Raw genomic sequence first — 120,506 nt, forward strand, 5'->3', positions numbered from 1 at the left:
AACCCCCGGACTTAAAGGCGTTATCGTGAAATACGTTTCTTTTCTACGTATTGCAGTATCCATACCAGTCATTTTTTGATCTAATTCCGTTCTTAATTTTTGTGCTGCCCCCCTCCCCTTTAGTTTTACTAGTATATCTCCTCCGTTTGTTTTCTTTAATTTCTGTACCTGTAGTCCCATTTTACCTATATCAATTTTTTCTCTCATCTCCGTTAAGACTTCAGTGTACTTCCTCCCTCCCATCTTTATTAGGAGGGCTTCCTCTTGCCCTGATTTCCTCTCTACACCTATTTCCTTACTTCTTATAATTATTTCCCAGGATATATCCTCGCCTTGTCCTGCGTACTCGAGTGCTTTTTGTATTGTTTCTTTGTTCAGATCGTTCCCTATTACCACTCGTACGACCGTTGGGATTTCTCTTACACCCTTTATTGCTTTTACGGCCTTCTGTGCCATGTCGTATATGTTTCCTCCCCCATTTTTCCCTATTTTGCCCACAAAGGTATTCCAGATCGTCTTTTTATTATCTCTTTTCTTGGAGGTCTCTAGATACTCTATTTCTCCCTCCTCGCCTTTTTCTAGCATATCTGCTAGGTCCTCCCCTGTCTCCTTTATAATGTTCTCTACCCCTTTATCTTTAGCATCCTGTTGGGTTATTATTAAAGTTGTTTTCTTTTTTACTGGACTCAAACTTTCGGATCTATTGACGGTTGCAAAAGGCTTGAGACAGGGATATCATTTATCCACTACATTAATCAGCTTATGTAGTGTTAAAAATTGTTACCAAAAAATGCAGCATGAAGTTGGAAGAAACAGCGACACAAAATGAGCACTAGTGAATGACATTTGCTGATGATCTAACTATCTAATCAAGAACCGCGAAATAATTAAGAAGAGTGCTGAAGAAAATTATTAAAGAAGCACAGATATTTGCATTAAAGCTAACTGAAGACAAAACCAAATATTTTATGATCATGGGAGGGATAGAAGAAGAAAAAGAAGACTTTAAAGTGAGGTCTGTAAGTGGTAAAAGCCATAGTTGTAAAAGGGTGGACAATTTTGAATACCTGGGTGTAGTATTCGATGAAAATAAAAAAAGGGGAGCTCGGCAGCTTAAGAGTTCTAATGAATTCAAAGTACGTTTCTAGATAATATAAAAAACGTATGCCGACAAAGCATGAACATTAATAAATAAGAAAGAAGAGGATTTGCTGGAAAAATGAGAAAGGAAAATATTGAGACGCGTATTCGGAAAAAGAAAGACAGAAGATGGGTGGGAGAGAAGAATCAACAACGAATTAATGACTTTGTACAAAGAACCTACCATCAACAGTTCGTCAATGCACAAAGAATCAGATGGTTGGGACATGTAGAAAGAATGGGAGCGAACAGAATAACTAAACTAGCTATTACCATAAAACTAATTAATTCCAAAAGAAGAGGTAGACCCAGAACCAGGTGGATTAAAAAAGTTGAGGAAGACCTTAAACACGACGTGAAGGTGAGGGACTGAGAAACAAAAGCACAAAACAGAATGGAAAAATATTGTTCATCAGGTCCTTCAGAGTAGTTAAGAATTTTGTATATACTTAAGTTTGTATATTATGTTTTATAAATATTATATTATGTTTTATAGGGGAGTGCAATTAGAACGAAAAGATACAATGTTTCGGAAAAAATCAAACAAGATTATATTTTTCTAAAACTTTTTTTGTTAGTTTATAAATATGTTAAAGTAAAAAGTTCTACTCACAAATTTCGCCGCTAATTGTTTATTAATTGTTTAAACAATAACAATTGTTTTGTATAAATAATGTTAAGAATATGGGTGAATTCAACATTTTATTTTGATAAAAAATGTTTTTATTTTAGTTTTGATTATGCTGAACCCGAATCTGACATTCTTCTTCTTCTTCTTCTTCTACGGCACTACAGCCCAAATTGAGCCTTGGCCTCCTTTATTTTTTGCCTCCACCCTTGCCTGTCTGTGGCTGCTCTTCTCCATACACGGACTCCTAAAAGGGCTTGTGCGTCGCTGTTTACTGTGTCTTCCCAGCGCTTTCGTGGCTTCCCAACCGGTCTCTTTCCTTGCATTCTAGCATTCAGTGCTCGTTTTGGTAGCCTATCCTCTCCCATTCTTATCACATGTCCGGCCCATTGCAATCTTTGTAATCTAATGAAGTCTGACAGGGGCGTTTCCTTATAAAGTTGATAAAGCTCGTTGTTGTATCGACTTCTGAAGATTCCGTTTTCCCTCACAGGTCCTAGTATTCTCCTAAGTACTTTCCTTTCGAATGTGTCGAGTTTGTTTTTGGATGTTTCTTTCAGCACCCAGACTTCACTGCCATAGCATGTTATTGGTCGAATTAAGGTTTTATAGATTCTCATCTTTGTATTTCGGTGGACACTTTTTGACCGAAATATATGGGAGAGGGCAAAATAAGCTCTGTTTGCCTGCGTTATTCTCTTCCTTATTTCTCCATCTTCTGATCCGTCGGTATATATTTCTACTCCCAGGTATGTAAACTTTTCAACCGTTTCAATGTCATCTTCATGTATAATGTTTTCTGGGACTATATTTCTTCTCGTCTGAGTCATTATTTTTGTTTTTTCTGTGTTAATTTCCAGACCTAGCATTTTTGTTTGTGTTTTTAACTCTGCATATGTTTCCTGTGCTCCTGTTGATGTTCTACTCATAATATTAATATCATCAGCATAAGCGGCCAGTTGAACCGTTCGGTTGGTCAGTAGATTTCCTCGTCCAGTTTGCATTTGCCTAACCGCATACTCCAGTGCCAGGTTAAACAATGTTGGGGCCAGCCCATCTCCCTGTTTTAGTCCCTGCGAAATGTTAAAAAAGTCTGTCCGGTGGTTTTGTATTCGTACACATGCCTGAGTTTCATCCATTGTGGCTTTAATGAGTCTTATTAACTTGTGTGGTATTGCCAATTCAGCCAATATATAGTATAGTTTGTTTCTTTTGACTGAGTCGTATGCCTGTTTGAATTCTACAAACACGTTGTGAACATTAATATCGTGTTCCCATGCTTTGCTCAAGATCTGTTTTACTGTGAATATTTGATCCAATGTCGATCTTCCCCGTCGGAAGCCCGTCTGATACTCTCCAATAATATTTTCTGCTATTGGTTGGAGCCGCTGGTTTATAATATACGTGAGGACTTTATATGCTGTACATAGTAGAGAGATTCCACGGTAGTTTTTGTACTGGAGTTTGTCTCCTTTTTTATAGATCGGGCATACTATACTTTTCTTCCAGTCGTCGGGTATTTTCTCTTCTTGCCATACGTCTCTGATGAGCGCGTGGATGTGACTTGCTAGGTGGTCGCCACCTACCTTATATAGTTCTGCTGGTATTTCATCAACTCCCGGAGCTTTATTGTTTTTCTGGGCCTTAATGGCTTCGAAAACTTCCTCTATGGTTGGAGCTTCTACTCCATTCTCTTCTACGTAGATCATACCCATTTCATCTTCCAGAATCTGACATTACAATTTGCAAATTCAAAATGGCGGATTCAAAATGGCGGATTTTTCCTAAAATCCTTAAAAAGTAGTTGTAAAATCCGATTTTTTTTTATAAAACGTGTTTGCATATACATATCTGGATATTTTTGAGAGGTTGCTGAACCTGAATCAAATTTTGATAATTTAAATTATAAAATGGCAGATCCAAAGTGGCGGATAACTTAAAAAATAGTTGTAAAATCATAATTTATTTACAAAATATATTTATTTCTACATATATTTATTTTTGAGTGCTTTGATAAACCTAACTTTAATGTTAACATTATAAACTATAAAATGGCGGATCCAAAATGCGGATTTTCTAAAAAGAACATAAAAAAAGAACATTTTTCTAAAACATTTATTGTCTTTATTTTTAAGAGGTTGTTGAATCTGAATTAAAGATTAAAAATTTAAATTTTAAAATGGCGGATCCAAAATGGCGGATATTTAAATGAAAAACAAGTAGAATCCAATCAAACAAATATGTAATTTCATTCTTAAAAAAAAGAAAAACAAATAATTTTCACAATAATATTAAAAATTGAAATGTATTAGAAAGACTATTAAAAAAACCAAATTTTCGATTAGAAGGATATAATTACATATTGGAACATAGTTTTTAATTCCAAACAACTTTTCTTTATAAAAAATTTTCGATATTGTGAAATATAAAGGTACTTTACTCTTGAGTGAAATTCATATTTTTGACATACCTCGTACAAAATTAACAAAATTTGATATTTGATGGTTGCATCTTATGTTATATACTATGCAGAGTATTTTATAAAAAATAACTTTTTTTCGTAAAACTGATATTAAAAAAGTTATCAATAGGTTCCAAGTTAAGCATATATACTGTATAAGAGCTAAAAAAAATTTTTTGTTGAACATTTATTATTGTTGAAGCTTATTATTAAATGTATTTTAGGTAACTTTTACAGAAAAAAGTTTTGATCACTCTGTATATACATTTTTTCAGCTGGTAATTTTCGGTTTTTGTATTACATTTTTGTTATCTTTCTTAGTTTTCTCAAAAATAAATTGTTTTTTTCATTTTTAAACTAAAATAATTCAGTGTTTTTTAAATACTACATCCCAAACTTTAAAAAAAATAGCAAAAAAATTGTATTAGATTTATACAAACTTGTAATTGTATTTATACAAACAAAAAATTGTATTAGAGTAATACCGTCTTAAAGTGGTGGGAATTCTGTAAAACTACGAAGTTTTCAAAAATTACATTTTTTGAGATATCGTATTATTTGAATTAAATTTTTGAGATTTTTTTTTTAATAAAACATCTTTTAGTAAGATGATTGAGAGTTAAGTTGTGCAAATTTTAGAGATTTATAAGTAAAATTGTGTTAGTTACACATTTTTAAATTATTTTTAAACAAAATTCATGTAAGGCTCACTTTCCGCCCACACCCTACTTATGTACATACATTTTATTTCTTTTTATTACAACCATAAGATAGCTTATTTCATCTTCTTTCTTGTCCAATTTGTAAAATTTGTTTTGATCCATTAGTTAAAAAATTACATTTAAAAAACTCAACCGTGCACTTCTTCCAACGCTAGTTTACAGTGCGCCAATGTGTGTGAGAAGGGTGACTTTAGCGTTATAAATAAAAAATTACAGAAGCTAGAGATTTAATTTTAGAAAAATCTTTATATAAGGATTTTTTGTAAAATTTTCTGAATTTTTTAATGGTCAAGTCAGTTTTTTTCTAAAAATTATATTTTCGGAGTGATTTAAAAAAACATCTAACTTCGCTGTTCATTTGTTTAATAAAAAATGAAGCACCCACTTCTCGAGTAGAACTTTTTGATATGTTGTTTATTAAACATTTCTTAATGAATTTACAAAAAGTTTTATCTTGTTTGATTTTTTCCGAAGTGAAAATCTAAATGCACTCCCCTATTATAAAAATAGTCTAGGTCTTCACGACCTGTAGCGCGTATTAATAAATAAATTTTTATCCCTTAAGAGGAAAGGAACATTTTGACGCCTGTCAAAATTTTCAATGTATTTTTTCGAATCCTGAGAAAACTAATAAGTATTTTTGAAAAATTTAAAGGCAGAATGAAAGATTACTCTATTACCGAGGGCCGAAAATCCCGTAGAATGCATAAAAAGTTTCTTTTGAATGAAATATTTGAAATTAAAAATCACACTAAATTTTCTCTTAGTTTTTCACCCCTATAACTTATTAAAATAAACATTATAGAAGTTTTCAGTGACTTTCGGCCCTCGGTAATAACGTAATCTTTCATTCTGCGTTTAAATTTTTCAAAAATAGGTACTTATTATTTTTCTCAGTATTCGAAAAAAATGAATCCCATTTAATAGCATTGAAGCCGAAAGTTCGTACTCATCCCCTTAATGGTGGGGCCACAGTAACGTCTAATGCCGTTAATTAACGCGTTATTTGACATTAAGAGAGGCGCTAATTTGTTATTGCCATTTATTAATGCCGTTAAACGTTAGGCGATAGATCGGCGGTTTCTTTGGACATTTCAACGGAGTTACTCCGTTACTTATCGCGTTGTTGTAGCTACACTTGCACTGTTTCAACAAGTTCTAGCTTGCAGCGCAGCAGAGTAATTTGTTTTGTGAATAGGTACATACTATTCTACGAAAGTGGAGTGGAGTAATGAGAAAATAATTAAATTTTAACAGTTTTTGAAACAGAACCTTGTTTATGGGATTACCGACAAAAATCACATAAAAATCGTGGTGTTCATGGTGACGCTTCATTTTTATCATCCACCATCTTCTTTTGAGTCTTGGTTTTTGCTTGATCCGTTTATAAAATAATAAATTCATAAAATAATAATTAGCACTCATAAAATATAACAGCGTAGTAGCTTCGACTTCCATCTTGAAATTAATGGATTAAAAAACGCGTTTTCTGCTGACTACGCGCTAAAATAAGTGTGGCCAGTCACTTTAACGCGCAGTTTATTCCATCATTGTTGGTGTGTTAATTAATACGATTATCGACGTTAGACGTTAACATTAGGTACTGTGGCCCCAGCATAAGAACATGTCCCGTGATTGTAATCGATGTAGTCATATTGAAAGCAACTAGAGCATCTTCTCTTTATACCTACACCGTGAAGTGTTTTTCAAAATTTCTTCTAAAATCATTTGCTACATAACGTATGTCCTAAAAGTTTTGGCACAAAATATTTATCGATTTTTTTTTTTTTTGTTAATGAAGAAATTTATTTAAGCACTAACTAGTTATCATAAATTCGAACTCCATGCTTAACTAAACTGTACTATCAAATCATGTGGAGTAGCCCATTCTCCTCTACTAAACGCAAATTTTTTCGAATGTCTTTCATAAGGTCCTTGGTGGAATTCAGATTAATAATTTCTCTTAATTGTTCATAAATTCGCCGTCTTAACTATTCTTCATATTGGGCTTCCCAGCTTCCATGATAAACTTTCCTAAACAGTAAAGCCCAAGAATCCTCTATTGGGCGAGCCTGTGGCAAGTTTGGAAAAAATGTTTTTGGAAAAAAAGGGGTATTTTTTGTTTTAGATGCTAGTTTTGGTTATCTCTTAAGTAATAGTATGATGGTAGGTCAGAAGAAGTTGCACTTGAGAGTATTTGGGGCACTTACGTTTCTTTCGATATTTAAGACAATTCCTCCTCAATTCTAACGATATCGTACTCTTAGAAGTTCTGTATTCACGAGCTAATCTTCTAGTTTCCATTTCAAGCTGGTTTCTTGCTCTTCTCAAGAATCTCTTTCACTTCTGTGTAGTAAATGCACGTGATTTCCCGCATTTTGGTAGATTCAGACATGGTATTCCTGCATGCACTCCGTTATTGTTTTATAATGGTTCTGCGTGAATTGTTTTCATTCTGAAGCATTCGACAGATTTCAGCTTTAAGTATCCGCCCAACCAACTTATAGATACTTTTTCTTATTTCTAATTGATACTACATCTTAAAGCGAAAACTTCAAAATAAATAAATCTTAACTGACAGTAGGCAATGTAAACAAGCTTTTGTTTCCAAAGGAAACTTAATATTATTGTGTTTTTGTTAAAATTAAATCCAATAAATTTTGGGCCAAAACTTTTAGGACATACGTTAGTGGATATTTTCAAACAGGTCATTGTTAAAGATTTATTTAAAAAAAATCATTACATAAAGAAGCATTACGTCTAGCGAGGGCTGGGGATATTCGCCAGCACTGACATGGTAGCAGACTGTGACTGTACCGGCTAAATTGGTTTGTGTGTTTTTATGACTGTGTTTTAGTGCCGAGCCCGCGCGCGTCTTGGATTGCTGCGATTGGGTTAGCAGGACTCTACAAAGGACGACGACGGCGTCGAGGACGGTGTCACACATTAAAGGAATTTAGCTTCCGTCACAGGCAATACTTACTGATTTTCTTCCGATTCGAACAAGTCACACAAAAAATAATCCTGCGGTAAAATTAAATTTCAGTTATCTGTTCTTGATGATCATAAAAGACTGATATGTTTTTGTACACACTTATTTCAAATTAATGAATAAGAAAATAGTATGTATATTGTACAACAAGTGAGAAAAAAGACAAATTTCTCACGAGCGCAAAAGTTTGTTGACACGAACCGAGGCACGAGGCGAGGGCCGCAAATCAAGCAAGGGAGAAATATGTCATTTTCTCATGTGTTGTACACTGTACTTTTTCTATGGATGCGGTTTTGTCAAGAGTTCAACCTTCAAAATTAAATAATTTTGGTGCTTTTACGTATATTATATAGGCTCCATAAATTGAAATAAAATACAGATACATGTAGGTATTTAATATTCTTAAAATTTATATAGGGGAGAGTTGGACAAAACGGGATACCATTCTTGTTTACTTTTACTACGGAAAATATGTTAAAGAAATTATGGGCCATTCCACGAACATACGCCTGTTTTGGATTACTTCGACAACGAATATTTTACTGTACAAAATAAGAAGAACGAAAGTAAATTGCAAATTAGATTGTTGTTTATTGGAATAATTATTAGCGCCATTTACTTTCGTACTTCTTATGTTGCACAGTAAAATATTCGTTGTCGAAGTAATCCAAAATAGGCGTATGTTCGTGGAATGGCCCATATCATAATATTATTTTTGATAGGTATAACATTTATTGCAGCACACAAAAAACATATCTTTAGCTATTTTTAGTAACTGGAAAATAGTAAAAAAATATATTTATTAAAGTCCTACACATCCCGTTTTATCCAACCGTGGTTGGATAAAACGGGATAGGTTTATAATATTTCATTTTTTGTATAAAATTATCTAAAACTTAATTTACGTCTAAATTAAGTAGACATTAAACTGTATAGTAAAATTTACTCTTGAAAGAATAATATCTTCAGTAGTCAGAAACTTAAAAATAGGCGTTTTTTATGTTTTATGGCAAAAAGGGAAATAAAACCTTTTATTTAGGACTAGGTACGTATATTAGAACAAAAGTCACATAAAAATAAGTTGTTCTTCTCTGCGGTATGAGAAAACGCTTCATATCTCTATTTAAAAAATTAATAAGCCAACAAATAAATAGGTAGATAAAACGGGACATAAGAAACTGTATCCCATTTTATCCAACTTATAAGTATCCCGTTTTGTCAAACTCAGACATTTTTCAAAACAAAAATGGCTGCTGCCTAAATGTGAAAGTAAAATTAGGTAGACTACACATGAGAATATTCATTAATGACTGCTTAATTAAATGTAATAGTCACCGGAATTATATTTTTATATATGTAGGCGGTAGAATGTAGAAAACAACGCACTTAAAAGTACAAAGTATCAAAAAAATAGAGTCAAACAATTCTAAACAGAACAACTTTTCATCAAATAGTGGCATCGAGATAAAACGAACTGAGAATGTTAAAATGACGACTGATAACAATTTTCCGTCTTTGTCAAATTGATAGCACCACTAGTTGGGTCTCTAGGCTAGGTATCCCGTTTTATCCGACTATCCCGTTTTATCCAACTCTCCCCTACTTACGTTATTTATTTAAAATTCTAATTAACACTTATTTTCGAACAGTTTTGAAAGGTAATTCCTGGTAAGTTTTGCTTCAACACATTTTTTTGACAATATTAATAATTGTGTTTGTATTGTGCATGTTACCATGGAAACGGCGATCATATATGGAAAACCCGTGAGGACAACCCGTGAGAAAAAATATTTCTCACTGCAATGGCCGACTTTTCTCACTGCATGAGAAATTTTTCGTTTTGAATGTATGTAAGTAGTGAGAGAAGTTGCACATTGTATAGCATCCATAGAAAAAAAAGTATTATTGAATACCGCACCTTCTATGCCTAGAAAATAATGCAAAAAATAAACCAATATACATATATTTTTTTAATCTTTGCCTATAACTTTTTGTATTGCAGTCACATTGCTTCATGCAAAAAAAACTGGAATCTTTTACCTTTTGAAAAGTTGTGATAAAATTTGATAGATTTTTCTTCAAATTCCGAAATTTGGTTAAATAGGGAAATTTTTAGAAAATTTAATGAATAGTGTACTCAGAATTAATTTACATTATTTGGTTTGCGAGAAAATAAAAAAAAATAAGAAACTTTTTAATCTAATACATAATTTCTAGCTAGCTTTTCTTTACCACCACGCAACACGCACCTCGCACCACGCACCTCGCACCACGCACCTCGCACTACGCACCTCACACCAAGCACCACGCACCTCGCACCTCGCACCACGCACCTCGCACCTCGCACCACGCACAACGCACCTCGCACCACGCACCTCGCACCACGCACCTTGCACCTCGCACCACGCACAACGCACCTCGCACCACGCACCTCGCACCTCGCACCACGCACCACGCACCTCGCACCACACACCGAGATCTCCATTCCATGGAGATTTAATCTCGTATGTTATAAGAGGGGTGTTAGCTAATTTATAGATTTGTGATTTTCTGGAAATTTTGTGTAGATTACTTATCTGTGCACTCATGACATGACTGAAGAAATATTCAGTGTCAAGTTCCTTGGAGTAGTAGGAAAATAGAAACATTAAATTCTTGATGATAGACGAGATATGTCTGCAAAGAACATTACGAAAGTTTCTAAAAGAATATTCTGCTGTTTATCACTTTTAAAAACGTTTTAAATAAGTGGCTCATTATTGGGCTAATTGTTCTGTAGTTTTCGCATTTAATTTTTTTGGTATAGTTACTAAGGTCGATTTTATTTTTTGTATTTTATAATAATTCTTAAATCTTACACCCATGAATTCCCGAGCAAAGAGCTGAATCGACCTGTAGTTAGCGGGAACTATAAATTTGTGGGTTTATGGTGGTACTCCACCCTCAGGAAATCCTAGGTTAGTTGGGGATAGTTATCCCCTATGATAGGGGTTGATGAAGTAAACACTACTCGCTGTATACGTATTTATTTACCAACTCTACGTATAACAGTAAAGAGTTGGTGTGCTCACGGTATAACCATCTGAACGAATGATAAGTGATAACATATCGAATTAAAATAGAATCACGCTCTTTAGCTGGATGTATAAATTAAGTATAATGTGTTGATGTTTAGAATGCTCATACAGCGTGGCCGTGAATTACCATAATATTGACTAGCTGACTAAACGTTATTGCCGATTAGTGTACTTGTGTTGAGAATTCTGTGTCACCTACTTAATTGAAAACAAAATGTGGTTTTTGTTTTTTTAGGACATTTAAAAATTAAATGACTATGTGTTGCTCTTATCTTTGGATGCTGATAATCCTGATACATCCATCCCGTTACTGGAAAAAAAATTTCTGACTACCGACAAGGAAGAAAATTTTTGTGTGCGCCACCAACTAATTACTGTGTTTTAATCAATACAAAATTAAATATTTATTTCCTATAACTAATAAGTAAATAAAAAAAATGTTCGATAACAACATTGTTTCCGTTTCACTCACTGTGTCCTCGGACTGTAAGCATATAATCTATTCTTATGTATTTCCTTGATTTTGTGAAGGGGCCTACATAAAGACTATCAAACTTACCATTCTCTTCCCTTTTTACCAGGACTAGGTCTCCTATTTTAAAATGTTGGTACCCTTATGGTAGGGGGTAACCACCCCTTAATTATCTGAGGTGGCTCAGAAGCTAGGAGCCACCATAGTTGTCTATGTATAAGTTCTTTAGTTGATGCAATGTTATTCTTGAAAGGCTGTCTGCTAGAGATGTTGAAAAAGTATCTATTCGTTACAAAGTACTCGTTACTTACGAATACTGAAAGTAACGATTACTATACAGAGAGGCAAATCGTTACTTTGATTACTCTGATTACTTCGTACCAATCGTATCAGAGCGAGTAACGAGTATTGTATCTACTTTGACTACTCTGATTACTGCGTTACTTCGAACCAATCGTATCAGGGCGAGTAACGAGTATTGTATATACATCTACAACCAGTACACTTGATTACTTTTTACCAATTATATCCCAGCGAGTAACGGAAGGGACCAGTATTTTATGAGTGCTATCGAATATCGTTACCGGTATGAAGCGTTTTAAGAGTGTGAGGGCGAGGAGAAGATAGAAGATGAAACAGAGGGAGATATAGTGGTATACGTAAAATATGTAATGTATGTCATTAACAAAGATCGAATGCGAGAACCCTATATTTTTATCTAGATTTGTGAAGGTCGTTGTTATATCGGAATACCTATACAAAATACCTACCTACTGAGAAATACGATTCTCGATATGATTACCGTTACTCAAATACAAAAGTAATCATAGTAATCAAATCATTTTTATCCCTTAAACAGATCGGTAAAGGTCGTTGTTATATCGGAATACCTATACAAAATACCTTACTTACTTACTTACTATTCGTTCCCACTGGAACATAGGGCATCTACTGTCACACTCCATTTTTGCCAATCTTGTGCTTTTTCTCTGACTTCTTTCCAGGTTAGGCCGACGTTTTTTGCTTCTTTAATAGTTGTTTTCTTCCATGTATTCATCGGCCTCTCCTGTTTCCGTTTTCCTGGAGGTTGGAATTCCAATGCTTGTTTTGTTATATCTGTGTCTGGTTTCCGGAGTATTGCCCACCAATTTCCATCTTCTCTTTCTTATTTCTTTATGGATTGGTTCTTGCTTCGTATTTTTCCATAAGTCATGAGTTTGTGATTCGGTTGGTCCAAAATATTCTTAGAATTTTTCGTAAGCATTTATTGATCAAGGATTGAATCTTTTCAGTGTTGTGTTTTATTATTCTCCAAGTTTGTGATCCGTATAATAGTACTGCCTTCACATTGCTATTGAAGATTTTTACTTTGGTGTCCAGTTTTATCTCATTAGATTTCCATATATTATTTAATATATAGTATGCTGTCTGTGCTTTGTTTACCTATACAAAATATCTACCTACTGAGAAATACGATTCTCGATATGATTACCGGTACTCAAATACAAAAGAAACAAAAGTAATCATAGTAATCAAAACCATGATACTATAAATAACATGTTATTTATAGTATCATGATCAAATCATATTTATCCCTTAAGGCTGTATGACACTATACATTTTCTTGTATCATTTCTAATATCGTTTCTGATATGTCAAAAAAATGCATAGTGTCATACACAGATACAAGAAACGATATCAGAAACGATACAAGAATTTGTGTCAGGCACAGATTATTGTACAAGAACTGCGCCAATTTCTGCGCAAAGAGCAAAAACGTAAAACCTGCTGGTAAAACATCTAAAATGTCAAAATTACTTACTCATAATGGCGGCAGAAATGAAAATGGGATAATGTATTGATGAATTTATTTGTGTTTTTGTAGGTATTATTTATAAATATTTTATTGATACTTAATATACCGTTTGGTATGGACTACTGTTCTACTAATAACCATATATTTAGCTCCTAGTAAAGTTCAAACTATAAATTTAGGTTTCATGGTGCATAATTTTTTAATAGACGAAAATACAATAGTTCCTAATTTGGATCAAACTGAAGATAATTCTAATGCAAATATTTTAGCACAAATATCAAAACAAAATAAAAACACAAATAATCAACCTCAGTCAACGTAAAATTCTGGTTAACATTAAAATGTTAATTATATAAAAGTTTATAAATTTTATAAAATATTTATAATCAGCTTTGTCTGTAGATGCAGTACTACCATAACGTGACACAGGGTGACAAACAAAATTTCGACCAATCACGTGCCGAATTTCATACAATTTTCGATACAAGAACTTGCATAGTGTCATACAGGGCACAAATGTACGTACAAGAAATGATACAAGAAAATGTATACAAGAAACGATATCAGAAACGATATTAGAAATGATACAAGAAAATGCATAGTGTCATACAGCCTTTAAACAGATCGGTGAAGGTCGTTGTTATATCGGAATACCACCTATACAAAATACCTACCTACTGAGAAATACGATTCTCGATATGATTACCGGTAGTTAAATACAAAAATAACAGAACTAATCATAGTAATCAAAGTAACGAATACTGTAAATTATTACTTTATACAAAAGTAACGATTTGTAACGAATACCCGAAAGTAACTATAATCAACATCACTACTGTCTGCGTAGTTATTTTTCCCTGTTATATACTCTATTTCGAAATCGTATTCCTCTAAATCTAATCTGATCCTCGTGAGTTTGGAGGTTGGTTTCTTCATTGAAAATAAATGCGTTAGTGGTTTATGATCCGTTTTTACTAAAAATGTTGGTGCTCCTTATAAATAACATTTGAAATGATTATTTACCCAATGAATCGCTAGTAATTTCTTGATCATTATAGGTTTATTATATTCTCCTTTACTAAAACTTCTTGATGCGTATGCTATCGGTAGGTCTATTCCGTTATAGTATTGACTTAAAATTGCTGAACAACTCTCGTTGGATGCGTGTGTCGTAAGGATGAATTGTTTATTGAAATCCGGATATTTTAAGATTGGTGGTTTAATTAGAGATGATTTAAGCTTATTGAATGCTTCCTCACATTCCTCTGACCAAAAAAATTCTACTCCTTTTCTCGATAATCTGTTTATGTGTTCTGCATATCTCAGCAAAATTTTGAATAAAACGTCTATAGTAATTACAAAATGCAACGAATCTTTTTGTCTCTTCTGCTGTCTTAGGCGTCGGGTATTGTTCAATCGTTGCATATTTTGCTTTATCTGGTGATACTCCTTCATGAGAAAGATCATGTCCTAAATATGTGACTTCTCTTCTAAAAAATTGACATTTTCCTGGGTTAAGTTTCAAGTTGAATTTTCGACATGTCTTGAATGCCTTTTTCAGGTTGTCTAAGTGATGTTTTCTGATATTCCTATTACTACTATATCGTCCATGTAAAGAAATGCTTTGTCTGCTGTTAATCCTGCAAACGCTATTGACATCATCCTTGAAAAGCTATTCGGGCTTACGTTTAATCCAAAAGGTAATTTGGTAAATTGAAATGCTCCATTCTCCGTGCTAAACGATGTGTATTTTCTCGATGATTTTTTTAATGGTATTTGGTGAAAACCTGACATTAAATTTATAACTGAAAACCATTTTGCTCTTCCTAGTTGATCTAATATCGAGTCTATTCTTGGCAATGGGAATTTATCTGTGACTATTTTCTTGTTCAGTTGTCTAAAATCTATGCATAACCTCCATGCTTTATTTCCATCTATAGCTTTTTCGGTACCAGCACTACTAGGCTGTTGTACTCTGATGTAGACGGTTCTATGATCCCTTGGTCTCTTAATATTTGTACTTGTCGGTTTAACTCCTCTGTTTGTGCATGCGGTGTCCTATAATTCTTAATATATACCGGAGTTTGGTCTTTAACTCTCAGTTTCTGTTCGTAGAAGTTGTTACATGTCAGCATGTCATGCCTTAGGGCGAATATATCTGAATATTCTTCACATAAAGATACTAATTTATCGCGTATGTATTCTGGAATGTCTAACTTCAATGATTCCCGTAATTCCTTTTTCCTATCCTTGCTGTCGTTAATCAGTCTATATAAATATGTTGAATAATAATTTAATGTCTAACGTCCTGATTGTGTGTAATTCTACATATACTGTTTCGTAGGTTGTGTTCAAAATTTTCATGTACGGATTATTACTTGAAATAGTTGATCTCGCTATGAATATTCCTGGGTGTATTTCCTGTTGTTCCACTATCCTGTCGTTCTTCAGCGTTTGAAAATTTTTTACTACTCTGTAAATTTCACATCTATGCGGTATTATTGTCGTGTCATTATTTATATTATCCAAAATGTTCGTACTAATATAACAATCATTGTCATCTTTAATGTGCATTTTAAGGTTAGCGTAATCCAATATGCACTGAAAATTTGAAATAAACTCTCTCCCAATGATTCCGTCTGTTGGAATGGGAAAGTTAGGTTCAACTAATTGAAAAATATGCTCGAATCGACTTCCTTTTACTTCTAGTGTTGTTTCAACTTCTCCCATTGTCTGCAATTCTCCTTTAGTTACTCCTTTTATTTTCGCCTTCGTGTTTGGTTTCACATGTTCCTTCATAAAATCTTGTGAACATTTCAGTATTGAAATATCGGCTCCTGTGTCTATGATGAATGTATTTGTCTGTTCTAGGATTCCTGTTCTCATTTGTACAAAATTGGTTAAGTTTAAGCGAAGTTGTAAATATTATATTCCACTTCTGTCTGTGTGTTTCCATTGTCTTGTTCATTCAAAACCCCAACTGCGGGTTTTCTGGTTCCTCCTGGCTATCTTCTAACTCTAGTAGCCTTACATTCCTGTTATGTCCTCCTCTCTGGTTTTCTCTGTATGTTTGGTTGTTAAATTGTCTATATCCTCTGTTCGAATAGTTCCGTTGGTTTTCTATTGCCTCTTCTTCGTTCCGTTGTCCGAAGGTATTTCTTCTCCCTCTATCGTATTTGTTATGGTATCCTCTTCTGTATTGCTGCTGTCCTCTCCTATTCTCGTAATTCGTCCTATAATTTAACACTCTTCCCTGTGTGTGTTCTCTTCTGTTGTATCAATCAATAAAAATTTGGATACTACTTCCTGCCGTGTTGTGAAATTACCTGCCTCCAATATTAACTTAGCTCTATCCGTATTAACATTTCGTTGCATTGTTGCTACAACTGTTTCCGTTGTGTATTTTTTCGCTAATTCCAATGGCATTCCTTCCGCGATGTATGCCACCTTTAACTGTTCTGCTAGTTCTTCTATTTCAGATGCGTACACTGCAGCATTTTTATGCCCTTGCCTTGCCTTTGCTAACTTGGCTATCACAGTTTTCGGATTGTCGCCTCTTAATTCCTTCTTCAGTGCCGCGGCTATAAGTTGGATCGTATTTTCTGTAGTTATCAGGTTTCAAGCCTTATTGGTCAATCTTGTCTTTATTAATGTTATCGCTGTTTCTTCATGTCCTTATGCTATTTTTACAAGTAGTTTTAATGCGTCTAAAAATGGTTGTAGTTTGCCTGCGCTTCCATCGAACTCGTTGGGCAATACTTTGCTTGCGATATTCAAAAATTCGTTGATCGTCAGAGCCATCTTTATATCTCGCGTTATATCGCTTTGTTCCTCTTCTATTTCCTCGTCGCTTTGTTCTTCTTCTATTTCTTTGTCAATTGGCTGTTGTATTGAACTTGGGACTACTGTTCTTAAGTTTACTGCTTGAAATGAGCGTATAACTTTATCTCTGATTTTCTTAAAATATTTGTTGCACGTATCTCTTTGTTTGTCTTTTAATGCTTCCCAATTTTTCTTTGTCAAGTGTGTGAATTTGTTATATGATTTAATTAATTGTGTCATTACCTCTTCTTGTACTTCCTTAGATTTAGGTAATTTCTTCTTCAAAACCCTTTTGCTTTGCGTTGTAACTTCTTGTGTAATCTCAATTATTTTGACGAAATCTTCCCAATAGACCTTGTTGCTACTCATTTATTCATAATATGTCTCTCTCTTTTATTTCTGTACTTCGTCACGAACGCATAAATTCGATAGTCTTACGAGTAAAATTGTCAAATAAAATAGTATGTCAAAATTATTAAATTGCAATAAAAATCATTATACCAATCATTATAAATCATCATAAAAATCGGTTTGATAGAAATCGGTAAAAATAATAATTGGATAAAAAGTCAGTAAAGGTAAAAATATATGCTAGTAAATATATAAAAATCGTATAAAAATGTAAAAATGTATCAATACGTCCTATAGATAGCCATAATACTTGAGAAAAAAAATTCTCGATAATAGATTCGAGATAATAGATAAGTAGATAAAATTAGGTAAATTAGGTAAAAATTAGATTATGTGTATCTTACATTACGGTTATAATATTACTATATTATATGATTATACGGATTAGGACTATATCGTGGAAATACCATAAGCATAAATAATATTGGACTTACCCCTTTAAACGTCTAAGTTCGTATCACCAAAAGTCTTCAATGCGCGTCCTTTTCCATACCATACTCCATTTCCATACGATGCTCCATACCATATTCCAATTTCCATAACCATGCTCAGCTCCGTGTCAGGCCTAATGTCTCCATGTAGTTTCTATTTACCATTTCTTGGACGGTCGAGGTACAGGAAACCTCGTCCTTCGACGTTTTCCTTCCATTCTCGTTCCAGACTGCCAGTTCCTGTGTTCTTCCCTGGTCTTAGGTTGCCATATGGTGGTACTCCACACTCAGGAACATCCTAGGTTGGTTGGGGGTAGTTGCCCCCTATGATAGGGGTTGATTAAGTAAACACTACTCGCTGTATACGTATTTATTTACCAACTCTAAGTATAACAGTAAAGAGTTGGTGTGCTCACGGTATAACCATCTGGACGAATGATAATTGATAACAGATCGAATTAGAATAGAATCACGCTCTTTAGCTGGATGTATAAATAAAGTGTAAAGTGTTGATGTTTAGAATGCTGATACAGCGTGGCCGTGAATTACCATAATATTGACTAGCTGACTAAACGTTATTGCCGATTAGTTTACTTGTGTTGAGAAATCTGTGTCACCTACTTAATTGAAAACAAAACGTGGTGTTTGTTTTTCTAGGACATTTAAAAATTAAATGACTATGTGTTGCTCTTATCTTTGGATGCTGATAATCCTGATACATCCATCCCCTTACGGGAAAACATTTTCTGACTACCGACAAGGAAGAAAATTTTTTTGTGCGCCACCAACTGATTACAGTGTTTTAATGAATACAAAATTAAATATTTATGTCCTATAACTAATAAGTAAATAAAAAAAATTTTCGATAACAACATTGTTCCCGTTTCACTTGTCACTCACTGTGTCCTCGGACTGTAAGTATATAATCTATTCTTATGTATTTCCTTGATTTTATTGTTTTCCATTTTGATCTTACAATTAACGTTATTTCCATCTGTTATTGTGAAGGGGCCTACATAAAGACTATCAAACGTACCATTCTCTTCCCTTTTTACCAGGACTAGGTCTCCTATTTTAATATGTTGTGGTGTTGCTTTGGGCTTATTCTTTTCTTGCCGCTCTTTTTTGTGCTTTAGTAAGAAGGTTCTAGCTCTCGTGTGCGCTTTGTAGTTTGTGCCGTAATTCATTTTAGTAGGCATATATATTGTAACATGGTTGTACCTCCCTTGTAAGGTTTTCCGGTAGGTTAACCTTCCTGCCATATAGCAGTTCAAACGGTGTGTAACCATGATACGCGTTACTGGTTGTATTGTAGCCATAGGCGTAACCAGGGGGGTTTTGGGGGTTATAACCCCCCCCCCCATTGGGATGTACTTTGAGCTCTATACGCTTAACACCGTATCCCTCAGAGACCTTCCAGTAGTTGTAACCCCCCCTTTCAGGTAGTTGTAACCCCCCCTTAGGATCATCCTGGTTACGCCTATGATTGTAGCAGTATGTGAACATTCTTCAACACACGTCCCAATTTTCTCTGTCTTCGTCTATGAATGCTCTTACGTACCTACGCGTTTAGTGTTCTGTGCAGTTTCTCGCAACTTCCAATGGACTGTGGATGGTATGCCGTTGAAAACGAATAAACAAATTAGAAGCCTTCGAGAGGTGGTCGTTTTGTAGAATGCCAAAATATCATGGGTTCAACTAATTTCAATCATAGAAGAAGGAGACTTGACCAAGATGATAAAAAAGAAAAAAACTTGAATATCTGTCAGTTAGCAGATACTGGATACTGCAGTTAATACTAAACGGAAAGATCGAAAGAAAAAGAGGAATTGATAGGAAGAAATATTCATGCTCCGAAACCTTCGTCAATAGAATCGCTTATCAGCAGATGGATTGTTACATATGCCGTGCAAGAACAATATTGGAAATTGTCGTGGAAGCAGTACCGGCGGTAGGGTATACGGTGCCCGCCTGCAAAACTAGCATAGGCGCCCTTTGGTTATTTTAATTAGTATTTTGTATAATACTAGCCATAAAAATCTCATTTTGGCGACCTCTAAGCAGGGGCGCCCGCCTGCACTGCATCCCTTTCAGGCCCGTTATCGCCGGCCCTGCATGGAAGTTACCCACGTCTAAAATTTCGGCACCGGTAGAAAGATTTGAATAGAATACAGACTCACAGAAAGTTACCGTTTATGGAGATGATGTCCTTCACAAACATGTCCTTCATTTAAAAATTAGGTTTAAAATTAAAAATTTCAATTTGGGATTCTAAATATTAGGTGTGTTATGTGATAAAAATCCATTTTGAGGAATTTTGATCCCAGTGTTAGTGGTCTGAATCGTTCTCAAAACTTATCTATTCCATGGAGATTTAATCTCGTATGTCATAGGAGAGGTGTTAGCTAATTTATGGATTTGTGATTTTCTGGAGATTTTGTTTAGGTTACTTATCTCTGCACTCATGACATGACTGAAGAAATATTCAGTGTTAAGTTCCTCGGAATAGTAGGAAAATAGAAACATTAAATTCTTGGTGATAGACGAGATAATATGTCGGCAAAGAACATTACGAAAGTTTCTGAAAGAATATTCTGCTGTGTATCACTTTTAAAAACGTAAAAAAGTAAGTGGCTCTTTAGGCTAATTGTTCTGTAGTCTTCGCATGTTTTAGCATTTAATTTTTTGGGTATAGTTACGAAGAGCGACATTATTTTTTGTCATCATCATTATCTTCGCCTTATCCCTATGCGGGGTCGGCTTCCCTAATTGCATTTCTCCACACAATTCTATCTTGGGTCATATCAATGTTAATCCCCTTTACCAACATGTCCTGCCTTATCGTCTCCCCCCAGGTCTTCTTTGGTCTTCCTCTCCTACTCCTTCCAGGAATCTGCACTTCAGCTATTCTTCGTATTGGGTGGTTAACGTCTCGACGTTGAACATGACCAAACCATCTTAACCTATGCTCTCTCATTTTGGCATCAATTGGTGCCACACCTAGACTTCCCCTAATATACTCATTTCTAATTTTATCCTTCTTTGTCACTCCACTCATCCATCTAAGCATTCTCATTTCCGCCACATGCATTCGCTGTTCCTCTTTCTTTTTCACTGCCCAACATTCAGTTCCGTACATCATAGCTGGTCTTATGGCTGTTTTATAGAATTTTCCCTTCAGCTTCATTGGAATTTTTCTGTCACACAACACACCACTCGCTTCTTTCCACTTCATCCATCCAGCCCTAATTCTACTGCATGCATCTCCATCTATTTCTCCATTACTCTGTAATACCGATCCTAGGTACTTAAAACTATTGCTTTTTACAATCATTTCACCATCCAAAGATACCATTTTATTTGTAGTAGCTCCATCTTTAAATGAACATTCCAAATACTCTGTTTTTGTCCTACTAAGTTTTAAACCTTTTTCCTCCAGAGCTTGTCTCCACTGTTCCAGTTTTTGTTCTAAGTCTCTTTCACTATTTCCTACTAACACGACATCATCAGCATACATTAAGCACCATGGAATGTTACCCTGTATTTTCGCTGTTATCTGGTCCAAAACTAATGAGAATAAATACGGACTAAGCACAGAACCTTGATGCAATCCTACTTTCACATGAAATTTATCAGTCTCTCCCACACCTGTCCTAACACTAGTCGTTACTCCCTCATACATATCCCTCACAATCTTTACATATTCACCAGGGACTCCTTTCTTATTGAGTGCCCACCACAGAATCTCTCGAGGAACTCGATCATATGCTTTCTCAAGATCAATGAATACCATATGAGCGTTTGTTTCTTTACTCCTGTATTTTTCCATCAACTGCCTTATAGTGAAAATTGCATCTGTTGTTGATCTACCCTGCATAAAGCCAAATTGATTCTCGGATATTTCGGTCTCTTCACGTATCCGTCTATCAATTACTCTTTCCCATATTTTCATGGTGTGGCTAAGCAGTTTTATAGCCCTGTAGTTTGTACATTGTTGTATATCTCCCTTGTTTTTGTAAACAGGTACCAGTATACTGCTTCTCCATTCGTCTGGCATTTGTCCAACTTCCATAATTCTATTAAATAGACCTGCTAGCCACCTTGTTCCTGTCTCTCCCAATGCTCTCCATACTTCCCCAGGAATATCATCTGGTCCTACCGCTTTTCCTTTCTTTATTTTTTGAAGCGCTTGAGCCACTTCCTCATTGGTTATTTTGGTGACCATTGCTGCTACTTTACCATGCCTTCTTTGGTCTTCCTCTCCTACTCCTTCCAGGAATCTGCACTTCAGCTATTCTTCGTATTGGGTGATTAACGTCTCAACGTTGAACATGTCCAAACCATCTTAATCTATGCTCTCTCATTTTGGCATCAATTGGTGCCACACCTAGACTTCCCCTAATATACCATTTCTAATTTTATCCTTCTTTGTCACTCCACTCATCCGTCTAAGCACTCTCATGTCCGCCACATGCATTCGTTGTTCCTCTTTCTTTTTCACTGCCCAACATTCAGTTCCGTACATCATAGCCGGTCTTATGGCCGATTATAGAATTTTCCCTTCAGCTTCATTAGAATTTTTCTGTCACACAACACACCACTCGCTTCTTTCCACTTCATCCATCCAGCCCTAATTCTACTCCATGCATCTCCATCTATTTCTCCATTACTCTGTAATACCGATCCTAGGTACTTAAAACTATTGCTTTTCACAATCATTTCACCATCCAAAGATACCATTTTATTTGTAGTAACATCTTTAAATGAACATTCCAAATACTCTGTTTTTGTCCTACTAAGTTTTAAACTTTTTTCCTCCAGAGCTTGTCTCCACTGTTCCAGTTTTTGTTCTAAGTCTCTTTCACTACTTCCTATTAACACTACATCATCAGCATACATTAGGCACCATGGAATGCTACCTTGTAGTTTCGCTGTTATCTGGTCAAAAACTAATGAGGATAAATAAGGACTAAGCACCGAGCCTTGGTACAATCCTACTTTCACCTGAAATTTATCAGTCTCTGCCACACCTGTCCTAACACTAGTCGTTACTCCCTCATACAGATCTCTCACAATCCTTACATATTCGCCAGGGACTCCTTTCTTATTGAGTGCCCACCACAGAATCTCTCGAGGAACTCTACCATATGCTTTCTCAAGATCAATGAATACCATATGAGCGTTGTCTCTTTATTCCTGTATTTTTCCATCAGTTTTCTTAAAATGAAAATTGCATCTGTTGTTGATCTGCCATGCATAAAGCCAAATTGATTATCGGATATTTCGGTTTCTTCTCGTATCCGTCTATCAATTATTACTCTCTCCCATATTTGCATGGTGTGGCTCAGTAGTTTTATAGCCCAGTAGTTTGTACATTGTTGTATGTATCCCTTGTTTGTGTAGACAAGTACTAATATACTGCTTCTCCATTCGTCTGTCATTTGTCCAACTTCCATAATTCTATTAAGGCTATGGGTACATAATTCGCAAATATTTTACGTGTATTCCTACTTTTTCTGTCTTTACACGGCAAATTACGTGTAGTAAAATTCACACTGGTATGGATATGTAAACATTACTAGAATGTCATTCTACTTGAAAATGTCATCATTAATTTAAAGAGGTGGGTTTTGAATGTTCTTGGATAACTGTTATTTTTATAATTGTAAATTATTAATTCAGTTAATAAATGTGATAATTTTTTCACTAACTACGTATTCAGTGATTGTAATAATTTATTTGTACAACAAAGACTAATACTCAATCGAGAAAAGGAGAAAGTGTTAAAGTGATTTTTTAATAATATATTGTTATGGAACGCTTACAATTTTGAACATCTTTAACAACAAAATACTTGGATCACAGAATATATTATCCTGATGTATTCTCTGCTTGGATCTTCCACAAATAATACACAATAAATAACTTTTTATTAAGTTCACATCTTAAATCAATTATTTATCAAATACACTATATTTCAATAATATTTAATCAATGGGTGCGTTCGGACGACCACAGCGGCTGGATAGCTGAGCCAGCAGTAGCTGTCAGACGTCACCGCTGGAAGCCAGCCGCTGAGAGATTTACTAAGCTTTCCCTATCACGGCTGGATGCAACCACTCAGCCGATTTCTGCTGCCAGCCAGCCGCTATGGTCGTCCGAACGCACCCATTAACTCAGCATATTCCCGATGCAATGTCAAATATTTAAAATTGTCACTGATTGTCAGTGTCTGACTGACAATATATGCTGACAATATTATATTCGGCTGAGTGCATTGTAAGACAAAGATAGATTTGGAAAATATTACCACGGCATTGTGTTTATTTTTTTCGAATCCTGAAAAAACCAATAAATATTTTTGAAAAATTTAAACGCAGAATGAAAGACTAAATTGTTACCGAGGGCCGAAAGTCCCTTAGAATAAATAAAAAGTTTATTTTGAATGATATATTTGAAATTAAAAATCACACTAAATTTTCTCTTAGTTTTTCACCCCTGTAACTTATTAAAATAAACATTATAGAAGTTCTCAGGGACTTTCGGCCCTTGCTAATAACGTGATCTTTCATTCTGCGTTTAAATTTTTCAAAAATACTTATTAGTTTTCTCAGGATTCGAAAAAAATGAATCCCCATTTAAATAGCATTGCAGCCGAAAATACGTACCGATCCTCTTAAATAGACTTGCTAGCCAACTTATTCTTGTCTCTCCCAATGCTCTCCATACTTCCTCAGGAATGTCATCTGGCCAGACTGCTTTTCCTTTCTTTATTTTTTGAAGCGCCTAAGCCACTTCCTCGTTTATTATTCTGGTAACCATTGCTGTTACTGTCTCCGTTAACTCCACAGGCTGTCTGTCAAATTCTTCATTTAATAAACTGTCAAAATACTTTCTCCATCTCTTTCTGACATCCTTTTCGTGAATTAGTATTTTATTATTTTCATCTCGGATACATCTAATCTGATTAAAATCTCTTGCTTTCTTTGCTCTCTGTTTGGCTATTTTATATATCTTTGCTTCGCCTTCCCTGGTATCAAGTTGATCGTATAGGTTTGAATACGCTTCTTCTTTAGCTTTTGCTACTGCTACTCTCGCTTCCTTTTTCGCGACCATATAGTTTTGAAGATCTATTTCCGATCTGGTTTCTTGCCACTTTTTATATTTATCGACATTACTTTTTGTATTTTATATTAAGAGGAAACAGTAGCGATCAACAGGTAGCGAAAACGCGTTCCAAGATTGCGGCTGTAATTTTGAATATTTTTTCGAGATATTTGGCACACGTATTCGTAATATAAAAACAATGTGTGTGTACTTTGTACGCACGTAAGAAGTTATACTTCTATTATAATATAATTTCAACGAGATAAATATACCTACTTAACAGTTACAATACAAAAAATTAACAATAATTACCAAAAATGAACCAAAACTTAACAATGCCAAATATTAAAAAAAAAAGAAAAAAGTATGAATCGTCCGGGATTTGAACCCGCAATCTCGCGATTTTTTGATCTCTGGTCCAATGCTCTACCAACAAGGCCATCAAGCCGCATGCTACTTACCTTTCAGATATACACAATAGGGAACTTGCATAAAATTTTAAATTAAAAAAAATGTTATAAATCACAACAGAACATAATTTAAAACATGTATCAAAGATTAAAAAGTTTTGTTTGGCTTTCGTTTGGCCCCTAAAGATGATTAAAAATTCAAATTAAAACAGATGGTCCAAAACGCGTCATGACGTCATTCGTTTAAATTATGTTTACATTCTTCCAAAAAAGTAAACAGAATTTAAAATTAGACATTATAAACGTCAGTATAAATAGATGTTTTATTATTTTACGCCCAAGGAAGACAAATCCAAAGACAAAAAATTATAATAAAAAACCTTTTAAACCACCTTTTTCAAATTGCGCAAGTTGTATTATTAATATTAATGTTAATAAACGAAATATAAATATTTTGACGTTTCACAATTTGACAATTCACTTTTTAACGGCAGTGCCTTAAAATTTTTAAAGCACTAGTGCCTTAAAGTAGCATTTTTAAAGCTCCTATGGAGTCCTAAAAATTGCATTTTTTAACACGTTTGTAGAAAAATATATTTAAAAACACATTCTTTCCACACCTTTCTTGGACTGATACATACATAAATTAAAACATTTTGAAGTATAACTTCAAAAATATAATATGAAAACTGTTTAAAAAGGCAGTATAACTATTAACTAACCTTTGTTTGTTGTTTCTCTTTCCACAAATTTTAAAACGCAACAACCATACATAACCAAACCGTCAACCGTCCAAACCACAGCTGCGCTACAGCTGCGATATTGGATAATTTTTGACATGTCATTTGAACAGCCAATCAGAACAAAGTTATAATGCGCATGCGCCCGGATCGTACGTTTTAACATATAAAAATTCACCCTCATATCGTGCGTAAAGAAGTATAACTTCAATAAAGAATGGCGGTACAGAGCCCAATTTGAAAAATATATTAATATGTGGAAATTACTCTGTAACTAAATAAAATATTAAAAAACGAGCCTGTACCGCCATTAAGAAGAACAAAAAAATACACTCTCTTCAAATAAACTTTTTTATCCAATGCCTAGATTTTGTGTCATTTTGGAACTACTAATGAAATAAAAAATTTTAGTAGTTCCAAAATGACACAAAATCTAGGCATGCATCGGATAAAAAAAGTTTATTTGAAGAAAGTGTATTTTTTTGTTCTTCTTAATGGTGGTACAGGCTCGTTTTTTTAATATTGTATTGAATTACAGAGTAATTTTCACATATTAATATATTTTTCAAATTTTGCTCTGTATCGCCGTTCTTTATTCTATTACGAATACGTGTGCCAAGTATCTCGAAAAAATATTCAAAATTACAGCCGCAATCTTGGAACGCGTTTTTGCTACCTGTTGATCGCTACTGTTTCCTCTCAATTCCTAAATCTTAGACCCATGAATTCCCCCGCAAAGCTGGAGTGAGCTGTAGTTAGTAGGGGAACTAAAAATTTGTCAATGTAAGGTCAGGAAATAAAGGAACTATAAATAGCAAGTATAAAGTCAACAATGAAGAGATCGTTTATTTTGTTACATTTTTAGCTTTCAATTATATTGAAAGTTATTGTTTTTAATCTGTTTTTAAAAATACAGATTTTAAAAATTTGATTTTTCAGATCATTTTGTTTAATAAATTAATTAAAAAATGCATATTTTTGCATTGTCCTGTTATTTAAGTACACCTAGATATTAGTGACCGTTGATTTCTGGTTTTTCGTCGGCCGCGTAATGTTTAATAAACCTAGCTGAAGGATCTGTGACTCCCTCGCACCATCTCGGCATCCAATAGTAAGGCAAAAAGTTTTGGGCTAGTTTGGGGTAGCTCTTTTCGAAGACTTCCCTATAATAGTACGCCTCTTTTGTAGTCGGGGTGCAGTGTGGGTACTTATGTTTGGCTTTTTCTAAATCAAACGGCTCTGGCATTCTTTTGTCGATTATTTCTTGAATTATCACGAACAAGGATTTTGTGTTTGAGGCTACTCCATCACTGAAAGAAATTTTAAAATTAAAACTAGAACATATTTTATAATAATATTAAATTAAGCCTATGCGTTGGTTCTTTGCATGTGTATGATGATATTCACAAATTAAATTATTTTTAAGATTAGATCTCTTTCCTATAACAGAACATGAAGCCACAAAATTAAGTACAGTATCCCTATACAATAGACTACGTAATACAAAGAAAGCAAACGAAGGAACATTAACAGATTCATGTGAAAACTTTTTTCTTTACAATTAATTTTCGCTAACTATGTTAAAGGGTCTAGCTGGGTAAGATGATGAAAACTGCCCCCAACTCGATTCGAATTCCATATAGGTCATCGTTTAGCATATACATATAGTGAAACTCACTTTCTCAAATTTTTAGCCCCCTAGGTGGTCATGTGACCCACCTAGAGCCTAATTAGGGTTTTTATGTTTTTATTTTTTATCTCAGCCGCATGGAGAACTAGCGAAAAACTTTAAATAAAAAAGTTGTAAGCTTTAAAAAGTTCTGTCCGAAATTTTTTTTTAAATTTTTGACGGGAAATTTAAATTTTAATTTTAATGTTTCCCTGAATTTTTTCAAATTTTTAAAATTGGTGAAACGCACCTTTAAAAATAAAAAACCGCATTTTTTCGCTTTTATTTTTCGTTTTTTATACAATTTTATACATGTTTTTCAAAAAAGTTAACACCGTCACTAGAATAGGTAAAAAACTGAAAAATAATTGGGGTTTGCTTAATAAAAATTTTTTGTAATGCCATTCATTTTCAAGATACAGGGCGTTGAAGAAAACAAAATTTTACACATTTTTTACCATTTTGCCGAAACTACTGGCAACATTGTAATAAAATTTGGCGAGTTTTAAGAGGTAGTTGTTGTGCATTTTTTGACATAGAATTAAGGATTTGATATTCATCATTGGCGCGCATATGGGTAATGGTCTGAACTTTTCAAAGAAAAAAAGATAGTGCGCCACTGACATATTTCAAATTAACAATAATTTTTGAATTCCTCGTTCAATTTGCGATAAAAAAAACTATATTCTCATTTTTTCATACGACGCGCCATTTTGCTGCAAAAAATAAAATATCTTAACGCTTCCAAAGTATTCGAATTAGTTTTTATAATGGATGTACGAGTTTATGTAGATGTAGAAGCTACTAGAAGTTCGAATACTTTGTAAAGGTTAAGATGTTTTATTTTTTGAATAAAAATGGCGCGTCCTATGAAAAAATAGTAAGATAGATTTTTTGTCACAAATTTAACGAGGAATTCAAAAACGATTGTTAATTTGAAATATGTCAGTGGCGTACTATCTTTGTTCTTTAAAAAGTTCAGACCATTACCCCTATGCGCGCCAATGATAAATATAAAATTCTTAATTGTATGTCAAAAAATGCACAACAACTACCTCTTAAAAGTCGCCAAATTGTATTACAATGTTGCCAGTAGTTTCGGCAAAATCGTAAAAAATGTGTAAAATTTTGTCTTCTTCAACGCCCTTGAAAATGGATGGCATTACAAAAAATTTTTATTAAGCAAACCCCAATTATTTTTCAGTTTTTTACCTATTCTAGTGACGGTGTTACCTTTTTTGAAAAACATGTATACAATTGTATCAAAAAACGAAAAAAAAAAACGAAAAAATGCGGATTTTTATTTTTAAAGGTGCGTTTCACCAATTTTAAAAATTTGAAAAAATTCAGTGTGAAACATTATGCAAAAATACACGTTATATATTTTTCTGTCTTATTTATTTTTTTATACTAATTTAAAAATTTAAAATATTCTAAAATTTAAATTTCCCGCCAAAAATAAAAAAAAATTCGGATAGAACTTTTTAAAGCTTACAACTTTTTCATTTAAAGTTTTTCGCTAGTTCTCGATGCGGCTGAGATAAAAATAAAAACATAAAAACCCTAATTAGGCTCTAGGTGGGTCACATGACCACCTAGAGGGCTAAAAATTTGAGAAAGTGAGTTTCACTATATGTATATGCTAAACGATGACCTATATGGAATTCGAATCGAGTTGGGGGCAGTTTTCATCATCTTACCCGACTAAGCCCTTTATTTCCATGTCTCAAAATGATTGTTTTCAAAAATATTTATTACTAAGACTAACTCTTATTCAACAAAGAAGCAATTGGGAAAATAAGAAAAGACTCAATATACGTAAGATACGTGAGATACATGACTCAATAGACATGTAAGATACGAGCAAAAATTAAGCAAAGTTAAGCGAGCAAAAGAGGCCTGGATGGCAAAAAGATGTCGTGAAAGTGAATTGAAGTTAATTTAATCAGACGTGGGGTGAGACAGGGATGCATGTTGTCGCCAATCCTTTTTAATGCCTACTCGGAAGAGATCTTTAAAAAGCTCTTGAGAGTGAAACAGCTGGAATAAAGGTAAATGGAGTTCCAATTAAAAACATTAGATATGCGGGTGACCCTGTCATCTTAGGCCGGTGACGAGAATAGCGGAGTTTGGACAAGACTACGATCTAACAATGAATGTCAAGAAGACAAAGTTTATGAGCAGGGTTGGCAGGTTAAACCAACTGGTTTTTTAAGAAAAAAAAAACAGGTTTTTTTTATTGCGCCTCCTAACTGGTGTTTTTTTTTTGTTTTTAATACAGCTGCCGCAAACGAAGAAAATTAAGATAAATAAATTTTATTTGTTTACTTTTGAACTTAGTTATTTTGAATATTATTACGTTTGAAGATGTTTTTTTTTAAATGTATAAACATTCTCAATTTCTTTGCAAAACGAAAATGCAGCAACTGCATAACACTCTGGTTAAAGCGGAGAGTGCAGGAAGAGTCCATACCGGTTTCGGAGATCTTTTTCCCCTCATCAGTAAACCCATATCCTCTTCTCTCCGCTTTAACCATTTACCATAGCTTAGGGCCTTCCCGAATTGCAAAGAAAGAAATGTCACGGATGAACTAGGGCCATCTACCGGAAAACAAACTAAGTTATCAATCGAAGCAGCGCAGAAAACGACAATAAATATCGCCTCCGTACCACCAGATTGACAACAGGTGGAATACTTTCTTTGGTTACACCTCCTGAGACTTTTACAATTTATAAGTCATACAGGTGCCGAGAAAATTAAGATGAGAGAATTTTAAATAATTCACAACTCATCTACTCAGCATGGTAAAGCTCCAACAAGAAAGATTCCTTAATACTCAAAAGAGTAAATGAATTAAAAATGTATAAACATTCTCAATTTCTTTGCAAAACGAAAATGCAGCAGCTGCATAATACTCTGGTTAAAGTATGTTTTTTTTGTTATATTAATTTTTTGTTTTTGTAAATAAAAATAAAGTTATCTTAATCTTTTTTTCATTGTTTATTACTATTATTTTATAAAATATTTTATTCATTTTTAAAGTATTTAGACTTATTATACTTTGTATCAAATAAACCTGGTTTAAACCAAAACACCTGGTTTTTTTGGTTTTTGAAAAAACCTTGGTTTTTACCAACCCTGTTTATGGGAACATCGAAAAATCAAAAAAAAATAACGAGAATCTCTTCATAAACGAAAAATCTACGAGGAAAATAAAATTCCTGTAGCTGGCTGTATACCATAAATCACAAAAATACTGGATCCTTTGTAAAAGATATATTTAAAAAATCCACAAGGAAAAGAAAAAGTTTTCCTGTAGTTGGCTGTATACCATCAATCACAAAATTGGAAAGAAATCCTTTGTAAAAGGTATAAAATTTTTTATTAAAAATCCCTTAAAAGGGCTACATCACAACAAAACGTTTTCGATTTTTATAAAAAATCATCATCAGTGTTCGATAAACTGGATGCTAGCTGAGCCACAAAAGAAAAATATCTGGGTAAAAACCCTTTACATAAAATATAGATGCCTTAAAAGTGCATACTTCAAGAAAAAGGCCTGTGACGGTCACATGGCAAACAGGATAATGCCCTAAGGTAAGGTATACAGGTTTCCCAACACGTGGGATCCAAATTGAGTTGCCATTAAGTCATTGAAATGTGATCAACTCAATTTGGATCCCACGTGTTGGGAAACCTGTATACCTTACCTTAGGGCATTATCCTGTTTGCCATGTGACCATCACAGGCCTTTTTCTTGAAGTATACACTTTTAAGGCATCTATATTTTATGTAAAGGGTTTTTACCCAGATATTTTTCTTTTGTGGCTCAGCTAGCATCCAGTTTATCGAACACTGATGATGATTTTTTATAAAAATCGAAAACGTTTTGTTGTGATGTAGCCCTTTTAAGGGATTTTTAATAAAAAATTTTATACCTTTTACAAAGGATTTATTTCCAATATATTTAAAAGACCCCAATGAGGGTTACATCACATTAACAAAACCTTTTCGGATTAACAAATAATCCATCATCAGTGTTAAAAGCCAATAGCATGCATGCGTGAGTCACGAAAAAGTTATGGGTAAAAACCCTTTAAATGTTACAAGGTCTTAAATGGTACTACATATTGTTAATAGTAATAATGAATGTTGCAAATATTCCTGGATATTACCCAGGGCAACACAGGACTCTAACCCACGCGGATGTAATGTGAAAGGAATGAACCTAACATATTGAGAGTTGAATGTCAACATTTAAAGGGTTTTTACCCAAAACTTTTTGGTGGCTGACGTATGCATGCTATTGGCTTTTAACACTGATGATTAATTATTTGTTAATTCGAAAACGTTTTGTTAATGTGATGTAACCCTTATTGGCTTTCACCTTTCTCTTTGTGAAGACATAGAAATCGACTCAATCACCCACATGCTTCGTGGAATAGTCATATAATGCCTTAGGTATCTATAAATTTCACATATCGCCAGGATTTAGTATACTAACATGTCAATGTAAGACTTTTAGTCGACATTTTAAGGGTTTTAACCCATGTATTTTTGGTGGCTTAGCATGTAGAGCATGCAAAGAACACTGATGATGCTCTCTTTAGAGCGAAAACGTTGTTTTTTAATGTAGCCCTTTACTGGGGTTTTAAAATAAATATACCTATTACACAGAAGATTTTTTTCTTCAATTTTTGTAATTAATTGTATACAGCCAGCTACAGGAAATGTTTTCCTTATGGATCTTATTGGGGTCTTTTAAATATACCTTTTACAAAGGATCCAGTATTTTTTTCTTCATAAACGGATCCAATGTCCAACGAGCCGACCAATATGCATATCTTGGAACAATGATCAACTCCATAGGTGATTACTTTCAGGAAATCAAAATCAGAATAGAAAAGGCTAGAGCAAATTTTAACAAATTGAGAAAGTAATCTGCATAAGAGATTTGAAGTTGGAGTTAAGAGTTAGATTGGCTAGGTGCTACGTTTTCTCTACTTTGTTTTATGGAATGGAAGCTTGAACCTTGAATGCGACATCAATTATTTGCGGAAAGGTCGGTGCGTAAGATGGGTGTTCAGAAGAATTCTGAGAATATCGTGGACAGAACACATCAGAAAAAAAGAATGTGTGTGTGTACTTTGTACGCACGTAGGAAGTTATACTTCTATTATATAATTTCAACGAAATAAATATACTTAACAGTTTATTTGTATTTTATTTAAATATTAAACTAACTTTCTTATCTACCACTTTTAAATTTTTTTTATTAAAACAATACCAAAAAAAAAATATGAATCGTCCGGGATTTGAACCCGAGACCTCTCGATGTCTGGTCCAATGCTCTACCAACCAAGCTATCAAGCCCCGTCTACGTGACGTCTCGGATATAATTACACATCACGGTGACAAATAGATCAAGTGAAGTATAAAAATGTTATAGGTAATAGAAATTTTATTATCTTACTCCCGAGGAAGACAAATCCAGACACAAAAATTATAATAAATAATACATTTACTAAAAACACTAATATATTCTTTTAATGACTTATTTGCGCTGACAGCGCTGATACATACATATCTTGAAAGATTAGCAACGAACTACATACTGTCTGTGTGCGCATGCGCCCATAATTATAAAATTTCACTTTTAATCGTAAAGAAGTATAACTTCAACAAAGAGGTTCTGAGAAAGAAGAATAAAGAAATGGAAATCTTAAATCCCATCAAAACAAGAAAATTAGAATATCTTGGACATATTATACGTGGAGAGAGATACAACTACAGCTCCAATTCATTATGCAGGGAAAAATTCGAGTAAAAAGAAGCATAGGGAGACGCAGAATATCATGGCTGCGCAACCTGAGAGAATGGTACGGATCTAAATTCCAAATAGCTATGATGATTGCCGACCTCAGCCGCGGAGATCGCACTTAAAGAGGTAACTATTTAAATTGAAGATGCGTATTAAAATTAAGACCAAAGTACTTTAATGCTTACCTGAAAGCTTCTTTGTGCCTCCAGAGAATTTCATGTGGCAAGAGATCGGTACCATCAAAAGCAGATCGTAATAAATACTTTTCTACATTATTTTTGGGTTGTTTAAGTGTTTTTTCCAAGTTCAGGTAATAGTCAGTGAACTGCAGGTCCAAAAATGGTACTCTTAGTTCCAAACTGAAATAAATAACAAAAAATGTATATCGACAAAATCAGAATAATTGGCGCTAATTTCAAAAAGATATAGGGCATTCCAACATGCTATCAAAATTAAATCAATATGGCAGCCGGGAGATAAACATAGATGTTATTCTATCAGTTCTTATGCGTTTTAGATCATTTTAGTTGCGTTTATTTATAATTTTGTTTTGTACAACGATTAATTTAACATTTTCACTAGAAGAATTAATTTAAAAACATAATATGCCTCATGTCTGTTGTGTTTTGAAGTGGAATACGAGGTATTCATGATAAAGTTTAGTTTTATCGGTTACCATCAGTGCTACATTTTAAGCATAAAATAACTAAATAAGTTATCATCTGAGAGACAAAAACATAAAACAACTAAATAAGTTATTATCTGAGAGACAAAAACAATAGTTAAATGCTATAAAACGCCATATAAAAATGCTAAATAACTAACTATGTCCATGTTACTTACGCTTGGAAAACTGTCTAAACCGTAGGTTAACTCAGACCCCTTGAGGGAAAGTGGACCTATATTATGTATTTTGTCAATCTTTTGCTTGTACCTTCTACCAACATTTGAATCGATTATTGTTGAAAGGGGGTAAGCCCCATTTTCTACTTTTTGGAGTTACAGTAAAAAACCCTTCTCTCTTTGTTTACCCGCGTAATTTGGTGTTGAAAGGAAGCAAGCACTTATGGTGGTTGGGGTAGTTACCCTCGATGATGGGGTTGATTAAGTTGAACACTCTTTACCAGACATATATTTATTTGCCAACACTAGATATGCCAGTAACGAGTTGGTGGACAAAGTCTATATTCTAACTACATTGACGTCTAAATAATGAATGATGAATAATGAATGATCTCTGCTTTACTTTCTCCGTACCTATAAATAAATCGTAATTGTTTTATTATGATTTCATACCTGCATGTGACCATGAAATACTAATAGTACAAAATTGCTGACTCCGTTGTTTTTCAAAACGAGTGATCTACATTGCCGAAGCAATGTCACCTACTTTACGAAATCAAAACAATGCATGTAAATAATATTTGTTTGAGACTTTTAAGAATTAAATCGATATGGATTACTCTTATTTTTTGAATGCTAACATAAATTCTTTACACACATATGCACTGCATGGATATACTTTATACTGCGAAACTGCATGACGTGCTTATAAAAAGAAAGAAGGGTTTTTACGATAAATCGAAAAGTTGAAAATGGTGCTTCCCCCTTTCAACAATAACAATGTCTACCAACAACTTTATATGCACTCATATTTATTTATTCACTGCTTAAAAATAAATAAAGTTGTTCAAGTACTTCTACAACTAAAAACTACACAAAATCTACAACAAAATGTTTGTAAAATACAACTAAAAACTGTTAACGGTAAAAAACTTAAGAAACATGCGGTACAAATAATATAAACAAGCACAATATTTGACGGTTTGCCTCCCAGCGTTTTCATACACGTCAAAGTCTTGGAAGGCCCTATGACGTCAGATGATTAGCATAATTATTGCAATACCATTGATTATAAATATTCCACTAGATAGCTCACCTCTTGGTAACCGAAAGACGTATCAACAACTAGATGGCGCTACTCGAAAACCGTATCGAGATTTCTCATTCTCTCTCTGACTTGCGAGGAGGTAGGAGTAGTGTCAGGGCCGAACTTACCCTATAGGTTTATTAACTGTGACAAGTGTTGTGACAAGTTATAGCAAAATTTAAAAAAAAAGGACTCACATTTTAGATAAAATGGCCTCTGTAACGCATAAGTGTGTTTACGCGGGATGTTTTGAAAGAAACGATGGAACAAATAATAATATATCTTTCTTTACATTTTCCCTGAAAGACATAGAGCGCACAAAAATTTGGCAAAAAAACTGCGGAAATATTGATATTATATTGATGGATATCAGTGACCTGAAACAGAGGGTAATTTGCCAGCATCATTATGCAGTGGAACATATTTACCAAAGTGGCCAAAGAAAGTTATTAAGGAAAAATGCTGTTCCTCTAAAATTTGCACAGTTAGCAACTGATTTAGGTGAGTACTCAACTTTGGAAATATTTGTATGTTTGTCTAATGCGCTTTGTCATTTTTGTCAATGAGAATAATACTATTAAAATATATTTTATATAAAATCAGTTGATATTGAGTGATTTATATATTTTTTATACAATTAAATCAAAAGAGATTTTTTTTAAATATGAATGCGTTGTTAGTATCACTCCAGAAATAACGGAGATGCTTGTTTTGCTTTAATTAAAATTACACATACATTTCAATGATTACCTATTTTAGGTGATACCCCACCAGTATTATGCTCTACATACGTTTATTGTGGTACGAAACGTAAAAGATCTACAAGTGGCGATTGTATGGTTAGGTCAACTCCATCGCCTAAGAGATCAAGTAGTAGTCTCAGTGATATTTCCAGTTTTGATATTAATTTGCCCACAAAACTTGAAACTGAATTGACGGAGAAGGTAAAAAAATTGGAGTATCAAGTAAATGCTTTAAAAAAGAAGTGCCGTCAGAAGAACAGTCAGCATTGTAGAAGAACAACAAAAAATAGAAAATCGGCAACCAAATTCATGATACAGGTACTGTTAGAAAATAAAAGCATATACGTGCACACTTTTGTTAATATGCAGTTTTCACACAAAACTCGTTCACAATGGAGTCACAATGAAAAGGATTTAGCTCTGGCCATTTATTATAAGTCTCCTAGTTGTTAAAATTTTTTAATTAGATCTCTTAACTTTATATTACCTTCAGTAAAAACAATTCAAACTTGGTTGCGTGTCATAAAATTAAGAACTGGTTTAAACATTTCCTTAATTGACAAGTTGAAGAAAAAAGCAGACAATGGATGAGTGGGAAAAATTTTGTGTGTTAATGTTTGATGAAATTTCTTTGAAAAAACAATTGGCGTACAATAAATTAGATGACATTATAGAAGGGTTTCAAGATTTAGGTGCTTTAGGAAGAACAAACAAACTTGCCAACACAGGTCTGGTTTTCATGATGCGCGGCTTGCTACATAAGGCTACGCGGCTTGCTACAGGTGGTCCAATACATAGCGACAACTTAAAAAACATTGTAGTTGAAGTTGTTTCAAAATTACAAAATATTGGGTATATACCAAAAGTGTTGTGTGATCAAGCATCTAATAATAGAGCTTTATTTAAGCTGTTAGGCGCATATAAGGATCAGCCTGCAATAGAAATAGGAAATCAGAGGATTTTCACTACGTTCGATACACCCCACTATTCGATTAAAAAGTCTAAGAAATAATTTTCTTAACAAAAAGTTGACGTTTTTTGCCGATTCTAAACAAATATCGTGGCAAGATATTGAATACACATACAACATCGATAGAACCAGTGTGAGAGCACGATGCATGGTGAAAATAACAAACGTTCATATAAACCCTAATAATTTTCAAAAAATGCGTGTAAAATTAGCAACACAAATTTTTTCCAACTCAACTGCCTCAGCAATATCAACAGCAATATCTGTAGGGCAGTTACACACCAAAACGGCTTCTCTTACTGCCGAGTTTTTGAAAATTATAAATAATATTTTTGATGGTCTTAACAGCAAATATTGTAGTGATAGTAATCCAAACAGAAAGCCAATGTCAACTTTAAGCAAGTCAACTGAAAACTTAAAAGCAGGTTTAGAATATTTGAAAAAAATTAAAGTTTTTGAAAATCAGAAAGAGAGAAATAATATCCACTATCTACACGGCTTTCAGTGGACCATTTTGTCAGTTTTATGTTTGTGGGAGGAACTTCAAAAATAATATAATGTGTCATATCTTTTAACATCTTTTCTGAACCAAAATCCTCTAGAAAATTTTTTCTCTATTGTGCGCAATAGAGTTAGTCTAGTGCGTTCATAAAAAAACATGTGTTTTTACTTAATAACAGGGGGTAGCTGGTTTGTCTTTAGTTTCATGCGTGGAAGAGAATGATGCTAGATCAAAAGTATGTGTTTTATCTCGTCATGTATTAATGACGCACGGGTAAATAATCGTGGACTCAACTGAATGTTAAACTACACTATCAGCTTTAGTTTATATACAGGGTGTCCCGGAAAATAGTGCGTTCCTTAAAGGTATAAGTAGAAGGCACCATGTAGAACAAAAAACTCTTATAACATTTTTTTCTAAATGCAACCGTTTGACCAAAAAATTAAAATGTATTCTGGTATGTAAATTTAAATCTGACAACTATGTGCGGTACGCAAATTTAAGCATAGACAGTTCCATGTAAACAGATAGTTTTAGAGAATCCTGTTTAGTGTCAATGCCGAAAATGTTTTCGAATAGTGAGTGTATTACCTATTATGTTATTACCTATGAATGGTGTTTGTGAAAGGTTACTTGAAACATCTATTCGGTATAATAATTATTTTCAAGTAAGTACAACTTAGTTATTTCAGTTCACAAGTAAACAAATTACTGAGACATTATCTGGCGTATTTAAGTTCCACTGTAAACTATTAAAACTATGTAATTCAGTTAAAGCCCTCAGCAATACTCAGCATTCAACCCATTTAAACCTTACTAAATACATAATACTAGTTCAGTTAAAATATGTGTTTTTATGTTAAAAGATGTGGTAATTCGTTTAAAATTATGCAATAGGTATCTCAATACATTTCAAAAGAAAATAATTTTAGTAAACAAATCGTAAATACATAAGTATTACCTACTATTAGGTTGGATTATTTTAAATACTGTTAATCACAATCACAAACGAGTTTTTATTATCTGTTATTATTCCGTAGTGCGTACGATGTTGCCAGTTTATTAAAATTTCCAAACATTAAAATACAGGTATATGGAAAACAATGTTAACTTTTTTTTGGAAACGGTTAATTTTAGAAAAAAATGGTATAGGACTTTTTTGTTCCAAATTGTGTATTCTCTCCATACCTTAAAGGAACGCACTATTTTCCGGGACACCCTGTATACAGTAGATATTAAGAAGTAAGTATTTTATAATATCAGGAAAACAATAGCAGTATGTCTTAAAACCTTGGAATCATATGGAAACTTTTTTATTCAGTTTAGGGAAAAATGTATTATTGATAAAAACTTGCATGTCCTAAAACTCAAAATGAAAGAATCAGATGTCAAATATTATGAGTCGTATACCAAGTTTGTTAAAAAATATTAATTCTTCTCAAGAGTAATATACCTTCATTTTTAAAGCACTTTCATATAAATATGAACGTGGCTTTTAATTGTTCTGGACTTTTAATAATAAAATGTTTCGATATTGTCAATAATGAAAGTACTTCTTGAGAACAAGAAATAATAAATATCTTTTTTTCCTAAAATTTTAATTTTACTATCTTAGTTTGAAAAGAATTAACATTCAAATATACTTATTTACTTTGTTTTGAAATATGATCTATTAGTGATGTTTTAAACTTTCTAATCCTGTCCGTTTATCAGCTTTTACCTATTGTTCCTAGGCAGATGGCCCTCAACTATTTATATGTTGGAAATTCCCTGTCATTTTATCAAGATATATGTATACCAAATTCCATGCCAATCCAATGGATTCTTTAAAATTCGGAGGTTTTGCAATATTTTACCTGGGGTGCATGGGTTAGATCTGGAAAGAAATTCTGTATATTTTCTGTTTATTTCGCATTAGCTCTGAAAATATCATTCTTTTACAAATTGCAAAAAATAATTTACATGTGAATTATCACTGCTAATTTTATTATGTATTTTCTATTTTGTTGTTTTTTTTTTTGTAGTGTATTAATAATTACATAATTTTTAAGAAACCTCTTCGCTATTTTTATTAATGAATTTTTAGCGTTTTATCTGAAGTAAAATCAAAATTCCAAAATAGAGATTACAATCGCGTTAAAATTATTTGTTAAAATGCTGAATACTACCCTTATATCGTTGTCTATTACGCCAGCCAAGCAACTCAAATTTATTTTTCAATCTTGGCAAAAATTTCAATAAATGTCGCCACCGTCCAGCCAGTTAGTACTTAGACTTGAGGGGCAAAGAGGTGTAAGTGGGCGGAGTTTAACACTGAATTCGGTTTTACCTAAAGGTGAGGTATCTATGTAGTTATTAATTAATGGCAATACTCAAGATTTCTAGTTACCTTTGCGAAGCTGTTGTCCTGTCAGCTCTCAAGCCATCAAACAAATAAATTTCTCTTAATAGCCGTAAACTGTCTTCGTGCGCTGCTTGCGGTGAAGGAGCATCTCTGAAATAAATATACCCTTGTGCGATCTCATCCGCTCCTTCTCCGCTCAACAAAACGGTCGTTTCTGTGTTTTCTTGGATATACTTTGAGATCAGATACATTGGAATGGACGCTCGAATTGTGGTAATGTCTGGTGTTTCTAATGTGTATATGACGTCATCTAAGACCTTGGCTACATCCTCTTCTGTAAAGGATACTTCATGGTGATCTGTGCCGACGTGTTTAGCAACAACGCGGGCGGCTCTGAGATCCGGACTGTCGCCCATTCCAATTGAGAATGACTATAACAAATTTTACAAATATTTTATTCAAAGTTCACAAGGCAATAGAGATTTAAATGTCTCAGAAGGAAAAAGATATATTATGTAGAAATATTGCTTTTAGATCAATGGAAGATTAGCATCATATGCCGACAATATTGTATTGTTTTATACAATGCAATACATTTACAATTTAGAACACCTCATAAAAATAAAGCTCAAAGTAGTATTATTATCACTGGAATATATGAATAAACATTGAATACAATGAAAATGCTGTATTAGATGTCGTAAATAAATGTACCCTTCTTCTTCTTCTATATGTGCCGTTTCCCAATCGGAGGTTGGATATCATCATCACTATCTTTACTCTATCTACCGTAGCTCTGAAGAGTTCGATTGAATTGCATCCAGTCCCTCAAATTTTTCAACCGTGACACATCTCCTTCTTTATATAATCCTTCCTCCTCTTATCTTTCCCTGTATTATCAATCTTAGCATCTCATATCGCTGTGTAACGTGGTACGTTAACCCTTAGCATTGAACAGAACTTCTACAAAATAAAATATATTTTTTTTATGGCATAGACTTGGGTGTCAGTTAGCCAGTCACAACTTTTTTGTTTTCTGTTCATACATAAAGAAGGCAATGAGGTCCTTAGAGTTCCATAGAAAATAAAATATAACATAGTTTATATTAGAATACACATGATCGGCATTGACCGCTAGTGAACTATGTATGTTGTGATTTAGTATTGTATATATAAACCAACAAGAAGAAGCGACGACTCATTCAGATCAATCGATTAGTCACGCGATGAAGTAATAATACGCTAGTAGTGACATTGTTATTGTTTACACATAGACCGTTGTTATGTTTAAATCGAACTGTTGAAGTTCAAATATAATTATAGTGAGAATGATATTTTATTATACATCCAATTAATCCTGGACTAAGGGCGCTATAGCTCAGCCACCAGACGTGTTAGCAGCTCATGGCGATCCTGCCAGATTATGTGATCCCTCATTATGTGTCCCAGATATTGTAAATTTCTTATTTTTATTGTTTGCTATTTCGTATTCTTTGCCCATTGCTCGCTGTACTTTCGTGTTCGTTTTCTTCTGTGCCCATATCTGCCTTCAGAGCTCCTACTCTCAGTTCTAATCTAAGATCTTTATTGCAAATAATTTATACAATAATAATAGTCTGTCTCCCGTTTATTACCGCTGACGCGGCTTTGGGATTATAGCAGGGTAGTCTGCTATATCTAGGGCCTACGGTATACAAGGAAAGTAACAAAGCCAGTGCTACGCTTCAACCGCCTATTATTCCAAGGTACGCATTTTTATTCAGGCTAATGACATTTTAAAATGTCTGGTTGTTCTCGCCGGTGCTGGGATTCGAACCCCGGCCTACCTGCATGGAAGTCAGACATTCTACCGCCTGAGCTACTCCGGCCTTTAAATAATTTATATCCTGGCCCTTATTAATATTGTTTGATCATTATATTTCTAAATCCTGGTTGCCAAATATTTGTATTTATCAAACCTTTCTATCGGTACATCTCCCAAATGTATGTTTGTTTAATTGTTTTCTTTTTTATTGTCATTTAGTCTTTTTATATTCATTTTTAGTCCATATTTTTCAAAGAAACCGCTTGTCTGTATAGTAATAAAGACCGGGTCATTTAGCACTAAAAACACCCGAATAATTCGATTTTTAAATACAACACCTAGAGATTTTTAATAGTCCAAGTAATGAAGCTTAAAATAGGACAAAACCTCGCAATTTTTACAGATTGGATCGATTTGCTTGAAAATTTGAGAATAATTAGTGGATAATCCAAGGATCAAAAGCTATATGATGCCGAAAGGCGCTTTTACCATGGGGGTGGTTGCCACCCCATCTCGGGGGTGGATATTTTTTATTATATTTTGACCGCAAAAGTTGGTAAAAACATTCATTCTAAGCAAAAAACGTTCTATACATTTTTTGATAAAATTAATAGTTTTCGATTTATTCGCTATCGAAAGTGTTAGTTTTATTTCGAAAAAAATCAATGTTTTTAATAGGTTTTCTGCTAATAACTCCAAAAGTTTTCGTTTTATTAAAACAACTTTACTTAACAAAAATGTACCTTTTAAAAAAATAAACAAAACGGTTTTTTTTTTTAATTTTCTTTAAGACCAATAATAATCGACCTACACTTTATTATAGGTCTGGATCCCGCGTATGAAAAAAAAGTTGATTAATAGCAAGCTGAAAATCGATTTACACTTTATTATGTGTTAGTTCTTCTTCGTCAAATGCTAAATATTGTAGTTTCAAAGTCAAAAGACGGGAAAACTATGCATTTTTCGAGGATAACTTGTTCAAACTAATTTAAAGTTTTTAAAAATTTCAATCTCTAGAAATAAAAAAAGTCTCTAGATCAAAAATTAAGTGACATAATGAAAAGAACGTCAGTCCCTATTTTTTTCAGCAAAAAAGTGATCGAAAGTAACCTCCTAATCACCACAAGAATCTACCGGTCGAGCAAGTCTCGTAAATTTCACGATTGCGAGCCACGCTTCACGCAACCGTGTTTGCGTACTTGTGTTTCGAGTTGCGTGGTCGTGCGGGGTTACAAATTTAAATCCGTTCCAACATGCTGTCAAAATTAAATCAATATGTCAATATGGCTTGATATGGCTACTGGGTGTAAAAGATAAATCTTATTCTATCTGTTCTTAATGAGTTTTAGATAATTTTAGTTGTATTTCTTTGTAATTTTGTGTTGTACAAAGATTAATTTAACATTTTCTCTGGAAGTATTAATTTAGAAAGATAATATGCTTCATTGGTGTTGTGTTTTGAAGTGTGAAATGCAAAGTAATTGTGATAAAGTCAAGATAAAGTTCACTTTTAAACTGAACTAAATAAGGTATCTGAGAGACAACAATGGTTAAATGCAATACAATGTACAGGTTTTACTAGCGAAATGAAAATTTTACTGTCCTGTCTGCTGTAATCATTTTATATCTGGTAAGTTACAATTACAACAGTAAGGATTTTTGAAGATGTTAACATTTTAATCTTATAGGAAAACCAGCCGACTTAATCGATAATAACAATCTCCAGATTGGGTTCCTTCAATAAATATGGGCTATAAACACAATGAAATAAGTTCCCCAAAATCTAAAATGGAGTGGTATCAAAGGAGAATTAAAGAAAAACATATTCATATTGAAATTATTTATAAGGCACTGGACTGTCTTAAATTCTACAATAATACAAGGTGGGTAAATGATTTTAGACATTTTTCATTAAGAGTAGATTAAGATTAAGTAGATTTTCATTCAGTAGATTTAAGACTTGTTTACACAGGTAGAGTAATGATGCAAGTACTTTATAGAGTAGAGTAACTCTACCTGTAAAAATGCTCAGCACAGTAGAATAGCTGGTAGAGTGTATAGTTGGAGTTAAAGTAGAGTGACTAGCAACCTATGGCAAAGTAACTACTCTATGACCACCACTACTGCCAAAATGTCTACTCGGCTGCACACTCTACCCATGGAACACGCTCAATTATGGCAGAATAGAGTAGGTAGGAGAGTACATGGGGGCGCTGTCATTCTGGCTGGAATTGTGTTTTGTGTAAATAGTGAAAATGAAGTTCACCGAAGATGAAACTTTAAAACTTGTAGAGCTATAATACGGCGAATACCAGTGTTTATGGAATTTAGGTAGTGTATACTACAGAAATAAAAGTTTGCAGCAAGCTGCGGAGGATGAAATCGTCGAAAGAATGGCAAAGGGGGCTTTGGAGTAAACGAGCTTAAGCAAAAAATTAAGAATTTAAGGTGCACTTATAATCAAGAGTGTTTAAAAATATAAAAATCGGTTTCACTATACTAGCATCAGTACTATACTTGTACTCTCCTCATGTGAATGGTATCAAGCCATTTTTGGTAGAGTACTACCGCTACTCTACTCTCCTCAAAACTCTACCCATGTAAACAAGTCTTTAGAAACAGTGGAAAATGAGGTAGCTAGTAGAGTAGTAGTAGAGTAAAATATACTGGTTTAGCAAATTACAATGTTTTAAGGTAATACAGTAGCGATAAACAGGTAGCCAAAACGTGTTCCAAGATTGTCACTGTAATTTTGAATATTTTTTCGAGGCATTTGGCACACGTATTCGTAAAATAATAAAGAATGGCGGTACAGAGCCCAATTTGAAAAATATATTAATATGTGGAAATTACTCTGTAATTATACAATATTTAAAAAACGAGCCTGTACCGCCATTAAGAAGAACAAAAAAATACACTTTCTTCAAATAAACTTTTTTATCCGATGCCTAGATTTTGTGTAATTTTGGAACTACTAATGAAATAAAAAATTTTAGTACAGTGGAACCCCGATAAGTCGGCCCCCGATAACCCGGACCGATTTTCATCAGATAAACATTTTGATTTTCAATATTTTGTATTTTTCAATTTAATTGTGGCTTATTTCCAATCAAAATAGTTAATTATCAGACAAACCTTTCAAGAATAAAAATGTATGTACATAATATAATATTTGAGAGATAATGTGTATGTGTGTAATTTGAACTGTACGATATTAAAAATGACTCATAGCACACGCCACAGAGACAACAGCCACCTGTCTGTAGTATCTATTCCTTTTTATTTCAAACTGTCAGCATTGTTTAGGAAAGACTATTTAAAAAATTCTTTTATAAACAATGGTCTTTAGTATTGTGTGTCTTGTATTGTTCGCTTCCATTTGCTTACGTTTGGGTTTGGTGTTTTTTTAGTAATTTTAATGAGTAGGTACTGTGCATATTTATAAATATATTTCATGTTATTTCAATTCTAACGGAGTTTATCTGTAAGTATACAGTATTTTATTAATTTTTACCATATTCTCCGGCTATCTCGGATTTTCGATAACCCGGATCGGTCGCGGTCCCGATTAATCCGAGTTATCGAGGTTCCACTGTAGTTCCAAAATAACACAAAATCGGATAAAAAAGTTGTATTTGAAGAAAGTGTATTTTTTTGTTCTTCTTAATGGCGGTACAAGCTCGTTTTTTTTATATTGTATTTAATTACAGAGTAATTTCCACATAATAATATATTTTTCAAATTGGGCTCTGTACCGCCATTCTTTATTATATTACGAATATGTGTGCCAAATATCTTGAAAAATATTCAAAATTACAGCCGCAATCTTGGAACACATTTTCGCTACCTGTTGATCGATACTGTTTCCTCTTAAGATAGTTTTAATAGTTATTTATGATATAAGTATTAAAAGTACAATTTTAAGACGCGCATGTGAAAGTTAACTTGAAAAAATAATTTTATTAATGTTTTGACTTCCACATCAGATGTCATTGTCAAAATACAAAATATTTATTATTATTAGGTTTGTTCTAGCAAACAGTCAAACTAGTCAAAAACCATCAGCAAACAGTTGGTCAGTAAAAGAACATAATACAGTCACCAGTGCGATCCCCTCTACTCGCGCTGGTCCACTATTCGCTGATGGTTTCAAACTGATGCTAGAACAAACCTATTATTATTATGCATATCATTATCTGTAAATAATATTTCTTCTGATTGTTAATTGTAAAGGATAGAAAAATTACCATTTATTTCATTTTTTTTAGAATCAGCTAAGAGAAGTGGTCTACAAAAAACCAGGAAGGAAACGGAATATGTGGCTACGAAAGGCAAAAGAAAGGTTTACAAAGCAAATGTGACACATTTTTTTGAAATATTTAGGAATATCAGTAAATTGCATTAAAAAAATGTATGAAAAGATTTTGTTCAATAAAAATGTTTATATTTATCAAGGATGTATTATTTGGTATGGCCACATATCCTCAGTGATGTAATAATACATCCTATCTGTTTTTTCATGAGTTTTGTAAGAGAGACTAAAAACTTGTCTTAGGGTCACCTCCTGTTTTCATATGATATTTTTTGACTTGTTTTGTAGTAAATTAAACTATCTATGAACTACAAAACAAGTCAAAACTTACATATGAACACAGGAGGTGACCTTAAAACATGTTTTTCCATCTCTCATACAAAACTCATGAAAAAACAGATAGGAGGTATTGTCACATCAGCAAGGATGTACAGTGATAAGTGCCCTAATAACCGGCAAAATATGGGCAACATATTTAGTTGTGAGATAAAAAGAAATGAAACTAGTCGAGCTGGGAAATTTAGCGAAATTAACCTTTAAATTTACGTTATATTGATCCCACCTTTACACATATCGGAGGAGTATGTCAACTAAAACTGTCACTGTGACAGTGGTAGTTTCCAAACTCGTCTGATACGTCTGAAGGTGGTACACAATCTAAATGTATAAGTTAATATCGCTAAATTTCCCAGCTCAACTAGTTTCATGTCTTTTTATCTCACTACTTAATACATCTTTTGTGCTATTTTGCCGGTTATTAGAGCGCTCATCACTGTATTTCTGGTATATCCAGGGAATGTCTACAAAATATATTTTGAATGTCCAGAGAACATTCGTGGACATTCATGGAATGTTCCAATAAGACATTCAGGTAATGTTTAAAATGCTGACACAGGATTTTCCTGGGATGTTCAGGGAACATGTTTTGGGGGATATTCCAGGAATTTTTCAATGTCTGTGTACCTTCTATGGACCTATATGGAATATTTTGGTGTTATTACCGCCGCACTCCACTTGCGATTTGTAATCAGGAAGATTGAACACATTGTTTCAAATACAAGTCAATCCATTTGTGACTAAATAATCATGGATTGACTTCTATTTGAAAGAATGTGTTCAATCTTCACAACTACAAATCGCAAGTGGAGTCTGGCGCTTAGGGCTACTTCCTCTTCGGTATTATGTATTATACTACAGAAATCAGGAACTTTCCTTCTAAATATATGTATGCATCTTGGCCATCAAACATATTCTTCCAAACATTTTTTTAAGGGGTTACATAGGTCTTGTGGGTAAAAAAGTGACTTTTTAAAAAAATTATATCTCGAAAACTAAAATTTATTTTTATTTATAATTGGAACATGTAAAAGTATAGTACTTAAGGTAGTCTCAAAAAAAGTTTCAGCCAAAAATACTCATTTTTGTAGAGTTTAAGTTTTTTGCGTTGGCAGCATAACTAGTCTCATCTGAAATCAAAAAGTTTCTTGTAGTTTATACCTCTGGCTAGAATATGAACGAAGGAATTAAAAAAATGAAATTTGAAGATTTTACATAAGTTTAAACACATTTTTGACCCCAATTTTTCTCATTTTTAAAGTAGTTTTTTTTATAAAACAAAAATGACCTCATCTAATAAAAAATCCTTTGTTCATTCACTAGCCAGAGGTATAAACTACAAGAAACTTTGATTTCAGATGAGACTGGACTTGTTATGCTGCTCACTGCAAAAAAGGGCTGTTGTCGAAAAATTGCAGTCAACTCTACAAAAATGAATATTTTTGGCTGAAATTTTTTTGAGAGTACTATACTTTTACATGTTTCAATTATAAATAAAAATAATTTTTAGTTTCCAAGATATAATTTTTTTAAAAAGTCACTTTTTTTACCTGCAAGACAACAACTTAACAAATTGTTGATTTCAAATTGTAACAATTGTTTTGCAAAGTATGCTGCCCTCTTGTATTTTCTGTGTTATCTTCATCATACAATTACTTCATCTAAAAACTTTCTGCGATATATTCGCAACAACAAAAACAAACAAAACAAAAAAAATAAAACAAAAGTTTAACCACCTTCAAACCACAGAATCAAGCAATCAAGTTACACAAATTTTCAAACACCTCACCTGACACAGCGTCTCAAGTACGATTGCGCGAATTGGTAAATATAACTCCGCACGACCACGCAACTCGAAACACAAGTATGCAAACACGGTTGCGTGAAACGTGGCTCGCAATCGTGAAATTTACAAGACTTGCTCGACCTGTAGATTCTTGTCTAATCACCACCCTAATTTAAATTTGGTGATTGACATTATTTGGTCTTCTTTATTTATGTATGATTAATAGGTTCTAGAAGTTTGACCGGCTTAGAATGATTAGTTTAAAAAAAGGAGTTAAATGCGAATAACGAATGTTTGTAGTTTGGAAAAAATGGCCTTTCTTCAGAACAGAAAGATTAGCATCAGAGATACGAAAAAATGTTTAAATATGAAATTGTAGCCTCTTTAATTCCGAAAAACCTGGTTTGCAAAAATTTTTTCTACGGCAAAAATTGGACGAGCTATTGACAATTAAAACTTGTAATAACATGCAAAAACCACATTTGCCAACCTTTTCAAAATTACCTCTTTTTGCGACTGAGGATTTTAAAAAGATTTAATACTAATAGACTTATAGATCTTGTAAAAACCTACAAAATTCTTTTTACCAAACTTTCTAAGATAAAAAATAGAAAAGTTGCGGTTAAAAAATCAATATATTTTTTTGAAAAAAAAAAAAAGGAGAAATCCAATTGGAAGCATAATAATGTTAGTTAGCGATGTTTTTAGTCATTGGCCTTATTCATTCTTCTTTTTTTTATGTATTATTAATAGATCCTAGACGTTTGACTGGCTTAGAATGATTAGTTTAAAAAAACTGGAGTTAAAAGCGAATAACGAATTTTTGTAGTTTATTAAAAAATGCCATTTTCTTCAGAATAGAAAGATTACCATCAGAGATAGGAAAAAATGTTTAAATATGAAATTGTAGGTCATTTAATTCTCAAGAACTTAGTTTGAAAAAATTTTTTCTACGGCAAAAATTGAGTGAATCGAAAATAAGTATTATCGAAAAGCATTGATTTTTTCGATATAAAACTAACACTTTCGATAGCGAATAAATCGAAAACTATTAATTTTCTCAAAAAAATGTATAGAACATTTTTTGCTTACAATGAATATTTTTATCAATTTTTGCGGTCAAAATATAATAAAAAATTTCCACCCTCGAGATGGGGTGGCACCACCCCCATGGTAAAAGCGCCTTTCGGCATCATATAAATTTTGATCCTTGGACTATCCACTACTTATTCTCAAATTTTCAAGCAAATCGATCCATTCTGTAAAAATTGCGAGGTGAAAAGCTTAGGTTCCTGGACTATAAATACAACAACTTTTTGCATTGTGTTCAGGATGAACTCGAGAAAAGTCTTCTAGAGAAAAATGGGTGGAAATGCATAATTGCATTTTAAACTGCATAAAATGCATCCAAAAGTGCATAAACATGTCAAAATCAACATATTAAGGGCCATATTTGATTACTCGGGGGGTTGTTGGGGTCGCTGAACACGACTACGCCATCAGAACCGACCTCCCGGACCACCTGGTACCCACTGTCACTGCGACACGTCATCGTCTAGATTTTCGATGATTTTCGGCATTGAATTGATTCCAAATAGATTATTCGGGCGGTTTTTGGGGTTGCTGAAAACGAATACGCCATGAGAACCGACACCCGGAGCACCTGGTGTCTAGGATCATGTCATCTTCTGGAGTTTCGAGGGATTTAGGCACTAAATTGATACATTCAAATATGCATTTCCACCTATTTTTCTATAGTAGACTTTTTGCCTGGCATCATCCTGAACACAATACAAAAAGTTGCAACTCTCTAGGGGCTGTATTTAAAAATAGACTTATTTTGTGCTAAATGCCCTGCTCTAATAGTTTGAGTTCTTCAGCAGAGCTTTCCATAATAACGGTGTCATCTGCATATCTAATGTTGTTAATACTTCTTCCGTTAATTATTTTCCTTCACTATCAGATAGTAATGCTTCTTCAAAAATGGATTCACTATACACATTGAATAATAGTGGAGACAGAATACATCCCCGCCTAACTCTTCTCCTGATTTCAATTTCTGGTACCCTAAGCAATTCAAATAGAATAAAAATCGACATTTACCTCGAAACAATTGTAATAAAAAACCAAATCAATGGAAAACATGACGTAAATATATCGTCGACCTAATCTGTAAACTGCGAACTCCATTTATCAAAAAACTATCTCTCCAAAGATTAATGCGAATACTACGTATCCCCCTTTAAAAAAAAGATGGTAAAACGGAAATATTGTACAGATACACATATTACTAACATTTTGTATATTGTTTAAAAGTATTACTTACCACCAACTTTTTCTTGTCGTGTGGGATGACAAACGAGGGAGTTAAGAAATTTTTGTACTAAATTTGGCGACAAGGGAGATACGGTGTATACGAAGAGTGCTACCTTTTTTAAACGATAAGTAGGAACTTTTTGAAACAGATGGCAGTAATAACTCATTTTCACAAAATTATGGAGTTACGCAGTTTACAGATTAGGACAACGATATGCTGTTTTATGTATACTTTGTAGATTTTTCAGTGAATTTCTATCAGAAAAACAAAAAATTTTAATTGAAATAATAGAAATTTACCTGAACTTTATATGGGACGTTGGCAGATTTAGCTTCTTTTACCAGTAGTGCTGCTATCAATGAAGAATCCAGTCCTCCAGATAACATACAGCCTATCTTTCTTTCTGCCATCAATCTTTTTTTCACAGACATTTGCAATAATTTTCTAATGTTAGCTGGATGATCGTTGGGGATTAGGTCTAAAAAAATAGCAGCAATTTAAAACCAAATACTTATGATGTGGAAATTATTTACTAAGATTATTGCATTAAATAGTTATAGACCCGAATAAAAACAAACGGAGAATTACAGAAGAAATATGTCTTTCGTCATTTTTTTTATCATTTTATTAAGTGCAAATTTACAATCTACTCTAATTACAACACAGAGTATTTAGCAAATAGTAGCAACAGTAGTGAATCCTGTCATGCTTTGGGCACCATCCATCGACGGTTCTCCAATACACTTAATCAGTTAGGTCCTCTGGCCATGTCCTTTTCAGTCTTCTTCCCACAAGTGGAGGCTGGTAGAGTTGTTGAATAGTTTGACTTTCATGGGCGAGATTTCTTTCTTCGACTTTGTTTGCGTATACACTCGAACCCGCTTATTGGAGTACCGGTTATAGGAATATCCCGGTTTATGGAATATAAATTCGAGGTCCCGAAACGTTTCCATTTACCCTTTATTAAATTTATCCGTTTATTAGAATATGGTTTAGTAACCTAATACCGCTTTTTAGAATAATTTTTTCAGGTCAACAAATAAATTTTTACGTAGGTACAATTTCCTAAAAATTTTAAATTTGCCTGATATAATGGTTTGTCGGTAAGAGCTTCGAAAGCCTGCTGTTTTGTATATTATTAAGGTTTGTGAGGTACTTAATAAACACTTTATTACTGTGTTATGAGTAAACGCTCCTTTCCCATAGAAAATTCAGTCGTATGCCGACAAGGTCATAAAATAATTTCATTTGTCTACAAATTTCTATAGGTACATTGCCACACACTTAGCTGTTTGTAAAAACAGCATTTTTCTATATGATTATTTTTACCAATAGTTAATCGTTTGTTCGGAAGTCTTTTCTAAAACCCAATTCCAATTTATTGTCTAATCGTTTCGTAATTATTTTTGTAAATAGATTATAAATTTTTATTGATATAAAAAGACCTAAAACCATATGCATATGCATACTGACATAGTATGTACTATTATAACATAACGTATATTCGGTACACTTATTTCAGCTAGCCACCAATGATCGGTTATTAGAATATCCCGCTTATAAGAATATTTTTGCTTGGCACGAAGGCTATTCTAATAAGTGCGTTCGACTGTAGTTTAATAATATCTTCGATGAATGGTATCCCAAGGTCATTATGGATAGTTATATTGGAAACGTACCATGGTGCATTCGCTATCATGCGCAGCGTCTTTGATTGGAAAGTTTGCAGTATTTTAGTGTTGCTCGGTTTGCTGCAGCCCCATAACTATACCATAACTCCATATCGGCTTTAGTATAATTTTGTAGATTAATACTTTGTTTTCTAATGATAACTGGGATCTTTTACCTATCAGCCAAGACATTTGTCTGACTTTTAATGGTATTATGCTATTTATGTTTATTCTTTCGAAAATTCGGACTAGGAGAAGTCTTTCGAAAATTTTTGACATTATTGGTACAAGGCTTATAGGACGAAAGGAGGAGGGTTCTGTAGGCGGATTGCCCGGTTTCGCAATCATAATGATTTGTGCGCATTTCCATTGAATAGGAAAGTGACACAGTCTATCATGCTGTTATATACAATAGTTGGCAGGATTTCTTAGGCAAATGCTTTCGTCATTTAGATAGATAGATTTAAGAGGTGGCCTTTTGGCCTATTCCACTGCGACCTTTTCAGATCTATTGTGGTTCTCTAGTTCTAGATTACATTCTCTAGCCTAACCCTTTTTAAAAGGTCTAATAGCTTCGAGACTGAACTTTCCATGTAGCTATTTGCCGGTAGATTTTCTTCTCCTAATGCAAAGAACCGCACATTTGCCAGACTGTCACACTGACATAAAATGTGCTCTGCTGTTTCTTCTTCCAGGTGACAGAATCTGCACCGGTCATCATCTGACAATCCCATCAACTTTAAGTGCCTATTCAGCTTAGAGTGCCCTGTTAGCAGACCTACTTTGACTATTTTCCTGTCTTTGCTTATTAGCTCTGCCGTAAATTTTGGCCGAATATTCTGTAATGAACTGCTTCGCATGTCTTTGTCCTGGTGAATTCCTCCACCATTCCAAAGATTTGTGAGCAGCTTACTTTCTTGTAGCCGTTCTTGTTACTGTCTTTGCAACACCGTAGAAGGGTTTCGGTCCAACGAATTGCATTGATGAGCCTTATTCGGCCATTTCATCTGCTTTTTGACTGCCCTTATGACCCTCGTGCCCCGTTACCCAGGCTACCCTAACCTTGTCAAATGAAATTTTTTTGTCAAATTTGGTAGATTTTAAGGTCGCTGATTACAAATCTAACTTTACTTTTTTTTTAAACAAAATGGCGGATCCAATATGGACGAAAGAAATTCGAAAACTTTATTTTAGCCGCATTTTTTATTAAAATTTTATATTATAAGGAACTTTTGAAACTGCTGATTACCAATACATTTTCTTTATGAAGTACAATATTCAGAACCTATTACTTATGTACAACTGCCCATACATACTCAACAATCGCCAGAATTATGTAATATGCGTCATTTCCCACTTTTGTATTCAAACAACTGCCAGCAATGCATAGGCAGTTATAGGCAGCTAAACCAAAGTGATTCTGTATCTCCGTACTATATATTTTAAGATTAATAAACATTAGTCGCAGAATTATGCAGAATTTTGTACTTTTTGAATGCATCTTTACAAAATTTTAATTATTTCAAGTATATTTTCACTATTTATGCATTAACAAATTTAAGGAATTTATGGTTAATAAATGTTGATCAAGTTACATCTTACATCACTACATACCTAAAAAAGAAGAATCTGCTTTACAGCGATAAAATTGATAAACTACAAAACGTTTTACAGCGTTTTCAATATAGCGTTCTTTTTCACTTTCTCTGCCGACCAAAATAACCCCGGACATGACCCACTTGTTCCCGAGTTGTGAACCAGAATACATCCAGTCTGATCGTCATACCTGCGTATTAGGACTCTACGATAGTATGAGAAAACAACTGTAAACATGAAAATCCCTAAATAGGGACTCCTTTTTTGCCTCATGACCACGTTTTCAGCATTTGGAACCACTGTGTTACGGTCTCCTAGTTTATTTGAGGCACACACATAATCCCGTACTAGCTTCGAATTGACCTCTACAGAACTGGGTGCCTTAAGAGTTGCCTGACTATCTGTAAAGATGCCAACTGAACGGAACGTTCTTTCCTGCCTTTCTAATTCTTTCACGCAGTGATGGATTGCCGTTCATTTCGCTTGGAAAACTGTGACATCCTTAGATAGAGATAGACTTACCGGAAAATGTATCCCCTAAATTTGGTCATTTAATTTTTCCACTTATGTCCTTTTGCGCCTATTCCTACAACTTTCGGCTTATCTCTTCTTCAATACCCGGCTGTTTTACTACATTCAAACTTTTTTTTTTTTTTTTTATTAAAGAAAAGTGACCGCATCCACCAACAGGTTATTAGCGGCATTACTAGATAAACAAAGGTTAACAATGATTTTTAACAAATAACAAATAGCTAGATTTGGTACAAAAATATTGATTTAGATTAGATAGTAAGTCTTTCACTGGACAGTTTTCTCCTGATAAAGTTGGTAGGGTGTTTGGTAGATTGTTTATTGAACGTTCACTTTGATATTTTGGACCCTCAAATGACCAATCACTTTTTGTAAAAAAAAAAACGTTTTGAGATCACTACATACACACTTGCGCACTAATTCAGATTCCGCACTTGATTGCTGCTTTACGAGTACTTCTGTCTGCCTCTTCATTGCCGATAATTTCTATATGTGATGGGATCCATATAAATTTCGGAGTCGTGTTGGTTTCTTGTGCAATTTGTAGTCCAGTTTTTATTAGTTTCTCTAAAGGACTTTTAGGATACAGATGCTGTATTGCAAGGAGAGAGTTGGGCGAGTCGGTGAGAAACAGAAATATTTAAGAGGTTTGCATGTTTTAGGGCACGATTCAGAGCAAATAGTTCGTTGAAAGTAAAAAGGAGAATATAACAATAGATAGAAACCAGCTGCTAATCTATGATGACTGTGATGCATCACTTTCTAATCCGGAGCTCACCTCTCCAAGATGAGCAAGTATTTTTTGAAGATATTCTTCTTTAGCGCCGAATCGATTGAGGGTAAAATTTAATTGATCCCCGCGCATGCGCACACCGACAGTATGGTATTAGTGGTTATACGGGCTCTGATTGGGTGTTGAAATTTTGAAATGATCTGTCAATAATTGTTCAATATGGAGGTTATCGGTAAACAAAAATATTGTATAATATTAGTTTTTATTGATGTGTGGACAGAAATAAAATCAAATTTATAATTATAGTGACTTTTTAAATAGTTTTGAAAAGCCGCAGGTACGTAATTCTAAATGTTTCAGTTGGAAATACCTAATAGTTTCAATACCTATCTATTTGGAAAATGTAAACAAAATAATGTAGTTACCTATTAGTAGGCAATGCTTTAATTTACATAATCTGATTACGAACAAACTTTCTACAAATCTTCATTTCATATATCGTTTTCTTACTCTATATTTTGTTATATTTTATTTTGACAAAAATCAAACTAATAATTTTATTAAATTCATATAAATTTATGGTGTAAACGTTTAGTTTGTGTATATTCCCACATGACGTATACGAGAGTTTGGTGCAGTTTGAAATGCCGTCAACTTTCGTACGGTGCGGTAGACGTGAAGTGGGTTCGAGCCCCAAGCAAGTTATTTTTTTTTATAGATTTTATGATTGAAGTATATTATTATATAATTTTTGAAGATATTCTTCTTTTTTGAAAGTGTTAAGAAAGTTAGTTTGATTTTTAAATAAAATAAGTACAAATAACCTTTTAAGTATATTTACTTCGTTTAAATTACCTATTATATAATAGAAGAATATCTTCTTACGTGCGTACAAAGTACACACACACATTCTTTTTATTCAAGTTGGTCAGCCTTGTTTTTATTGATCTTTCTTTTAAGTAGGGACGGATTTTCTTTAACATGTCACTGAGACCTCTCAAATCAGAAGTGAAGTCATTGATTTTGATTATGGGGTTCGATAAGCCAGCTATGCTCTCTAGGAGGATGAATAATTGATCACAGTTTAGCGGAAATGGTGGTTCGTGATTATTGATAAAGGTTTTGGCTGGATGTAACATGCTAAAAATGGATACATTCGAATGCGTTGTTTCTTCAAGTTTAGATGTCTTTGGTTTCTTTCGAGTTGCTGTAGGTTTTGGTACTACAAATGGGTTTTTTTGAAGTGCAATATCGGTTTCTGGAGAGGCGACTTCACTTATAGAGCGTTTTAAATGAGTTTCTTTGTTTTCGGTCACTTCTGTATTTACATTTGGAAATTTTGACTCAGTATGTTGTGAAAAGGTACTTTGGTGTGATGATGTGGTTGGAGCTTGATTAGATTCAGACGTTTCAGGTTGGTTATTTGTACTGGTAAGAGTTTGCGTAGGAATTGATGCTGTTGCTGTTTCTGCAGCCGAATCGGCTACAGTTGTAGTCTTTGAAGTTATAGAACTTTGTGGAGTTTGTTGTGTCGCAGATATATTTTTAGGTTCGGTGCAGGCTGCTGCCACGTGTCCTGGTTTTTTGCATTTGAAGCAGACGTTTCCATCTTGAAAAATGAATATTGTGTAGTTTGTGTTTTCGAATGCTATTGTTACGGCGCTTGGGATGGTTAAATTGTGAGGGTTAACATATACTTGCCGTCGAAAGCTTAGGATATGGCTATACTCGGGAAGATTTGCACCGATTTTTAGAAATGTTATGGGAGATACAAGATGTAGACCGATTTTTTGCAGTTCTTTTTCAAGGACATAGTGTGGAATGGACGGGCATACTTGTGACATAACAATTCTTTCGGCAGGTGTTATAAGTCGTCTAGCCTTTAAAAGTTCTCCTCGGATAGTGATTTGGCCATGCTTATCTAAAAACTCATCTAGGATATTTTTGTTCGCAAGATAAATGCAAACTCGGTTGTTGGAAAGGCGGGAGGCGAAAATGATATTTTTAGGTTGAATAATGTTACCAAGAGGGATTAGGTAGTCATGAAGTGGAGTATTTTCGATTGAACTAAAGACTAGTGCTAGCTGTCTAGACGGAAATTTATATTGATTTGTCACTGCTGAGTAGCTTTTCGGTGAAATTTGGTTTTGTTGAGATTGTTGATCCATGCTTGCTTCGGTGGATATCATTTTAGAAGAACAGGTATCACCCGCAAGAGTGAGTGGGGCCCTGTCCCCCTATTGGGAAAACCTACTCCAGTTTTGTCAGTATAAATCGCAATAAAATTGAAAATGTGTTTAAAATGTTACTGGTATATACAATTATTGTATATTATAATACAATGAAATATTTATTATTTCAAAAATTTACGTGAAAAGTCGATAATATGCCATATATCACTTACTGCTTTTTTGTTATGTACCACTGTCACAAAAACTTAACTTGTATATAAATAAACTTTTATTTATATTTACTTGTTGAAACGATACATTTTCTGTTAATTGCTTTTTGATAACTACCTAGCTCGTCTTCGATACGATGTTAACGGTACGAAGGTTCAAACTCTTCTCATGTACATTCAAACTTGTTTCCATATTTTTCTGATGCAATTAACTTATCTCATTAAGGGGTTATCCTTGGGTAAAAGTACGAAAATCATATACTTTTTTTGGGAATTTCTAAAATAAAAAGTATTGTACCAATTGTTTTGCAATTTTGCATGAGCATTTAGTATAAAAAGAAGTCCATGTAAAACAATTTACATAAAAAATATGGAAAATTAAATGATTTATGCGCCATCTACTGGCACCGTGAAAATAAAAACAGCTCCACTGCTGCAGTGATTGGGACTAATAGAGATCCTGACATATAAAATGTCAAACGTATTATTGAAATATAAGTTATTTTCTATAGGGGTTTTTTGATCGGATAAAAATGTCAATTTGGCGGTTTTTGAAACTGAAAATGTTTTAGCTAATTTAAAAAAATTCAACACTTCATCATTTATGTTGTTCTGAAGCTATTTTCTTGTGGCATTTTTGCAATTAACTGGTTTTGATGGGAAATAAGCCACAATTTTACTAAAAAAATGATTTTATTAACGTTTCGACGCCCAAATCGGGTGTCGTTGTCAAAATACAAAAAATATTAATGAATTAAACAAAAATGTTGTTGCTTAGTAAAAAAATTCTTCTAATAATTTATTTAATCTGACTCATTTATATCGGCGATTCAGACATACATTATACATTTTAAAGCAGAACACTTTAAAATGATATTGCCAATATTTATGAGTTGCGTTCCTGGAACGACTTTACTGAAATATAGTTCATTCGATTACATGAAATCAACCCCAACTCAAGAATATCCGTCACAAAAAAATCATAACATGTGATCTGTCTTAAAAAAGACAACCACATGCAATGGTGACAGTAAAATTATCGCGCTAGAGATTCCATAGTAAATCACGACGGAAAACCAGGAAAAAACCTCGTGATACTATCCCGACATCGTAAGTAGTAAGTCTCACTTTAAGGTCAGAATTTGGTATTAGTTTTGAGAGTAAACTAAAGTGAGACTTAATACTTACGATGTCGGAATAGTATCACGAGGTTTTTTCCTGATTTTCCCTCGTAATTTACTATGGAATCTCTAGCGCGAGAGTTTTACTGTCACCATTGCATGTGGTTGTCTTTTTAAAGACAGATCACATATGTTATGATTTTTTTGTGACGGATATTCTTGAGATGGTGTTGATTTCATGTAATCGAATGAACTATCTTTCAGTAAAGTCGTCCCAGGAATGCAACTCATAAATATTGGCAATATCATTTTAAAGTCTTCTACTTTAAAATGTATAATAAATGTCTGAATTGCCGATATAAATGAGTCAGATTAAATAAATTATTAGAAGATTTTTTTTACTAAGCAACAACATTTTTCTTTAATTCATTAATATTTTTTGTATTTTGACAACGACACCAAATTTGGGCGTCGAAACGTTAACAAAATCATTTTCTTACTAAAATTTTGGTTTATTTCCAATCAAAACAAGTTAACTTCATCATTTTTCCAAATTTTAATATTTTCATAAATCCTAGTTGATGGTATAGGAAATAACTTATATTTCAATAATCACTTTGAAATTTTATGTTTCAAGGTCTCTATTAGTCCCAATCACTGCAGAGTGGAGCCATGTTTTTATTTTCACGGTGCCAGTAGATGGCGCATAAATTGTTTAGTTTTCAATATTTTTCACAATTTTTCACAGTTTTGAAAATTGTTTTACACGTACTTATTTTTATAATAAATGCTCATGCAAATTTTCAAAACAATCGGTACCGTACTTTTTATGTTAGAAATTCCCAAATTCCCAAAAAAGTATATGAATTTCGCACTTTTACACTAGGATAGCCCCTTAAAAGTATTAAGCTTGTTGTTCTATGTAACTATAGTCACTAATTCTACTCATTAATACACACAGCGGCAAAATTACCGGAACTTTAAATTAAATTAACGGAACGGAACACCTTAAATTAACGGAACACCAGTAAACGGACTCTGTATAGTTCGGTCTGGATCCTTCAAAAGATAAGCACCCCTGTTGTTCGAGCAGGGAAGCCATGTTGCTGCATAAGTTAATCTACTAACATACACCTAGTGTGGCTTCAAATTTAAATATTAATTGAAAACCATGTAACATCAAAGTTTTATACACAAAATAGTGGGCTAAGTTAAACTACAGAAAAGAATGTTTCACTGATGGTAATCTGAAAAAGTTGAAAATGTTCTGGAAGTTTACAATCCATTTGAATGATTTCATGCCAACTACTGAGACTTTCTCTTTTAATTTACAAAATAGAATAGTTAGAATAGTCCTAGATAAATCGCAAATAGGAAGAAATATAGTTTTTTTTTTAACTAAGTTAATGGCACTGGCGTAGCCAAAAGGCCAGTCATGTAAGAAATATAGGTCAATCTACAAAGACATGGAGTGACAATAGTCAGAATATAATAAGAGACAATGTTCAATAAAAACAGGCAATATGCCTAAATAAAAGTAAAAGAAGAAAGTCTAGTAGATCGTTGACTAGAAAGAAATGTATTCCGAAAAATAGTACATTATTGCTCTCTATGTAATAAAGTATTCCTTTTTTCTAAATGGTCTGTAGAATGTTAGGGATAAGTTGCTGAATTTCCTGCTGCCACAATAGTACATTGTTGTAGAATCCTCAGTATTAGCAAAATGTTGGGAATTTTAAAAAATTGTGAAAACAAAAATTGAAAATACTTGTGTACTTTTCCTTAATTGTTTAATAATTGCCTTACCTTTATTGGCTTGTATTAATTGTGTACACTATCTCGATTATGGATTAACTTTTTATGTATTTATTTATGGTCGGATAATACCCGATAACCATAAATATATAACTTGACTATACATTTATATTTGGATTAATGAATTTATCAAATAATTGCAAAAGCAGAACAAGCGTTGGTAAATGGGTGACAAAATTATGTTGCAACTATATCAAATGCAGATTTCATGGTTTTCCGTCAATATAAAAAGAAAGTGTACCCAACTGGTAAATTTTCGCCAGTAAAGAGCAACGAGAAGAACAAACGAAACCTATCAACACTTAAAAATGAAATTAAAGGCAAACATAATTAAGGTAGAAGAAAAACGCCATGACTAAAGATTTTGATAAGAAGATGGCGAAAAACCACTATTCTCAACAGCAATAAAGTAAACGGTTTTTATAAACAATAGTTCTAGGTCATGACACTTAAAGAATATAAACATAGTCTCAAAATATAAGCATCACATAAAATTATGCTCATTTTCATAGTTGATTTTTTCATGAACAAATTAACGGATTCCGCTAAATTCTTTTTCTTCCACCCAGTAAAGTTCAAAAAAGAAACTTTGAATAGACTAAACCTTTGCCCAACTGTGTAAATACCAAATAAAAATCTAAAATAATAAAAAAATTAGCGAAATGCGTCAATCTGTTCACGAAAAAATCAACTATAAAAATGAACATGTGTATATTAGTAATGTTAAAATGAATACTTACGTACCTTCATACGGCAAAAAAGGTTTGAACGATGGTCTATCTCCAGGCGAAAAGTACCTCTGGCTTCGGACTAGTTTTACTTTACCATTTTCTAGTAAATCGTATTCTTCAAAAGTTCCAGGTGGGAATGGTTCTATTTTCTTCGATTCTCCGTTTAGATCTTTCTCAATACCGACCAAACCTAAAACAAGAAATAATTAAATTATTGTTATTTGTTTATTGATTGGTAAATAATTAATTTACAGGTTTTATGAAAATGTTAAAAACGAAAATGGAGAACTGATGATAAACTTCTGCACGAATAACGAACTTAGAATAAACAACACATTTTTTGACCACAAAGACCAACACAAATATACATTCAATAACACCCGTGGACAAAGATATAATATGATAGATTATGTTGTAACCAACAAAGATATACATCCATCAAAAATAATCGACGTAAGATGTCAACTCAGCAGATGTAGGTAGCGACCATAGCCTAGTATTATGTAAAATAGGAATCATTATGAAATACTTCCCACTCAAGAGGGCAGCACCAACACAAACAAAAATCAAAGTCGAAAGACTAAATACGGAATCCACGGAATATACAGGAAAAGGATACCAGAGAAGATTGCTGAGAATAGAATATTAGAAAACGATAACATCGATGAAAGCTGGCAAAAACTCAAAGATAACATAATCAACGCTGCAACAGAATCACTTGGAGAGAGAAAAGTAACGAATACTCACATATTAAAGAAGAAACTCCCGTGAAGAGGAAGTAAAGATAAAATGTGAAGAAAAGAAGAAAGCCTTTTTACAATACAGAACAAAACAAACACAACAGGCATACTTACAACCACTACAAACGAAACGAATACTTTAGTGTGACAAATAAAAAGGGAGCACTGGCAGAGTTTCTCAAAACAGATGGAACACGACTTCTACAGAACACAAAAAGAAGTATGGAGAATGATCAGAGGGCAAAGAAAGGAGATGAAATAATTAATAAAAGCGAAACACGTTCAGAAGGAAACATGGGCAGACTACTTCCGATCTCTATTTGCTAAAGGCGACTATAATGAACCACCAACACCTGAAGTTATGACAAACGAAGAAATAAACATTGAGGAGAGAGAGGTAAAGGAAGCATTAAGAAAATTAAAAAATAGAAAATCTCCAGGAGAGGACAGAATATCGAACGAACTCCTAAAGTACGGAGGACAAGATCTAACTAAACAACTATTAAAACTAATACAAAAAATAGAAGAACAAAACAGAATACCACAAGAATGGAGATCAAGCATCCTAATACCTCTCTTCAAAAAAGGAGACAAATTGGACCCGAAGAACTACAGAGGAATTATCTTCTTAAACACAACATTAAAATTAACAACCAAAGTGATAACAAACAAATTGAATGAAATTATACCACTAGCAGAAGAACAAAGTTTTAGGTCGGGAAGGTCATGCACTGACGCTATATTTATAATGAGGCAAGTTCAATACTTATACAATAGTTGGAGTACAACAAACCGGCATATTTATGTTTCGTTGACCTTAAGAAAGCATTTGATAGGGTTTGTTATACTCGAGAGAGGTGCCTCTAGGAATAATTAAAACGATCGAAAACATCTACCAGAACAACACAATAAAAGTAAAAGTGGAAGATGAACTAACTGACCGCAATTGAAGCAGGCAATTGGATAAGACAGGGGGATTCCTTGAGTCCTTTATTGTTCAACCTGATCATGGACGAAATAATAAAAAAAGTAGGAGCTAAAAAAGGATACCAATGGGAGAAAAACAACTTAATATTTTAGAATTAACAATAATCTGCTATGCAGACGATGCAATACTAATCTCTCAAAGTGAAGATGATTTACAACGTATGCTGCACCAATTTAACATAACCGCCAGAAACTTTAACATGTTTAAAAACAAAATATCTGTTTATAACAGCAGATCCAATAAGATGTCATTTGGAGCTGTAAGGTCAGATAATAGAACAAGTGATGGAGTTTAAATACCTAGGCATCACACTATCTAGCTACGGAAGGCTCGAAACAGAAGTGGAAGATCAAGTGAATAGAGCAAACAGAGACGCAGGTTGCCTGAATGACACAATATGGAGAAATAAAAATATCGGAAAAGAAATGAAAGGCAGAATTTACAAAACAGTCATCAGACCAATAATGACATACGCGGCAGAAAAGCGACACAGAGAGGACAAAAAGATTGCTCGAAACAGCGAAGATGAAAACCCTTTGAAAAATCGATGGTAAGACGCTATGGGACAGGGCTAGAAGTACAGATATACGACGGAGATGCAAGGTGGATAACATTAATAACTGGGTAAGAAACAGAGGAATATAATGAAATGACCACATAAGCCAAATGACAACAAATAGGGTAGTCAGGACAGCGAGAGACGGTTCCCCAATAGGAAGACGGCCAGTGGGAAGACCATGAAAACGATCGAACGACAACTTATTATTAGAGGCATTGAAAAAACAAGTGTCAAGTGCCAGTTGACACTCAATTCTCAATATGTGAGGTTCATCCCTCTCATATCACATCCACGTGGGTTAGAGTCCTGTGTTGCCCTAGGTAATATCCAGGAATATTTGCAACATCCATCGATTTTATTCATAATATGTAGTATCATTTGAGATCTTGCAACTTTTAAAGGGTTGTTACTCATAACTTTTTGGTGGCTCACGCATGCATGCTATTGGCTTAACACTGATGATGGATTACTTGTTAATCCGAAAACGTTTTGTTTTGTGCTGTAACCCTTATTGGGGTCTTTTAAATATACCTTTTACAAAGGATCCTGTATTTTTTGTGATTTATGGTAAACAGCCAGCTACAGGAATTTTATTTTCCTCGTGGATTTTATTTTTTTTTTTTCATTTTTGGCCGGAAATTTGAATTTTTAGAACGATTTTAAAATTTCACATGAGCATAAAAAACTAAGACACTCGTTCCCACGAAAAACATATATAACATCCATTGTTGCACAATATGTCACCCTGAATTTTTTCAGAATTTTAAAATTATAGAAACGTACTTTTAAAAATACAATAAAATTTTTTTTATTTAAACTTTTTTATGTAAAGTTTTTCGTTAGTTCTCGATGCGACTAAGATAAAAAATAAAAATCTAAAAGGCCTAATTAGGCTCTACTCTAGGCGGGTCACGTGACCACCTAAGTGGCTAAAAATTTCAGATAGTAAGTTTCTCTATATGTGCTAAAAAGTGGCCTATATGGAATTCGAATCGAGTTCATTCATGAATTTTTCATCACCTTACCCGACTAGACCCTAGCATACACAGCTCCCTACCGTTTTGGTTTAAGAAATTAGTTAAAAAAGCTTATTGATGCGCTAAAATTTAAGACCAACGTAACTTACCTTTGGCTTCGGAACAGATTCCTAGGACACCGCTGCTACTTATCACTTTGAAAAGTGGTCTCACTCCATAAGGATCTCTTCCTAACAAAACTTTCCTTCTGGGAACATCGATCAGACAAAAAGCAAAGACACCGTCTAGATTCTTAACACATTCTTCGATGCCGAACTTTTCGTACAAGTGGAAAATGCATTCTACGTCACATCTGGTTTCGTAATCGAAGTCGTATTGTTCTCCTAGCTGTAAATTGAAAAAAGAATGAAGTTAAAACAAATTATACATATTGTAACAATATCTTTCCGCTCGGCATTCACCAGCTCGTCAGAAGACGGAACCAAGGAGTGATGGCTTATGATGTACTTAAGAAGAAAAAGGAGAATCATGAAATCAGTTCCACTCGGTGTACTGAACTGGGAAGGAACTCAAACGGCAGTTATGCAATGGAGTAAGTTGGAACTCTTGCGTGGCAAAGATACTTTGGACTGAAAAGATGCTTTGCCGGAACTGTAACCGAAGTGAGCGGTAGCTGTCATCGCCAACCCGGAGCTTTTGTTGACTAGCCATTACATATTTTAAACTTTCAGGTCGAGGTGTCGTCGTATTTTCTACATGTGATTTCCAAGTAAGTTTTTCGTCTAGATGAAGGCCCAGGTACTTTGCTTCTGTTTTTATTGGTAGGTATAGGTGAATTATTTAGGTGTAGTTGTGGACATCCAATTCTTCGATTTGTGAAATTTACTTGACAAGATTTGTTTGTGTTGACGTTTATTTTCCAGCATCTAAGCCAGTCTTCTAGTCCATTGAGATGATTTTGCAAACAAATTAATTTAATGAATTCTAAATCAGTCGAGCTAGGGCCTGAATTTTTCTGTTATTATGTTGTTAACAATATCTATGTATCTCTTACAACATTATTCGTCAGATACTAAACAATGTTTCTGTATACTAAATAACTTACCCTTTGGAAGTTGTAAAGTTCTCCATTACAAATCAGCATTGAATGGGGATACTGATGCAACTTCATGGGCTGCATACCAAATTTGCAACCCACAATGGCCAAACGGTGGAAGCCAATACAGCAATTCTGTAAATCAAATAAAATATATTACAATAAAACAGATTAAAAAGAAAGCATTAGAATACAATAAATCCGCAAAACGATAAGATGGAAATCAGAATAGATGTAAAATTTACAGAATCTGTAGATACAGGCAATGGAATAACGCAGGGGAATTCACTAAGCCTTATACCATTCAATCTTATCATGGAAGAAGTCATCAAGAGTGTCACTAAAGGAAGAGTATACAAAATAGAAAACAATGAAGAACTAGAACAATAGTAATCAGTAAAGAACCAATAAGATGTAAACTAGAAGTCGATGGAGTTAGTATTGAGCAAATAATGGAAATAAAGTACCTAGAGATTACAATGTCCAGCTATGTACCGGGTGTCCCAATAAGAATGGCTCTCGGCCATATCTCAGGAACCGTTTACAGTACAGCTTTGAGAAAAAACTATTTATAACAAAAGTTGCCTCGGGAAAAGCCTGGAAATTATTTTCATAATTGTAGGTCCACCGCTAGAGGGTGTAATTGAATATCAAAAATTAAAAAATCAAAATTTTACAAAATGTACCTAATGAAAGGGCATTGGAAATCCAATCATCGTATTCTTCATAAGATTCTGCGGATATTTGATTTCACAAGTTTAAGTCTACCTTTGCACATAAGAGGTAGGGGTGAGTGGGAACCTTCTTATGAAAAAATGGCTGTAAGTACGGTTCTGCTAAATCGAATTTTGCATACTTGGTCTTGTTGAAAACAACGTTGTTTTATTTTCGAAATAGCCTAATAAGTAATATGCCAGCGAGTAGGCGTTATTTAATTATTTTCGGAAATCTAGTTTTCTTTGGAGAATATTAAATACAAGTATGCATTTTTAACCCTGTATTACAAAATTAGACCAAATTAGCAACAGAATACCGAAAACCGCATGTCGATACCTTTTTTCTATCTCGAGATATCTTAAGAAACGTGTAAATTTTAAACAACTGTTAATGACACCGGTAAACGAAGTTAAGAAAAAGTAGTGCGCTATGGAAAAAACAAAGAAACATTTTCTAGATGTAAACGTATATAATTAATTAAAACAACAATAAGACAAACAACACTATAAAATATAACAAAGAAATAAAAGCAACTACGTACTTAATGACGACCTAAATGTTCAAATTGTTGCCCATCATTTACTCTTTCAAGAGTAGATTGAACAGCAGTCTCAATTTCTACTTTCGCAAAGCTTTGAATGGCGTTTCGTATTCTCTAGATTCTAGATCATGTTTTCTCGCGTAGTGGGCGTAGCGGTAAAACAAGGTCTTTAATCCGTTCCCCTAAATAAAAGTCTAAAACAGTTAAATCTGTTGCTATTCAATCTACTCTTGAAAGAGTAAATGCTTGCATCGAAAATGATGGGCAACAATTTGAACATTTAGGCACTGTTTTTTCCATAGCACACTACTTTTCCTTAACTTCGTTTACCGGTGACATTAACAGTTATGTTTAAAATTTACACATTTCTTAAGATATCTCGGGATAGAAAAAAGGTATCGACATGCGGTTTTCGGTATTATGTTGCTAATTTGGTCTAATTTTGTAATACAGGATTAAAAATGCATGCTTGTATTTAATATTTTCCAAAGAAAACTAAATTTCTGAAAATAATTAAATAACGCGTCCTAGCTTGCATATTACTTATTAGGCTATTTCAAAAATAAGACACTTACATCGAGGAAAAAGAGCTGTTTTCAACAAGAACAAGTATGCAAAATTCGATTTAGCAGAACCGGACCTACAGCCATTTTTTCATAAGAAGGTTCCCACTCATGTGGGAGATTCCCGTGTGCAAATCAAATATGCGCAGAATTTTATGACGAACACGATGATTGGATTTCCAGTGCCCTTTCATTAGGTAAATTTTGTAAAATTTTGATTTTTTAATTTTTCATATTCAATTACGCCCTCTAGCGGTGGACCTACAATTACGAAAATAATTTCCAGGCTTTTCCCGAGGCAACTTTTGTTATAAATATTTTTTCTCAAAGCTGTACTATAAACAGTTCCTAAAATATGGCCGAGAACCATTCTTATTGGGACCCCCGTTACACAGCCAAAACACAAAGAATGCTGAAAACGGAAGAAATGAGAACTTAGAAAAATCACAGGAAACACGCTGAGAAATCGAATAAAGAGTGACGAGATCAGACCAAAATATAATGTACAGGGTATACACGAATGGACACTAAATAAAAAAAAAGAATGGAACAATCACATCAGTAGAATGGCAGACACAAGAGTCGTTAAAATAGCAATATGTACTTGATAGTGTCGTTGAGAGTTGTAAGGAATCAGATCTGGATCTGAACATGTTGGTAAACAACAGAATGTAAAACCGTCTATATATTAAGTAAATAATACCAAACTTGAACAAGTTGATCAAATTGTTTACCATGGATATCAACAGTAACGGATTTACCACTAGGCCGACTAGGCAGCGGCCTAGGGCCGCAAGCAAAAGAGGGCCGCAGCGTTTTGTAAAAAAAAAATTTTTTGATAAAAAAATTTTACTTATTGAATTGAAATCAGTAAATTATTTTTCCACCTACCTCTACCGAAAGTATACTTTTCCGGACCTGATTGTAGGGAGCAAAGTTGTACTTTTCCTCCCTAGGGAGGAAAATATTTTTCCTCCCTAGGGAGGAAAAGTAAAAGTGACGTCATGGTATTTCATTCATGAAATATAACTTATTGACGCCCTGTACAATATCTATTTTCTATTACGTAAGTATGTATCTATAGATTTTAACGTTTATTTAAAAACACTCTGTATTTTGCAGAATGGTAAAAAACAGTAAATTGTTATTCTGATTTAACAATGTTTACATTAATAATTTGACTTATATTTGACAGTTGACAGTTATAATGTACCTACTTGTTGGTTTTAGTTCTAATAAATTTTGTTGGTTAGTTATATAAATATATTAAGTAAAAATAAAAAAATGACTTGTTATTTGAGGAAGGTGGAAAAACCATATGTATAACATGGGAGTAAAGTGCTTTTTCCTCCCTTGAATGATTACTGCCCTCCGCTACGCGTCGGGCAGTAAACTTCATTCTCGGGAGGAAAAGTAGCACTTTCCTCCCTTGTTATACAAATAGCTATTTCCACCTACCTCTACCGAAAGTATACTTTTCCGGACCTGATTGTAGGGAGCAAAGTCGTACTTTTTTCCCCTAGGGAGGAAAATATTTTTCCTCCCTAGGGAGGAAAAGTAAAAGTGACATGGTATTTCATTCATGAAATATAACTTATTGACGCCCTGTACAATATCTATTTTCTATTACGTAAGTATCTATACATTTTAACGTTTATTTAAAAACATCCTGTATTTTGCAGAATGGTAAAAAACAGTAAATTGTTATTCTGATTTAAGAATGTTTACATTAATAATTTGACTTATATTTGACAGTTGACAGTTATATTGTACCTACTTGTTAGTTTTAGTTCTAATAAATTTTGTTGGTTAGTTACATAAATAAATTAAGTAAAAATAAAAAAACTACTTGTTATTTGAGGAAGGTGGAAAAACCATATGTATAACATGGGAGTAAAGTGCCTTTTCCTCCCTTGAATGATTACTGCCCTCATTCTCGGGAGGAAAAGTAGCACTTTCCTCCCTTGTTATACAAATAGCTATTTCAAATAAGAGAATGGCTATTCTACTAAACACGTGGTACGTAGTATCTACGATATATTTTACAATGTTTTGACAAGAGTAACAAAACAATGCAAAAACTGCTACAGACTTGAATGTGACTTGCAACATACAAATCTCTAAAGGAGTACGCATTGAGTCTGTGAGACAACTTTGATTCCTAAGAAAAAAGAGGAAAAGAGTTGTCGAAAAATGACACCTATATTCTTGAAATAAAAATTTGCCCGAAAAGAAAAGAACATGAATCCACTGAACCCCACTTTAATAGCAAAGAATACTTAAAGATTAATACATTCAGTGTTGTAATTGACACGCTTTATTCAGAATTGAATGAAAGGTCCGAAGTTTATTTCAGTCTTAATGAAACATTTGGATTTTTAAACAACTTATCTATCGTCAATTTCCAATGAAGAAATCAGGGTAAAACTTTCTATTTTGACTAAAAAGTATCGAATCGACATATATGGTGACTTTGGAGAAGAGTGTGTACAGTTCAAAGGCTTTGTTGAAGGTATATTTGATGAAGAGAGAGAACCTCATGACAACGAGATTACCAAGCCTCCGAGGAATACCTACACTTTGGAGTATCTGAAACTCATTCATGAAAAACAGTTAACAACATTATTTCCGAATATGGACACGACTTTGTGCATTCTACTATTCGTGATGACATCTAATGCATCTGGAGAAAGATCTTTCAGCGTGTTAAAAAGAATCAAAAACTACTTGAGGAACTCGACTTCAGATGAAGATTCTAGATTGTCTAGTTTGGCTAGTTTTGTTTCAAATGCTGAGCTTTTTCAAGCCTTAGACTTTAAAAATTTGATCAAAAATTTTGCAGCCAAAAAAGCTAGAAAAGTGAGTGTTTAGAGTTTAGATATGATATTTATTATGAGTATGGACTGGAGTAAGTGTAAATGTTAATCACTAATCCAACTTTATACAAATTAAGAATTTAAGAACATGACATTGACGTTTTTCAGTATAAGAGAATAATGAATTGAACGACCTAGAGGTTTATTTGTTGTATTTAATATTTTTATTTTTCAGTACCGTAGCCTATTACTAGTACAGTTCATATTATTTTGCTTGTTCTTTTACTTGTAATGTCTTTTCAACTCGGCTTTTTTAGTCTTTTGTTGTCATCTGTACTTTTCCCTCGGAATGAAACAAATGGTATTTAATTCTAACATTTAACTACAATACTAATTAATAATATAATAATTTTACAAATAACTGCTGTTTGCTAACATTTTGAATTATATATTTTCTATCTTCTTCTTAGGATGCCTTCTCCATTACTGAAGGTTGGCTATAACTATAGCAAATTGCTCTCTATCTTGAGAGGTTCTTAGTATCGAATGTGTGTCCATACCTGTCTAGTCTCTCACGTTCTTCAGCCAGGAGCATTTTCTTAAAAATTGAAAAATAGAAATTGTTGTTAGAGCTGTTTTGGGGTCTTAGCCAAATTTGCAAACCCAGATTGTTTAATTAGTGAATACATTTCAACCTATTTATGTCCGTATTCAAATAGAACATTAGAGGCATTTCTATTCATTTATGTTATATTTTGTATTACGAAATTTAAAAAGTAAAATTAAAATAAAAGTTTTAATTATTACTATTATTATTAAGTCTTTGCGCTTTAATTACATAATCGTGAAGTTATCGGGGGCCACTCGGGGTAATTTGGCCTAATGCCGCAAGTACCCTAAATCCGGCACTAGATATCAATAAAATGATAACGCAGAGACTCACGCGAAATTAGATCTAGGATAGAGTACTCCAGAGCTGCTTTTAGAAGGATGTCCAAGGTATTATGTAACAGAGACCCAAAATTGGCATCGAGGATCCGCCTACTTCGCTGCTACGTGTTCTCAGTTCTTACTGTATTGTGTCGAGTCCTGGACTGGGAAAAAAATCGATCTGAATGGCCTTGAGGCTTTCGAAATGTGGTGCTTTGGAAGAATTTTAAAAGTTCTTTGGGTGGAGAAGATTCGAAACTCCACAATACTAGAACGTCTCAGCAAGACTACCGACATTATCAAAAACATCAAGAGGAGAAAGCTGGAGTATTTCGGACATGTTTTGAGAGGACCCAAATATAGATTGTTACAAAATATTATGCAAGGGAAAGTAGCAGGCAACCGCAGTCCAGGACGAAGAAGAACCTCACGATTGGAGAACTTGTGAGATTGATAGTGAATAAAATTAAGATATATATGATGGTAACCAACGTTCTAAAAGGACATGGTACATGAAGAAGAAGACATCACCTCATAGTAGAGGAAGTATCGACCGACTGAGCAAAAGATGGAGTGACAATCTTCCACAGAGGCAACAACCCGCCAATAAACAAGCAAAATTGCTTATACAGGGTGTTTCATTGGGAAACGGAAATACTTTAATTGTGAATAGAGGTCACCGAGGCGGTTCTAGGTATACTACATTTTTTGCCCTACCGACTGTTATAACCGAGTTACAGGGTGTTTTATCGATTTTGCCAATTTCTTTCCTAAGCCATAACTTTAGAACCACCCTGTATATTTTTTTGATATATTGATTATAAATATTATATTTTGAAAATTATAAAGTAATTGTGACCTTAAAACAACACCCTGTATATTGAAATTCTGAAAATCTGTTTGCATACTTGAAAATAGCACAAAAAACTAAGTCTAATCGTTCGCTTCAATTTTTTGGCCAGACAATTTTATGACTTTAATTTTGAAATTATATTAAATTTTTTATGCCTGGTTGCACCAACAAATCTTAAGCTCCAGATTAGCTAAGCTCTACTTATAAATAGGGCCTCCTTGAGTATCACTTACGTTGCACCATAATTTTAGATTCTTATCTTATTATCAATTATATCTATTATGATATTATGGTATTCTTATTGTAATATATTATAATTATATTATATTAATTCTTATGATATTCTCGACTTAAGCTTAAGATCTGTTGGTGCAACCGGGCATTAAGGACTCTGACATTAAAAAGCAGGTATTATGAACTTTTAATTATAAATTATTAAAGCTATTGAATACATACTCATTTTAAAATTAATCAGTACTTATTTACCACATTTGAACGAACCAATTATTAATCACAAGAAAAATCCAGGTCCGTATTAACAAAAAAACATAAAGTAATTGTAATCTTGAAACAACACCCTGTATATTGAAATTTTCAAAATTTGTTTGCACATTTGAAAAGACAACAAAAATCTGAGTTTATCGGTTTGCTTTAATTTTTTGTGAAGGAAATTTAATGAATTTAATTTTGAAATTAAATATATTGATACTTTACACTTACACTGAAATTAAAAAGCAGATTTTTAAAGCACTTTTAACAATAAATTATTAAAGCTATTAAATAAATACCCTTTTGAAAATAATCAATACTTATTTACGACATTAGAACGACCCACTTACAAATCACAACAAAAATCCAGGTCCGGATTAACAAAACAACATTAAGAAATTATAACATTGAAACAACACCCTGTATATTGAAATTTTCAATGGTATGAAAAGAGCACAAAAAACTAAGTTTAATCGTTCGCTTCAATTTTTTTGGCCAGACAATTTAATAAATTTAATATTGAAATTATGTCGACATTTTTAAGAACTCTGGGAACTCATAATAAAAATTTCGATATAATTTCAAAAGTAATGTCATTAACTTGTCTGCACAAAAAAATTAAGCGGGACATTAAACTTAGTTTTTCGTGCTCTCTTCAGGTGTGTAAACGTATTTTAAAAAATTCAATATACAGGGTGTTTTTCAAGGTCACAATTACTTTGTATTTTGTAGTTAATACGGACCTGGATTTTTCTTGTGATTAGTAACTGAGTACTTCTAACGCATTAAATAATAACTGATTATTTTTAAAATTAGTATTTATTCATTACCATTCATTCATTATTCATTCAAGGTAACTTGAATGATTTATTATTAAAAGTGCTTTAAAAACCTGCTTATTAATTTCAGGGTTCTTAAAAATTTGAATATATTTAATTTCAAAATTAAAGTTAATAAATCTTTGCACAAAAAGTCAAAGTGAACCGATCAACTCGGATTTTTGTGGTCTTTTCAAATGTGCAAACAAATTTTGAAAATGTTAATATACAGGGTGTTGTTTCAGGGTCACAATTACTTTATGTTTTTTTGTTAATCCGGCCCTGGATTCTTCTTGTGATTAATAATTGGATCTTTCCGATGTGGTAAATAAGTATTTAATCATTTTAAAATGAGTATTTATTCAATAACTTTAATAATTTTTAATTAAAAGTTAATAATACCTGCTTTAATGTTGAGTTCTTAAAAAATTCAATATAATTTCAAAATTAAAGTTAAACAATTGTCTGGCCGAAAAATCGAAGTGGACCATTAGGCTTAGTTATTGTGCTCTTTTCAAATATGCAAAACAGATTTTCAATATACAGGGTGTTGTTTTAAGATCACAATGACTTTATAATTTTTTGTTAATCCGGTTCTGGATTTTTCTTGTGATTAGTATATGTCGGTCGTTTGGGTTCTGAATGAGACATATGTGTACCAAATATTAAAAAAATAGACAGGGTGGTTCTAAAGTTATGGCTTAGGAAAGAAATGAGCAAAATCGATAAAACACCCTGTAACTCGGATATAAAAGTCGGTAGGGCAAAATATTTAGTATACCTAGAACGGCCTTGGTGACCTCTATTCACCATTAAAGTATTTCCGTTTCGCAATGAAACACCCTGTATAAAGGAAGAAAAAGAATATATTTACTACACATTGGATAAGATATACAGAATAGTTACTCTGCTTGTTAATTAATATTTTAAAGGAAGTTATGAAGAGCAATATACAGCATGTTTAGTTGTAAATTAGATATCCGTCCTGTAAATGGCAACACTGCGCACCGTCGAGTACCAGACGGTCCCCTTTTCCAACGATAATAATTCACCTGATTCTCGCCGATTCTAACTCTGAAATGAGTGAAATGAATGTCAACAACGAATCAAGTAATCTGTTAACCCAGGTAGGTACTAAGTACCAAACGGGCGACGCTAGGAAAATATTCCAACAATGCATCGCAGATTACCTATTAGACAAGGGCGCATCTGTAAAAATATTAGTACATTTGAACGTTGAGAGGTGACTTATATTTTTTGCAGAAATTGCTTGAAAATAACTATTTGAGTTATCTTCCCACTCAAAAAGGTCCGGAACATTGTTTAAATAACCAAAATGTCAAAAAATTAATGAAAAATTCGATATTTTTCTTCGTTTTTAAACGCTTTTATTTAGTTCAATAGTTTGCGTCAAATCTTTAGACGTTAATTTGAGTGCCTTTTCTCCAATGCAAATGAATGAAAATTTGCAGACATATGCATTCGCGGGAACAATACACGAATAATCAATAAAAAAAAATTTTATGTTTATTAATTGTTTAAATAAAAAAACGATTTTAATGGAAAATGCTTAAACTCTCTTGTTTTTTACAATGTAAAAACTTGAAACTTTTACGGATTGTAGCTAATGATTTGAACTATACATAATTTCACTTTTTACGTTAATTGTTTACGTTATGCTTCATAAATAAACAATAAAGTTTTAAATTTTTTGCTGACTCCGACTACTTTTCATGTTAGTACATCATACGTTTTATACATTGAAATGTTTTATACATTTTATACAATGTTTTGAAAAGTGTAAGACTAAAAAGTAAAAAATAAAAAAATATGAAAAAAATTTTTTAAGAAACGCTTTTCTTTAGTTACGAGTGACTAAAATTTAAAATATAAAAAAAAATCAACTAAAAAGCAAAAAATAAAAACAATTGAAAAATCTAACACATTCGTTAAAGAAAAGCGTGGGGCGGAAACTGTTTATTCGATGAAGACGATCCACGCTTTTCTTTAACGAATGTGTTAGATTTCTTAAATTTTTTTTATTTTTTGCTTTTTAGTTGATTTTTTTTTATATTTTTAATTTTAGTCACTCGTAACTAAAGAAAAGCGTTTCTTAAAAAAAATTTTTTCATATTTTTTTATTTGATTATAACTTTAAAAAGTATTCATATGCGAGAAAAGTTGTACTGGCATAAAAGTTGCGTAATTAAATTTTCTACAATATAGGATTCGTTAAACATTTTAAAAATTGTCACCCTTGTTGCAAAATAGCAATAATTGCGAAAAAACGATAAAAAACAAGTATTCGCATTTTACGTTTTTCAAACATTTATGCTACACTTAGGATCTTCATATTTTACCCAGAATGACTTTATGATCTAAGAAAACAATAGTGTGAATTTCATTAAGATCAGTTTAAAAGATTTTGCAAAATAAATTTTGCAATCCAGCTTTCTCAAAAAAAATTCATTTTTTCAAAATGTTGCAGGACTGAAAATAAAGCAGACAGCAAGTTGAATTATTTTTTACGTATAGAAGAATACTGTACCTTTCATTAGCAATTTGCAAAATTAAGATCGGTTAACCATTACTGCGCCTAGTCCAGAAAGCCACTGCGCATCCGATAGGAAAAATACTCTAATTCGGATTTTTTTGCACAATCTTACTCAAAAAGGACCCCTTTTAACAAATTTGCATGTTGCCAGGACCAGAAGTTGGTCAAAAATTATTTAAACGTTTTTTTTTTGTTTTTTTCCTAAAATATTTTTTTTGCATGTAACAAATTTTTTTAGGTTTTTTGGATCATTCCAAACAGAAAAGGTCTTTAGTGACTTTTCTCTGAAGTTGATAGTTTTTGACATATAAGCGATTAAAAATTGAAAAATTGCGAAATCGGCCATTTTTAACCCTCAAAAACTATGTGAAAAACTGAAAATTTGAATGTTGCCAAGGTAGGTAGATATTCTTTAAACATCGATTGATGAAATCCCGAAGAGTTTTTTGCAGTACAATATCAAAAACCCCTTTGTTTTTTAATTGCCAATCAAGCGTGCGCGACACTATTTTCCACCGTTGCATGTGTATACAGTATGGTGCAAATGAAAGGAATAAATTCGTTATTTCGTAAACCGGTGACTTTAAAAGGAAAAATCCCAAAACAGGTCGGTTTTTATTTTTAAGTTATGATATTGTGTCATATATAGTATACTAGTGACGTCATCCATCTGGGCGTGATGACGTAATCGATGATTTTTTTAAATGAGAATACGGGTCGTGTGCTGCCTCATTTGAAAGGTTCTACAATTCTCTATTTAGTAATATAGACATGTACATAATTATTTGTACAGGGTGTCCAAAATTTTTTTATTAAATTAAATCATTTGGCAAATTGACAAAAAAATTAAATTATTGGACACCCTGCAAAAAATAATTATGTAAATGTTTATATTACTAAATAGAGAATTAAAGAACCTTTCAAATGAGATAGCACACGACCCCTATTCTCATTTAAAAAAATCATCAATTACGTCATCACGCCCAGATGGATGACGTCACTAGTATACCATATATGTCACAATATCATAACTTAACAAGAATGTGTGTGTACTTTGTACGCACGTAAGAAGTTATACTTCTACTACATATTATGTGATTTTTAAGACTATACCAAAAATTTAAAAAAATAAAAGAATAAAACGCACACAAACACATTGAAAAATGCCACAAAGAAAAAATGATTTCTGGACGATAATAATTGTTGGCAAAAATTTTAAATACGCATTTGCTGAAAAAAAAATTATATAACAAATATAATTACAATCATAATATGCATAAAAAATAAAAAAATAAAACTTGCATCGGGAATTGAACCCTTGAATTTCGTGCCGCTTTGACTCGTAATCGAAGCGTAGACTCACTCGTCCAATCGCACATTATTTATCATGTGGAAAAATACGGTAACTGAACGTTTTACTGTTTGACAATTGTTTTGAAAATTATGTAGTTTAAATTTTGTGGAAGAAAATATAAAAATATAACAAAACAGTAAGAAAACAATATATTAGATGAAGATTGGTAGAACTTTTGTTGGTAATCAAATTAAGTATGTAAATCAAAGCATTACATACCTACTAGATAAATAAATCTACGCCAAAAAATCATAATTTAAAAATAAAAATCGAACCTAATTTGGGATTTCTCTCTAAAATCCGCATTCTTGAGAAAATAAATGTATGTATTTCAACCTAATCCAAATGTATAATTACAATATGATTATAATAAAAACTAGGTACTTACCAAATTAGAATGAGTTTTCCTTGTCCAAAATAGTCCAAAAGTCCAAAAATATAGGTATATGAAAACTATTTAAAAAGGCAGTATAACTATTAACTAACTTTTGTTTGTTGTTTCTTTTCACACAAATTTTAAAACGCAACAACCATAAATAATCTAACTACAGCTGTGCCACAGCCACCATATTGAATAATTTTTGACATGTCATTTGAACATCCAATCAGAACAAAGTTATAATGCGCATGCGCCCGGTCGCTAGGTTTTCCCATATAAAAATTTACCCTCTATCGCCGGTAAAGAAGTATAACTTCAAAAATAAAAATCGACCTGTTTTGGGATTTTACCTTAAAGTCGCCGGTTTACGAAATAACGAATTTATTCCTTTCATTTCCACCATACTGCATACACATGCAACGGTGGAAAATAGTGTCGCGCACGCTTGATTAGCAATTAAAAACCAAAGGAGTTTTGAATATTGTATTGCAAAAAACTCTTCGGGATTTCATTAATCGATGTTTAAAGAATATCTACCTACCTTGGCAACATTCAAATTTTTAGTTTTTCACATAGTTTTTGAGGGTTAAAAATGGCCGATTTCGCAATTTTTCAATTTTTAATCGCTTATATGTCAAAAACTATCAACTTTAGAGAAAAGTCACTAAAGACCTTTTCTGTTTGGAATGATCCAAAAAACCTAAAAAAAATTGTTACATGCAAAAAAAATTATTTTAGGAAAAAAACAAAAAAAAACGTTTAAAAAATTTTTGACCAACTTTTGGTCCTGGCAACATGCAAATTTGTTAAAAGGGGTCCTTTTTGAGTAAGATTGTGCAAAAAATCCGAATTAGAATATTTTTCCTAGCGGATGCGCAGTGGCTTTCTGGACTAGTCAGGATTTTTTTTATATAAACATTATTTTTTGGTGCTACGCGCAGGACAGCGGATAGTTTTCTCTGATTGGGCATTCCAATGACCTTTGATAATGATTGATAAATTTAAATTTTTAGTACATTTCGATATAAATAAATAAATTTGTTTATTGCAAAATGAAAACACATACTCTGCCCTTTGAAATAATACTTTTTTTGGGAAAATCTTTCTTTGTTCATATATTTTAACTTAGAGAATAAAATTTATTATTTTTAAACATATGCAATTGTTTAAACAATATTTCACAAACAATAATAATATTAGTTTGATTTTTGAGAAATTAAAATATTAAAATACAACAAAATATAGAGTAAGAAACTAATATTTTAGATAAAGATTGGAAGAAATTTTGGTGGAAATCAACTTGTGTGAATCGAACACCGTTGTCCTGCGCATAGCACCAAAAATTAATATTTATTTAAAAAAATTCCTAACGCCGTGGTAGTTAGTGGATGTTAATTTTAAAAATTGGCAATATGAGGTACAGTATTCTTCTATACGTAAAAAAAAATTCAACTTGCTGTCTGCTTTATTCTCAGTCCTGCAACATTTTGAAAAAATGAATTCTTTTGCAAAAGCTGGATTGCAAAATTTATTTTGCAAAATCTGTTAAACCGATCTTAAGAGGAAACAGTAGCGATCAACAGGTAGCGAAATTTTGAATTTTTTTTCGAGATATTTGGCACATTTATTCGTAATATAATAAAGAATGGCGGTACAGAGCCCAATTTGAAAAATATATTAATATGTGGAAATTACTCTGTAATTAAATAAAATATTAAAAAAACGAGCCTGTACCGTCATTAAGAAGAACAAAAACATACACTTTCTTCAAATAAACTTTTTCATCCGATGCCTAGATTTTGTGTCATTTTGGAACTACTAATGAAATAAAAAATTTTAGTAGTTCCAAAATGACACAAAATCTAGGCATCGGATAAAAAAGTTTATTTGAAGAAAGTGTATTTTTTTGTTCTTCTTAATGGCGGTACATGCTCGTTTTTTTAATATTGTATTTAATTACAGAGTAATTTCCACATATTAATATATTTGTGAAATTGGGCTCTGTACCGCCATTCTTTATTATATTACGAATACGTGTGCCAAATATCTCGAAAAAATATTCAAAATTACAGCCGCAATCTTGGAACGCGTTTTTGCTACCTGTTGATCGCTACTGTATCATCTTAATGAAATTTACTGTATGGTTTTATGATATAAATATTTCCCGGGTAAAATATGAAGGTCCTAAGTATAGCATAAATGGTCGAAAAACGTAAAAAATGCAAATACTTGTTTTTTTATGGTTTTTTTCGCAATTATTGATATTTTGCAACAAGGGTGACAATTTTTAAAATTTGTAACCAATCCTATATTGTAGGAAATTTAATTACGCAACTTTTATATCAGTACAACTTTTCTCGGAAGTGAATACTTTGAAAGTTATAATCAAAAAACGAAGAAAATAATCGAATTTTTCCATCATTTTTTGACATTTTGATTATTTAAACAATGTTCCGGACATTTTTGAGTGGGTGGATAACTCAATTATTATTATAGGAGTTAATTCCAAGAAATTTCTGCAAAAAAATATGAGTCACCTCTCAACGTCCATCTCAAAACAGATGCGCCCTGGACTATATATGAAATGCTATATTTTTGTACTCTAATAAATACAGAGTATGGTATAAAACAAAAATGAAAATATTCGGTTTCGGTTTGATTCAAATCGAGTCTCCTGCCATCCTCTGACACCGTGTTTCGGGGTCTACCATTTATCAAAGAGGCTTCGCAAGAAGACTGATTTGAACCAAAACGCACCGAGAAGATGGTATAAAAATATTCAAATATTTACACCACCGGAGTATGGTTGTGGTATTCAAATATTTACACCACCTCTAACGGGGAACGATGAAATGAGTGAAATGAATGTCGACAACGAATCAAGTAATCTGTTAACCCAGGTACTAAGTACCAAACGGGCGACGCTAGGAAAAGTCTAGCGTCCTAGCGTCGCCCGTTTGATACTTAGTACCTGGGTTAACAGATTACTTGATTCGTTGTCGACATTTATTTCACTCATTTTATCGTTCTCCGTTAGAGGTCAGTCTGGCCATACTCCGGTGTAAGTATTTGAATATTTATACCATATTTTCGGTGCGTTTTGGTTCAAATCAGTCTTCTTGCAAATCCTTTGATAAAGGGTAGACCCCGAATCACGGTGTCAGAGGATGGCAGGAGACTATGATCTAATTCTTCAATTTGGAAGAGTGATATCATCGTTTAAAGGGGGAATATTCTCAAATTTAAATGTACACGGCGGCCCTCGGAAACTACCTGTTTAATTTGCGTTTTCTCATAAGAAATCACAGAATGTATAATTACTAATTTATTTGTGCTTCTCTATTGCAGAATTGGTCTGCTATGGCCATAAAAACCCTGAATTTTGTCGACCCATCGATTATTACCGTCATAAAAATAACAAAAAACATGTTTTTTTTTCAAAAGTAAAAATTAGTGAAAACTGAGGCAATAAATCACGAATCCATAGATAAAACGGTTAGGTTACAAAAAAAACAGTTATTCTTTACCTCGTTCCAGTACGAGCAGCAAGACACGTTCATTTACATAGGCGGTTCTGTGGGAGTTGAATTTTCTGATTATTTATAGTGAATTTTTAATTATACATATTCTGTGATTATAAATAAATATAAATACAATGTGTAAATTATAAATACAATGGACGAACAACCGAATTGTTCTAAGAGCAGCACTGCATTTTCAGATTTAGACAGCGATTAATATTTTCTATTAGTTTAGTAAGTTTGTAGTGCTTAGTGTTTGTAAAATAGGAAGTGGTTGAATGCTCAATTATATAAAATTTACGGAAATAAAAGGCAGATATCGAGCACTGAGTTTTATTAAATCTTACTCAAGTATACTTTCGCTCCTAGAGCATCTTCAGGGGCATTTCGTTAAAAAAAGAAAGTATCCTCGAATGTTATTAATATTAGTTTGAATTATGGTGGCATCTTATAACATATACATAGGTACTTAACATATACTAGCGCACTAGACGAATGGCCAACAGATAAAAATTGATTGCCGGTACTTCAATATGCAGAAGAACCCAAGCAATCAATTTTTATCTGTTTGTCCTTCGTCTAGTGTCTGTTAAGTATATGTTATATGTTAAGTTAAGTTCCCACCATAATTCAGACAAATGTTACAATATATTAATTTATTTACATGTTTAACTTACTGACGTTTCGATCTCTACTCCAGAGACTGCTTTCAAAGTTTAAAAAAATAGAAGATAAATAACATAAGAATATATAAATACAGGGTGAGGCAAATAAAGGACCTATTAGAAATACCTCGAGAACTAAAGGCAACATAATCATGAAAATTGGAATAAAGGGGTTTTGAAGGATGATCTATTAAATGAAAATATTTTCATCTCTTTGCAATTGCTTATAACTTCGTTTTTTAAAATGGGACACCCTGTATATTTTTGCATTTTTGGATTCTCTTTGATGTCTTCTTTCTTAAAATATCAGGTTTTGTAATATTATACAGGGTATTTTAAAAGATAATTACGTTTTTTTATTAATTTCGTAGCAAAATGAACACCCTGTAGAATTGTAGTAGTTTGACATCTAAAACTCTACTTACGTTCAAATGATTTTTAATATACTCTACTATTGTTAAGAATCATTAGTATAGCTAAATTTTTAATGTTAGTATACAGGGTTGGTCGAAACTCGGAATGAGTATTTTCTGAGTTTTCTTAAATGGAACACCCTGTATTTTAGTATTGTAATGAAATGATATTTTATGGTACTTTTTTATTTCTTAAGCATTCCCTATACCTAACTGCTTTAATTTGTGCTTAATTGTTAATCGCACCAACAATCTTAACTACGTAGGTAATTTGATACCTAAACCATTATTGGTAATTTTAAGGACCAGTCTGGATTAATATGTATTTATTTCTGAAAAATTATTTGGGATTGAGTGTTTTCACGGCCAACCTAATAAAATTTTACGTATTTTTTGTTGCAATTAATGTTTAGCTTGAATCACCAATAACTCACAAATTAAAGCAGTTAGGTATAGGGAATGCTTAAGAAATAAACAAGTACTATAAAATATCATTTCACTACAATACAAAAATACAGGGTGTTCTATTTAAGAAAACTCAGAAAATACTCATTCCGAGTTTCGACCAACCCTGTATACTAAAATTAAAAATTTAGCTTTACTAATGATTCTTAACAATAGTAGAGTATATTAAAAATCATTTGAACCTTAGTAGAGTTTTAGATGTCAAACTACTACAATTCTACAGGGTGTGAATATTGCTACGAAATTAATAAAAAAACGTAATTATCTTTTAAAATACCCTGTATAATATTACAAAACCTTATATTTTAAGAAAGAAGACATCGAGGAGAATCCAAAAATGTAAAAATATACAGGGTGTCCTATTTAAAAAAACGAAGTTATAAGCAACTTCCGGTATAACCGGAAGTTGCAAAGAGATGAAAATATTTTCATTTAATAGATCATCCTTCAAAACCCCTTTATTCCAATTTTCATGATTCTGTTGCCTTTAGTTCTCGAGATATTTCTAATAGGTCAGTTATCTGCCTCACCCTATATATAATAAACAAATAAAATAAATATAACTATCATTTATGTAATGAAATTAGTCCATCCACCATCACAGAAAAAACCCAGTACATTCTTCTCTATTACATAGGTATACAGGCAAGATATCAACAAAAATAGCCAGATACATAAAAAAGAAAGGAATAACACCAGCTTTCAGAACTAATAACAACTTAGGCAAACACATTAAGAACCATAAGAGCAGAAAGAGAAAGCAATTACAGAGTGGTGTTTACAAATTGGCATGTGGTGACTGTACAAAAACTTACATCGGTCAAACTGGCAGAACCTTTGACAAACGAATAGCAGAACACAAAAGAGCTTTCAACAATAGAAAAACAGACACGTCTACATACGCACTTCACCTTCTAGATCTAGATCTTAATCATTCATTTAATGAACAGTTTCAAATTCTTCATACTCAAAATAAAGGCCTGATAAGTTATCTAGATATATTAGAATCTATGGAAATTAATAAAATGAAAAATACAGATATAATTCTGAATGACCAACTTGAGACAAATAGCTCCCCACTCCTCAACCTATTCAGTTAGAGACTTTAAAATGCAAACACATCGTAAAATAAATCACTTGAGAAAGACACTCTGCTGAAACAGCTGTAGTTACATAGTTTAAAAATAAATTTTGTGGAAGTAACGAAAACAAAAGTTGTCAGTGTTTTATTGTTAGATATCATTTATATCTTTGAAAACGGTCTTTGGATATAATAGAGATCGAAACGCCAGTAAAAACCTGTAAATAACAATATATTGTGACCAATTTTAACAAATTAATATTTAAAAAATATAATATAATTAACGTTGAAATAAAAGTGAGTGTACGCCACTGGATCTTCATGCGTCTTTCCGCGCTTCCCCACTTTTAAAGGATGATATCACTTTCCCAATATTCGTAACTAAAGCATAGATTTAAATCAAAACGATACCGATTATTTTCATTTTTGATTCTAACTTTGCCGCTTCGTGTTACAGCACATACACATGAGAGCGGTTTGCAACGTTGACGTCGCTGTTTACCTGAAAAACCCAAACGCCGCAGTTCAAGAGACCAAGGAATAAATGTAACCGCATTGTATCGTACACATGCAACTGCTCAATGTCATCAAACCGAGGCGATTGTAAGTCACTACAGAGTTGCCAGATGAAATTTCAGAATATCCCTAGACGGGAGCTTCAATTTCCCCTAGAAATCCCTAAATCATATTAATTTGACCTAAAAAAGAAGAAATTGAAAGATGACAGCTGTCAATTTAATTTATAACCTATTAAACACTATGTTTAATCCACTTTAATCATTGATTAGGTAATGTTTTAATGTTTACTTAGGAATATTTATGTCGAGGAACAATAAATAATGACAATAATAATAATATTTGAACAAAAAGATATTTAATAACAACAAAAAATGGCGCCAGTACAGTTTAATAAATCCCTAGATTTAAAAAAAAATCCCTCCAGAGCTCCAAAAGCTTCAAAAAATCCCTAGATTCGGGGAAAATCCCTAGACATGGTAACCCTGAGTCACTAGGGGAGGAATGGGAGCGCTATCATGTGTACGGTACAAACGTCAGCTAACCGCGGCGTCAACCGCTGGCAAACCGCCCTCATAAGTACAAGCGCTTACGTCGTGATTCGACGATTAAACAACGATAGTGAAATCAGCAATGTTACCGATTTTAGCGCTTCCTTCAGTAGAGTATATCTAATCGAAAACTGAACGTATTGTATAGTTATTTTTATGACAAAAATCAGGGCCGTCTCAACCCGGGGGTGCAAGGGGTGCGAGGCACCCGGGCGCCAAGTCCAAGGGGCGCAAGCCGAACACTTGCTAGGCTAAAACTTGCGCTTCTTGTCCTTAAAAAAACTACAAATACCAAATATATAAGTGCACTTTCGGTATTTTTTACAAAGGCTATTAATGCTTAAAAAAAGTTAAAGATTAAAGTGCAAAAATGGTGTACGTAATATATGATGTCTGTAAGTCTGTATACCCAGTAGAGGCAGAGTTGTATCTAATGAAAAGTAGGTTCTTATTCGTTAAATTCCAAATCGAATATTTCAACGTGACATAACCCAAAAATTAAGCACTTTCCGGGGAAATCTCATTAGCGTTTTTTTAAACTTAAAAAAGCTTTATTTTTGTTTTTTTTTTATTGTCTATTTGGTATTTATTAGTAAGCAAGTTACGCTCAAAATAAAGTTTGTCCCTCTTTTTGGTAAAAAAAAATCGTAAAAGTCACCTCCTAATTAGCATCCCAAATCAAATTATGTAATCGTTACCGCTTTACAAGTTACATTACGTAGATATCTGTAAAAAAATTGAAAAATTTGGTTTTATTTAAAGTGATTTTTCTTATTTTGCAAAAAAAATGCTTTTTTCAAAATTATTTGAGATCCCAAAAATCTCAAAGAGTAAAAAAATGTAGGTTTTGCTTATTTAAATATTTTGCATTTTTTTGTTTTTCTGTAGGACAAAAAAGATATAGCTGTTCAAAATGTACATACAAGCGTGATTAGTTTACTATATTGTTGTTAGGTTCGTTTATCTGAATTCGTCAATAAAGCTTGCCGAAGTTAGAGCGCATTTTCTAGGTTTTTTACCGATAGGTACTGATATTACCAGACAATGATTAGCAAATTATTTGTTAGAATTTTTGAAATTAATTCATTATGATTTAGATGATTTACGAGGCCAAGGATATGATAATGGGGCAAATGAGGGGAAAAATATTGGCCTTCGAAAAAAAAATAATTTTAGACATGAATCCTCGTGCGTTTTATGTTCCTTGTGGCTTACAGCCATTTAGTGCTAAATGATGCTGCTAAATGCTCATTGGAAATAACAATTTTCTTAATTGTTCAAGAAATTTATATTTTTTTCGCATCAATATTACAGTGGAATGTCATAATGAATGAGATACCCACTATTACATTAAAACCGCTTTCAAATACGCGATAGGAGAGCAGAATTGACTCATTAAAATGATTTAGTTTTAATATGGGGAAAATTTACGATACATTTATACTCAATTTTTGATAATAAGTACGACAATGGCACAAAAAACATCGCAAGCTCATTGATGACAAAATTAAAGAACTTAAAGTTTATCTGCTAGGTCGTGACATGGAACAATATTTTCAGCAAAACTTTGCAAACGAGCGAAATTATTATTTCGGAAGCTGTTAAGATGCTTGATCAAGTTAGTAAATATTTAGCCAACAACCGCACTGACATTGTGTTTGAGCAAATATTAATTGACTTCGTATCAATTGCTAAACAACTAGATTGCGAAACTAAATTTTCTGTCGAAAAAGACATTTAAATTACTGAGGTTGTAGACGAGCCTCTTTTAGACCCAAAATAATATTTTAAAGTTAACTTCTATTAATATTTATTGGACATTGCCATTGCAAAATTAAGTGAAAGATTTGAACTGTCGAGGGAACATAATTATATTTTTTCTTTCTTGGAAAATATATTGAGTTGGTGAAACTCAGAAGAAAACTTAAAAAAAACACTTACTTACTTACTTAGTCCTAAGCCTTTCTACCTTTAGGTGTAAGGCTGGTGGAGTTGAGTTTGGCATTGTAGTCTCCATGCTTTCCGATCTTGCGCTAGGTTTCTTGCACTTTCCAATGTCAATCCCTTCTTCTCGACTTCTTTCCTGATTTCATCTACCCACATAACTCTTGGTCTCCCTCTTTTGTTTTTCCCCTGCACTCTCGTTTCGAACACTCGTTTTGTTAGCCTCTCGTTCGACATTCTACACACGTGCCCGAACCATCTAAGTTGTCCTTCTACTATTTTTTCATTGATTGGTTCTAGTTTTAGGTTTTGTCTAATTGTTTCGTTTCGTATTTTGTCTGTCCTTTTTCTGTTTGCTATTTTCCTCAGGAACCTCATTTCCATAGCATTGACTCTGGATTTTTGTCTCCCCGTCAATGTCCATGTCTCGCTGCTATACATGATTGTTGGTCTAACTACTGATTTAACGACTGCCGTTTTTACTTTTTCCGGTATCCCTTTTTTCCCAAAAAATGTTGTTTTCATAATGTTAAATAAGCTTCCTGTTCGTCCCATTCTCTCGTTTATTTCCATGTCTTGTTTACCATTTGATTCGATTATTACTCCTAGGTATTTAAAATATTCCACTTGCTCTAGTTGTTTCCCGTCTAATTCTATTGCGTGTGTCTTCCTCGTATTTGAAATTATCATTGTTTTTGTTTTCTCTGTATTAATTTTCATATTTATGTTTGATAGTTCTTCTTCTAGGATTTCAAGATTGTTCTGTAAGTCTTCTCTGTTTTCTGCTATCAATACCATGTCGTCTGCAAATAGTAGCTCCGATAGTTGAGTCTGTTTCATTTGCCAGTATCCTAATGTTAGTTTTCTCATTCTTCTCTTGGCTTTAGAGTTCGAGTTTGGCAAGCGAGGCGAGAGGTCGTGTGGCAGGTGTATTGGCGATAAGGTAATTTCGAATTCGAAACCTATCACAATAAAAACACCGGTTTTTTAAAAGACCTATCGTTATCGATAATCGTTAAACTTAAAAAGCGTTCTTGTGCGAAATAAAAATAAACTTCTAAGTGTATAATAATAATATTTATATTAGTGCTGAGGTTAACATTTAATTTAAAATGGCCAGTGGCGGAACAGGAACAATCCGAAAGGAAACCTATAGAAAGAATGAAGAACTATCTGATAGTGGCGACGAAGAATCTAAGAAGAAAAAATATAAAGAAGATAAATTATATTTTGAAAAGAGTAACCTGACGAGACGAACACCGAATAAAAGCAACGACACAAATGAAGAGATGATAAAAATGATGCGGGAAGTTATGTGGAAAAATGATGAAATGATGGCAGAAATAAGAACCATACGGAAAGACCAAAAAGAAACGATGGAATATATTAAGGAGCTGAAAGAAAAAAACGAAAAATTGGAAGAAGGTTTAAAAATGGCAAACAATAGAATAGAACAATTGGAAAAAGATAGACGGAGAAATAATATAGTATTAAAAGGCCTAACACTAGATGCTACCGACGGAAAGCCTGTAAAGGAGTCAGTAGAACACTTCATAGGAAGAAATCTGAAATTAGAGGTCAGACTGAGAGGAGCGGTGAAGATCGGCGACCAAATCTTTGTAGCAGAAATGGAAAACCTAACGGATAAGATGAGTGTACTAAAAAACAAAGGAAAACTGAAAAATCTACAGGGACAAAAGGTGTATATAGAATCAGATTTAACAAGAAAGGAAAGGGAAATACAAGCAAAAATTAGGAAAATGGCAAAAGAAGAAAAAGACAAAGGTAATACTACGAAGATAGGATATATGAAACTGGAGATTAATGGAAAGGAGTGGAAATGGGACCATAATAAAGAGAAACTTATACTAACTCACAGAAATATCGGGGAAGGGACTTCAAAAAACTAAAAGAAAATAATGAGACCGGACCCACAACAATGACAACCAAGGCAATGAATGGGAAAAGCGATAGGGAAAAAGATGATGCAAAGGTAAACAAGGATGAAAATAGGAAAAAGGGGAAAGCTAGATTGCAGAAAAAAGGAGAGATAAAAATGGGAACATGGAATGTGAGAAGCATCAATGGAAAAGAGGAAGAACTGGTAGAAGATATGATAAGACAAAAAATAGAAATACTAGGAATAACAGAAACGAAGATGAAAGGAAAAGGTCTTAAGAAAATACACAAAGGATATTGGTTACTTTGGGTAGGAGCGGATACAAAAGAGAGAGCAAAAGAAGGAGTCGGGATAATAATTGCACCGAATAGACTACAACACGTTATAGAAGAAACATATGTTAACCAGAGAATATTATCGGTGAAAATTAAACTGATGGACGAAGAAATATGGACAATAATAACAGCCTACGGAGTAAATGAAGATGCAAGAAAGGAAGAGAAAGATAAATTTTTCGAGGAGCTCCAAATGCAAATTGATAATGGGGAAGAAAACATAATTGTAATGGGAGATCTAAACGGTAGAGTCGGAAACAACAACAGCGGAATAGAGGAGTGCATGGGAAAAGAAGGAGAAGAAATGCTAAACAGAAATGGTGAAAGAATAATAGAAATATGTAGGGAGAATAAACTAGTTATAACAAATACAAAATTTAAACATAAAGAAGTACACAAATACACGAGAGTACAAGACAGCAGAAACGAAAAATCAATCATAGATTACTTTTTGGTAAGCAGCAACAAATGGAAAAGAGTACAGGATACGAAAGTGAAAAGAGGCTCGGAGATTGGCAGTGACCACCATCTAGTAATAATGAGAATGAGAACAACAGAGGAAAAAGAAGAAAAGAGAAGAAAGGTAGTAAATGAAAAAATAAAAAGTTACAAATTAAAAGAGGAAATATATAAGAAGAAATTCCAAGAAAACTTAGATAATACTTTGAAAGGTAGGGCAAAAAATACAAATATAGAAAAAAAATGGGAATATCTAAAAACCAGCATAATCAAAGCAGCTGAGGAAACTTGCGGGAAAGCAAAAATAGCAAACACTAACATGAGGAGAACAGAATGGTGGACGGAAGAAATACGAGAGAAAATAAAGAACAAAAAAGACAAATGGAAAAGATACCTAAGCACAAAACACCCGGAAGATTACGAAGCATATAAAGAAAAAAGGAAAGAGGTTAAAATAGCGGTGAAAGCAGGAAAGGAAAGGTCATGGGAGATATTTGGACAAAAAATGACAAAAAATTATAGGGAAAACCAAAAACTCTTCTACGGCGCATTAAAACAACTCAGACAAAAGAAAGAGCACACGATGCCGAATATAAAAGACAAGAATGGAAACGTACTAACAGAAGAAAAACAAATAATGGAAAGATGGAGAGAACATTTCAAAGAGCTAACTCATGTAGACAAGGACAACATAGGGGAGATACAAGAAAGGAATGAAGAACAACAAGTGGAATCCATAACAAGAGAGGAATTAGAGAAAGCAATAGAAAGAGTAAAACTGGGCAAAGCACCAGGCAAGGATCATATCACCCCGGAAATGATAAAATTCATGGGGACAGAGGGAATGGATAGCATGAAAGAACTAATGAATGATATCATAAATAGAGCAGAATTACCAAAGGACTGGAAGAAAGACATTATATTACCAATACACAAAAAGGGAGACAAGAGAAACTGTAATAATTACCGAGGTATCACCATATCAAGTATCCCTGGGAAGGTATTAGCAAGAATACTAGAGACAAGAATAAAAACACAAATAGAAACAACTATGGAAGACACACAGTGTGGATTCAGGAAGGACAGAAGCACGCAAGACCTAATATTCACATTAAGACAAGTAAGTGAGAAGGTAATCAAGAAAAATAGAGAGATACATATGTGCTTCATTGACCTGGAAAAGGCGTTTGACAGAATCCGAAGAAAGGACGTTTGGAAGACACTAACAGAAAGGGGAGTCGACAGACACATAATAGAAGTAATAAAGGATATGTACAAAAATAATACAAATACAGTAAGAACCAATAACGAGGAATCCAGAGAATTTTCTACAAGTCAAGGCGTCAAACAGGGATGCGTGCTGAGTCCACTGCTATTCTCAGTGGTACTGGATGAAGCGATAAAGATAAAAAAAACACAATGTTTAAATTTACAAAAAAAAAACTAGCGCGTTAAGAAAGCAAACATAATTAGTTTTAATTTTAGCGTTCCTACAACCTATACCTAAAATCTTCTGACAAAAGGGGGCGCAAAGATGACTCTTGCACCCCGGCGCCGTGTATGCTTAAGACGGCCCTAACAAAAATTATCATCATCTACAGTGAGATTCTGAATCAATTTAGAGCAAACTTACCTTAAGTTTGTTGTCATACTCAACTCTCCATGCATCTGGACCTCTATGACCAATTTGGCAAAAAGTTGAAGCGCAATGGGAATGTATGTTAGAAGTGAGTCCAAAAACAGCCCAAATTCCACACATGTTTGTTTAGCTCTGAAAAAAAGTTAGCAAAACTAAATAAAATAGAAAAATAAAAAATAAAGAACAGATATATCATTAAAATAAAAAGGAAGTAGGTATAAAACTTTTTTTATGTTATAAGAATATTTAAATGAAAAAATTATCCAAAAGGATGAGTTGAATCAAAACGTTTTTGGTCCTATCACACCATCATCAGTGAATCTTTACACATATAATGAATGATATAAATTCGCAGCCTAATTAGCATTTTGCCTTGAAGCTAGGGCAAATAATCCCCAGACAAATAATCCCGGACAAAAAATCCCCACAAATTATCCCTGAACAAAAAATCCCCACAAATAATCCCCGGATAAATAATCCCCGGACAAATAATCCCCACAATTTTTTTTGGACAAAATATCTCCACAAAAAAATCCCCAAGAAATATTTGCTGCCGAATAGTTCTCTAAAAGTTTTCCCGTGAATGCAATCGACACAAATGTGTGCTGTGATTTCAGACCTGGAAGATCGACTGTTGATCAAATATTTACAATTAGACAAATGCTTGAAAAGTATTGGGAATATAATTAGCACGTAGTCGAGCTGGGCGTACCAAAGAAACTAATTGCGGTAATGCAAATTTGTGTAAATAACTCCTTTGCACAAGTTAGAATAGGGAGAAAAATATCAAATGCTTTCTGCGTAAATTCTAGAGCTTCACGATACGATACAATATCGATACTTTTTAAGTATTGAGTATTGTATTGGTTATGCCAATGAAGTATCGTATCGAGTGTCGATATCGGCAATACTTTCTTATAAAAATATCGTATTGATATTGATTTCGATACGATATCGATACAATACTCGATAAAATATCGACATAAAAAGGATTATACATCTGAGCTGTGTAGGCCCTTTATGCCCACTTTTGCATGCTTGGCAAATGGACATTATTCTAAAAATATTACGAATATTGCTTATAACTTATACTATATTCTTATAAAGATTGAATATGGCTGAATGCTTCTTTGAAAGTCGACAAATACTTATTAATTCTGTATTGTTTAAAAACTACTTTTGAAAATATAGGGAAATCCTCGGAGATTCGGAATAATTCAGTATTTGTTAAAAATTATTTTTGAGTCATCATCACTTACTTCCATAATATTGCCACAAATGCCACATGATATAAACAGTGTCATCATAACAGACATTTACTCACTCTCAAAAAGTTCATGCACTCAAGTGTAAAATATTATAACAGCTGATGCTTGGATTGCAGATGACGTATACTTTTATGTAATAAATAATTATGATCTAAATACCTATTCCACAAAATATAATCAAACAACTGTGGCGTTTTATTTTTTTTTTCTCGATATCGATATTTTTAATAATAACGAGGCAAGCGTATCGACAATACAAGAGTATTGTATTGATTTCAGATAATGAGTATCGTATCGACATTAATATTGCTAAGGTATGTATTGTATCGGTATCGTATAGGTTTTCGATACGATATCAATACAATATCGATATTTTTATCGAATATCGTGAAACTCTAGTTTATATTTATATCTGGACTTAGATAGGGAGATCCGTTGTCCCCATTGTTGTTTAACCTGGCCAAAGAATATGTCATGCACAAATGTCTCCAAAAATCAAACCAGACGTAGCTGTTCGGGAAGAGGCCAGATGGGAGAAGGTCTGTAGGACGGCTAGAAAAAGGTGAAAAGATGCAGTCAGAGAAGATCTGCAGAAAATGAAAGTGAGACAATGGGAAATAGTGGCACAGGACCGACAAACATGGAAGGCAATAGTAAACGCGGCAAAGACTCTCGAAGATTTATAATGCCATTGATGATAATGATGACTAAATATTTTTGAAGTTACATTGCAAAAGGAACAGGTTTTTTCGCATTACAATTAAGATTATCATTTTCAGGACCAGTAGTTATCATCACGAATAGGCCATGTTTTGAACAAAGTTATTTAAAGCAGAGTGAGCAAAATATTTAAGCGAATAATTACAACATGATTCCCACAGCCCTGGCGAATAGTCCACAAAATAACGGTTGGAGTTATACCGAGGTTCCAAGTCAAAGTCTTTTTTTACGAAAACGACAGGTTTACTTGTAAATATTAGGTTATTTTAATCCCATAGCAACAGCTGGTATTTTGATACATTATTTACAAAGGCAAATAATCCTGTAATCGATCTAATCTTGTACTTGTACAGGAGATAAACCGAGAGTTAACGCTAGGTTTGATATGACTGGAAAGGACATGAAATGTTTTCAGTTTACTCTTATTTATGGCGGAAATTAGACTGAACAAAACAAACGAATACTGATGGAAAAAGAAACACCTCTTTAATCTACGATGTTTTTCGTTTTTTATGAGCCGCAATCGGTTCTTACTAATTTTAGAAAGTTAACAATTATTTAAAGAGAGCCGAGAACCACGAACTCAAATGGGAAAATTATGCATTTGATAAATTATTAGAACAATAAAATACCAGAAATATATATATATATCCTACTATAGACTGTATCTCGACAAATCGATGGTTTTTAAAGAGTCCAAGTAATGAAGCTTAAAATAGGACAAAACCTCGCAATTTTTACAGAATGGATCGATTTGCTTGAAAATTTGAGAATAAGTAGTAGATAGTCCAAGGATCAAAATCTATATGAGTCCGAAAGGCGGTTTTACCATGGGGGTGGTTGCCACCCCATCTCGTGGGTGAAAATTTTTGAAGTTATACTTCGTTACGCGCGATATGAGGGTGAATTTTTATATGTTAAAACCTACGATCCGGGCGCATGCGCATTATAACTTTGTTCTGATTGGATGTTCAAATGACATGTCAAAAATTATTCAATATGTCGGCTGTGGCAAAGCTGTGGTTTGATTATTTATGGTTGTTGCGTTTTGAAATTTGTGTGAAAAGAAACAACAAACAAAAGTTAGTTAATAGTTATACTGCCTTTTTAAATAGTTTTCATATATATTTTTGGACTTTTGGACTATTTTGGACAAGGAAAACTCATTCTAATTTGGTAAGTAGTTTTTATTATAATCATATTGTAATTATATATTTGGATTAGGTTGGAATAAATTTATTTTCTCAAGAATGGGGATTTTAGAGAGAAATCCGAAATTAGGTCCGATTTTTATTTTTAAATTATGATTTTTTGGCGTAGATTTATTTATCTAGTAGGTATGTAATGTTTTGATTTACATGCTTAATTTGATTACCAACAAAATTTCTACCAATCTTCATCTAATATATTGTTTTCTTACTGTTTTGTTACATTTTAATATTTTCTTCCACAAAAATCAAACTACATAATTTGATTTAAATTCAGAATAACTGTCAAACAGTAAAACGTTCAGTTGCCCTATTTTTCCACATGACAAATAATGAGTAATTGGATGAGTGAGTCTAGGCTTCGATTACGAATCAAAGCGTCCCCAAATTCGCGGGTTCGAATCCCGATGCAAGTTTTTATTTTTTTATGCATTTTATGATTGTAAGTATATTTATTATATAATTTTTTTTTTTCGGAAAATGCGTATTTAAAATTTTTGCCAACAATTATTATCGTTCAGAAATCATTTTTTCTTTGTGGCATTTTTCAATGTGTTTGTGTGCGTTTTATTCTTTTATTTTTTAAAATTTTTGGTATTGTCTTAATAAAAATTTTTGGAAAGTAGTAAGTATTAAAATTAGTTTAATATTTAAATAAAATATAAATGAACTGTTTAAAGTACATTATATCAATTTCGATAAAATCACATAATATGTAATAGAAGTATAACTTCTTATGTGCGTACAAAGTACACACACATTCTTTTTTTTATTATATTTTGACCGCAAAATTTGGTAAAGACATTCATTCTAAGCAAAAAACGTTCTATACATTTTTTTGATAAAATTAATAGTTTTCGATTTATCCGCTATCGAAAGTGTTAGTTTTATATCGAAAAAATCAATGTTTTAATAAGTTTTCTGCTAATAACTCCAAAAGTTTTCGTTTTATCAAAACAACTTTACGTAACAAAAATGTACCTTTTAAAAAAAATAAACAAAACCGTTTCTTTTTTATTTTCTTTAAGACCAATAGTAATCGTGCTATACTTTATTATATTAGCTCTTCTTCGTCAAATGCTAAATATTGTAGTTTAAAAGTCAAAAGACGGGAAAACTAAGCATTCTTCGAGGATAACTTGTTCAAACTAATTTAAAGTATTTAAAAATATCTATCTCCAGAAATAAAAAAAAAGATCTAGCTCAAAAATTAAATGACTTATAATGAAAAGAATGTCTCTATTTTTTTTTTTCAGTGAAAAAGTGATCGGAAGCAACTCTTTAATCACAACCCTAATTAAAATTAGTCATTGACCTTATTTGGTCTTCTTTATTTATGTATTATTAATAGATTCTAGAAGTTTAACCGGCTTAGAATGATTAGTTTTTAAAAAAATTGAGTTAAAAGCGAATAACGAATTTTTGTAGTTTAGAAAAAAGTGGCCTTTTCTTCAGAATAGAAAGATTAGCATCAGAGATACGAAAAAAATGTTTAAATGGGAAATTATAGCTTATTTAATTCCCAAGAACCTGGTATGCAAAAATTGAGTGAGCTATATTGACAATTAAAACTTGTAATAACATGCAAAACCACCTTTACCAACCCTTTCAAAGTCGCCTCTTTTTGCGACTGAGGATTTTAAAAAGATTTAGTATTAATAGCCTTATAGATCTTGTAAAAACCTACAAAATTCTTTTTTACCAAACTTTCTAAGATAAAAAATAAAAAAGTTACGGTTAAAAAATCAATATATTTTTTTTGAAAAAAAAAGGAGAAATCAATTTAAAGCATAATAGTGTAAGTTAGAGGTGTTTTTAGTTATTGGCCTTATTCATTCTTCTTTATTTATGTATTATTAATAGATTCTAGGAGTTTGACTGGCTTAAAATGATTAGTTTTTAAAAAAACTGGAGTTAAAAGCGAATAACGAATTTTTGTAGTTTGGTAAAAAATGCCATTTTCTTGAGAATAGAAAGATCAGCATCAGAGATACGATAAAATGTTTCAATTATGAAATTGTAGGTTATTTAATTCCCCAGAATTTGGTTTGAAAAAATTTTTTCTACGGCAAAAATTGAGTGAATCGTAAATGAGTATATCGAAAAACATTGATTTTTCGATATAAAACTAACACTTTCGATAGCGAATAAATCGAAAACTATTAATTTTATCTAAAAAATGTATAGAATATTTTTTGCTTAGAATGAATGTTTTTATCAACTTTTGCCGTCAAAATATAATAAAAAATTTCCACCCCCGAGATGAGGTGGCAACCACCCCCATGGTAAAAGCGCCTTTCGGCATCATATAGATTTTGATCCTTGGACTAGCCGCTACTTACTCTCAAATTTTCAAGCAAATCGATCCATTCTGTAAAAATTGCGAGGGGATAAGCTTCGGTTCCTGGACTAGAAGAAGGGGTTAAAATTTCGCCAATATATAAAAGGCAAGGCAAGACAAATTTGGAATAAAACTTTATATCGTAAGACAAAGATGGACCAAACTCCATAAGAGTCTCTACTTCTTTGGAGCCTGGTGAAGGGCAGTACTAAGGCATGCTTATTCCTGGTTTCATATTGGTGTACATCCTCATGTCTTTGATGACAATCTATATTTTGTTTCACATGAACAATACTCTCTAGAATAAATAGCTATGGTAGAGTTAGTATATGCAGTGCATCAAATGATTGCCGACATTCTTTCTGATAGGACAGGCCAGCAATTATCCTTAATATTCTTCCCTGAATACCAAAGACATCTTTGGCTCCAGCACTTTGACCCAATAGCAAACTTGCAAAGCTGATGTGTTAATGACACAGTGCAAAATAGGCATGTTGTAAAGTGAATTGAAATACACATTCAGAAATTCTTCTAATCAGAAAAGTTGCAGATCCTAACTTAGCAACAAGGGACCTTGTATGAGCTTTCCAACATAGTCCTGCATCCAAATAAACCCCCAAAAATTTTATTTGTTTGTCTGCATCTCCAGAAGGAAGCTGTCTTGTTGAAAAAATGAACATTCTTGTTTTTAGAAGCAACATATTTGCTGCAAACCATTGTTCTGCCTTATCTTGTGCTCGTTTTGATGCCTCTATTGCTGCATTACAATCATGATCTTTGCAGGTAATAGTAGTGTCAAAAGTTGAACAGGATGTATCAACAGTTTTTTTAACTGGTGGCACATGGTCAATTGTCACCACTGAGGTATGAAAGTAAATATGTTAATAAAAAATGTTTGATACAAACGTTTCATGACATAGTAGAAGAAGAAAAGAAGTGTCTCGCCCGTCTTGCCTTATTTAGGAAGACGAAGAAGAAGAGAAGTTAGCATAAAATCTTTAAACAAAAAGTTGGGAAAATTCCTTACAGAAGACAAAAATTATACATATGTGTATGCATACATACCTATGCCAGAAAATAAGATTCTATAATACCATAAAGATTCAACTCACACACCAACACTCCACCTACCATGTGGAAGTTTCACCCACTCACTATACCAAACAATACAGAGTGAGTTTTATGTATGGAAACCCTCAATTATCTCCAAAACGGCTTGCACGATTTTTATAGATTTTGGTGGGTAGGGGTTTTCTAATGCGGCCGATATTATAGTGATAATTACATTCTTGTCAGATCATCTGTTTTTCTGAAAATCTAATTAACTTTCTTATTTCAAATGGAACACCCTGTATATTTTTTGAGGTTTGAAGACCTTAAGAAATACTGATTATTTTTGATGTTATATTCATTATATTGCTTCACAAAATTAAAATAGCTATGATGATTGCCAACCTCCGTAGCGGAGATGGCACCTGAAGAAAAAGAAGAAGATTCATTATACCTAAAGGCCATAATTTCGGAGTTATTGCTACATTTATTTAAAAAAAAATTTAACAAATTATAAAAATAAATTCTTTGGCCCGGGTAGACATTATTTTACGTTCTTTGGACCATTACATTACTTACCAAAAATTTTTTTGTAATTTTTCTCTAAAGTTAATCGTTTTCAAGTTATAAACAATTTAAAACTGAAAAAAATCGAATAATGACGATTTTCAAGGTTCAAAAACACAAATCAAAAATATTATTTTTGAAAATACGAAGTAAACAAATTCAAGTTCAAGCCTTATTTTATCAGTTACCAATATTTGAGCTTGTTTCATTCTAAAATATTGTTTTTTTAGTTATTTATGCAGCCAGATCGCCCGTCCTCTCATATGGGCTTCATTAACAATTATTAAAAAGCAATGTTTTAGAATAAAACGTGCCAAAAAATTTTATAGCGAGCCCCTAGAAGAAGGGTTTAGCTTGAATTTGGGTACTCCGCAGTTTCAAAAATAATATTTTTTATTTGTGTTTTTGAACCTTTAAAATCGTCATTATTCGATTTTTTTCAGTTTTAAATTGTTTGTAACTCGAAAACGATTAACTTTGCAGAAAAATTACGAACTTTTTTGTTCCCAATGATCCAAAGAACGTAAAATAATGTCCACACGGGCCGAAAAAATTGATTTTTATAATTTGTTTAAATTTTTTTTTAAATAAATCTAGCAATAACTCCGAAACTATGGTTTTTCGGTAAAGGGAATATAACATCAAAAATAATCAGCATTTCTTAAGGACTTCAAAACGCGAAAAATATACAGGGTTTTCCATTTGAAATAAGAAAGTTCATTAGATTTCCAGAAAAACGGAAGATCTGACAACAATGTAATTATCACTATAATATCGCCCCTACCCACCAAAACCTATAAAAATCGTGCAAGCCGTTTCCGAGATAACTAAGTGTTTCTGTACATAAAACTCACTCTGTATAATAAATTAATGATGTATCTATGTATGAATTATATGCACTATTTTTTATTAAAAAAAAACATTAATTATGTATTTCTCACATCGGCAAAATTAAGATTACTAAAATCTCTATTGATAAAAGGTCAAACTTGCCGAAAGATAAGCAATGGTTTAATTTTTAAAACAGATATGGTAATATTTCACAAATAAAAATAAAATTTATAATGAATTAACACAAAATAAAAAACAAACAATAATTGAAGGAAAAAATGTTTAATTAGAAAGAAAGAGTGATAGAAATAAAATTAAATATCCAAAAAATCCTAATAGCATTCTTCCCGTAAATAAATTGATGTTTCAGCCTCTCTCACTCTATATGTTATATAAAAAAAAGAGTGTGTGTACTTTGTACGCACGTAAGAATTTATACTTCTATTATTATGATGTCAACGAAATACATATATTTTAAATATTTTAATTGTATTTCTATTTAAATATTAAACTAATTTTAATACTTAAAATAATACCAGAAATTAAAAATAACATAAATACGTCATTTTTTATGAAGTCTAGCCTCGACGTAATTGCTTTTCCCTTGAGGAATCGTCAAACAACAAATGTCTTGCTAACAAATGTCAGATTTTCTACACAAATGTTTAATTTTAATTTTAATAGAAATAGAACTGCTTACATGCGTACAAAGTACACAAACATTCTTTTTTTTTTTTTCATGTAATTTATATTACATTTATTTTTATTATTCTTTAAACTTTCTTGATTAATTTAACAAAAATAAAATACTATTTAAAAAGTCAGTACAACTATAAACTCACTTTTGTCTCTGTTCTCACAACTTTTAAAACACAACCAAAGAATATAGACGTTAATAGAAGGGTACTGCCCTGTAACGTTTTAGCATAGGATTTTGTGCACCTACTGAGTAGGTGCATGTGGCCTGACAACGACTACGGTATTTTCAAGGGACAAATAAACATGACCATCTGTTCCATTCTTTAACCACAGCCGTCATTTTGAATAATTTTTGACATATTGGAATGCCCAATCAGAGCAACCTGATTTAACAATACAGGAATTAGATATCTATAAGTATGGGGAAAATAGGACAAAAACAGAATTAAGAAAAGTAAAAAATGTTAAAGTACAGTTTCACATATTGATAATAGGTTGTGAAGTGGCAAAAGAGAGTAGAGGCAGTAACCAACTGAAAAATATTTTAAGGAGTAATCCTCCAAAAAACTGATACATAATGAATAATAATAGAATGTACAGTGATAACCAAAATAATATGGATTTGGTAAAGAAAATGATTGAAAATAAAAGGAAAAAGGAAGCAGACAAAAAATAATATTTGCAATAACTGACACCAGAGATATTAAATGTTAAGAAATGTTTAGAATATGAAAAGTAAGAACATTTTATGAAATCAGCAAACTAGAACAGGTGAAACAAGATATTACTAACTTCACACAAATTAGGAAAACATCTTGAACTGAATTTAGGAATATAAGTTTCTTAATAGAAACAAGAGTATTATAGGTATATTATTTAACTTCTTTGCTAAAAGGTATAATGTATTACAGCCCTATATCGGATAACATATTTCCATAATATGACAGGCCTCACCTGTCCACTGGAGTGAGAGGATTAAGAGAGATAATAACAATGTTCGCGGAGACAGTCTCTGACTGTTCCACGACAAGTGGAGATGCACACTTTAAAATAATATAAATAATACCGTTGATGTACAAATATATAAGGTATATTTACTATTAATTAATATCATTAATTATTAATATACTGGTATATTTATCAATAAACGATAGTACATTAGATAAATATAATATGGAATTAAAGTGCCCATGTGTTGTCGTGGACTAAAAGTCACCTACAGGCTCCTCCAACAAACATATTATTGAGTTGTGTTGTAATTGACAGAAAATGTACTGCCTGTATAAAACTAATAAATAAAAGTTGTAGGGAAGTACAGTAGTAATGATAAATATGTTTCGTATTTAAAGAAATAATGAAAACATTTAACCACCCTCAGGGCCGGCCCTAGGGTTTGCGGCGCCCTAGGCGAAAACAAATTTTGCGCCCTCATTACAGTTGAAAAAGTTCAACTAGCACTTTACCGGGACACGGTATTTCAACTCTGTGTTATGTTAATAATTTAATTTAATTTAATAAACCTTTGATTAATGACTGGGATATATAAATAAAATAACTGCTATTTTACATAACACAAACTTTAATTTCATAAAAAGCAAATGTAATTACATAAGACGTACTTTAACCAAAGGCATATGGGTTTAATGGGTCAAAGTTGAATTCTGTACATATAATTTTCATCATAAAAAACGGAGACTCAAAGTTAGTCTACAAATCTTTTATAACACTGTCTTAAACAATACACTGACTAACATATTGCAATATTGTTTGCTATTGGATTACTGTTCTATTAACTTCGGACTGAAAGTCACTTTTAAATACAGATTAGAAATTAACAGTATTTCTTGGCTAAAAACTAAAGTCCTAAGGGCACTTTTCTTGCTTTCTGCTTAGCAAATTCTTGAATGAGAACTTTTAAGTCTACTTGTCTTGCTCTCTCACTTTCAATAGATATTGTCGCCAGACCTACAAGTCTCTCCTGGCACATTGTACTGCGGAGATAGGTTTTAATTAATTTAAGTTTGGAAAAACTCCGTTCTGCACTAGCTACAGAAAGTGGCATCGTAAGCAAAATACGAAGTGCTACACATATGTTAGGAAATCCATTCTCAAGGTTGTGTTGGTAAATGTAGTTTAGGACTTCTTCAGGGCTTGATATAGAGTCGATGAGATGATGAGAAATTGCTTTCAATTCAGAACACAGTCCTACAGCATCAATATCAGATTCAATTAAACGTCCATCTTTTTGAATTCCTAATGATTTTTCTAAGTTGTTGCACATCGACTTAACCTCAGATGTAGTCTTGTTTTTAAGATCAGTAATGTTGTATAAAAATCCAAAGACACCAGATACTGTATTTAACTGGGAAAATCTTTCTTTTACCGCATTAGCAGCCGTGTCTAAAAGAGCAAAATAAAATTGAATCTTGAAACTTTCTGACGGGTCACTGGCAACATTTGCTGATTCATCTGTTGATTCATAATCAAACATTTTCTTCTTTTTTCTTATTCGGACCTTCTCCCTCTCAAAAATTGGTTCTATTCCAACTTCTTCTGCTACTTCCTTAGCATCAACCAGAACTCTCTGAAACTGTACATCACTTCTGGCTGTAACCAAAAACTCTTCGGTTTTTTTCAGGTGACTAACTGCTTTCTGGAGACTCAAATCCTTTTCTTGTAGTATCTTACTGGTTAGGTTTACCTGAAATAAAATATTGTGCCATGTAACAAGGGCAACAATAAACTTGAAGTCTGAGAGGTGTTTAAGTAATCCAAGTGCTTCTACCTTCGCAATACTGCCACTTGATCCTTTTAGAGAAGTGTCCTCAGAAATCTCCTCCAAAGCATCACACACATGAGACAAGTGGTACCGCAGAGGCGTTAGTGCATCAATTCGACTGGACCATCTTGTATCACTTAAGGGTTTTAATGTCAAAGCTGGAACATGACGGCGCAAAACATCCCATCGTCGAGTTGATGCCGAAAAAAACACATATGTTCGTTGAACCACATCGAAAAAAGTAGTAACCTCTACACAGCACGAAGCTGCATCGTTCACAACAAGGTTCAAAGTGTGTGAGCAGCATGGAACATAAAATGCACGTGGGTTGACATCTAAAATTCTCTTTTGAACTCCACTTTCTTTTCCTCTCATGTTGCTTCCGTTGTCATAACCTTGCCCACGAATATTCTCTACAGGCAAAGAAATCTCTTTTAACTTTTCTAAAACTACTTCCGTCATATACTCACCACTGGTACTTTCAGTGAGAGGCACAAATCCCAAAAAGTGTTCTTTTACAAGTACTTGATGATAACTAGATACTTCTGTTGAGGATGCCAGAGATGACTTTGGTAGTTCAACAAATCGAATAATAATTGTCATTTGCTCTACGTGACTAACATCTGGTGTGCAGTCTAAAATAATAGAAAAATATTTAGCCGTATGTACTGAGGACAATATATCTGCATTTATTGCATTAGCTAAAGTTTGAATCATCTCATTTTGTATATTTTTCCCTAAGTAATGAGTGTGCCTGTTGACATCACTTTTGATTTTTCTTAGATGCTCATTCATTATTGGGTCAAACATGGCCAAATATTCAATAAATTTTAAAAAATTTCCGTTGTCATTAACATCTAATTTTTCTGTCGTGCCGCGAAATGACAAGTTTTGGGACCCAAGAGTTTTGACGAGAGCAAACAGCCGTTCTAGAATTTTCTGCCAGTAAATTTCCTCTTGTTTTATTTTTTGTTCATAAACATTGTCAACAGTTAAATTTTTTTTAAGTGCTTTTTTCAGTGTTTTCCATTTTTCAAAGTTTTGAAGGTGATCATTTGATGTTTCGTGCGTTTCAAGGAGGGCCGACATATTGTGCCAGTCATTACAACCACTTTTGCCTAATGAAGAAGAGACATTTATGCCGCCAAACACCTTACAACAAAAACAGAAAACTTTGTCGGTAGATTTTGAGTATTGAAGATAGTCTCGGTACACATATTCACCATTTGGAAGCCTCCTTCTATAATGAAAGTCAGAAAATTTTCTGTTATTCACACCCTTCGGAAATTTTCCTTTTACTTGGTCAGGTCCATGCTCTACTAAAATGGTTCGTAAAGTTTGGCGATTAATATTTAGAGTGTCCCAAGACGCTGGATCAGCATAATCAAGCGTAACTTTGGGTGAGATTGAATTTTCCGGCAGTAATTCCACTGCATTATCTGTAACGTCAACGTCCATTTCAACGAAATTATTTTGAAATTCTTGCAGTTGACGTTCGTTGTTTTCTGCAGAAGTAGATGGCGGTTCAATAGCTGTTATCCTCCTAGGACATTCTTGAGGTTGGATCTGGATGATTCCCCCAGAAGTAGAAGGTGATTCAGTATCTGTTTTCTCTGTAGCATATTCTTGAGGTAGGAGCTGGTTGGTTTTTCCAGAGGTGGAAGGTGATTCATTATAACTTTCCTCCCTAAGAGTTGTGTCATTTGGTTTAATTAAATATTTTTCAAAAGACCCTTTAGCTTTTTTTGCTGACTCCTCTCTTTCCTGTCTTCTTTTCTTAAACCAAGAGCCCGAGTGTTTTCCTGACATCATATCTGGAAAGAAAACAATGATTGGATTAAGCTAACTTCATTTTGAAAAAATGAAAAAATTTTGAATGTCTTTACTCAAGATATGAAATTAGGATTACACCCCCAAGAAGCAAGGACTTCTCTTAAATAAAATTACATTAATAGCCTATTATTTTAATATTATTTATAAATACATTTAAAGTAGGCCTAATTTTGAAATCAATTTGATAGAAATTAGAAGTTAAAAAATTTTACAAAAAAATCCAATGGTCATTCTTGCTTAAAAAGTCAAGTTATACTGTTTTCAACAAAAAATAATTTGTTTTGATAAATATTTGGAAGCAAAATTAGAAATGTCCAGGTGGATTTCAAAACTAATAATTCATTCAACATTCATATTGTGTAATATTAAATAAATTAAACAACCACTCAGTTCGCCCAAATCCCAGAACAGCAGCCAGCATGACCAGCACTCAGCAGCCAGTTCCTAATCAATCACATCGGCATCGTAGGCGAAACAGAGGCAAGTGTTCACAAGGGGTTTTCTTTAAGTTATGATAATTAAACAATCTCAATTTTGATTTGATTTAGGCCTATATACAACAACAATATGACAATGGCCTATATGATATGATGACTGAAAAAAATTATAAATATGAAGAGTATAAGCTACTTACTTGTTAATTCAAACTTCCTTTTGCAGTTTTGTTATCGTAAATTAACAACTACTACTACTGTCAATCAATGCACAAACAAAGTCAACAACACTGCACTACTACACTAAACTGAAAAGTGAAAATGCATAACACGCAGCGCCCTAATGACAGACTAGTACTCTTATTCTGTTCACGCTATGACTGCTGGCTTGACTGAAGTGAAGAGTGTGGGGTTGCCGCGACCACTGCGCCACTAAGTAGGCTTACGCTCAGCGAGGTTGCCAAAACGAGTAATTAATGTTAACGTTAAGTTATAGTTTTGCGTTTTCTTATTTTATAAGACAACTAAAATAAAATATCCTTCACCTTTCATTACCCAGTGATTTTTCTGTCTCTGCGAGTTACACAACTACTACATGAGAAAGTACTACGTCCCTAATTTTGCGCCCTAGGCGGATTTTGCGCCCTAGGCGGCCGCCTAGTTCGCCTATATGGACGGGCCGGCCCTGACCACCCTTAAGGGGTAGTACAGTTGAACCCGCTTATTAGAATTCTGGTTATAGGAATATCCCACTTTAAGGAATACACATTTAAGGCCTCAAAATGTTTTTACTAACCACCAATGATTGGTTATTAGATTATCCCAGTTATAGGAATAATTTTGCTGGGAATGAAGGCTATTCCAATAAGCGGGTTCGACTATATCTACTTACCTACTCTGAACTATAAGAAATCTCTTGGACGAGTTGTACCAGACGGATAGGTATTGATAATGGATTGCATGATTTGGGTAAGGCTTTGAATCTACATAACATGGTTAAAGCATTTAAAGGTTATATCATTTAAAGAAAATGTGCCCCAAAAGAGATACAACAAATAATGTAAATTATTCAGGATGATTAGGATGAAGCTATTGGAAGAAGATGAGATATTAGGTAAATATCTCATCAAGATTAAATTAAGCTACTACTACATAAATAATAACAGTATAAAAAACCCTTATACAACCAATGCTGGCATATGGATCAGAGACATGGATCATCTCCAAGGCAGATGAAAACCTGCTTATATTTGAATGAAGGATCCTGAGAGGAATATTCGGTGGCATCTGTGAAAATGGTGTTTGGAGGAGGAGGTACAACTAGGAGGTATACCACAGATATAAACATATATTTGGTGGTAAAGACGTAGTATCTCTTATAAGAATAAGAAGACTAAGATGGGCAGGACATCTAGCAAGATCACAGTAGAACAACCCTCCTAGAAGAATCCTTATGTCACAACCTGTGGGGACTAGAAATAGGAGTAGGCCAAAATTGAGATGGAAGGATGGTGTAGATGACTTGGGAAGGTCGAGGCTCTTTAGTAGTGCTGTAGCACCATTGATGATCAGATGATGATGATGATGATGATGACTACTAATAAAAGTAAGGGAATCTAGAGAACTGTTAGCAGATTTTAAGAAGAAACATTGGAAATTTCTGTGGGAACGTTTTTAAATTAGAGAAAACACATCCAGATATACCTACTCTAATATATTAGTTTTAGTTTAATATTCAGGCATAACAGTTAAAAAGTGGTCAATTTTTAACCAGTATTAAAAATAGAATTGGCTTTGCCATGTGCTATGAAAAAATTCGGGATTTCCAATAAAATAAACTGCAACCATGTAAATAGGTACTTACCAGTTACTTTATTTTCTATAATCAGTTAGACTTAAAAAATTAAAAAGATCACTAGCGTTTGAAACCTTCTTTGCCACTAAGACCTAACCACCACAACCACATGAGCTGACACCAAGTGAATGAGAATAAATTCAAATTCTGTCCGCTATTTTATTACAATAAAACAAGTCCACGGATTCGGCTGATGTAACAACGTCATATCGTTACCATGTAGCATAGCACCTTTCCCATTATCCTAAATTCAGAAGCTCACCAATAGTCTTTGAGGTTTTCGTTAAAGGAGTCAATAATTGTAATTTACTTTTTCTCGATTTAATTTTATAATGGTAATTAAATTTCCTTACAGAGTTTATTTCATCATAGAAGATCGATTTGCCGCGCTGATTCAAATATCTTAACATTAATAGTTAAGGAGCCGATCATCCAAGACGTCCGATCAATAAATTATGACACAGTGGAATGTAGAATATTAATTTTTGGCCTTTGGACTTCTCTTACTCTTAGGCTGTGGTCCTCAATACACGCTGCGCTGTACGTAGCCTACGTAGCCTATTGAATGCCACCGGCTAAGTCGGTGGTCACTATAATTCACCCCGTAATTTGAATTTGTTTAGATTTACTCTTTTAGCGTGTCAGTGGCATGTCAGTGGCGGTGAACGGATGCATATAATATGGTCAATAGTCAATATATTCCTATATTGTAAGGAAAGAGTTAATTTTGACCGACCTCAAATAACGATTCCCACTCCTAGAATAATCGAGAAAACAGCAGACGTGACGTAAGAGAAGGGATCAATCAAGTGGTGTTAGATAAAATGAGCACAGAATTCTCCTGAATATTCTAGAAAATAACATGTTGTGTATACCTACAGTGATGAGTGCGCTAATAACCGGCAAAATCAAGCAAAAGTTGTGAAATAAAAAGATATGTTACTATTAGAGGTAGGAAGTTGTCAATAGAAACCTATAAATTTACATTATATTGATAGTTTCCCACCTTTAGACGTTTTGGAGGAGTTTGGCAACTGCCAATGTACCACAGATCACCTACCTCCTCCCATGATACTATAATTTATTTATAGTATCATGCCTCCATAGAAAAAAGTGTTGTGTCATGCCTCCTCCTAAAGAGAGTTAAGTGATCTGTGCACTGTACTGTGGCGGGAGAATTTTATAAAATTCCTTCATTCTTGGTGATCCAATAATTTAGAAGATTTGTGTGAGCAATAATTCCTTACCACTCTCTATAAAGTTTTCTCTTCTCATTTATTTTTCTTGGACTTCGTTTAACCACCACCAGATCTCATTTTCAAGACTTCACATTCAAAATTTAAAACTTTAAAGCCGGCTCTCCTACTAATATAATATTTTATTGACAACAGTGACCTTCACAGCACCATTTATTTTGAAAGGCTGAATGTGGTAGTGTATATGAGTGTATCAGACGGTACTTTAAATATGAAACTAAACAGGGAACAACTAAAGTAAAAAATGTAATTCATTTCTAAAATTAATTTCGAAGTAATTTAAAAATTCCTAATTTAGAAACGTATAAAGAGTTTAATGTTTCATATTATTTTATTGTACCTATTACTAATCCCTCCAGCAGTCAGGTCAAATAAAATTACAGTAACACATGGATGAGCCCTTATGTGAGCTTTTCAATTTCTTCGAAGAAAAAATAAAAATGAAATATATTTCCTTAACTATGTATTATGTATCTATTGTGTATTTCTATAATAGCAGCGTTTATTGGTAATATTTAAGATTTGTTAAAAATATAGAAATAAACAAAGATAAGAATGCTGAACATTTTTCGCGTTTCTTTGATTTTTACCTTATAACGAAATAAAAAAGGTACCTATATAATAGTTCAGGAACCGAAGATTTTCACCTCGCAATTTTTACAGAATGGATTAATTCGCTTGAAAATTTGAGAATAAGTAGTGGATATTCCAAGGATCAAAATCTATATGATGCCGAAAGGCGCTTTTACCATGGGGGTGGTTGCCACCCTTATCTCGGGGGTTGGAAATTTTTTATTATATTTTGACCGCAAAAGTTCATAAGAACGTTGATTTTAAGCAAAAAATAATCTATACATTTTTTTGATAAAATTAATAGTTTTCGATTTATTCGCTATCGAAAGTGTTAGTTTTATATCGAAAAAATCAATGTTTTTCGATGTTATACTCATTTACAATTCACTTAATTTTTGTAGTAGAAAAATTTTTTTCAAACCAAGTTCTTAGGACAATTGCATATTTAAACATTTTTTCGTATCTCTGATGCTAATCTTTCTATTCTGAAGAAAATGGCATTTTTTATCAGACTACAAAAATTCGTTATTCGCTTTTCACTCCAGTTTTTTAACAACTAATCATTCTAAGCCAGTCAAACTTCTGAAATCTATTAATCTATATAAATAAAAATGAATGTTTGTATTTATGTATGTATGTATGTTCCTTATAGACTCGCAAACTATGCATTTGATCGTATGATGACCTTAATCAAAGTTGTTGTGCATGAACCCGGGTTGTTGTGCATGAACATGGTTTCTGAAGTGGTACGGTTTTTAAATTTTTTTGGCCAATTTTTTTTCTTAATTTTATACGATGTAGAACCAAAATATACATGCAATCCTAAATTTTCACTTTTTTATCTTCAACCGTTATTTTTTAATAGCCATTTAAATATTTAACATCTATATATATAAAATTCTCTTTCTCAGTGTTTGTTGCCATACTCCTCCGAAACTTTTTATGAAATTTGTCAGTGAAGGCCGCGTCTCACCATCAAATAATTTGATCAAAAAGTTTGAGCAAACTGCGGAAGTACGTCAAAGTGACGTCACAATTGCAGTCTTTTTGAAATTCTAAAAATCTGTGCTCTCACTATCAGTCTAGTTTGATAAAATTTTTTGTATTGAGTTGTCTAACTTGTTTGTACTTTATTTGAAATTAAAACTTTTCATTATTATCCACAATGAACACTCAGGATGTGACGTCACTAACTGTCACTTTGTGTCACTAACTGTCAAGTTTGATCAAATTATTTGATGGTGGGACGCGGTCTTTAGACTCCCTGATGAATTCGCTATCCAACGGTATATAAATCGTCTCTCTAGCTCAATTAGTTTCCGAGATAACAAAACGAGCCCGTAGGACAACACGAGAGCACAAGAGACGACATTAAGCACACGAGAAGAACGAGCGAAAATTGTACTAACATCCGTGAAATCACATAATTTGTCCTATTAAATGTACCTCTCTTATATACCTACAAATTTTGCATTATTGTGAATAAATATTTGGACATATAATTTTCTTTTTTATTCGAGCAATTTGTATTTCGATCAATTTTTATATCGAGCAATTCATTTTCGAGTAGTTGATTTTGGTTATTGATCTCTAGCAATTGCGTTCGACCGATTGATCTAGAATTAAAGTTATGACACATTATCTAATTATGACACATTATCTAAGGTGCAACGAAGTTCACCGGGTCAGCTAGTAATACATAAATACAGAAGTATGAATAAGGCCAATGACTAAAAACACCGCTAACTTACATTATTATGCCTTCATATGGATGTCTCTTTTTTTTCAAAAAAATCTATTGATATTTTAACCGTAACTTTTTTATTTTTTATCTTATAAAGTTTTTTAAACAAGAATTTTGTAGGTTTTTACAAGATCTATAAGGCTGTTAATATTAAATCCTTTTAAAATCCTCAGTCGCAAAATGAGGTGACTTTCAAAGGGTTGGTAAAGGTGGTTTTTGCATGTTATTATAAGTTTTAATTGTCAATAGCTCACTCAATTTTTGCCGTAGAAACAATTTTTGCAAACCAAGTTCTTGGGAATTAAATAAGCTACAATTTTATATTAAAATATTTTTTCGTATCTGTGATGCTAATCTTTCTATTCTGAAGAAAAGGGCATTTTTTACCAAACTACAAAAATTCGTTATTTCGATTTTAACTCCATTTTATTTAAATGAATGATTCTAAGACGGTAAAAGCTCTAGACCCTATTAATAATACATAAATAAAGAAGACCAAATAAGGTCAATGACTAATTTTAATTAGGGTGGTAGGTAGGGGGAAGTTTCCAATCACTTTTTCGCTGAAAAAAAAATATGGACTGACATTCTTTTTATTATAAGTCACTTAATTTTTGAGCTAGAGACTATTTTTTTATTTCTGGAGATAGATATTTTTAAATACTTTAAATTATTTTTAAGAAGTTATCCTTGAAAAATTCATAGTTTTCCCGTCTTTTGACTTTGAAACTACATTATTTAGCATTTCACGAAGAAGAGCTAACATATAATAAAGTATAGCTCGATTATTATTGGTCTTAAAGAAAAATAAAAAACGGTTTTGTTTATTTTTTCAAAAGATACATTTTTGATAGGAAAAGTTGTTTTGATAAAGTGAAAAATTTTTGAGTTATTAGCAGAAAACTGATTAAAAACATTGATTTTTTCGATATAAAACTAACACTTTCGATAGCGAATAAATCGAAAACTATTAATTTTATTAGAAAAATGTAAAGAAAGTTTTTTGCTTAGAATGAATGTATTTACCAACTTTTGCGGTCAGAATAAAATAAAAATTTTCACCCCCTCAAATTGGGGTGACAACAACCCCCATGGTAAAAGCGCCTTTCGGCCTCATATAGATTTTGATCATTGGATTATCCACTACTTATTCTCAAATTTTCAAGCAAATCGATCCATTCTATAAAAATTGTGAGGTTTTGTCTTTGTCCTATTTTAAGCTTCATTACTTGGACTATAATCCAAAAATAAAAATTTCATTTTAAATGAAAAAAATGAATGTGTGTGTACTTTGTACGCACGTTAGAAGTTATTAATAGGTACTTCTATTGTATGATATGATTTCAACGAAATAAATATATTTTAAACAGTTTAATCGTATTTTTATCTAAATATCAAACTAATTTTAATACTTAAAATAATAATACAAAAAATTAAGAATAACATTAATACGTCATTTTTTACGAACTGTCGCCTCCCCGCACTTACTTTTCACTTGATAAATCGTAGAAAATCTAAAAAACGTCAGATTTTTTACACAAATTTTATTATATTTTAATATTAATTATCCTATTCTGAACGATGACAAATCCAATGACACAAAAATTATAATAAATATACACTCACGGACAAAAATATTGCATATTTTGAAGTTAACGTGTGAAATGAAATTTTTTGTGCTGCCCCCGCCCCCAGTGTTACAGAAATCAGATTTCTTTTCCGAATGCCCAAAATGGGCTATATGGTGGCCAATATAAATTTTAAATTGAATCTCATCAAGGTAAGTATTCACTATTCTACCGTTATGGTGCATATATTATATTCACATAAAGACTTCCGTTATGGTGCATTAACACGAATTTGTTATCCGATATGGCTGGCAAATGGCAAAACATGATCTTCTAAAATGTTTTTAATGTACGTAGCAGCTGTCATTAACTGAATCACCTTCATAAGTTCGGTACCTCCTTTCCAAGAAATATCACTCCATAGCACTATGCTGCCACCACCAAAATTAACGCTCTGTATGAGGTTACATCTGGCATACCGTTCATCATAATATGGAAGCAAGTTTGACAAAACTTCGTCTATAGAAGAGTGAACAGAATGCCAGTCGTAACCTCATAGCGCTAGTTTTGGTGGTAGCGGCATTGTGCCACGGAGCGTTATTGCTTTGAAAAGACATTTTCACGCCACATTGGATATGACATATTGGTGCTAATGCACATCTTCTTGTCGCTAGAACAGTGAATACTTACCTTGATGAGATTCAGTTTAACAATTATATTGGCCAGCATATATAGTCGAGGAAATGAAGCATTTTGGCTCGCAATTTTTTCGTCCAGCATGGATTTACTTGAAATTTTCACAGAAGGTAGGGAATAGTACAAGGATCATTTTCTATATCATGCCGCTGTACGCTAAAACCTTGGGGGTGGTTGCCACCCCATCTCGAAGGCGGGAATTTTTTATTACATTTTATCTATGTAAATCGATGTAAAAAGTGATTATAAGAAAAAAATGTTTTTTACATTTTCTTCGTAAAACTAATATTTTTCGAGTTATTCGCGCTTGAAAGTAACAGTTTTTCGATGAAAAAATCGACTTTTTTAGAGGGTTTTTTGAGATACCTCGAAAAATATGCATTTAATCAAAAAAAAAACTGTAGATATCAAAATTGTATCTTTTATAGTAACACAAACCAAATTATTTTTCTGTAATATCGCTAAGACCAATACAAACCGAGATACGGCATGTTAAAAGTTAGCTTTTTTCGTCAAATGCATAATTTGAAATATTCAAAGTAAAATAACGGAAAAGTTTTGCATTTTTCGCGGAAAACTTACAGAATTTTTTTTCAAGTGTACAGTTAGGCCTTTCAACAAAAATAATAAAAAGTTTCTAGTCTGTAAAGTAAGCGACTTATGATAAAAAAAAAAGGTCGGTACCTGCTTTTCTCTATGAAAAAATCAGTGAAAACAACCCCCTAACTACCCTCCCGATTAAAAATTGGTCTTCACCTTTCTGCAATTTCTTTTATATTTGTATTATCAATACACCCAAGAAATTTGACCTATTTAAAGGGCCTAATTTTAGAATAATTGGAGTTTAAAGAAAAATTATTTTTTTGGAATTTCCCTTTTTTTACCTTTTACTTCCAAATATCTCCGAAAATACTGGAGATACGAAAAAAATGATAGATTACCAAATTGTAGCTTCTTTAATAACTAAAATTTCCTTGGGCATAGATTTTCATTACAGTGACCAGTTAGCAAGTTATAGCTGTTTAAAACCTCTATTTACGAGCCAACACCCCCTTATTCGAGCCCTTTAAACCCACCCTAATTAAAAACTAAGGGGTCTTACGGAATTCAGTTTACACAGTCTTATTACTCTTCAAAGATCCTACAAAGTTGTTTTTGAAAAATCTTTTCACCGCCAAAAATGAAGGAGATATGTTTATAAAACGAATTTTTTTTTCGAAAAATTCGGATAGTCCTCTTATGGATAATTTTCAATGTATGTATAATACCACAGAATCGGTTCGTATACTGGAAGATGACTAAAAAACTATTTGTTTTTGTATTTGTACGTATTTGTAAATTCGTATTTTTGTGTAAATAAATGTTTTTGTAATTCTTTAATTCTACTTTTTTTCTGTATAGACCTATTAAAATATCTACTTATAAAAACTGTAAGTTATTAAGGGTGGTTTTTAAGGGTTGAAATATTAGGATATTATATCCTAAAGTATAAAACAATCATTATTTAACCAATCAAAACCAAAATTTACCCATATTAAAGTAGCTCTACAATGTTTTTATATAATTTTTGACAATAAGGGGTTGTTTACACCCCTAAAAATAATCAACGCCCTTAAGCATGATATAGAATATGAAGTACAGGGTGAGATTATCCTAATCCGAAATTTGTATGTAAATCGATGCAAGCCGAAATTATTCTTTTAAGATAAGTAAATTTTTTATATATAGCTCTAACAAGGGTAGTTTTAAGGGTTGAAATATTATGATAGTATATCTTAAAACATAAAACATTCATTATGTAACTAATAAGAACCAAATGTTGACAATATTAAAGTTTAAAATGGTATTTTATAATTTTTTACAACTAGGGGTAGTTTTCACCCTTACAAAACCAAAAGCGTACAACGGGTCAATATAGAAAATGAACTAGAGGGTGTAATGATGAGCCTAATCCCAAATTTTTGTACAAATCGATGCTGGACGGAAAAATTGCCATTTTTTCAGCTTCATTTCCTCGACTAATAGCGCAGATCCTGATTTAAATCCGATTATAGCACACTTAAAAAAATCGCATTCTACATGACACCTAAAAAAATCGCATTCGGAAGAGAAATCCTATTCCTGTGAAACTGCGAGGCTAAAGATAGCAGCACTAACAATTTCATTTCACATGCATATGCAATATTTTTGTCCGTGAGTATATTTACTAAAGATACCAATATATTTTTTCACACTTTATATTTACATTGATACATGCGTAACTTGAAAGGTTTAGCAACTAACATCATACCAGTGGCGGCTCGTGATTTTTACAATAGGGGAGGCTATACCTAACTGTAAAATATCTAGACAAATGTGTACTAGCAAAAAAAATGCGCCAAAAAATGTAATTTAAGGCCCCATTTTTTGACCATTTTTTATTTACATTTCATAATATCATCCTAATTCAATAATTTTCATGATATCATATCATTTTAAAAATAGTTACGCCCGGTTTCATAATCAGTTAAAGTGGACTTTAAGTTTTAAGTTGGTACCCCTGTCAATGCAATTCATATGGGTAAATGTCAACGTTAAAGTGAACTTTAGTTAATGTTCACTTTAAGTTGATTATGAAACCGGGCGGTTGTCTAATTGTAAAAGTTTAATACCAAAGTTTGTGTCGTTTATTTGTTAACAATTCCATCTATTTGTAAATAGATACCTATGCATATCAAAATAAATACAGATTTGAAGTTTTGCCGTCCATACATAATGAAGCTTCAAATTTTTTAAGATACTCAACTGAATTTTTTTAATTCTAAACGCGGCCTACTGCGAGTTCAAAAACACGATAAATTACCGATATTTTGCTTTGAGTTAGAGATATCGGAAAAAGTTTTTTGAGCAAGTTGTTCCAAATATTATTATAACCCCACATACCAAATTTCATAACAAAATTCTCACTTTTAGATTTTTCATTATTTTTAGTCAGGACCCTAAAATTCGTTATCCCGAGACGTACGCAACCATGCAACGGAGCCGAGAAGCTACTCTGCCTCCCTTGGTATATCTCCGGGCAGCGTGTGATGGCACCGTAGATGCCACTGTTAGGAGACCGGGTCTCCTTAAACGCCTGCTGCGCTGCACAGAGCATTAGCAACGGAATCTGCTGGGCTTCTCGGCTCCGTTCATGAATCTCGGGATAACCCAGGGTCCTGCCTACAATAATATGTAATAAAACTGAGACGCGATCATGCGTTCTAATGCTAAAGCTCCGCACGTTTGGATAATTAGTGATAATATGGAATTTACACGTTGTATAATAGTGAGACTGCTTGTTGTTTTCGCGATTCATGATAAACAAAACAGTGTAAAGTGTGTAAAAAATTTATGGGGAGGCTGTGTCTCCCTTGCCTCCTCTGACGAGCCGCCACTGCATCATACTGTCGGTATGCGCGTGCTTTATACTGTCGCTTTTATAAAAAATTACTTTCAAAATTTTTCCCAATCGTGCCTAAAAAAGTATAACTTCAAAAATTAGTTATTTTAGTTAAACTCTTATTCATCTTAAACTAAAAAATTTACCTACTAACTTCATGCTGTCGGTGTGCGCGTACTTCATACTGTCATTTTTATAAAAACTCACTCTCAACATTTTTCCTAATCGCGCCTAAAGAAGTATAACTTCGATAACATTTGTAATAATAAATTAACAAACAACCCAAACAACTATGTTTAAAAAAAATCCAAACAAAAATATTGGTAATTAAATGTACAATACATAGCCAATGCTTACAGAATTTACAAAAATATCGGGTTTTCTACAATATTTGCAATAATCTTTTTGGTTTGGAGCAGATTTTGAGTCTTCTTCCAAAAGAATTCCAGCTCATTTTTAGTTGTTTACGCGTTCGTATCCTAACTCACTCCACGAATTTCATGGAATCTGGGGATGCAATCATAAAAGAAATGTCTTGTAGAATCTCCCTAAATGTTGAATGTCTATACACTACCAACAACGTCTACATTTAATAACCAACCTACGTTTACAACGAAGAGAGAATGATAAAATTGTCACAATCATGACAAAGAGAAAAACTGTTTTTGATTATCTACAATTCTACAAACCCTGACCCACTACTTTGTGCCGTTTAATTTGGGTTGCCTATATGAAGTTGAATCGGCGAAATGAGCATAATAAAAAGTAAAATTTAATAAAAAATTTTACTTGTAATTAATGGTATACAGCCAGCTACAGGAAATTCTTTCTTGTGGAGCGTAATAAACTTTTGCTGTATTAACCATTGACATATTAATGCTCGGTTTCATAATCAGTTAATATGAACTTTAAATTTTAAGTTGGTACCTTTATCAATGCAATTCATATGGGTAAATGTCAACGTTAAAGTGAACTAAAGTGAAGTAGTTAATGTTCACTTTAAGTTGATAATGAAACCGGGCGTAAGACTAGACTCGGCCAGGACTCGGCATCGGCATACTCACCAAAAAAGCTTAACGCAAAAACAGCATACAAACAGTCGATCGGTGGTCTATCTATCTCTTTTAACCAAGCGATCCCGCGCATGTGACTGACAAAGATGGCTAGGCCACTCAATCTAATAGGGGTTTTCATTCACAGTCATTTGCAGAGCCTATTTTACTTCAAATCAGGCCCGAGGCACTACACAATATTTGGGCCCCTAAATATGATTTATTAATAATAACAACTTTTTTAAATAAATTAATTATTTAATAGAAATATAATTGCACTAGAAATTTTAATTTTTATTAACAATAAATAAAATTTATATTTAAACAATTAAACATTGTTTAAATACAGTGTGTCGCATTTAAGATGTCGCTCTATATTTCGGCTATCAAAATAAATAGGTACAGATTTGAAGTCATGCAGGTTGAAGGTTTACATTTTTTAAGATACTTATTAACTGAAATACAAATTTTAATCGCGGCCTACTGCAAACCTACGAACAGGGTAAATTTTCTATATTTTGCTTCGCGCTATAGATATCGGAAAAAGTTATTTGACGCAGTAGGCTGCCTTTAAAATTTAAATTTTTAGCTAAGTATCTTAAAAAATGTAAACATTCAACCTGTATAAATATGTACGAGTAAAACTTCAAATCTGTATTTATTTTGATAGCCAAAATGTCTTCATCTTAAATGCGACACACTGTATATATGTATGTCATTTCCTTTTGTAAATAATTTGGTTGTTGAACCATAAAAGGATAGGCCGTTCTTTGAGAAAAATTTAATGGTTGCTATTATTCGTTGAAGAACGTCTCTCCAATGTTCCTTTTCTTCTAAATAACTTTTTTCCATTAATGTTAAATACAATTTGTCCTGCTGTACTACTTCTCTTGAATACGTACCAATTGATAATAAAATATGTTCAGGAAATCGCTCATGTATTGATCCTATACGCATGTATTATATACGCATCGAAAGTTAGAAAAACGATCATTTTCGTGGAAATTAATTTACAAACGTAACAATAAACGCGGCTACATTTAGGACTGTAAGTACTCTACTGTGGTACTAACCACTCCCGAAGAATTATCCCCATTAGCTTTCATTTTACAAAAAATTGCAATTTGCCAATGTTCTGGTTTTATTAATATACAGTTGTGTAATACATTCACTAATTTTTTCAATATATTGATTCGGTCGATTTATAAGAGATTGTTGAAATTCCAGATTTAAAAGTTTTGGCCAATCCCCTATATCGCTAGGAAAATACTATACTTGTGACAGGGGAAGTCCCTTTACGAAGGCGTGAAGCACTGTTGTCGCAGATAAAGAATTTTGGAATTTTATTTTGTTAATTGCAATAAAAATTTTTTTTGGTGATCTTTCCGGGCCCCGTTAAAATGCGGGCCCGAGGCATGTGCCTCACAGGCCTAGTGGTAAAATAGGCCCTGGTCATTTGTTTCGAGCTTCTGTCATATTTAGTATAATCTGTGTATATTAATATTATATACAGATTTTATACAACATCTAACAGAAGCTTGAAACAAATGACAATCGATGAAAAGCCCTATGTCGGCATTACACCTCGATGCACTGAGTGGTATATCCCTAGCCAAGTCTATCCTTTTACATGTCTCTGGTATTAACCACTTTAAAAATTCACATTTTAAGGCTTGAATGAATCAAATATGTAGTACCTTTTTTGTAGATGTATTTAAAAATGAAACTGAAAGTAGGTGCCTATGCTGTGGCCTGTGGCTATATATGATTGACTAAAATAAAACAACGATTAGATATAAAAAAAATCACAAATTTTATCAAATTTGGGAAAGTTTTTGGGTAATTTTTTTCTTAATCATCCACTCTTTTTGCACATTTTATATTTTTAACTTGGCATCAGAGCTGTTGGACAGTACTTCAAAATTTAAATATTTTTTGTAAATATGTATTTAAAACTTCGGACTTTAGAGTAGGGTTTCCAATCCCGCAGCCTGAGTTCAATATCGGTATTTGCGGGACTACGAATTTTCAATCCCGCGGGATCTCGGTATTTGCGGGATCCCGCATATTGAAAATAGTCATATTTTTATATAGTCATATATTCAAACAGTAACAAATATTGAAAAAACAAAAAATTTATCTTCTTCAAAAAATACACCAAAAAAATTTTAAAAATCAACCAAACAAACCCATTTTCAACTGAAAATTAATATAGTTTACTACTTTAGTTGCTATATTACTTAGGCATAAGTTACTATTATTTAGCTAAAGCTTTAAATTGAAAATGTTTGCAAAGGAAACACAACATATGTTGTGTTTCCTTTGCAAACATTTTCAATTTAAAGCTTTAGCTAAATAATAGTAACTTATGCCTAAGTAATATAGCAACTAAAGTAGTAAACTATATTAATTTTCAGTTGAAAATGGGTTTGTTTGGTTGATTTTTAAAATTTTTTTGGTGTATTTTTTGAAGAAGATAAATTTTTTGTTTTTTCAATATTGGATGGTATGAATAAAAACGGGAGTATAAACTCCGAGTACGTTTTCATGAGTATGAGCATAAAGTATAACTTTATAGTACATTTCATATAAATAAAAATATGTTGATGTGATGAGTTTCTACTCACCGTACATAAGAGTAGATACTACCGCGTAGAGTATGTACTCCAAAATTTGGAGTATAAACTACATTCTCATTTTTATTCATACGAGCCAATATCTAAATCTAAAATGTCATCTGCCAAACTCCTGCGTATTTTAGACACACATTTTGTTGTAATTACAGCAGTAATGTACGCTTTTTTCAGTCCCGCAAATCCCGCGGATCCCGCGCCTGTAATCACGCATCACGCGGGATTGGAAAATGACGCGGGATCCCGCAATACCGAGATCTCGGTATTGCGGGATTGGCAGCCCTACTTTAGAGTAAGTACCTATTTAAATGCCAAGTATTTAAATACAAATACTCTCTATAATTATAAATAAGTACTTGGTATTTAAATGCTCTAAACTCTAAAGTATTTAAATGCCTACAAATAAGTATTTAAATTTGGAAATATGGCCCATTAGCTCCGATACTAAGTTAAAAATACCTATGAAATGTACAAAAAGCGTGAATGATTAAGAAAAAAATTTACCCAAAACCTTTTATATCTATATAATTGTTTTATTTTTAAGTCAAGCATAGCCACAGTTATAGGTATTACCTACAGATCACTCTTTACAGTACATACTTAATAACTTTTCAGTTTCATTTTTAAATACATCTACAAAAAGGTACTACCTATAACCTATTTGATTCATTCATGCCTTACAATAGGGCTTTTCATTCAGTCATTTGTTTCGAGCTTCTGTCATGTGTTACATAATATTAATATATCTACGTC

The 120,506-nt window shown here is 32.9% G+C and overlaps 1 protein-coding gene and 1 long non-coding RNA gene across 2 annotated transcripts; one reads left to right on the forward strand and one right to left on the reverse strand.

The window, feature by feature from the left end:
- Window positions 1–27,050: 27,050 nt before the first annotated feature.
- Window positions 27,051–107,107, reverse strand: LOC114335939 (asparagine synthetase [glutamine-hydrolyzing]). Its single transcript, XM_028286233.2, has 9 exons — window positions 106,820–107,107; window positions 91,220–91,357; window positions 65,732–65,857; window positions 64,776–65,013; window positions 61,376–61,552; window positions 51,064–51,242; window positions 40,255–40,640; window positions 33,906–34,079; window positions 27,051–27,539 (listed from the first exon to the last, which is right to left on the reverse strand). Exons 2-9 carry the CDS (start codon window positions 91,343–91,345, stop codon window positions 27,242–27,244), a joined length of 1,704 nt encoding a protein of 567 aa, XP_028142034.2. The 5' UTR covers window positions 91,346–91,357; window positions 106,820–107,107; the 3' UTR covers window positions 27,051–27,241.
- LOC126884922 (uncharacterized) lies at window positions 43,142–46,463 on the forward strand. The gene is made up of 3 exons (XR_007698197.1): window positions 43,142–43,643; window positions 43,702–43,896; window positions 46,282–46,463. It is a non-coding gene; the product is annotated as an uncharacterized LOC126884922 (long non-coding RNA).
- Window positions 107,108–120,506: the final 13,399 nt, after the last annotated feature.

This window comes from Diabrotica virgifera, chromosome 1 (assembly GCF_917563875.1).
Source record: "Diabrotica virgifera virgifera chromosome 1, PGI_DIABVI_V3a".
NCBI lineage: Eukaryota > Metazoa > Arthropoda > Insecta > Coleoptera > Chrysomelidae > Diabrotica > Diabrotica virgifera.

Coding starts and splice junctions, on each gene's coding strand:
- LOC114335939 (XM_028286233.2), bottom strand. CDS start 91,345: ATGTGTGGAATTTGGGCTGTTTTTGGACTCACTTCTAACATACATTCC. Junction 51,243..61,375: donor ACCTTTTTTGCCGTATGAAG/GTACGTAAGTAT, acceptor CTATTTTTTTAG/ACCTAATCCCCAACGATCAT. Junction 40,641..51,063: donor ACGTCCCATATAAAGTTCAG/GTAAATTTCTAT, acceptor AATTTGTTATAG/TCATTCTCAATTGGAATGGG.